This window comes from Pteropus medius, unplaced genomic scaffold, assembly GCF_902729225.1.
Source record: "Pteropus medius unplaced genomic scaffold, Ma_sr-lr_union100, whole genome shotgun sequence".
NCBI lineage: Eukaryota > Metazoa > Chordata > Mammalia > Chiroptera > Pteropodidae > Pteropus > Pteropus medius.
The window spans coordinates 579039-723217 of NW_024350399.1; the positions used below are offsets into that span (position 1 = coordinate 579039).

The 144179-nt window shown below is 33.2% G+C and overlaps 1 protein-coding gene and 3 pseudogenes across 1 annotated transcript; 2 read left to right on the top strand and 2 right to left on the bottom strand.

Moving 5' to 3' along the window:
* Positions 1-24932: 24932 nt before the first annotated feature.
* FSIP2 (fibrous sheath interacting protein 2) lies at positions 24933-111177 on the top strand. Its single transcript, XM_039839931.1, has 23 exons — positions 24933-25031; positions 25363-25488; positions 28815-28976; positions 29657-29746; positions 30831-30970; positions 32063-32204; positions 32931-33041; positions 36889-37009; positions 39675-39764; positions 47302-47411; positions 48369-48414; positions 49587-49693; positions 52041-52104; positions 63599-63656; positions 67207-67243; positions 69438-75824; positions 75870-78348; positions 80166-86984; positions 87054-89635; positions 92064-92543; positions 96106-96245; positions 106278-106324; positions 111041-111177. Exons 1-23 carry the CDS (start codon positions 24933-24935, stop codon positions 111175-111177), a joined length of 20574 nt encoding a protein of 6857 aa, XP_039695865.1.
* LOC120584321 (uncharacterized) lies at positions 35788-35906 on the bottom strand (annotated as a pseudogene).
* On the top strand, positions 38336-38454 carry LOC120584313 (uncharacterized; annotated as a pseudogene).
* A 21471-nt stretch (positions 111178-132648) lies between the features above and the next one.
* Positions 132649-132767, bottom strand: LOC120584329 (uncharacterized; annotated as a pseudogene).
* Positions 132768-144179: the final 11412 nt, after the last annotated feature.

Below are 144179 nucleotides of genomic sequence, written 5' to 3' on the forward strand. Positions count from 1 at the left end.
AAACAAAATGGGCAAAAGATCTGAACAAATACCTTATCCAAGAAGATATGTGGATGGTAAATAAGCATGTGAATAGATATATGTCAACAAAGCATATCATTAGGGAATGGCAAATTAAAATAATGAGATACCATTACACAGGTATTAGAGTGGCTAAAATCCAAAACACTGACAACATCAGATCTTGGTGAGGATGTGGAGCAACAGGCACTTGTGGAGCAACAGGACCTTTCATTTATTGCAGTGGAAGACACTTTGACGGTTTCTTACAAAACCAAACAAACTATTATATAACCCAGCAATTGTGTTGCTTGGTATTTATTTGACCTAAATAAGCTAAAAATTTATATCTTCATAAAAGCCTGCACACAAACGTTTACAGAAGCTTTATTCATGATTGCCAAAACTTGGGAACTTCAACAGATGAATGGATAACCAAACTGCAGTATATTCAGAAAATGTAATATTATTCTGAATAAAAAGAAATGAACTATCAAGGCATGAAAAGGCATGGAGGAATCTTAAATGCATATTGCTAAGTGAAACAAGCCAATCTGAAAAGGTTACATGTTGCCAACTATATGACATTAGGGAAAAGGCAAAACTATTGATTCCGTAAAAAATATCAGTGGTTCCAGGGGTTTAGGGAGAGAGAGTGGAGAAGAGAAACAAGTGGAACACAGGCTATTTTTAGGTTATTGAATCTATTCTGTGTGAGATTGTAATGGTGGATACATTTGTCAAAACCCATAGAAAGCCTAACAGAGTGAGGCCTATTGTGAATTATGAACTTTAGTTAATAATAATGTATCAATATTGGCTTATCTATTTGAACAAATGTATCACAGTAATGCAAGATGTTAATAATAAGGGCAATGGAGCAAGTTAGAATGTTTCTGAGAACTCTCTGTACTTTCCACTCAATTTTTTTCTGTTCTGTATACCTAAATTTGCTATAAAAAAATAAAATCTATTAATTTTTTAAAAATGGGCAAGAATGTCCTACCAAATTCCATACTGAGAATTTTTATGTTGGTTTCAGATCCCCATACTTATATATTATTTTTTCAATGTATAGAATTCTTTTTTTAATAGTTCTGCTTGTTACAAAGTTCTCATTTATTTCTTAAAAAAAACTTGTACTTTTTATCTTGTCAATTTAATTGTATTTATTTTATTAATATGCATCGCTATCTTGATTCACAAAATAATTGAGCTCTTACAAAAGTTATTGTTAAAATTTAATAAAGAAACTTGACATTTAAAGAAAAACTCTAAGAAATGTTTTACAAAATAAAAAAAAATATATGGGCAAGGGAATTAAATAGACATTTCTTCAAAGATAAACCAAGGGCCAACAAGCACATGAATAATGCTCATCATTAGTCATTTAGGGACACTGTAAAATCACAATGAGATAGCATTCCATGCTCACTAGTATAGCTATTATGAAAAAATAAAAACAAAAAATAAGTACTGAAGAGGATGTGGGGAAATTCAGGTCCTAATACAGTGCATGTAAGAATATAAAATGGTGCAGTCTCTGTGAAAAATTCCACACAAAGTAAACAAAGAATCACCATATGACATAGCAATTCCACTCCTACATACATACCAAAGAGAAGAAAAAACATGTTTTCACACAATAACTTGTGCATCAATGTTCATAGAAGCATTATTCTTAATAGACAATAATTGGAAGCAACTCAACTGTCCATTGACTGATGAATGATAAACAAATAAAGTATATCCATACAATGGAATATTATACAACTATAAAAAGAGTGAAATACTGATACGTGCTGCCGTGTGGAGGAACCTTGAAAATGTTATGCTAAGTGAAAGAAGACAAACACAAACGTCTAATATTATATGATGCCATTATAAATATCCTGAAAAGACAAATTGTTAGAGACAGCAAGAGGATAGTGGTTAATTAGATTTGGGGAGAGTGGTGAATAGAGAGATGATAAGTAGAGCATATGATATGGGCTTATTTTGAGATGATGAAACAGAGTAATAATCGACTATGTTGATGATTGCTCATATCTGTGACTATAGTATAAATTGAATCGTTGAACTGTTCACTTTGAATGGATAAATTGTATGCTAAGTAAATTATCTCAAGAAAGCTGTTTAAAAAATGTTGGAAAAATTATTAGACATGCAAAGAAGCAGCATAATTAAAATCATAAACAGGAGAGAAATCAGTCCATAGAAATAGAATTAAAATGAGAAAGAAAATAGAATTAGATCAGAATACAAAGACATCACAATAGCTATTATAAATATGCACAATTAAATAAATGAAAGCATGAATATAAGGAATTAAAAGAAAATATGAAAATAGAAGTAAAAGATATAAGAAAAGAACCAAATGGTTATTCTACAGCTGAAAAATATTATACATGAAATACAGTATATGAAACTTTCACTTGGTAGATTTAGCAAATCAGGGCTCCAAAGAAATCTGTGGATTTAAAGAAATAGCAAAATGAAGCAGAGAGAGGAAAAAAAAGGTTTTTGTTTTTGTTTTTGTTTTAAAAAGAACAGTTCTTTGGTGAACTGTGAGACAATATCAAGCAGTCTATCATATGAATAAAGGTTAAAATGTCTAAAGACTTCTCGTGAGGAAAAAAATCCAATGAAAAAGAGAATGTTTTATAATATAAAAATTAAAAGATTCTTAAAAATCAAACTTTCTATCTAGAATTTTATATTGAGGAAAAATTTTCTTCAAAAGTGAAGGCAAAATAATTTTTCATACAAAAAATGCTGAAAGAAGTTATGGCCATCAGATAGGAACTACAATAACTACTAAACCATGTGCTTCAGAGAGAAAGAAGGTGACAATGCACTGAAACTTGGATCTACTCAAAGGAATTTCCAAAGTGTTCAGATAAATGTAAAAGATGTTTTTCATCTTATAATTTCATTAAAAAATAAAGAAAAACTAACAATCATTGTGGGTTTTATAACATATGTAAAAAAGAAACATGACAATAGCAAAAAGAGCAGGAAAGAGGAAATGGAAATATACTGTCTTAAAATTCTTACACTGTAAGCAAAGTGGCTCAATAGTATTTGTAAACAGATTATGACAGGATAAAGATGCAAACTGTATTCTCCAGAGCAATGACTAAAAATAAATCATAGAGATACAGACAAGAATACATAGAGGAGATAGCATGGAAAACTGAAATTATTTAAAAAGAGAAAAAAAATCAATGCAAATAGAAAATCAATGCAAGATAGTGAGTCCAGATAATCTATGTCTCAAGCCAGTTTCTTCCTTTAGCCTGTTTCACTTATTTTAAGATATATGTTCAGTTGTCTCAGTTCCCAAAACTGTCGACCATTTTTTAGGTCTATATTAGCTAGCATCTCCACCTGACCCCACTTCTCTAGAATTCAGGATTCAGCTCCTTTAACTGTAAAGGGAATTTCCTTCTCAGTAAAATAACCCTTTATGTTAACACTGAATTATCTGACTGTATACAGCTCACCTAAATCCTACATATGTTCAACCAATCCTCAGACATTCTTTTTTATTTTTTTAAGTTTACATTTCCCTGCATTAAGTATTTGCACCATAATTCCCTAGATGCAAGAGGTAAAGTTGAAAGTTATTTCTGAAGTATTATTTTAAAACTATTTTCCGTTGAAATAGTGTGTGTGTGTGTGTCTTGTGTACGTGTGTGTGTGTGTGTGTGTGTGTGTTGATTTTTAGAATCTTACCACTGCTTTTCTGAGTCTCTGGAATCCAAAATTTATATTCTCCTTTGTTTGAAGATTTATTTCTGAATATTTGGTCATCTTTCCTGTATGAATTTAGGAGCTGGATTTAGCTACACAAAAGTGAGGCCTACATATAGAAACTTTAACAAACAGGAGTTTTGTTTTTTTTTTTCATGCTACCAGAAGTCTGAAATAGGGAGTCCAGAGCTCATTAAGCTGTCAAAAACAAATGGGAACAACAGCTTCCTTCTATCTTTCAGTTTTTGAGCTTCTGTGACTTTTTAACTCATAGTCCAAGAAGGCAATGTTGCCTTCAGTCTGCTAAATATATCTCAAGGAGAAAGAAAAGGGCAGGATGAAGCAAAAAGCTTTCCTAGAAAACCACTTAAACTGACTTTACATTTTTAGTTCAGAACTGCAATACTACTTGGCCACACTAGCTGCAGGAGAATCTGATGTGTTGGGCATGTTTAAATGGACACATTGTCTCTCCCAACAAAATCATGGGTAGTAAAGAAGGGAGACCCTGGAAATTAGGGATGAAACTGCATAGTTGGCCTCAGCTCAAAAGTTCTTTCTGGGTTTCTCAGTACAATCATAATAGTAGAAACCTTTTTATATGCATCAACCGCTATGTTTTTCAAAAGGTAAACAAAGTAATCAATTCCACAAAGACATTGTTCCCTTGTCAAATTTCTGAAAATCTACCAAGTGTAACTCTCTTCCCTTCGAAGACACATATATATTCATTCTATAGTCCTATAGCACTCTTTCTTCAAGAAACCTCAAATTCATATGAAATCAGAATCCAGATAATTCCATTTTCCTCTAAACAACCAGATTTTGTCCATTCCAGAGCCCTCCCTCATACATCTGAACTGTAAAATCCTTGATCTATATCAAGAATTTATTAAATCTGATAATATGCTATATCATGAGAAGTTATAAAATTATATCTTGCCTTCTAGATATTTTTAATATATAAAATTCTACTAAGAAAAATTCATGATATATTTTAACAAATTATTCAAAATGCATTGTATTTGGTTACTATTTACTTTGTTATTAATCACTCTCCATCTGAACACCAACATTTTTTTCTTTTTGGAGCTGACATAGCAAACTGCATCAAACTAAAATAAATTTTTGAATTAAATGTTTATAGGTTTTTGTCTATAATTTTCTTATCAGTTGACTATTTGACGGTGGCTCTTTAATAAGCTTTTCCATAATTCGTTTTCATTTCCTTGATGCATTTCAAAGTAAATGCAAGTATTATTACATTTACCCCTGAACACTGCAGTATGGACAGAGTTCAATATTTGTTCAAGTTTTTTTAGTTTTTTTGTTTGATATAATATTCACGTACAATAAAATGCACAAATCTTAAGTGTGCACTGGCTGAGTTTTGATGAATAAATATTCCAACCCAAGTCCTTATTGAGATAGAGAGCATTATCATCACCTCAGAAATTTACTTTATTTTCTTTCTCATTCAATTCTTACCTATACTCTTTCAAATGTAAGCATTGCTATGATTTTCCTCCATAAGCACTTTTACTTGTTTTACCAATTTATATAAATGGAATCATTCAATATGCATTCTTTAGAGAAAGCTCATTTCACTCAATAAAATATTCTTCAGATTTACTCATACTGTTGTATATATCACTAGTATGTTCCTTTTCATTGCTGAGTAGTATTTCATTTTGTAAATGTAGCACATTTGTTTAGCAATTCTCCTATAGAAATGTTTTATTTCTTTTGTATAAATTCCCAGGAGAGGACTATTGGGTTAAAAGGGAGTTTATTTTTAATCGAAAAGAAAGAAAGAAAAAAAAGTTTCCAGATGGTCTTCCATAGTTTTGCTTTGTTTTGTTTTTGTTTGTTTGTTTGTTTGTTTTTACCATTTTACATTCAACCAACTGTATATTGGTTGCTTATTCCAATCAACGGCAGAGAGGTCTGGTTATTTCACATTCTTGCCGACATTTGATGCTGACAGTCATTTTAAGTCTAGACATTCTGTTGAATGTGTAGTACTATTTCATTGTAGTTTTAATTTGCATTTCATTTGACCAGTCATGTTGATGTGTGCTGCTTTGAGTTTGTCTTGGGTATGCATATCTTGGAGTCAGCCAGAAATTTTATCAGAATTTATACATAGAATTTAGAACTTCTTATCTCTGTATTTTCAAATCTAATATTTCCATTGGATTTTCTTTCAAATTTGCTAGTTCTCTGCTAATATTTCTTATATTTGTATTCCTTATAAGCATATTTTTCTTCACTTCAATGAATATAGCCAAATAGTTCAATGTAATTAATCTGCTACCAGATTATAGCTGGCTGATAATCCCCAAAAATGATGCCACTCTAGAGACCCAGGGTAGATCTCTGCTTTTACTGGATAGAGCACACAGCAGTGGCTGTTTCTATTTGGCCTTGCCAAATGGAAGACCAAGATATTGTGGCGATGCAAAACATCCTTCCTTGCCACCATAACCATTTTGATCTTGAGTCCATTGGGCAATGAAAGAAATGACTAGAGAAAATCTTGACTGGTATCCACAGATCAGATCATCCTTTGGTAAGCATTCAGATGGGACACAAATAGCTTCAGATTTTTTGTCTTTTCATAGAGAATTGTCCACAGAATTCCTTTGGGGAACAGTGAAGGAAAATTAACAGTCTAAATTTTTGGCAGTCCCCGCTTCATTCAAGAGATTTTCGGTATGTAAATTGTTCACGTGTAAAAGTTGACAAAGGGGCCATGGCTCTGTTTTGGTGATTTAAGTAAGACTTCCATTAACGACCTAGAACTCTTCTACTTATACAGATCAAGTAAAAATTTAGTAGATGGCTCATGTCTAATTTTTCTAGAGATGTCACAATTGATCAAATAGCCAATGTCATAGATGTTTGTGAGTCACACTATTTCTATCACTATTCTAAATTATACCAGTTTAATATTACAGTAATTATGCCAGCCTTGTATTTGGTAATTAAGTGCCACTATATGAACCCTGCCACTCAGGATCCTATTATTTCCATTGCATTTAGGGATCACAGTTTGATTGTAGAAGTTGCCACTATAATTTCTGACCTAAAGAGAAGAGTAACCACAGAACTGTTCAAGGATGCTGGGACTCCCCTCACAAATTTTTTTCTTATAGTTGTGGTGAAAGGTGTGTCCTCAGGACACTCCTATCAAGGGTGAGTGGGTCTTACATAATTCAGTAGCCATCCAGTCATCAAAAGTTTGTTATCCTCTAACTATTCAATCCTCCTTTTCCTCCCCCAAAATGCTTTTGACTTATTTCAGGAGTCAGGGTCATTCTAGCAAATCCCATTTCTGACATCAGCTATGGTGGTGGTCCCTATGACCATCTTCAGACTCAGTGATTTTCTAGAAAAACACATAAGACTTAGAAGTCCTTATACTCATGGCCATAGCTTATTACAGCAAAAGGATACAGGATAAAATCAGCAAAAGCTAAAGCATGGATTGAGGTCTAGAGGAAAACGGGCATACATTTTCTTTTGTCTCCTCCCAGTGGAGTCACATAAGATACAATCAATTCATCCAACAACAGTATATAATAATATATGCAAAGTGTTGCTAAACAAAGAAGATAAACCTGAGCTTAGGTGTTGGGCTCATAATTGACCTCAGATGCCCAAGCTCTAAATTGCCAGAGGAAAAGCTGGTATTCACCACAAATCATATTGATAGCATAAACTATCTAAACCAACTAGTACAGCATTTCTCAAGGACCCAGGCAAGCAAAAACTTTCTTAGGCAAAACCTTCCAAAAGCTCAGTTACCAAGAATCAGACAATGGCTAATCTTGAAAATTGTTTTCCCCCTTGAGAATATGCTGGGTTGAGCAGCCCTGGGATGCTGAGTTAACACTTTCCTGCACAATATATGAATTTTGTATAAGTCACTATTGACAATACAATCAAAAACATTTCAACATCTAGAAATAATTCTAAGAAAATATGTACAAGACTTCTACAAAAGAAACTACTAAATATTATTGACTCTATTCATCAATTTCTTCCCCCGCCACCAGCTTTGACATATTGACATGTGTAAGTTTAAGGAGCACAATAAGATGATTTGATATACATACATATACAGCAAAATACTTACCATAATAAGGTCAGTTAACACAAACATCACCTCATCTAGTTACCATTTGCCATGTGTGGTGAGAACATTTAAGATATACTCTCAGCATATTTTAAATATACAATACAGTATTGTTAACCATAGTCACTACACTGTATATTAAATCCCCAGAACTTATTTATCTTATAACTGAAAGTTTATACTCTTTGACCAACATCTCCCATTCCTCTACCCCTCAGCCACTGACAACCATCAATCTAACTCTGTTTCTATCAGTTGAGCTGTATTAGATTCCACATATAAGTGAAATCATACTGTATTTGTCTTTCCCTGTGTGGTTTATTTCACTTAGCTAATACCTTTAAGGTTCATCCATGTAGACATCATTTATAGACTTCTGACATACTGATAATGTTTCAGATCTTGATTTAGATAATTGTTGAACAGGTGAATTCATTTTGTAAAATTCACAGAGATGGATGCTTAATATTTGTGCATTTTATTAGATGTAGATTATGCTTCAATAGAAAAGAGTAAGTGTACTATGAGAAATCAGGTCCCAACTCACGTACAGTTTGGTCAGTTTCATTACAATTTGTGACTCAGAGAACATTGATGGCACTAAGCCTGTAGAAATCTTCTACTTATTTTAATAAATTAAAGAAACTGCTATAATACTTTTAAAAACAAATGTTAAAATGTGAAATGCATATTGATGACAATATGTGATGTCCAACACTTAAACTAAGAAAATATTTTAAATATTTTTACGTCTCGTAATTTTAAAATCAGCTTATTCATACTCAAAGAGACATTGTGAGTTGGACTTTTTATAACCAAGATAAAATCCAGGGGAAAAAGTTGGAAAGGAACTTCTAACATAGTACCATATTAAAGTTCTGATCATTTATTGTTTATCTACATTTCATTACATTATACTATGGATACATATAACATAATTTGTTCTTAAAATAAGACTATAAAACACTTATTTTTTCAAATATAAAGAAAACATAACAGTGTTAGATTATCTCTTGTGTATTTGTCATTACCATAAATCTTGGTAAGGATAAGAATTATTATTTCTGCCATTTTCTTCCTGATATGACTCTAAGTTAAAATTTGCCAATGAAAGTAATTTGTGTATGATATAGAAGGCAGAAGTGAAGCAAAAGTTGTTATTTTCACAGATCAGTCATGGTACCTTAATCAGAGTGACTGCAGATGACTTTACAAGCTTACACCTTCCCACTGTGGCAGACTTTGCAGAACTCTATTAGCTCCCTCTTCATGTTCCCACCTTATGGCTAAACACATCCCATTATCAGACTTTCTTTTGAAAACCAGCTTTTCTCCTCTCTCCAGTGCTTTAGGTTGAAGTTGTTATTGTTTTACTGATCATCCAGCTGTGGCATTCCAGATGTTCATACTAGTTCTTCTTGCTTTTGTGGAAGCTCTAATTCCTTTTATTAAACCCCTCACTCCTCTAAAATTTTAGCGGCTCATTTTTGTCAACTGAGAAGCAGTTATTTCACAAACTGAAGTTTTCTAACTTTGTTGCCACACTCACAGATTTCTTTATTACTCAGCCTTAAAAAAATCGAAATCCTATCATTTGCAACAATATGGATGGACCAAGAGGTGATTATGCTGAGTGAAGTAAGTCAGATAGAGAAAGATAAATACCATATGACTTCACTGACATGTAGAATCTAAGGAACAGAAATAACAAAAGAATCTAAAACAGACCCACAAATATAGAGGACAATCAGGTGATGGCCAGAGGGGAGGGAGTTGGGGGGCTAGAAGAAAGGGGTGAAGGGTTAATAAAGTACAAATTAGTAGTTGATAGAGGGCACCAGGATAGGGAACACAGATAGCAGTAAGATAATGGCTAGAAGGAAAGCCAGAGGGAAGACAGAGTAATCAGGGGGATTGTTTCGTAAACTATATAAATGTCTAACCAATGTACTGTATACTTGAAATTAACAACAACAACAACAAAACCAGGATAATTTGACAGATGATTTAAATACTTGAAAGTAATTTAAAGAGATCTAACTTATAATAAGCACAACGCTGAGATGACACAATGGATTCCATTTTTAAATCAGAATTACATGTTTCGGAGATCTAATCTAGTGTAAAACTTTCCTAATAATTTCAAGGATTAGTTAAGAAGCACAGACAAAGCAGGGAGAGGTATAGTGTTTGCATCCACACTGGCCTTTATTCTCAAATATATACATTATATAATATATAATACAATATGTATATAATATACACATATTATATAATATGTAATGCACATGATACATATATAAAATATATCATATATATTAGAAGTCATATTCTATATATATCATTTATCAATAAATAATATATATCTATATCGATATAACACATATTAGCTGATTTTATAAGAATCTAATGGGCTAATCCATGTAAAGCATTTAGTACAATGTTGTACTAAATATTAACAATGCCAATAGCAATTAATATCATTTACAATGGGAGTTTACAAATGGTTGACAATAATGTAGTAAAATCTAAGACGTACTTAGTTTTGTAAAATGCAAAACTATTTTTCTCCTCTTACATTCATTTTTGGTCTAATTACTTAGTGGAAAATATCTTCCTAGGAAGCATATTTTAGCAAAAAAAGTTACAAAGCACAAATTACTATCCAGGTATTCAACAACTATGAAGCAATGAAAGGAAGAAATTAAGAAAGAGAATAAGTGCGAGAGGGAGGAGAAACAAAAGAAGAGAGAATGAAAGAATGAAAAAATAATATAAAAGATTTAGATAATTCAATCCATGGTAACATTGCTAGGCTGGAATAATACACAAAATTTTGAGACTCTGAGGAAGATGACAGACTAGGTAAAAGCAAGGTTCGCCTCCTCCCAGGTCCTCACTGAAATTATAACCAAATTATAAAATAATCAATGTGTAGAATCACCTAAAGTCCAGCTGATCATAACATGTATGTCTGATAATATACAAAAGGTGCCACATTGAAGGCTGTAGGAGGGGCAAAGTCGCCAATCGGGCAGCACCCACACCTGCGGGTAGTGGAAGATCACCGGGAGGGAGAGCCAGGCTGCAGAGGCTCCCCTGAAGGAGAGGGGAGTCCTGGCCTTATTCAGGGGCTCCCCAGCCCAAAGTGCCATCTCAGGGAAGAAGAGATTCCAATAACTCTGACTGTAAAAACTAGAGAAGATTCTGGCCATCTGGAGGAGATGGAAGGAGACTGAAACCCTAGACGCCCCTTTGAAAGTTCTGCGCACAGGCTTTCTGACCTGTGGACACTCACCCTGGACACTGGCGGTGGGTCAGAGGCTCATGCAAGATTCATACTGGGAAAGTCTGCATTACTTGGAACCAGAATGAGAGCTGGAAGGGCAACTGCCTTCACGCCTTAGTCCGGCCCCCCTACAGGGCAGTCTATAGAAATCACAAGCTAAACTGTGCAGACCCCTCCCACAGGGCTATTAGGAAGCTGCTGGCCAGAAGAGGTTCAGCCCCGCCACACCTCCCACCACCACCCAGTCTGCAGATTGCCCAGGGCATTTGTTGCTGGATGGCTGCAACACCCTGAACTATTCAGGGCCACATTCCCAGCTGGCAGCCAGCACTTGAGCTTGCATTTTGGAGACAGTTTCAGGCCAACATTAACTTGCTAGGATCTCAGGGATCTGTGGGCCAGTCCCAGACAGCAGCTGGTCTTGCTGTGATCTGGAATTTTCACAGGAATGCACAAAAGGTTACAGAAGTTTCAGCAAGGCTGAGGCTTTATTGATCTGAGAGCCATTGTCTCCTTGGGACCATGCCCCACCCATCCCATTCAACCTACAAATTGCCCCAAGGGGCCTATTGACAGGCATCCACTGGCCCTGCCCCTCCCCTCAGGTCTCCCAATCCTTACAGGCAACAAACTGGCTAGCACGGGGTGGGCAGTGCACAGAAATCAGTGGCAAGCAGATCTCTGCTGCCTGCAAGAGTTGCAATATTGTGTGCATGGAGTTCAGGGATCTGTGGGACTGCCCCAGAGGGCAGCTGGTCTCGCTGTGATCTGTAACTATAGCGGGAATGCCCACGCACAGAAGTTGCAGCAAATCTGAGGCTGTATTGACCTGACAGCCTTTGTCTCCCTCAGATCTCACTACCCCAAGCCACTAAGTGCCTGCAGCCCACTGACAGGCAGCCTCCCCTGTCCTGCTTTTCTCTGGGGTTGCACATTCTGCACAGGCAACAGACCTTGGCTAGCACAATGAGTGCATTTTGGGAAAAATAGTTGTGGGCAGACCACTGCTGCTTGTATGAACTACAATATCTCTTGGAGGAGGATCACAGGGCTCTGTGGGACTGTGCCAGCATGAGGTACAGTATTGCTTGGGCAAATCACAGGGGTTTTGTGGGCCCATCAAAGATGATAGTAGGTGATATAGTGATATCTGACTTTGGTGAGAGCCCACAGTCCCAGAGCTGGCAGCAAATCTGGTGCTGTGTAGGCCTGACAGCCCTGTACCTCACTGAGATGATGCCCTACCTAACCCACAATTACCAGTGGCAAGCCTGATCCCAGGCAACCTCGACCCATCCTGTGCTTTCCTCGGGTCATAAATTCAACAGCAAACAATAGCACTCAGTTCGTGTGGCCCATCCAGGAGAAGCATCTGGTGGAGGACCACAAACTCACGCCCACGAGCTTCAGTGTTTCTTAAACAGAGCTTGGGTGTTTGCAAGCCTGAGGTGGGCAGCAGCTGGCCTTGCTACGATTGGAAACTTGTACAGAGAGCCGCAGAGACAGCACTGGCATGTAAACTGACACTGCAGTGGCAGGTGGGGCATTTACTCCTTAGATCCAGGAGATTCCCGGGATCCCTGAACCACCCAACACGCATATCACTCAGAGACTCTTCCAGTCTCAGAGACTCATGGGCAACTGACAAGTAGTGTCAGGCCCTGAAGAGCACTGGTCCCTCTGCTAAACTGCCCTAGGTCAGTGATGGGGGATAACTGGACCTCTACCTACAGTGTTGACTCTTCCACTTACCTATGGATACAGCATAGGTAACAACCATCTGCAGATCACTTTGTAGCTCCCACTAGGTAGCTCTGAGCGATCAAAGGCAGCGGCTGAATTCATAAGCAGTACACACAAAGGGTAGTTGCAACAAGTACACAAGTTGCAACAAGTACGCAAATCCCACTAAGTGGGGTCAGCCCTCACACAGTAGCAACTCTCACCCTGTGGGCACAGCCAGTTCCCACAATTAGCCTGAGCATTAATCCACTAATCTACTAACACCAATAAAGTCTTAGCAACAACAGAAGATCACATACAAATCACACAAAGTTCACATCCAGAGCCCCCGGCACAGGGAATCAGGGAGAGTGCGCCATTGGGCCACACAAGGCACCTTCCACATAAGGCCATCTAGCCAAGGCTGATAGATGAAACAAATATTTCTAACACATAGAAAGGAACACAGAGAGGCTGATAAAATAAGAAAACAAAGAAACATGCCACAAATGAAACAACAGGAGAACACTACAGAACATAAGCTAAATGAAATGGAGACAAGCAACCTACTAGGGATAGAGTTCAAAATAATAGTTATAAGGATGCTCAACAAACTTAGGGGGAGAATGAATGAGCACAATGAGAACCTCAAAAGAGAGAGAGTAAGCATAAAAAAAAACCAGAAACCATAAAAAAGAACTAGACAGAAATGAAGAATACAATAATTGAAATGAAGAATACTAGAAGGATTCAACAGTAGATTGGGCAAAGCTGATTTGAAGAAGATCAAATTGGTGAACTAGAAGACAAGGTAGTAGAATATACCCAATCAGAAAAACAAAAAAAAAAGAGAATTTTAAAATATGAGGATAGTTTAAGAGACCTCTGGGACAACATGAAGCGTAACAATATCTGGATCACAAGAGTACCCAAAGGAGGAGAGAGCAAGAGATTGAGAATCTATTTGAAGAAATAATGACAGAAAACTTTCCTAACTTGGCAAAGGAATTAGACATAGAAGCACAAAAAGTCCCAAACAAGAAGAATTCAAACAGACCTACACCAAGACACATCATAATTAAAATGCCAAAGCTCAAAGACAAAGAGAGAATCTTAAAAGCATCAGGAAAAAGGCAGCTAGTTAGTTAAAAGGGTACCCCTATAAGAATGTCTGGTAATTTTTCAATGGAAACTTTGCAGGCCAGAAAAGAATGGCAAGAAATATTAAAAGTTATGAAAAACAAGAATCTACAACCATGAATACTCTACCCAGCAAGGCTTATGATTAAAATGGAAAGTGAGATAAAGAGCTTCCCAGACAGGAAAAAGCTTAAGGAATCCATCACCAACAAGCCAGTATTACAAGAAATGTTAAAGGGACTTCTGTAAAAAGAAAAGTGGTAAAAAAGAAATAACAAATACAAATAATAAAATGGCAGTAATTATGTACCTATCAGTAATCACTTTAAATGTAAATAGATTATATGGGTTAATCTATTAAATTTTAAAAAGATTTCAAATTGTCCCATAAAATGAAACCCAATTGTTTTCTGTATGTCGGAGACAGATCTAACACTAAATGATTCAAAAGGATTGAAAATAAAGAGATAGGCAACAGTATGACAAACATATGCAAACATTGGTACAACAGGACTGAGATCCTGGTATCGGACAAGGTGGAATTCAGACAGAAAAGCCTCCAATAAAGGAGAAAATAATGGAGATTTTTCTTCTTCTGTAGAATGTCTTCTAAGTCTTTTTTATATTCGCCTTCATTACTTTTGAAACTTTTCTCAGACTGCTTAATAATTAGGTGAAAAATTAAACAACCAACCAAATTAAAAAACCCTAACTGATAAGCTGCTTCCTGAAGTAACCCTGTGATCCCCTGCAACGTTGATATAAATGACCAGCTGGCAAAAGATGATAACGATGTAGTAATATTTTCAATTGGTGCTTATTCTGAACACGTATATTAGAATAGTAATAATAGCAACCACATGAAAAGGTGATAATTATTCCATGCTAGCAAAAACAAATTTCTCTTACTTCAATATTAAGAAAAAAAAAGTGATTATATAGCATAAATATAATTAGAGGCACTTTATTTAATGTTTATTGATAAATTTAATAAACATTTACTTAATGTTTATCAATCATTTAAATGAATAGTCATTCTTTAAAAAAAAATTAAAAGAACACATTTCTATAGTGATTGCACTTACTATAACAAATGTGTTTATTGAAAAATAATCCTAACTCGATGTCAGTCTCTGTGTAATGAGTAGAATAGATCCGAAGTTACACGCTTGGACAATATAAAGTACTAGGTTCTCTTAAGCTCTATGATTTGATGGAAAATTGACAGATGATTTAAATTATAACCTTAAATCCCCCACTGATCTAATGTGAAATTCCGGAAGATAATTTTATTTTACTGATTCTTTATATCCTTATTTGTAATATAGATGTGTTCTTTAAAATGAAGTTCAATAACATTTTCTGTTCTACAATGTTGAAGGGTCTTTATTATTAAGAAATTTTTATTAAAATATAAGCACTCATAACCCATTATCCTGTGTCACTTTCAATCTTTCCTTCCTTAAACTTATAATACACACATTATATATCTTATATATTTAAATAAGCAAAATATGTAAATTATACAGCTATAACTAAAACAAATTTGTATAAAGCAATATTCTTTCTAAATGTGACATTATTTTCTCTCCTTTCTCTTTTGCTTTAAAACACTGCTGTTGATCCACTGAATTAATTTCACAAGTTACTAACATTTACTTGATCCTCCATTTAACAAAATAAGTACATCTTTATGCAGATCAGTAGGTCCTGTACCAGGTTTAATCTGCGGATACTTATAGATTTTGTAATATTTGGTGTGTATAAAAGTTGAACAGTCACAATTTAAATATTCTGTTGCAGTCAAAAAAAATGAACACTACAGATTTAATGATGTATATGTTCATTAAGCAAATAAATGGATGAGAGAAAGGAATGAGAAGCCACAACACAATTTTTTACTATTCCATAGCTCATGTTCTTAACATTGTGTAGGAAAACAATAACTTAGGGGTTAAAAATGTGAGACACTATCTAAAAAAAGCCGGTGTCAATTAGTAGGATCGATGTTCAAAGATAAATATTAAAAAAAAAAAAAAAAAGATAATTGATTCATTCATTTACTGAAGCGGTATTTACTGAATGCTTACTATTGAGTCCTTTATATTTAATAATAATTACTGGGCACTGTTCTAGTTATTGAAGTGTAGTACATCGAACAAGACAGACAAAAATCTTCCCTAAAGAACTTTCATTTTACTGTGATGAGACAAGTCGAGACTGACAAGTATAACTCTATGCAGAGTCCCAAATTTGGTTTCAGTTAAAAGTAAGGCTGAACAACCAAGATTTAGACATGCAGAATTTCTGCCAAAAAAAAAGAAGAGTGATTATTAGCCAAAAAAATGTAAAAACACTACTCAGATTTCAAAACTGATTCATTAGAACGTGCTGGGTGGGTGAGTGTCTCTGGGACCTGTAAGATCACCGGACCTTATAGCTGTGCTCATTTCTAAGGTTTATTACAGCGAAAGGACACACAACAGGATCTGCAAGAAATAAAGACTCAGGTGGAGGCTGGAGAAATTCATGCACAGGCTTCAGTTGTATGCTTTCTGCCTCGCAGAAGAATACACACCAAACACGCTCTTTTCCTCAGCACTAAAATGTATGCAACATTTCTGCCAAAGTGCCCATTAAAGACTCAGAGCATTAGTTTAGTTAGATTTAGTTTTTTAGGACTGCCATAACAAAGTACCACAGACTGGGTGGCTTTACAGCAGAAATTTATATCTTCATAACTCTGTAGGCCAGAAGTTAGAGATCAGGTGTCGGCAGGGTTAGTTTATTCTGAGGCCTTTCCCCTTCACTTGTAGATGGCCTTCTCTTCATGTCTTCACATGGTCTTTCCATTGCCTGTCTGTTTTAATCTCTTTATAAGTATACTAGTCATATTAGATTAGGGGCCACCTTAATGACCTAATTTTAAAGTAAGTACTTCTTTAAGGACCCTCTCTCCAAATATGGTCACATTCTGAGATACTGTGGGTTAGGATTTTAATATGTGATTTTTAGGTGGACGCAATCCAGCCCATAACAATTCTAAACTCTCAAATAGAAAACATATGTTCAGCATAAACCACATTGCTTTTCCAGTCTAGGTACGAGTCAGTATTATTCATTTGTGAATGGCTCAACTGCCAAGTTCCTAGATGCCAGCCTAGAAGAGAATCTTGCAAACAGACTTTTTTGAAAGATAGTCTCAAGCCTACTGTTTTAACTCTTTAGGACATTTAGGTAGACAAGTTGAAGATTTTTTATTTGTGATACCTTTTAGGCCAAATATATATATATGTATATATGTGTGTATATTTATGTGCATGCATATACACACATACATACTTATTTTGATTATTAAATATTGCTTCAATTTTTAAAGGATACAAAAATTATAATATTTTGCAGGTTATTTCATAATAAGCAACTTGGCCACTGCTTTCCTTTTACTCACTCCCTAAACTTACACAATTTTTAAAATAACAGAAAATTATCCAGTGATTTTGCTTAAAGTTAGCAGAGCAAAGTTTTCAAAATAAAAAAATACAAAGAGTGAAAATTTAAGGAAAAGAATCTCTATTGTCTCCAAAATAAACAAACAAAAAAAGTTAGAAAAACTAGTTTAGCCATTACTTGAAACTTCGACCTATGAGAAATATCTATCCAATGTAGAAAGAAGATGCTAACAGCAGGCATGTACCTTATCAAGTCTCTCTCCATTTGTCCAAAGATAACTGGTAAGAAAAAAATGATTAAAATAAATTACCCTTTAATCCAGTAATCAATGTAAAAGACTATTTATTATACAATTTTTGTAACAGAAAGAAATCTAAAGACTCATAAATAGAATACTAGTTAAAAATTGTGGTAATTACAGCATTAAATATCATAATGTGTAGTTTAAAACTAAATTAAATTACAGTAAGCTCATATGGAATGATCTTCAAAATATACTGCTCATTGAAAAATGTTAACATATGGAACTCAACACTAAATACGTCATAAGGTATGTTTATGCATATATAATGATACATGGACTACTATTCTTTGCTTCTGACTGAGCATCTTAGGATCTGGAAATAAGGATGAATTATTTTACATTTTATTGTTTAGATTTTTACCTACACATGTTATTAGCTAACGTATAGAAAATCCTGTGCCTCTGAGGGACACCAAACTGATTAATAGAATAAAATTTGAGAAGGACTATCATAGAAATCAACAGATCTTGGAATTTAATATAATATTAAGAGTCAAATTGATGATTCAGACTCACATGACTCAGAGCCCTTACCGAGTATCAAGTTTTACTAATAAATTCAAGGGTACATGGAATCATGAGACACAGGTAAAATAGAGAGGTCTAGGATCTCTAGTGTAGTTCTGCAAGTCCTATCATGCCATATCAAGGCCAAAGTTAACACAGAAGTTTTCTCTAAGGTATGCAATTACCTCACTTTCACAGAAGGAGCCGGTTAGAACATTTATATTTCATACTGAGAGGGTTACATAGATTATGTGACATTTTCCAACCAGCCATTATCCATAAATCCATATATTCCAGTTTATTTACCATAAGCAATTATAGAGACTTAGGCACATCCTGCTAAAAGCATTCCATAGAAAAATGCCCTTTTACTAGCGAAAACCTTTGTTGTTGTTATTATTGCTAGTATGTTTATAAGGGGATTAGTTAGGGTCGGTTGTCTTATTTCTTTTACTGGAGCATCTCCAGTTAAGAAAGAGATTGTATTGAAGACCTGCAACTTAACTTATTCCTTTCTAGATGACGAGGATGTTCTACTATGGCCATGTTGATCAAATATACTTACATTAGAAAAAGGAGAGAGGTAGTTAACTATAAAGGGCCAGAAAAATTAATATTTAATTCACAATGTAGTGAATTTGTGTTCTGTTGTTTTAAGCATGAAAAATTAATAAATCGAATGAAAATAAAAAATAGATTTTGGTAAACAGATGAATGGGATCATATTGAATTATCGAAGTATGTCAAGTAATGGAGAGATTGCATCTTTAACATCTGAGACAGAATCAAGGAGAGTAATCAGTACGTCAATCCTTTTATGACTTGCCTCTCGTGCCTCTTTCAGGCTCTGTCAGGGTCATAACGGTGCACAGCATAGATGATGAAACTATACCCATGTGGTGGTTTTATTGCTGATTTTCTATTGTTTTCCCTAACTTAATACTAGTGAATCCAACATACGAAGAACAGCTGTACACAGTTTGTTAACACTTAGGAGAGGAGGCATTGGAGCAAGATTGTCAAAAGGTATAAACTACCAGTTATAAGATAAATTTGTACTAGGGATGTGATGTGCAGCATGGCGACGAGAGTTAATACTGCCGTATGATGTATATAAAAGTCATTAAGAGAGCAAATCCTAACAATTCTCATTGCAAAGAATTTTTTTTCTTTTTAATTCTGTTTCTTCTTATTGTATCTATATGAGATAATGGATGAAATCAAATTTAATACAGTAATCATTTCATAATATATGTAAGTAAAACCATTATGCTGCAGACCTTAAATTTATACAGTACTGTATATCAATTATATATAAATAAAATTGGAAAAAAGAATAAAGATTTACATTTATTTGAAAAATGATAAGGAGAAAGGATAATTGCTGATTAAGGATCCCTTAGAACTAAGCCAATTTTGAGCTTTATAGGGAGAAGCAAGTTAATTCCTCTAAGCCCATATTTCCTGTTTGTAAAATGGAACTGTAATAGCTGTCTCATAGTGTTAATGAAAAGATTTAATGATACACACCCTGCTAGCTGCCTAATACAATGAATGGTACATAGTAAGCATTAGTTATCTACCACTATGTAATGAAGTGTCCCAAAATTTAACAGCTTAAAGTGACAAATATTTTTTATCACATAGTTCCTGTACCTCAGGAATCTGGGCACAACTTAGCAGCGTACATCAAGGCTCAAGGTCTCTCAAGGTTACAATCAAGCTATTGGCCAGGGCTGATATTTTAAAGACAAATTGTAGCTACTGATTAATACCTACAGCAAAAATACTAATTTTGCTGGATATTTTCAAACTTTTTTTTCAAACATACCAAATAAATACAACATCCTCCCATTAATAACAGTGATTGGGATTGTGGGGGTGATGCATTCCAACAATTAAAAGAAAAAAAATAAATCTGTAATAACCAAAAAGTCCAGTCCTTTAATGTCTCCATAATTAAAAGCTAGAAGATATGGTACAGTGGCCAGAGCCGAGGCACACTACTCACTATTTAAACTAATCATGTCCCTATTATTGCCAGTCAAATAATGCAAATAATAAAAATATCATTGATTGAGCATCTCTATGGGCCAGACAAAATATATGAAGCAACAGTTTTTCAATCCACCATCATTAGGCAATGCAGGACAATGATCTCAGATACAATAAACAAAGGAGGTGAGGCATCCTATGGCCCCTGCTTATTGACTTGAGAGAGTTTCCACACCACAGTATCTCCCAAACCCAGGGAGACCAAATAGCTAAGGTATGTGGAACATAGAATTAAGGAGACAAGAGATGCAGAGAACAAAAACTCCCAAGATGTGCAAAAGGTCTTCTTTGAGTATTTCTTGCCTATTGGTCAGCATGCATGTGTGAGGGAACTACTAAAGGAACCACTCAAAAGGATTTTAGTGCTGGGCACTCACAAAAGAGCTTGAAATAGTAGTGCCTGTTCCCACCAGGCACTGCATAGAATACACGGGAAGGTCTTACCTCAGGATTGAGGAGAAAATTAACCTTGGACTATTCTTGTCCTTTCTGACAGTCTTAACAATAAGATTCCAAAAGAATAGTTTCCTAGTAACTTTAGAAGGAGCTAATTCAGCTCTAAGTCTTTATTCTTCCACTGAAGTTCCAAACATCACAGAGTAGAGACAAGCTGATTCCTCTGTGCCTTGTCTGAACCCCTAAACAACAGAAACCACTAGAGACAATAAGTGTTTATTGTTGTTTTAAGCATAAAGTTTTTGGAAAATTTGTTACCCAGCTATAATTAATACGACTTAGTTTTTAGTACACAGATCTCTGAATTAACAAAGGCAGTGTTTAAGGAGCTGCTCCGATATATGACTATAGATCAGAAGACACTGAGCTAGCTGATAACATAAATTAATAAAACTTTTGGTAGTCTTAAGAGAGGTAGACTTTGTTTTGTTTTGTTTTGTTTTTAATATGGGAGAAAATGAATCAGAGAGGTCAGAGAATGAACTGTAATGATTTTTGTAGCAATGGCTCCCCCCAAGGAAGCAAGCCATACAGTATCCAAACCCTTGGGTAGTTTCCCCCATTTCTGACTCTGAGCTTGACTGTGTAACTTGCTTTGGCCAATCAGATAACAGAAAACATGATGCTAGAAAAGATTTGAAAAGCACAAAAGCACATTAATGTTTACTGTCTCTTGATTCTGGGAACCCTGAGACTTCCATGTAATAAAGCATGCTCTAACCACCTGGAAAATAAAAGAACATCAGTAGAGAGTGGTCTAGCCAGTCCAACCAGTCCAGCCATCCCAGCTGAAGCCATCCTAGATAATCCAGCCCTTGCTGAGCCAGCCCAGCCAAAAGAAATGCCAGCCATCACAGAAAGTTGTGAGAAATAATAATTGCTTAAAGCCATTAAACTTTATGAATGGTTTGTTATGAAGCAAATACCAATAAATGTAGTCTCTAAAAAAAATCTGAAACTTCATAAAACTTCAGATGCATACTCTTTTAACATTTCCAAGAATGTAGCAAACCCTTCTTTACACATAAACATCACAGATTCCTGCCTTCCTAGCCCCATTTTCCAACTGCTTCCCTTATAAAAAGAACTCACCTATTTGGGGGGTGGGGTGAGTGTGTGTGTGTACCTAAAAAGACACGCCTGCCATGCATGCATCAGTGTGTGTATTGATGTGTGTGTGTGTGTGTGTTAGGAAAATCATTTATTTTTCTGGCTTATCTGTTCTGTCCAGAATCCAAGCTTGTCACCTAACCTTGTCAGCTTCACAATAGCAATCATTTCCTCCAACTCCATTGTTTTTAAAGTAGGTGAAATGAGGAAGAACCCAAAGTTATGGCAATGTTGTCTCAAATACATTTTTTCTCCTTCATTCCAATTGCCTTTGACTCATTATTTCGGTACTTGATTGTTTCTTGCATATGTAACTATATATTATGAAGTCTTCCAGGCCTCCAGTCTCTCCCCTAAAAATCCACCCTCTATATTGTCACCAGAGTAATCTTCCAAAATCAAAATCTTTCAGTCTACTTAGCTAAGGACAACAAAAATATACTCATTCAAGTCTACTTAGCTAAGGACAACAAAAATATACTCAGGATTCATTAAATGCTTCCTAAGCACTATGTTAACTGCTGTGCATATAAAGTTGAATGAACCAATACCTGCTCTCAAAGAATTTCCATTCTGTTAAAGAAAGACTGACAGGTAAAGAGATATTTTTGACGTAATGTGAAAAGTCCTGTATGGAGGAAATCACAGAGGAAGAGAATTTGGCAAAAGCTTAGAATATCAGAAAGTCTTACCAGAGTTGATTAAAATTAGCCAAGGAATGATGTGCAAAGGGCTGCCAGGCAGAAGGAACAGCACAGCAGAGACACAGAGACTCAAATCAGCAGGCTCCGTGTAGGGAACTAACTGCAATCAGTTCTGCATCATTCCAGGTTTAATTTTGAGAGGTGGTATAGGAAAGTTGTGTCTTAGAAAGGGAGAAAAGGGCTGTGGTCAGTATTACGCTATCCTCCAAAGGTGTCTATATCTTAATTTCCAGGAGCTGTGAATGTTATGCTTCATAGCTAAGGGGAATTAAGATAGCTGATGGAATTAAGGTGGCTAATCAACAGACCTTGAAATAAAAAACTATCCTAGGTCATCTAGATGGGCCCAGGGTATTCAAAGGTTTTTAATTATGAAAGAGGGAGGGAGAGGTCTGAGTCAGAGAGAGATTTGAAGATGCTACAGACTGGATTTGCAGTGGGAGAAAAGGGAAGCTTCTAGTAGCCAGAAAGGGAAAGGACATAGATTGTGCCCTATAGCCTCCAGAAAAATGCAGTCTTGGCAACACCTTGATTTCAGCACAATAAGATTCAGTTCAGACTGCTGACCTCAATTATTGTGATGATAATACATTTGTGTCGTTTTAAGCCTCTAAGATTATGGTAATGACAGGGCAGCAATAAGAAAGGAATACAGGGACCAGGTCACAGAGGCTGTTATATGCTTTGTGCCAAGTCTTCCTGGGGGCAACGAGGGGTTTAATGTAGGGTAGGGAAGTGGCATCAAAGATAAATTAGATAAAAGATGAATTGTTGGGATGAATGGTAGCAGGGAGATGTTATAAGGTATGGTAATCACATAGACCGCCCCCGCACCCAAAAAAGTGGTTTAACTGGAGGGATTGGGTGTACTGCAGAGATAGATAAATAAGAGAGGACCAACAAATTTCACTAATAAAATCAGTAGGACTAAGGGAGCAAATGAATGTGGAGAATAAGTGGAAAGGGAAATATCTAGGAGCATTTCTCAATTTTCAGCTTGGGTAAATAGTGGTATTGTCACTGAGATGGGAAATACAGAAAGAAGAATAGGACTTTGTTTTGTCCTGTTTTGGTGAAGAGGATGGGTTGAAATTTGAGTACATTGAATTTGAGATGATTGTGGGACATCCACACGGAGAGCTGGCAGTGGACTATATCCCATGGTTAGGTTTCAGATTTAGGAGTCCTAAGCATATGAGCAGCATCACAACAAATAAAGCAGATGTAAAAGTAGAGTGTATTGATTAAGAAACTGCCCCTGGGGACACGATTTAATAATGATTATCATTCCTTAACATTTTATTTTTTTAAAAAAGAGTAATTATTGGCAAGGTTGTTATAAAAATTAAATGTAGTGAGTATTTAGTATAGTAACTGGAGTTAGTAAATTCTCAATAAATGTTATGTATTATTACTAAATGCCCAGAAATAACAGAGAACGACAGTGGGCCAAGGAATCTGAAGGCTAAGACCAAATTCCTGAAATCAGGTACAGTCTCTGCCCTTAATATACTCACAGTCTACTTAGCTCCTTGAAGAAAGGAGTCATAGTTTACTCCCTGCTGAATTCCCAGTGCCCAACTCAATGACTGGCCCAAAAGAGTCAGGCACTTTATAAATTTGGGCTGGATAGTAGAGAGAAGGAGAAAGAAGGATATAGGAGAAACCATGGGAGGAAGAGAAGAAAGTGGAAGAGAGAAGAAGAGAGCTAGAAAGAAAGAGGAAGACTATAGGGAGATGGACAGGAGGAAGGAAGAGAGCCCATAAGGAAGCCTACATATATACTGTGCGATGTGGAACGGTAAGCGGTTTTGGGAGCCTGGGACAGGGTGTGGACATAGTGTCCATGTAGAAAGCCAGATCTCTGGCCCTAGAATGAGCTGTACAATCACTCCTGGAATTTATTTTTAACCATAGCTCCTTGGAGGCCAGGAGAAATTAGCCAGCTATGTGCCAGCAAAGCTTTATATATTGTGATTTTGGTTTGGTTTGACTGAGGGGTGTTGGTTTCAGAGAGAAATTGTATTTCAACTGTGGCCCTCTTAGGCCAGGCCCCTACGACTGATTTCTCCATCTCTTGGAGCCCAAGCCTCAAGCACAAGGGGTCAACCCTATGAGGGCCCCGCCCTTCTGGGGCCCCTATGATCGGACTTGGAACGTCGCGAGGGTGGAGCCTTGAGAACGCAGCATACTGGCCATTCCGGTCCGGTTGGGATCGAGGGACCACGAAGGGGAAGCGGGGAAAGCAAAGTCAAGAGGGGAGGGCGGCAGGGGATACAGGGACCCAGGTAGACTATGGAGTTGTACCTCAGCGCCTGCTCCAAGGCTGCCAATGTTGCTGCCACCAAGACAGCCACCAGCAGCCTGGCAACTGACACCCAGCAGTGTGGAGATGTGAGTGGCTAGAGGGCTAGTGTCACTGTCCTCCGCCGGGTCACCAGCCTGGTGGGGCGAGGCAGAGAGAGCCACAGACAGGTCTCGCGCTCCCTAACCATCGCGCCACGTAACCGTTGCTCTTCTGCTGCCTCGTGCGGCACAGCGGGTGGCGGTGGCTGCAACTGGCTGGTGATTTGGAACCGAGAGGTCTTCAGGGCTGTCTAGCAGGGCGGGCCCCTTCGATTCTGACTGTAATACTCTTCCGTTCCTTAGGTTAAAGTAAGAGTAGATTAGCCTAAATGGGTAATGCCTAAAAGGAAAGGCAAAACTCACCAATTGTGTCTGACAGGGTGCGCACAAAACCCACTTTCCAGGGATCGGAGCGGCTCAACTACTGGATCTGCCTCTTGGGGTTAAGCTGCCTATGATCCCAGGAAGCAGTGCTTTATACTACACTACAAAGTTAAGTGAAAAGGTAAAGCAATTTTTTTGGATTAACGTTGGTTGTCTTTGCACTTTTCTTCTTGCTGTTAAAGTCAGGTGCTACATTATACAAAGTCCATTAATTTTCACTAACATTCACAGGAAAAAAAAATTAAACCTACATCTGAACTAAGGTATTGTTTAGAATGCATACCAAGCAACTTCATCTAGTATGGTTAGGACAGAATCAAGGGCTAGATAATTTAGATTCTTAGTTCTATCTTAATTTATAATTTATGGAAGCGCATTAATTTTTTTTAAATAACACTTGATATATACCTATTTAGTAATATTTTATTTACTTAGAAATATGTTTGAAAGGTATAAGGTTATTGGTGTCAGCTGGCATTTAATTATATGTTATGATTTTAACCAATAATAACTTGGACAAAATTCTCATTACAGAACACTTCTAAATGATTTTGTTTTGAGCCTAATTTTATTTCACACACAAAAGTGAGAAAAAGGTAGAGCTGAAATAAGTTAACATGTTTAGTACTTTAACCTCATTTTAATGGAAGAAGGCTCTCCTTCCCTGAAGAGACTTCATAATTTGCCCCATCCTTCCTTCCCAGTCTTTTTTCCAACCCAGAGCCTCAATTTCTTCCAGTTAGGATCTTTTATACTTGCTCACACATACTATCTTAATGCTTCTGTGCCTTTGTTCATCTTGCCTCTCAAAGCTGGCATACTCTTTCTTCTCTTCAGTCTATGAATTTCAAGATTTTTTTTCTTTCAAGATTTTTTCTTAACTATCATAGCCCCTATTAGCTTGTATTTCCTTAGAATTTTCATTGCCCTTGGTTTGTATAATTTTACTCAACACTGTAATTCTATAATTATAATTTTATAACTTAAATCATACTGAGTAACAGTTTGCAGTCCTCTCAATCCCCTTCATGTTTTTAGTCCCCAGTGCTACCCCCACCCTCGAACCTCTCCAGTCCTTAACACAGTGACACTGAAGGAGGTTCGCTACATTCTTTTTGAGAGGTTGCTTTAATTAACATTACAAAAAATTCTACAAGGAAGAATTCTGAGTGACTCCCTTACCCTTCTACTGTCTATGATATCATCAGAAATGAGTAGGGCCCCTTGGTATTTGATACTCGCCTAATAAATATGATTTCTTAGTAAAGTTTGTTTCTGGAAAATTATTTTTAAAAACAAATCCATTTTACTAGAATAGAGGGAACTAACTAAAACTATGTCAACCTCACTCAATATAACTGGGCCTTTCCTAAGCATGCTTGAAACCTGTATCATTCTTTTGTGTATAAACTTAGCCTTGTCTTTCTTTTGTCTGTGTCCTCAAATATAGTGTTTGCTGTATTACTGTTTCCTCTGTCAAATATTAATTCACTTGTCAACTACTTTTTAAAAAGATGTTCTCTCTATTCTTTATTACATTAATTCTTCCCAAACTGTCTTCATTTAATTATAATTAGGTACCACACTATTTCCTTGAAGACTGAATTCATCAAGAGCTTACTTTTTCTTTCAGTACAAGCTCCTCAGTTGTACACTTTTAGTTTTTTTAAATTTTTTCTTAAAGAAAAATAATCATTTTTATTGATGATAGAAGGGTTACCCTGGCTCAGAAATGGATTTGTTTAAAAGATGTTCTTTGTTTATAAGTCAGTAGCCCAGGTTTGGTCTTGAGAAACATCTCATCACAGCTAAAAGTCAACATATAAAAGAAGTTGACAGCTATATGTCAACATCCAAAGGAGACTATCGGTCCAATCCTTGACTCATGAATGTTCGTTGTTTTCTTTACAGGAAAGATATGGGCTTCATATTTGGTCTGACTGAATTCTCATAGAATTTCATTCATTGCCCTTTCAGGGAAACATTGATAAATAAGGAATTACACTTTATGATTTAGTCTCCTTGAGATTAAAGTCTGATGTTAAGCAAGAACAGAAATTTACCAAGGATGCTTTAAATTGAAAGAAAAGCTAGCACCCTATCAGGTTCCACCAATCTGCTCCTTTGCCCACATATGAAACACCCTCCCACCCACCTTGAGGGAGTTCTTTTAGGATTCCACCCAGCCAAGCTCCTTAGGGTTTAAAATCTGACTGAAGTGGCTACTGCCAGACAGAACAACGTAGAGGTCACAAGTTGGTACCTGCAGACAAATCAGGATTGTGGGGTCTCATAAACTGAATCAGGTGCCTGCAAACAGGGCACGTGCTCTCAGGTTTGCCGCATCTCCCACATATTTCAGTTGCCTTTCACTTAAGCCAGTTCCTGTTTGGCATTCTGTTGTTCTGGCTAATAACAACAACAACAACAACAACAACAACAACAAACAATAATAAGAAGAAAGAAAGACTATAAAGACATTAGGGCAACTTCTACACTGACTTCTGTCCTCCACTTTTTCCCTTTCCGAGGTTCTCCCATAATGCATTAACACCATCCTGCTATGGAAAAATGGACTAAAAACTCCCATTAAAAAAAAAAAAGCCCTCACTTTGGTACTATTTTAATTTACAAATAAAATTAAATAATTGAGCTGTTTCCTGTAAAGTAATAGATATAGAAACATGGCTATTAGCTGATACTTTCTCTCTTGTATACGTTAATGGCTATTGTTTCTCTCTTGTATACGTTTGGTCTTTACACATATGGAGAAATCTCAATTCCTATCAATATCCTTTATAACTGGTTCTTCAATATATTGAACTTTATAATATACTTCTTAAATTTTATCCTGACTAGCACTCCAGAAATTGTTGGGTTTCTCATATTAGATAAGACCCCAAGATACAATAACTCTTTAAACCATCATCTTTAACATCTGAATTGTACTTTTATTTTTTTATAAAGTTGTTTCCATGAATCTTGGTGAAAGATTTTCTATTTTCATTTTCAGATTATTGGTGTATAATAGTCATAATTTATATTATCCCTTTATCCTTTGAATGTAGTACTTTGACCAGGGAGAGGAGGAAAATGGAGAATCTTAGTATTAGTTTTCTATATTTAAATAAATTTTATCCTATTCTCTTTCTTTTCCTCTTTTCCTTTCTACTCTGGCTCAAGGCCAGTGACTGATGGAAATCAGGGGAGGAATTAATTGAGTGAGGGTGGGTTATAAGAGTAATTCAGGTCAGCGGAGAAAAAAGCTAGGAATAAGCAACTAATGCTTCTCAATCCAAATCTTTTTGTTGCTTGTTTTTTTTTAATTTCAAATTATTCTTACATGATTTATTTTTAATGAACATTCTAGTGATTTTAATAGGTTAATACTTAAAAGTGTAATTCATTAATGTTACATTTGTCATATTTTTAAATCTGTGTTTGCAGCTTTTTCGACCTTCTTATGGTTTTAACCTGACTGATCCTTATTGTCGACTTTTGGAAAACCAATATAAAAGTCTCCATGATCCACATTTAAGAGCATACTATAAGCGCAAAGATATCCTGAGGAGATTAAAGAAAGGTGGCTACATCACCAGCAATAATAAAGTGGGTTAAAGATTACTTGTTTTTAATCACTGTGATGGGAGTAGGGTATCACCTTTAACTGGGTCATGAGAAATAATGGAAAATTCCATAAATTACTTAGTATTTGGATCAATGGAAATTGGACAACAGTTGTTTATAAATGATACCACCTCATATCTTTTTCCTTGTAATATCAAAAGATGATTATCAAATAATTTGAAAATGTAAAGATAATTTCCCAACTGCATTATAGTCCTCTTTCTGTTTCTAATGGCACCGTATGCTTGTCAAGGATTATATACTATATACTTTTTAAAAACTTGGGGCAAAATTGGAACCTAGAAAAATCAGCCTGATAGAATCCTCATAGAACATAAGAATAGTCTTATATTCTAATTTGTATTAACATAATTATTGGTATTCTAATAACTGTAATTGTGTCATTAAATTTATTGTGTACTAAATTCCTTATCATAGCATGTCATATTAATAAGGTAATGAGATCTGAATAGAAATTCTTGTATTTTAACAATTGTAGAGATATTCTGCTTACAAAATTGTTAGCAAATTATTACTCTGAATACAAAAATGTTATCAAATTGCATATTATTAACTATTTTTCTTCCTGAAAGTGATTGCTATGATTTTTAAATTTTGTATTTATATATATATTTTTGCTATTGTTGTTTTGTTTTTTTTAGATTGTATGTAACTTGAGGGAATTGAATAAGTACAGAGAATATCTTACCAGTTTAAAATTAGACTTTGAAAGAAACTATATAAGAGAACAAGTAAGTTAAATACTTAAATTTGGTTTCTTACATAAAGTTTGGAAGAAAGTTTTATTTATATGCAAAGTATTTTCTTATAAATTTTTAACTTTAATTTTGACAAAATAATTAAATATTTTTTCCAAATGAAATTTAAAGCAAGAATAAATAATATTTTGAGGCTGCAATATTGGGCCAAGAGAGGGAAAGAGACCAGGTCATCTGTTAATAGGCTAGTGGTAGCTGGCATAATTTAGTAATTAAATTGCTACTCCGATATGTACCTTCTATCTGAACTGGGGCCAATAGGAAGGGTCTATTGTGGCAGCAAGATTCTTAAGATGGAACTCAAAACAGGGTTCCTGCTTGAGTAACAGGAGGAACAGTATGAATAGTTATAATGTCCCATGGTCACTCAAAGAAAATGTACACTATGTGTTTGTATCCACACACATGCAGCTGTGTTCATCCAGTAAAAAATGATATTCTAAAGGTGAAATGGAACGATTGAGTGTAGCATGAGTGGGTATAAATAGTAAATTCTTTTCAATTTTTGGCTCAAAGGTTGTGTGAAAGAATATATGTGTGTCACACACATACACAGGTGCCTGAGTAAATTCAGGTTTTAGAGTCCAGAAAGTTGAATAAAAATGAGAAAGATATGTGTATGTGTACTTTCACAAATTTATGTTCTAAGGTTGAGAGAGTTATATAGAAATGAGATTGACTTCCCAATACTTTTAAGTGTTCTATATTTTCCATTTTTTATCTGTTCCTAGTTTTCCCTCCCCTTCTTCCATATTTTCATTTAATTTTTTTCAGAATGGGTAGGAGTGTATAATAAAATATTTATCTTTTATTTTCAGAGAGAGAAATCTTTATTTTGGTTCAGTCATCCATGTCCGTAATGGATTCAAAATTGATTTAAATTCAGTTAAACAGAATTAGCTATTTACAAAGTGCGAGACTTTTACTAAACACTAAATATAAAAGTCACATCAAAGGACAGTTTTATTTCTGGTAAATGTAAAAACAGTATATGTATATACACACATATACATATATTTATATGCATATATATGATGCACACTTTTTTTTTAAATAGAAAATGCTCGCAAAACAAGTAAATAAACTACATGAAAACAAACAAATACCTGGACATTCTGATGTTGCACAGTTCCAAAACTGGTTGTTACAGGAGGGCACTCAATCTATTAAGGACCAGGAACGATTAATAAGGCACAGGTAAGATTAAAGTTAATGCATATTTTATGTATATATGTGGACCCAAATAAATTGAAAAAAGGTTGAAAAATTGAAGTTAGGATTTTTTTTTAAGTCCTAGACACTATTTAACTCCATTATTGCCCTCAGTATAGAGAGAAAGAGAGACCAAGAAGTATAGGAATAGAGAACTTTTGTGTCAAGGCTAAAAAGAGCAATTTCTACCAGAAAATACAGGGTTGCTGGTAGACCAGGAGGTATTCCAAACTGATAACTGAAGAGTGAATCAGATCCAAAATCTTTCCTATAGTTGGAGATGAAGGGAACATATCTTTTAGCACATGCCTCTAGCAATAGCTTTTCATGATTCTTCTTTAAGGGCTGACAGCATTGTTTGAGGAACTTAGTGCAAAGTAAAAAATGAAGGTTTGATATAACTTTATCTAATGCCAATATAAATATGCATTGTCCTTAAAAGAAAATGTGTAAGCTCTTCAGATATTAACTACTTATGTTCAATCATTACCATTCTGTGGTCAAGGCCATTTCTTAGGCAGTAAAGGGATATATTATAGTTCTTTTTCATTCATTAAGGTGAGGGATCAGGCTGCACAAGCCTGACTTTTTTATATTCCATGGTTTCATTTTATGGTAGCTCCATAATGTGCATTGACACACCAGAAACCCAGACTACAGGTAGATTTGTTCAAGACTTTGTAAATTATGCAAGACTCAGTACACATCTTTTCTTAGGAAATTCAAATCTTTGTTTTTCTAGATTTGAAGTCAATGTTTTCGTTATTTCAATTTTCTTTGCAAACTCATATTTCTAAACCTTCTGAGTTATTAATACTTACAGTGCAAAATCTTTTTAATGAGTCTGCTCTACATTGTTACCATTGTACTTATATGGTAGGGAGATCTATATAACAAGTAAAACATGGTGAGAGCTAGCTTTCAGGTCCATAAACAGAGCTGATGGAAATGATAAACTTCCCATAATTCAAGAAATAAAAAGCAAGCAAGGAAGTGGTTGGAGCATATCAAAGCAGGTAATGTCAGTATAAGGGAAACACCCAATTCACCTTCACTTGCATTTGCACTTTTAATTAGATATTTGGATATGATAAGTAGGGAATTAGAACAACGTGAGCGCAACGCGGAAGAGCAACACCTACTCCAGATGGACAGAGAAGAAAGACGACAGCGGGAAGACACAAGAAGAAAACTAAGTCTTCGCAGAAAAATTGAAGAGGTGAGAGATAAACTTAAAATATTGAGAGAAAAATTGTGTACAGTTGTTTCATTTGTAAATAATTTTTGCTGTCCGCTATGCTTTTTTATTAAAATTATTGAGGTGACATTACTTAATAAAATAAGGTTCAAATGCACAGTTGAACAGTATGTCATATATATATTGCATTTTGTGTTCACCTCCCAAAGTTATATTTCCTTCTGTCATCAAATTTGGATTCTTTTTACCCCTATCTACCTCCTCCTTCCCCCACTTCTCTCTGGTAACCACTAATCCACAGTCCATGTCTATGAGTCTCTGTTTGTTTGTCATGTTTGTGTCCATCATATTTCTTGAAGTCATTTCAGGTCTACATAATTTACCCACATTAATCTTACTTCACAGCTATACTACATAAGTTATATAAAATAATGAAGCTGACACCACAGATCATATATATAAGCTAACATTTACTCTTAAAGAGATGATTGTGAAAGTTATTAGACAATAACTCCTCTATAGCCCTCAGAGTGGAAAGGTCAATTATTTTAAACTTAGCCTTAGTAAAAAATAACCATGCCTACATAGGAATGTAGCATGGAAAGCCCATTTAAAAGCCAATGTATAACTGTCATTATGCTTGACCTGATTTCTGTTAGGCCCTTCACTTCTAATTTGTTTGATGGTGGTGGACAAAATACAAAAGTTTATTGTAAACACTAAGTATAGTAATATCTTGCTCTCTAGGAGTGGAAGACAAAAGAGATGTTACTTCTGACAAAGATTGGAGAAGATGTTAAAAGAGAAGCTAGGATAGAGGAACAACGACGTAGAAGCAGAGAAGAGAGTGACAAGAAGGTAGGTTTAACATTAACCTCTAATTTAAGATGTTAGTGTTAAAGCTTCTGATAGTTTGGATTTTTGAAAGTATTCTATATAAGATGACGATGGACCAGTTATCCCAAATGATATACTTTATACAAAACTAAAAGTTATTAAAATTTTTACTATATTTTGACCATATTACACTCTGGCTATAAAAAGTACTGCCCTATTTTTTGATATAACTACTTTTGATTTTACCTTACATCATAAACTATACTTATAATTCCTATAGAAAAAAATGACATAACTTATTTTTTCCTTAGAATCAGAATTTCTTTGAAAAAGTTCTCAATTTTTCCCCACCAGTTAATTTTTTAAAGTTACTGCTTTTAATTTTACATAATATATAATATTTTATGATACAGAGTCTAAATCAGTATAAAGAGAAAATCATTTGTAACCCTAGCATCACCTTATTAATTTATTGGTACACATACGCACACATACATACACTTGCATAATATTCCTATGAATGTTTATTATTCCAAGACATAAGTAAAACCATGTTATTATATTTCATATATTATTTTGTGGATTGCTTTTTCATTTAATAAAATAACATTGACAACTTTCTATATCAATATATATTGGTCTAAAATTCTAAATAATCATCTTAGGTAGTTTATTTTTGACAAACCTAGATGTAAGTGTAAAGATTTACATAATTTGATTATATTTATATATACTGCCATATAGTAAGTTTTTTAAATATTAGAAAGTGAAATATGTATGATAATTTTTTATTCTACTTTTGTTACATGTGCCTTTTAGTATTGTTAGGTACTCACTGCTTATATGGTAAGCTCAGCTTATTCTAATTTTCTGTAATTATTATTTTCTAATATTTAATTTTTCACCACTGTTCTTCAGTTGGGGTTCTCTTCAAGTTGGCCTTTTTTGCTTGCAGATATCTCTGAAAATACCTTTGTTTCTGGAGAGCGAAAAAGTAGCCTAGGTTTCCTCTTAATTTTTGCCTGATGCCAATAACTATTCAATGAATACTGGCCAATTTTAGTGGCAACTAGTACAATGGATTAAATCTGGGCACTGGAAGTGCCGGTTAGACGTGACAATGGATGGGAGGCATGGTAACACCATAAGCTGCCTAAACCATGTTAATGGTAGAGCTATTTGAAGTATTGACATTTCCAATGGAGTCATTCTAAATTATCCTTTTTAAAATCATGTTTTAATACAAGAGGTTTTCAATTCCTTTGTGTGTGTTTCTTAATTTTTTTATCTTGTTTTTTCAGATTTGACATTATATGTATTTTTACTTAAATTGTTAGCTTAAATTACTGTTATAAAAATCTTTAAAAGATTTTACCTTTGCATTTTTGTCAAAACTCAGTTCTATCATTCTATTTTGGACTCTTTTTGTGTTCTTTGAACTATTTGTCTATCTTACTGTATTGATTAAAGTATCTTTAATAATTCTTTAAATCAATAATACTAGTCTTCTAAGTTTGTTCTTCATTTTCAAAGTTGTTTTGGCTAATCTAAGCCCTTTAACATTTCCATATAAATTTTAGAATCAGCTTATCAATTTCTACCAAGAAATTGTGCTGAAATTTTTATTAGAATTGTGTTTATAGATAAGTTTAAGCATGATTATTCTCTTGATAATACTGTTTTCCAACTCATGAACCAAATATGTCTCTCCATTTATTTAGGTTTCCTTAACTTTCCTTATCAATGTTACATAGTTTGCAGTTACAGGTTCTTATATATCTTTTTGATAGATTCATCCCTAAATTTTTCATAATTTTTATTCTATTATAATTTATATATTTTTTATTTTGAATTCTGATTATTTGATGTTAGTATATAGAAAAGCAATTTTTATACTTATTTTGTATTCTGCATTGTTAAAACCACTTAATAGTTCTAGTTTTTTTCCAGATACCAATTGATATTCTACACAAATGATCATATTGTCTGTAAATAAAGGTAGTTTTATTTCTTCTCTTCAAAATCTCTTCTCTTCTCTTTTTATTTCCTTCTTTGCCTGATTGCACTGACTAGAACCTCTATTATAATATAGAGTAGAAGCAGTGATAGTGAACATTATTATCAAATATTTCGTTTGTCCCCTCTCTCCTCTCTGCAAACATATTAGGCTGCTTAATGTTTTCCTACATCTCACAGATATTCTTTTCATTTTGTAATTTTTTTTTCTCTCAGTGTTTTCTTTTTGGATGGTTTCTGTTCCTGAATAGACATTAATTTTTTTTGCAATGTCTACTCTACCATTAATGTATCCATTGTATTACTCATTTAACACATTTAAGAAATTGATTTTAGTCTTCTTTATATCTTTCATGTCTCTGCCTTGTGAATATGTAGAATGCAGTTATATTATCTGTTTTAATGTTCTTTAATTCTAACATTTGTGTCATTTTGGGGTCAATTTACATTGATTAATTTTTTTCATTTTATGAATCATATTCCCCTGCTTCTTTATATGCTTTGTGTTCTTTCATTGGATGCCAGATATCATGAATTTTACTTTTTGAGTGCTGAATATTTTTATATTCTTATAAATATTTTTGCTTTTTTCTTGGATGTAGATAATTTATTTGGAAACAGTTCGATTGTTATAGGTCTTGCTTTTTAAAATAAATTAATTAATTTTATTTTTTAGGTGAGGCAACCCTTGGTTGACCTCACAGATTGCAAGGACCTTGTCAACTTACAATCCCTTATTTTTTATTTTTTACACCTATAGCATCTGATCTTTCTAGGTGATCTCCCATCCAAGTACTAACCAGGCCTGACCCTGCTTAGCTTCTGAGATCAGCCGGGATCGGGCTTGTTCAGGGTAGCATGGCTATAGATGGTCTTATTTTTTTTTTTTAATTGATATATAATTTGTGTTTGTTTTTTCTTTTTTGTGAATTTTATTTTTAATTATAGCCGATATACAATATTATGTCAATTTCTGGTGTTAATGTAATGATTAGATATTAAATATCTTATGACGTGATCACCATGATAAGTCTAGCAACCATCTATCACCATACATAGTTGCAATATATGTATGCCTTACTGTTGAATTGTACACCTAAAACTTACTGGATTTAGTTAATCAAGGTCTTGCTTTTTAAGATTTGATAGATAGGGCCAGAACTATGTTTAATCTTGGACTAATTATTCTTCACTACTGAAACAAGACTCGCTTTAGTACTCTATCCAATGCCCTGTGACTTACAAAATCTTTCCAGAGTGGCTGGTGAGAATAGACAAGATAGGTCAGTGCTGAGCATTGTTCTCTGTAATCCTTTAAGATGGTCTGTTCTGTGGCTTTGGGTAGCATGCATGTACTGATCGATTCTCTTGCTGAATACCATAGGGAAACATCTGCGGATTTCTGTTTTTTTTTTCTCTATGCAAACAAATGCATTCTGGTACATCTAAGAATGACGTGAGTCCAGGGATTCACAAAAGGAAGTCACATTTCATGTATTATACTATGTTTGCGTATAGTAGCCCTGAGTGACTTGTGGTTCAGTCACTCAAGAATCTTCCACCTGAAGATGATTTAGAAATTCCCTAAACTCACCAGGATAGCTATGGATGTAGAGACCCTTTTTGACCTGAAACTAGACTAGTTCTCCAAATGTGTGCAGTGAAGTAAATCTATGTGTTAAATATAGTCTTCATGTTTGACCACAAATGGAAATTTCTGCCCAGTATAACCTTACAAGTCACAAGGCAAGAATGACTGTTCCTTTCCAATATACTATCGTATTATAAATATTTATTTGCATTTCTAAATAGCAAGTTGATGTTAACCAATATATTTTCTTTAATATTTCAGAAACAAGCCTTTCTAGAGAAAAGAATGGCTTATCATTTACAAAAAATGCAAGAAAATGGCTTTAAAAGAGAAGAGATGGGAAAAAATACATTTGATTACAGAGAACAAGACAGAACACCTAGTGAATGTAAGAACATTAGAAGCTGATATAGCTATGTTGAAAGTGCTTATCTATGTATTTATAAAAAAAAAAAAAACTCTCTTATAAAACTTTGTTTGTTTACACTTACTACCAGCTTTGTATGAGGCACAGTTCTAGGTATTTGCTTATTACAGTTCAAGTTGAAAAGTAAACATATATGTAAAAATTAAAACAAGCTAAAATAATTCTATCAAGTTCTTTAGTGGACAAGCTTGCCTATACTGCAATTTTAATCAACTTCCTTATATTTAAAATAATGGATTTTTAGCTACCAAACCTTAAAAAAGTTATGTGGAATATAATTGCTATTATATACCAACATAGCATTCTGCTATGTAGTCAGCCAGAAAGAATAGTTGGTACCAGAGAAAAATAAAGTAAAGAAGAAAAAGAAGAGTTAAAAGAAAAAAGAAAGATATAAAGGAAATGAAGACAGTTTAAAAGAGGAATATCAAATCATGAATTTGCGATGCTCAATGTCTACCAGTTTCTTTTTATTTATAACATTATAAGATTATAGTGGGCTTTATTAAATTAAATTGATGATAGTAATTAAAAGTTCATGGCTGGAATGCAAAAATATAGACTTGTGTTAATTGTCTATGACTATGTACTATTAAGAAAAAACATGATCATTTTCCATGCAGTTATCATCACAGGATCCCATCAGTCCTATCCCTGTCCCATTAATCCTGCTTCTAGGAAAGAACCTACACATTTCACTTGAAGAGATTATCAGCTAGTCTCCACTGGCTCTTATTTTTACTTACCACAAATCCATTTTTTAAATTGCTACCTAATTACACTTAAAACTCTGTTCTGATGATTTCTTCTCCTGGACCAAAATCTTAAATATCTGAAGCTCAGACTTCTTAGGCAACCATTCATTCCCTCTAGAGTCCAACCCAGACCTAACTATTTGACTTTATTTCACACTACCTCCTTGAATAAAAGCAGCTATAATCTAGGGGTGATGTGCACACTCTCTTGCGCCAAATTGCTAAAGTCCAAGTCCCACTTTACCATTTTCTAGCTGTGTAAATAGCTTAGACAAATTACGTAACCTCCCTGAGCCACAGTTTCATCATCAGAAAACAAAGATAATATTCCTTAATAATTCCCCTAAAGAGCCAAAAATTCTAGCCCATAGTAAGTACTCAATTTATTCATTGTCCAGTCAAATGAGACTACTGACCATTCCTAAAACACAAATTACCTTTCGTACTTCTATGCCTTCCGTTATTTAATTTTCTTAAACTGGAATGACATGTTCACTGTCTTTCTATCCAAATCTGACAATTCTTGGTCTACGGCCATGCCACCCTGAACAAGCCTGATCCCATCTAATCTCAGAAGCTAAGCAGGATCGAGCCTGGTTAGTACTTGGATGGGAGACCACCCAGGAAGACCAGGTGCTGTAAGCATAAAAAATTTAAAAATTAGGAATTGTAAGCTGACAAGGTCCTTGCAATCTATGGGGTCAACCAAGGGTCGCCTCACCTAAAAAAATATAAAATAAAATCTGACAATTCTTTAAGCTCCTCTGTAAATGAAACTCCACAAAGACTTTCTTAGTAACCCTAATTCTCTCCTTTGAATCCCTATAGTACTTTGTGTCATTCTTAATACACTTATTAAATACTTCCACCCATAATATTTTTAACTACTACTTTCGTGTTTCACAGAGCACCTAGTACTATATGTATGTATGTATGTCTGTATGCATGCATGCATGCATGTATGTATGTACAGACTAAATATATGCTTGCTGAGAGAACTAATTCGATCTATTCAGCTCACTGAGATAATGACAGCAATCTCATGCTTCAGAAATTACTTCAGTAACTATATACATCTTCAACTGTTAACTTTCTCATTTAATAGGAAAAGAATTTCAAGTAGATATTTTGAATATTTGTTACCTAAAATCCCCCTCTTTTGAAGAAATAGAATGTAAGTGAATTTAATTTGCATTGTCAATTAACAAGAATATGAACATCTATTTCATAAATGAAATTGAATTATACCTCCATGGTAATGTTGTCATCTTCCACGAAGCAGATGGCTTCCAGAGGAACACAGAGAATGAGAGGAAGGGACTATCAAGTGAATCTGCTCCAGTGGGGAGATAGACCACTTTTTCACATTTTACATCTCTAATGAAAAAATCGTTCAGCACACATGCGTGAGGATCCTTACCTCCTGAATGGTTGGACACATGAACTATATAATCACCTCTATCATGAAGGAGAGATATGAATTTGATTGATTATGCTAGGCTGTAGGACACATCCAAGAATTGTAATAGTCACTGTTGACTGATACACCCAGCCAGTAGCTATGTTGGTACGCATCCCCACAGACAGAAAATGACATTTACAGTAGACCTGGGTGTAGCTTTTTCTCTCTGCCAGAAAAAATTTCTGTCCCTCCAAGAATATTGTTTAACTTAAAGGGATAATATTTCAAGAGGAAGTATCTTTCTTTCCATTTCACATCTCTCTATCTTCTCTAATACTTCCCACAATCCCACATACAAATTAACATATGGCATAATTCCTCTCGGGCATGAAAAGATAGTCTATATTGGGTAATTCTGTCATCACCATTATTAAAAATAAATGTTTTATTACATTTCTTTAAGATCCTTCTCTAAAGAAGAAAAAGAAGATTTATGATGATATAAAATTAATTTATCCTGTTGGTGACCAGAAAGCAAATAAAGGAGTACATGGTAATTAAATATTGTGATAAGGAATATTAAATAGAATTTAGGAAAAGACTGAGTTTAGACAGCCTCTTTTGCTTCTGTTATTAAATGACTGATTAAGAGTGATGCTTAACAACAATGATGCAACCTCTATTGCTTTCAGAATTTGATCTCTAGTTATTGATTTAGCATTTTAAACTTAACATTGTATCATCATTTTAGAAAAATTAAATGAGGGGTCTATTTCTGTTAAATGAGTAGAATATGAAAACTTACAAATTGCCAAATAATTTTATAATGTTCATAATGTTTTTAGAAAACTCTAAATAGGTCAGAAAGTATGTTAACTCTAAAATTACCATGAGCCCTATTGAAATTATCACTTTACTCTTTATCTCATATTATCTCATACTGTGTTACTTTATGTTATCTATTAGAGCTCACTGGATTAAATGAGAAACTCAAATGATAGCATAAAAATCCTCCGAATATAATACTATCAAAAGTATAAGCCTATTTAAAGTTGAACAATATGAAACTCCTCCCACTATTAAATTTTTGGGGAAAAATTAAAGTATGAATATTAAATTCCTTTGTCCTTATCAGTTAAAATCTAAAGAAAAGAAGTCCAAAATCTTTCCTCTCTGAGTGTGTAATTTAATTAGTCAGTCTCATCAAGGAACAGAAACCTGGGGAGGGACAGGGTTGACTTAGCTGAAGCTGTCTTTCACTCTGAGGACCAGTGAGGTTGAGTTCATTCAACTATAAACTTTATGGATCCTATTTTTAAAGTCCAAAGAATTTTGTATAACACACTAAAGGGTTCTTACAACACACACAATTATGACAACACCAGCCCCACATCTACTAAAATGTAGACAATAAAACTAAATTCTTAGTTTCGAAATCAGTTATCACAGAAGATCACAGAATAATCTTCTAAAACTAATGTTTAATGCAGCACAGACTGGTCTTACTGATCTCAAAAAACCTCAGTGGTATGGGAAGAAAGGATGGTAGATGGAAAATATTGTTTTCAGCCTCACCAGGTTAGCAGTCTATCTGTAACAACTATCCAGAGATCAGACCTATACAATAAAGCATAGTTGGGAAACATATTCTGTTAAAAGATGAATTCTGAAACTATACTGGTATGTAGAGGGAAGAAGGATTATATCTATATCTATCCTCCACTCTAAGAGAGTTGCATGCAAGTCATTTCTTTTTTATGAATTTTAGAAATGTTCAGTAGTGGCATCACGTTAGGTATTATAAGTTCTCCTCTTTCTCATTCATCATCAAAACTTCCTAGTTTCCATTTTATCATTGAACCTTGAGTATGAGCTCTGTACAGTGTCATAGCTTTTACTCTTTTTTGGGCAGTTTGCTCTACATTTTGTAGTTAGCAACTCTCAAGCCGTGTTCAGGGCCCTAAATTTCCTATAATCTTTGCTTCTAATTTTTTCTCTGTACTTTTTCATTCTCAAAAAAATATCCTGAAGTATTTATTTTGTTTTTTAAATTACACTAAAAGTAAATAAATGTTTTGTACAAGTGCATGAATTTTAACATATGTATGGATTTGTGTTACCTTTACCATAATCATATAAGAACTGTTCCAACATACTACAAATTTCCTTTTGCAGCCAAACCTCCCTCTCTCCCACTAGTAACCCCAGGTACCACTGACATGTTCTCCATCATTATAGTTCCCCCCACCCCCTTTAGACAATGTCTTATAAATGAAATCATATGGTATTTGACCTTTGGATAATAACGTATTTCACTAAGCATAATACTTTTGAAATTTATTCAAGTTATTGTACGTGTCAGTAGTTTACTTCTTTTTATTGCTGAGTAGTATTCCATTGTATGTATGCACTGGATTTGTTTATTCAGTCACCAGCTAGAGGAAGTTTGGGTCATTTCCAGGTTTTGGTGATTATGAATAGAAAGATAAGCAGTATTTGTATTAGGCATTTTGTGTGAACAAGGGATTGTTGTGTCATATGAATAGTGTATGTTAAAGTTTATAAAGAACTGCTCAACTGTTTTCCACAGTGGCTATAACATTTTGCATTCCCATCGGTAATCCATTTGCTATGCATTCTTGCAACCATTGGTATTATCAGTAACTTTTGTTTTAGCCATTCTAGTAGATGTAGTGGTATCTCATTGTGGCTTTCATTTGCATTTCTTTGATGACTAATGATGATGAATATCTATTAATATAAATATGCTGTTTGCCTTTCCTAAATACTGCTTGATGGAGAATCTGTTGAAGATTTTTGCTTATTTTTAATTAGATAGCTTTCTGACTGTTGAGTTTGGGGAGTTATTTATGCATTTTGTATACAAATCTTTTTCAGATATGTGATTTGCAAACATTGTCTGTCAGTCTGTGACTTGCTTTTTCATTTTCTGTTTCATTGATCAATCTATGTGTTTATCCTCCACTAATACTGCAGTGTCTTGATTATTGTAGATTTTTATTGTCTTAAAATCAAGTATAATTCTACCAACTTTATTTTTTCTTTAAAAATGTATGTCTATTTTAATTCATTTGCCTTTTTCATATGAATTTTATAATCAGCTTGTCTATAAAAATTATACTGGGATTTTTGAATGGAGTACATTAAATCGATCTCTAGATCAATTTTAGGAGAAAAAGAAATCTTTACTATACAGGATCTTCTAATCCACAAACATGTTATCTCTTTATTTAGGTTGTCCTTGATTTCTTTCATACATGTTTTGTAGATTTCAGCATAAAGATCTTATATATGTTGTGCTATATTTATATATAACTACTTCGTTTTTAGTAATGTCATACATGGTATTTTTAAAACTTGGTTTCTAATTGTCAGTGTCTATTGCTTTTATGTCTCTTTGTACAGATTTTTAGTGATTGTTCTACATAATAATGTACTTAGTTAGCTTTTCACAATCATGAATTAATATTTTACTCTTTCAGTGGAATGTGGAAACCTTACCACTATATATGTCTCCTTATCCCTCTCACCTTTATTATAGTTGTGTTAAGTATCATATCTATATATATCAAACAACTGCTTAGAGAATATAATAAATTTTATTTTAAATAACTAAACGGGGGAAGAATAGTCTATCATATCTATTCGAATAGTTATCACTTTAGTTGCTCTTTAATTCTTGATGTGTCCCAGGTTTTTTTCTGTTCCTTTCTTTCTTCAGTCTATGGAACTTCCCGTAACATCTCTTTTAGAACAGATTTTCTGGCACTGAATTATCTTAGTTTTCTTTCATCTAAGACTATCTTTATTTTACCTTCATTCCTGAAAGTAAAATATAGAATTGTAAGTTGACAGGGATTTTTTTTTCCCCAGATCTTTAAAAATTTTGCTCCACGTCATTGTCTTTTGATGAGATAACTGCAGTATTTGAATTGTTGATCCTCTATTAATAATGTGACATTTTTCTCTAGTGGTTAAGATGTTTTGTGTGTGTGAGGAGACAATTTTCAGCACTTCAACTATGATATGTATCTTGAGATATATTTCTTTGTTTTTGTTTTTCCTCCCTTTAACATCCGCTGGGTTTCTATAACTGTTTTATCTTTTGCCAAATTTCCCTTAAGCAGATCTCCTTCTTCCACAAAGAGAACTACTATTTAAATCTGATGATTGTCATAACCATTATGTTTAAAATATATTTACTACATGAGTGTATATTTTTAAACTACATATGTACATATAGACATATATGTATAGATGCCATTATTAAGATATTTTACTGTAACTGATATGCTATTGTATCCAGTCTTATGTGACTTGTTTTTCATACTCAGCTTTGTTTCAGAAGCTTTATCTATGTGCTGCCTGACACTTTACTTCATTCCATTACTGATCCTATCCCATTATGTGAATATACCACAATTTATACATCTGGTTTTCTGTTGATGGAAGTGTTTATTAGTTGAATAATCTTTCACTGAACATTCTTGTACATATATAACTCCTGGCACTTGTGGACAAGAGATTCTCTCGGTGTTATATTCATAGATATAGGATTTCTAAGTCACGTTTCCTCTTCTGAGAAATTGTATTTTCATTTTATATGTTCATTTTCCTACTGGGATGTTTTTATTATGGATTTGAAAGATTTTTCTTAATCATACTAAACATTCATTATTACATAAGTATATATCATACAGCAAATTTCTTCCAACTTGTGATTTGTTTTTATTCTTTATTTTTATCATTTGATGTACAGTTCTTTATTCAATGAAATAAAATTATATATTTTTTCTTCATGGTTTGCATATTTTGTTACTTTTTATTTGAGGTCAGTTCGTATGAGTTCTCTTTGATAAGGCAAAGGCATTAATATTTTGTCTTATTTATGAGGCAAATATTTCCATGGTTTTGTCAATGACTTTTTTTAGCTTATTAAACATTTCAAACATAAACAAAACCAACAAAACCCGTATGTGTCTATCATTCTATTTCAACAATAACTCATGGAAAATTGTTTTGTCTATGCCCTGCTGCCACATTGTTTTAAAGCACATCCCACACATAATAGCATTTCATCCATCAATATATCAGTATGTATCTAAAAGATAAGGGTTATTTTTTAATATATAACCACAATACCATTATTACATTGCACCAATTAGTAATTCTTTAATGTAATAAAATATTTAATCATTATTTCACTTTCCAGTATCCTGAATGTCACAAAAACATTTTGATGTTCATTTAAATTCACAATGATGCCTATTGCAATAGTTTGTCTTTTCAGACTCTTTTAATCTATAGATACTCTTTCCATATATCCATCTACCTCCCACCTTCTCTCCTTCCCTCTTTTTTAAATTACAGCTTATTTGTTGAAGAAACTGAGTTGCTTGTACATTGAGTTCTTCACAGAGTAAACTTGCTGATTGCATCTATATGGTATAGTCATATATGTTATTTCTTCTGTATTTCTTATAAAATATTGGTTAGACTGATACACTTTTAAGTTTAAATATTTTAGCAAAATGGATTCTTAGATGATGGTGTGTCTTTACATCAGGAGGCATATAATATCTCATTTTTCTCTTTGTGATGGTAGCTGCCATTTATGTGCAAGGCGTAGATCTATGAATTAATTAGGGGCTGCAAAATTGGGATATTTTAATTCTATCATTCATCATAGATTAGCTGGAATATTTCTATAAAGAGAAACTTCCCCTCAACTACTATTTTGTTACAATGTGGTATAGTATACTTAGGAAAAGCAGACTGACGCTTAACATTTTAGCATCATTTATCAGTTTTTAATATAATGAATAGGTTCAGTAGCATCTTTCAATGATGAGCAATTAGTTTTGTGTTATTATAGATTCATGGATTTAAACAAATATGATGTGTTTTGATACATTTCTGCTATTGGGTTTATTAATGCTGAAATTGTGACAGCTCTGGCCAGTGGGAACCCCTTCTAGATAACTCTGAGTTGTTGTGACATAACCCTAGTGATTTTTAATGGTTTCCTTGCTATCCAGGAAGGCAGGATTATCCAAGCTTATCTTGTGCACTTTCAGTTTGTTTAACACTATTGAGTTTTACTGGCATCTTTGAAAAGATAAAAATGACTATATATCGATGGACCTAATTCTGGAAACTCTGTTTTATTGATCCGTTTGTCCTTATGTAAACACAGTATTATCTTAATTACTGTAGGTTTATAATAAGTCTTGAAATTTGGCAGTTCAAGTTCTCCAACATATGTTATTCTTCTAGGTTGACTTAGTTATATGAAGGCCTTTGCATTTCCATAGAAATTTTCAAACCAGCTTTCCAATTTCTACAACACAGTCTGCTGGGATTTTATTTGGGTTTACCTTTCATTTCTTTTCTTTGCTGGCTAGGACCTCCAGGATGGTGTTGAGCAAAATGGTGATTGTGTACATCCTAATCTTGTTCTAAAACTTAAGGGAAAGGGATTGATATAAATTATAATATTGGCTCTAGACATTTGAGGATAGCTTTCATCAAAGAAAGGACACACCCTCATATCCTTAGTTTACTAAGAGGTCTTATCATGAATGGGTATTGAATTTTATCGTATTTTTTCCTGTATCTTTGAGATAATCTAAATCTTCTCCTATTTTCCCCTCTTTTTGTGGCGAACTACTTTAACTTATTTTTAAATGTTAAACCAACCCTGCATTCTTAGGATAAATCTCACTTATTCATGATGAATTATCTTTATTAGAAATTATTAGTTTCAGTTTATTTTTTAATAATTTTTATACCTTTATTCACAGGGAATATTGATTGAGATTTTCTTTTCTTATAACTTGTAATGATTTTGGTATTAGACTGATCCTGGTCTTAAAATATAATTTGAGAGAGGTTTTCACTCCTCTTCAATTTTTTGGAAGAATTTGTGTAGAATTAGTGTAATTTCATCTTAGATATTTGGTATACTTTAGAAGTGAAGTCATTTGAGACTGGAGTTTGCTTTGTGGAACTGTTTTTAACTACATATTTAATTTCTTTAATAATTATGAGGATCTTCATATTATTTATCTATCCCTGAATGATATTTGGTAGTTTGTGTTGTTCTAGGAATTTGTCCCTTGCATGTAATTTTTAAAAATTATTATCATACATTTTTTCATAGTATTCCTTTTTTATTATTTTTAGTAAATTTAGTATTAGTATAGTTTAGTATCTAAAAACTCAGTTGTACTGTTATCTAGAAATTTGTTTCTTCTCTTTTTCCTGATCTGGCTTATCACTTTTTGAACCCTTCAAAGATCCAGCTGTTAGTTTCATTCTCTCTGATTTTTCTATTTCTTTGATTTTTTACTGTTTTACCCTTCCCTTTGTTTTGCTTACTAAGTATTGACAAGATGTGGAAGAAATGAAATGTTGATACAATGTTGAATGATATATAAAATGGTAAAACCACTTTGGGAAACAGTGTGGCATTTCCCAAAAGTTAAATACATACCTACCGTATGATCCAGTCATTTTACTACTAGGTATTTACCCAATAGAAATGAAAAAATATGTCCATGCAAACAGTTACGCATGTTCATAAAGGCTAGTTGCAAGAGGCCAAAAACAGAAGCAACCCAAACAGGTGAGTGGATAACAAATTGTGACATATCCATACAATGAATATTTCTCAGGAATTAAAAGAAACAAATTATTAATACATGCGACATTATGTTGAATGGAAGAAGCTAGGCCAAAAAAAATAAAAATAGAGAGAGAGAGAGAGTGTGTGTACATACTATATGATTCCATTCATACAAAATTAATTCAAGTTAATGTTGTGTGAGAGGTGGAGAGCAGTGTTGTCAAGGGATGGGTGGTGAGGGATAGATGAATTACAAAGGTGGGTGAGAAAACTTTGAGTGTATTGAAAATGTTATTTGGATTGTAGTGATGGTTTCACAGTTGTAGATATTTAAAATTGATAAAAACTTTCAATTTAAATAAGTACAGTTCATTGTACTTCAATTAGACTTCAATAAGTTTGTTTATAAAAACTACAATGTTTCTCTTTCTTTTACTTTTAGACCCTGCAGCAAATGCTATTCATCTGTCTCTAGGTGGTTCAAAGAATGTCAAAAAATCAGCAGCTCCAGTTTTTCAGTCAGATGTATATGATAATGGTACTGAACAAAAGGTATAAAATTGTCTCAAACTTTTGTATGGTGATTATTAATTTACCTAGTTAATTTTCACTTCTGTGAACTATCTCTTTCACTGCTAGCATGGTATTGATTTGGTAGAGATATTAGGGTCTATTCATGAGAACTGAGTTAAGTTACCTTTGTGCTAAACTCACTATGTAATTTAGCAGAAACTAATCCAAACAAGCCCTGTGCTAAGCCAGAAGGAAGGAAAATGGAGGAAATTGGGTCGCATAGAGTACAAAGATGAATAAGACATAATCACTTGAGGACTTGTTGTCTAACGTGCCCAACAGGCATAGTAAAATGTTACAATAAAATGAGAGTATGGAATGATAAATTTTATTTTGATTCTAAGCAATGCATCCATTAAGCATTGGATTGGATTGGATTGGGTTGGGGCAGATTGCGATTTAGGGGTGGAATTGGAATTTAGGTTGATTTGGATTTGGTGATTTGGATTTGATTTGGAATTTAGGTTGAATTGAATTTAGATTGAATTGGATGGTGGGTAGGTGGGTGGTAGATTGGGTGGAATTTAGATTTGGGTAGATTTAGATTGGGTGGGTGGAATTGGGATTTAGATTGGTTGATTGGGTTGGGTTGGTTAGGTTGGGGGTTGGGTTGGGTTGCGTTGGGTTGAATTATATTTCCCTAAGACAAATTGAATGACTCTAAACTTTTAGGACTAACCATTGAATGGATTCCATGCTTTAAACAAAAATGGAATAGTGGAAGAGGAACAAGTTTGGACATTGCTATATACTGAACTCAATTCCGGACTAGTTAAATTTCAGATCCTTGTGAAAGGTGTCTTAGGAGACAATCTTCAGGAGAGAGTTAGGGGGTAAAGGGAAAAATAAATCCGTATTTGGTTGATAGAAGGCAAAATCTTTTTCAGAAGTACAGCTACCAATGAGTGTTTTTTTCTTTAATGTTTTACCATGTAGAAGGATGGAGTGATAACTAAAAAATCAAGTACTTACAATGATAGAGGTAAGAAAATGAAAGATATTCATAATTATTTTGTTATTAAGTATATAATTATGGTTTCATCATAGTTTTTCAAGCTATTTTTTTTATCTAATTACAAAAAATCATAGTTATTTTAGAAAATAAAGTGTGGTATAAAACTGTTTATGAATACAGATATTATAATTAGCCCAAATATTTGAGTGATTACTTGATGAGTATGGCTTTTGAAATTTGCAAACTGTGGAAAAGTTAGGGTACATGCTATGGCTATGTATAGTGATAAGTAGAGGAAGTTACTGACATTGTAGTTCAGTAGGTTACAGTAAAGAGATCTGTCCCCAAGAATGTCCCTATGAGAAACAATGCCATCAGTTCCCCATAGACAATACTTCCTGTTTCCCATATACCTTTGAATAGAATTAAGAACAATGACTTAAGTTTTATGTGCCTTGTTGGAGTTCTGGAAGTCACTAAAAAACTCTCATGTGTATCCTACATAAGCACATGAAAAATACCAGACTGTTGTGGTCAATGACCACCACGAATTTAATATAAAATCAAATTCATCATCTTCCTGATCCTTCTATTTTATCCAGGAACTAAAAATGGGTTATTTTTGACTTCCTCTCTTGCGTCAGCATTCAAAAGCTGCTACTTTCTGTCTAATCTACCTTCTTAATTTATCTTGCCCTCTCCTCTTCTCCATGCTCACAGCTTCATCCTTTACTATTTCAGTACCCCTCCTCCAATCCCATTTTCCTTTTTTTAATCCACCACACATTTGCTGTAAAAGCAATCTCCCTAAAACACAGCTTTGGTTATTCCCCAATTCAAGCCGTTAGAGGTTTTCCGCTGTAGACTGAACAAAATGCAGTCAGTTAATTTTGGCCATGGTCTATGGTCAGTTACAGGGATTAAGCTGGCATAATATTAAATAAATTAAGATCAGAGGTTAAGAATTTCAGACTTGTCCTTGAGAGGTGAACCACTGGAAATTTGTAGGTGTGGACATCAAAAAAGATCATGCTGTTCTTTTAGATACTTCCTTAGCTCAAATAAATCCTTTATTATGATAATCCAGTGATTGTGGCAGCTCAGCAGGTAGAATATGAGATCAATTCTATTCATTAATATTCACCCTTGTTCCAACAATATTATCATCTCACATTTAAAAGAATTTCTTTTTTCTCTAGGAGCTATGAACATCTCAGCTCAAGATCCAGTTCTTTCACCTTCAACTTCACCCACAAGAAATTTTCCCAGATGCTCACATTCTTCTATAGGTCATACAAAAGATGAGGTATATAATATTTCTTTTGCCCCAAATGCAAACAGAATAAATGAGGTACCATCTTATGATCATCACTGATATATAAAAAAATTTCATTTATAAAGTGACCATACACAATAGCTTTATTCCTTGAAATTAATCATGCCTAATAATATTTTAATAGCCCTAGGATAGTCTTCCTAAATATAGGCTATGACATGGTAGTTCACAGTATGTACCTGCAGCCCTAAGAGGAAGTATCAAATTGGGTTTCTTTGATTGGGCTTTGACTAGTACTCATGGATTGTTCAGAGACAGCCAGACTATCACTCCCCATTCCCTTTTGACCTGTGATCAGTTACCTGCTGTCGGAAAGTTGCCAGCAATGATTCAGGGTACAGTTTCTGGATATAACATAATTTTTTCTCTATTGCTTGCCAACTTGTTTTATAAAAGTCAAAATCACATTTTCCATTCTATTAGTAGCACAGTATTAATTGATTCAACTGTGTCTAAAAAGTTAACATGGCTTTAAATAGATTCTGATAAACTGGAAATTTACTAATTTCTTTCCAAATGAATTCTACTTGATTAGAGTAGAAAGTGTCCTCTACTGCAGTGGTCCCCAACCTTTTTAGCACCAGGGACCAGTGCTCCTATGAGAATCTAATGCCTGAAGATCTGAGGTGGAGCTGCTAGTGCTGGGAGTGGCTGTGAATAGAGATGAAACAGGCTGTCTAGCCTGCTGCTCACCTCTTGCTGTGTGGTGCAGTTCCTAACAAGCCATGGATGGGTACCAGTCTGTGGTCCAGGAGTTGGGGACCCCTGCTTTAATGCATATTATATGCAGACTGAATTATGCATAACTCCTGAAATGTAGTATGTTTACCATAATATGCCTCTCTGTAGTAGAGTTTTATTATAAACATTTTACATTTCAGTGTTCTTATCAATATCCACATTTAAGTATGCTGAGCCAGAAAAAGAATTTAACAACTTTGACATTTAATGTTCTCATATTTCCCAACAGATCTCATAGGCTATGTCCTTTATTAAAAACAAACAAATAAAAACAAAAAGAAAACTTTAAAAACAGTGTCTAAATTTTATTATTGACCTTTTTTGGGTAATGTGTGTATTATAAAATTTGCCATCCACATTGATCTCAAATGAGTTATCAAATGTCCGCAAATATCTAATTCGTTATGAGAAATAGCATTTTATTATGATAAGTATTCATCCTGTTTCTAACATGTTGTATACAGGCTACCATTGTTAGAAAATGTATTTCTGGTGGCCTATGATCACCTCTGGGAAGAAAAGAGAAGTCTATTGCACTGGATTTACCTCCCCGAACAGGTTGAGTTCTTGGACAACTCTAGAGAGCTATATCCCTATGTATTCAGAAAACCTGTTCTCTATCTTCCAGCTCTACTTAAACTTTTCTATGTTGTTTGCTTTGATTGAAAAAAAAAAAAACTATCCTTTTGTCCCATTGAGTTGATTAACTTCCTTACTAGTGAGTGCACTCCACAAATAGTTAATTTTAGAATACTGGTACATACAATTGTGCAGAAAAGAGTTAACATAAGCAGGCTTGAGACTGCTGTCTTTAGAAGGTCCTGCTTGCAAAGTTGGCCTTTGGCTAGTGTTCGAGAACTTGGCTTTTCTAACATTCCCTAATGGATATGTAACTTTTTCTAACTGCATGGTTGGGGCAATATACCTAGACTCTGCAAACGACGTAATATTTGCTAAACATCTGATTTCCTTTTGGGAGGCTGAAGTTTTGGTATACACTAAGGTAGGGAATATCTTCATGACCGGCCTTCAATAAAAACCTTGAGTGCTAAGTTTCTAATAGATTTCCCCTGGCAGACACATTGCACACATGTTTCTGCATTTCAAATTGCTGGAGATAAGAGCATGCTCAAGCACATCTTCTCACAGGAGGGAGAGAGCATAAGGAAGACTGTGCATGATTTTTCCAGACTCAGCCTGTATCTTTCCCCTTACTTATCCTACAGTGTGTCCTTTTATTGTAATGAATCTTAGATGTGAGTACAAATGTATTCTGAGTCCCATAAGACAACGAATCACCAAATGTGTGAATAGTCTTGTGGACCTCCTAGGATACAGCTATGAAATTTTGAATTCTATAAATAATAGATGTAAATATAAATATCACAAAAAGTATGTATTTCTTAAAAATTTCATTTAAGGGAAGTTCTCAAAAATCTTAAATTTCTATATTTTATATATACATACACATACATATACACATATATACATATTATATATAATATATATAATGGTTGATATTCAAATTCTGAGAAAAAAATCCTTTGAATATGTTTGTTTTGTTTGAATTATACAGAAGGAGATACATAATGACTGTGGTGAAAGACAAAACAAGAAATCAAACTACCTCCATCAATCAGGTAAACATCAGCAACAGCTACTGAATAAATTATACAATCTTTTAACTCATTCTTTCAACTAACATTTATTGAGCTCCTGCTTCATGCCAGGTATGGTGATAAATATTGAACAAAGAAAACCCATGGTTCTTACCCAGGGATGTTACAGTGAAGTGAAGAGAGATAGTCATGCCAATAACGACAATCCAATATAAGTGCAACAAAGACAAAAGGTGTGCTTACAGATCAGAGCAAGTATAGAGAAGACGGCGCTTAGGTCTACCTAAGGTAGTCAGGGAAGCCTTTGTAGAATAGACATGCTTAATACTTAAAGAATGGGAAAGAATTTTCTGTTTTAATGTAATTTGCTCTCTTTCTTTGAACACTGAACACCTTTGCATTTGTTTAGAAGGTGTTTTGAATATTGTTTCATAACATATATAATGGACACTACATATAAATATATGTGATATAGCAAATATATCAATTCTGTGCTTTAGTTTATTCCTAAGTAATTTATCATTTTTGCCATTTTTATAAAGTATTTTTCCATATTCATATGTAGGTTTCTAATGCTAGAGAAACACTAAAAAGTTTTTTTATCTTGTATCTTACCTCACCAAGATTTTATTAAATTTAATGTTTTTGCTAATATCTTCTATTTTCTTGATAAACAATTACATGAGAATTAAAAAAAAAAAATTCCCCAATGTTGTACTCATTTTAATGTCTTGTCTCAATACAATTCCTAGAACTTCCAATATTAAGTGGCATAGTAGTTAACAATATGCCTGTTAAATTCTGGGTTTTACTTGAAATAGTTTGGTGTTTTGCCATTTAAAATAATATTCATTGTCATTATGGTAAATACATTCTAATATCTTCATAGTGTCTTTTTTTATCTTATTTGGAATTTTATGGCTGAAGATGAACTTTTGAATTTCATTTTATAAATGAAACTATATGAATTTTATGAAGTCTTTTCTAGTACCTATTAATAGACTATGATTTTTTTTTCTCCTTTAATTTATACGGATAATATTGATAGCTTCCATCATATACTATCTTCCCATTTCAGAAATAAATTGTGCTTGTCGATATAATTTTTCATATTTTTCAAATTGAACTAAAACATATAATCAGAAAGACCACAAAATTATATACAGTTGAATGAATTATCATAAAGCAAAATACCCATGAGACCAGCACAATGATAGAAAAACAGAACCTTGGGAATCTCGCGGAATCCTTCACTGAACCCACTCCCATCAATATTCTCTCTCTCCTCCCCAAATACTATAATTAACTTGATTTCTAATATTATATTTAGTTTGCTTATTCATTTGTGTAAATGGGTAGTTCCTCACCATATTATTAAACAAATGCTACATTGTTTTAATTACAAAAACCTTTTAATAAATCTTAATATCCAGTAGAGTAAATCGCGTGTCTTGGTTATTCTCAGCCATTTGCCTTTCCATGTAAATTTTAAAAAGAACTCGAGTTCCAAAAATATTCTTACTGGGATTTTTTATTAGAATGACTTTAATCAAGAGATCAATTTCAAGAGAATTGACAGCTTTAGAGGATGATGTCTTCCAAAGCAAGGACCTGGTATCTAAATTTCCTTTAATTTCTCTCAATAATGTTCATACTTTTCTGTCAAATATATTTCATTAGATTTATTTCAAATACATTTCATTGATATTTTATATTTCAAATAGTATCTTTTAAAACTTCATTTATACTCATTAATGCTCTAATGAAATGCAACTAATTTTTCTGTATTAATCTGCAATGAGCTGACTTTAATTATTATTCCGAATATTTTATCTGCAGATTATTTTAGATTTTCTACATAAATAATAGTGTTTTCTATGAATGTCAGCTTTATTTCTTTCTTTTCAATCCTACACCTATTTTTTGACTTCTTAAACTGTCTAAGACCACCAGTGTGTGTTGAATAAGGCATTCTTTTCTTGTTCCCAATCTGAGAGAGAAAACAACATTTAGTAATTAGGAAGGATGCCTGCCAATTTTACTTTTAGGTCTCTCTTAACTTATTAAGGAAGTCTTCTTAAGTTCTACACTTGCTAAGAGCTTTAATTATGAATGGATGTTTCATTTTGTTCAATTGGATTTTGTTTTTGTTTTATATCTATTGAGATGATTTAATGATTGTTCTCTTTTATTCTGTTAATTTTGTTGATTTTTAAAATACTGCTCTAAACTTTCATTACTTTAAATAATAATCATTTGATCATTATGTATGCTTTTTTAAATGTATCTGGATTCAATATGCCCATATTTTGTTTTGTATTTTTGTTTCTGCAGTGATGACAGCAACTGGCCTATAATTTTCATTTTTCATAATTTTTTTTTCCACATAAAGGTTGTGCTATCCTCTAAGAGTCTAACCTTAGGGAGAATATTGGGTTAATTTTTTGCTTAAAGGTTTTGTAGAATTTATTGGTCAAGTTATCTGGGTTAGGAGTTTTCTTTGTTAGGTAGCTTTTAATCACAATTTAAAAATTTTAAATATATGATTATTTAGTTGTTAGTTTTGATAAATTCTCTTTTTCTAGGAATTGACCAGTTTGTTTTCAAATGTATTATCATAAAATTATTCATAGTATCTCATTTTACATATATATTTCCTATACTAATATTTTAACATTTTAGTTAAAAACATTCAGAAAAATACAAAGTTTTATATTCAATAAATAATCACAAAGCATATAAATCTATGTAACCTCAAATATGAACACCAATTATAAAATAATCCACACTGCAAAAGCCCCAATTCTTTCCCTTGGAAATCAAAATCTCCTACCTCCTTCTCGAGGTAATCATTCTCTTGATTTCTACTATAATAGATTAGTATTGCCTGTTTAAATGGAATTATTATATTTCTGCTGCTTCTCTCAATACTATATTTCTGAGATTCATCACTGTCTTTGTGTGTAGTTGTAATTCATTTTCACTATTGTTTTGTTGTATAGTTTATGAACTATACAATAATTTATTCCACTGTTCATGAATATTTGGATTTTTCCAGATATGAGAAATTCTTTATGAACTTTCTAGTACATTTATGTGTGAGAGAGCTGGAGAGGGAAAGGGAGCGGGGGTGGGAAATCGCTCTATGGATATGAGCCATTAGGTATGTACGTATGTGTTTAATTTTAATGGATAATGCTCAAGAATTTTCCAAAGGGGTCTCATCATAAACTTTTATCAGCTAAAGTTAGTGAGAGCTCTTATGATTTTGTATCCTTTTCAACACTTTGGTAGTTTAGTCTTTAATTTCTGCCATTCTGGTGAGTTGGTATCTCATTAGGTTTAAATTAACATTTTCTCTTATTAGTAGTGAAGTTGCACATATTTATTGGCTCTTTGGATGTTTATTTGAAGGTTTTAAGTCTCTTATCCACTTTTCTATCATATTGTGTCTCTGTTTTTTATCGATTTGTTATCAAGTTTTGTTGTATTCTAAATAATGAATCCTTTGTTGGTATAGGGATGTGATTATATTCTCACTATATGCCTTTCTTTTTGTCTCTTTAATTGCGGATTTAGAAGAACCAGTTATCATTCACATTATCTTTGATTTCTGATTAATTATCTATGTGTCCTGTGGAAGAATGTTTTTCTAGCAAATGCTAATAAAGATATTTCTTTTTTCTTCCATTTCTTTTGTGGGAAAACTTAAGTTATATCCTATTAGCAAATTCTAGTTATGCAATATAATATTATCAACTATAGTTACTATGTTATACATTAGATCCCCAGACTTTATTCATCTTATAACCAAAAGGTTGACCCTCTACCAGTTTCTCCGTATTTCTACATGCCCCCAGTCCCTGGCAACCACCTTTCTACTCTCTGTCTCTATGAATTGAACTTTTTTTCTTTTTTAATTTGTCTTTGTCTGACTTATTTCAGTTAGCATAATGTCCTCCAGGTTCATCCGTGTTGTCACTAATGAATTTCCTTCTATTTAAGGCTGAATAATATTCCAGTGTGTGTGTGTGTATACATGTATATATGTACATATATTACATTTTATTTATGCATTTATTTGTCAACAGGTACTTAAATTGTTTCTATACCTTTGTTACTGTGAATAATGCTGCAGTGAACATGGGAGTACATATATAACTTCAAGATAATGATTTTATTTCTTTTGGATATGTACTCATAAGTGGAGTTGCTAGGTCATACAGTAGTTCTAGCTTTAATTTCCTGAGAGGGCTCCATACTGTTTTCCATTATACCAGTTTACAGTCCCACCAACAGTGTATGAGGGTAACATTTTCTCCACATCCCCACCAGCATTTGTTATTTCTTGTCTTTTTTGATAATGGATATTCTAACAGGTGTGAAGTGATATCACATTGTTTTTTGATTTAGATTTCTCTAATTAGTGATGTTGAACATTTCATCATGTACCTGTTGGCTATTTGTAGATTTAATTGAAAAATGGCTTTCCAGTTCTTCGCTTAATTTTTTAATTGTATATTTTGGGTTTTGTTTTGTTTTCTTTCTTTCTTTTATTTTATTTTATTTTATTTTATTTTATTTTATTTTATTTTATTTTTTGCTATTGAGTTGTAACCTTGTGTATTTTAGATGTTAATAACTTGTCAGATATGTGGTTTGCAAATATTTTATCCTGTTCTATATGTTGTCTTTATATTTTGTTGATACTTTTCATTGCTGTGCAAAAGCTTTTTAGTTTGAAGTAATCTCACTTGTTTATTTTTGCTTTTTGTGTGTGTCTTTGTTTTGGTGTCAAATCCTGAAAATAATTGAGAAGATCCATGTCAGGGAGATAACACCCAAAGTTTTCTTTTAGGAGTTCTACAATCTACAATTTCAGATCTTATGTTTGAGTTTTTGATTCATTCTGAGTAGATTTTTGTGTATGGTGTAAGTTAGGGGTCTAGTTTCATTCTTTGGCATATGGCTTGTTCTCCAGTTTTCCCAAGACCATTTATTGAAGTAACTCTTTTCCCTATTGAATGTTCTTGGCTCCTTTGTTGCAAATTATTTGAAACACACACACACACACACACACACACACACACACACACACACACACACACACACATCGTATTAGCATTAAAATAGACACGTGTGTGTGTGTGTGTGTGTGTGTATAATGTATGCTTGTTCTTGTGCTCTCTATTATGTTCCATTAACCTATGTGTCTATTTTAATGCTAATACCATACTGTTTTTATTATTATACCTTTGGCATATTGTTTGAAATCAAGAAGTGTTGTGCCTCCAGCTTTGTTCTTCTTTCCCAAGATTACTTTGGATATTCGGAGTCTTTTGTGGTTCCATACAAATTGTAGCACTGCTTGTTTTATTTTGTGAAAAATGCGATTGGAATTTTCATAGGTAGTGCATTGAAATTATAGATCACTTTAGAGAGTAAGGGCATTTTAACAATATTAATTCTTCCCTACTACAACAAGGGGTATCTTTCTCCTATTCACTACCTGTCAACCCACTGGTCAGGTGTACAAGCGGGGAGTACAGAAGCAGAAAGCTTGTTGTTAAAATGTTATGTTCCTATGGGTGATTGCCTATGTTCCCATGGACAATAGCCAGTGTTCCCATGGGCGATGGCCAAACAGTAATTTTCAGCTTATATACAATTGATTATTTTTCATGCCACGCAAGCAAGCAGGGTTACACAGGCTAAAATTGGCAGTTAGCGTATGAGCTCATTCATGATTAACAGAATGTGGTTAGGGGTTCCAGAAACTAGGCCTAAGGTATAGACTTCCTTTGTCCAGTTTCAGGTTTTAATTATTCTTTAACCCTTTCACATTTCAGCAGGCTATTACAGAAAACATAGGTAGTAAACTCTCTGTAACTTCTAATTGCAAATCTCACTGCCTTCATCTTAGTCAAAAATGAAAATCAGACATCTATTCTGGCACAGATATAAGGATAGAGTGTTCTCCACCCTGCTGTTAACTGTCTTTCAAAGTTGGGGGATTTGTGGTTTTTTTTATTCATTCTAGTAATGATAACAGCCTTAATGCTATACATATCCCTATGAGTACAGCTCAGAACTGTAAATTTTAATGCAACTTGTTCGCTTTTCATCAATTTATACACAGATTTTACTTTCCCTCTTAAATTCCCCTTCAATGTAACAGTTATGTGAATGTATATTTCTTAATTTTCACTAAAAATAATTTTGGTAGCATTCTTATTCTTTTTAATTTCCTTGAATTCACATCAGAAAATATAGCCTATAAATCTCTCTTCATCGAAGTTAAACTTTCTTCATAGTCAAATATGTATTGATATTTTTAAATGTTCCAAGAATATACCAAAACATCTCTCTTCCTTGTTTGAGAGGTATAAGGTTCTTATTCATGTGTAGGTCATCCATAAAGTATTGCAACTATTCAGTTCTGCCATGGTAGCTAGAAACCAGCCATAGACAATAAGCAATAAACGGGCATAGCTGCAAATCTTCCATCAGATTTGCTTCTAAGAATGTCAAGTGTAGTCCCTAGCACTATGATTGCTAGGCTCTTTTTAAGTGAGTTTTTCATTTTCTCTACTTGGTCATGCTTTTTACATAACTTCAGCTGTTAGGTCTATGTATTAGAAAACCAGTAAGTAAAAGAAACCACAACTATTTCTTCATAAAGGGGACAGAATTAATAGACTAGTAATTATCAAGCCTTCTGCCAAGAGAAAGTGAATCTCTCTGCTCCTAACCTCCCCCAGGTATAATTTGCAGCCCTTTTTTATCTTCTGGGCCGAGCAATACAGTCTACCAGTGGAGCTCCTCTTCAGGTTCTCTCAAAGTAAAATTGTATCTCAGTCCCTCACCTTCCTTGCCTTCTCCACATGAATCACTGTTGCCCCAGAACTATTCCTTAAACAGTCTGTCCTCACTTGCTAATCTGGAATGTTAGATCATTGATGTTCAGATACCATAAATGTGTAGATCTGTTTCGATTTCTCTATCCTGTTCCAAAAGACCAGTTTGTCTCTCATTGCACTAGTATCATACTTTTGATAATTCCTAAGATTTTGAGATCAACAAGGGAAAAACACCTCACACCCCTGCCCCAGCTGCTGCCACTTCTACCACTTTCTTATTCTTTTCTAGGATACCTTGGCTAATTCTCACCCTACCTCCCTCCATATATAATATATAATATATATATTATATATATGTATATATATATATTTTTTTTTGAAATCAACCTTCCCATCTCTCTCTTTTACACACACACACACACACACACACACACACACCACTGCTGAAGTGGTAATTGATATTGCATTGAAACTATAGATCAATATGGGGAGAATAGGTATCTTTACAATGCTGGTTCTCCCTATCAATGTAAATGGTCTATCACTCTATTTTATGGAAATTACAGTTCTTTAAGTTTAGTAATTTTCTGCAGATAACTCTTACATATCTTTTGTTAAATTTATTCCTAGGTACTTAATACTTCTGTTGCTGTTTAAAATGGTATGTTATCAGTTGCCTCCTTAGTGCCATAGGCAGCGTGTCAGTCTCATAAAATGGTATGCTATCTAACTGCTTGTTACTAATATATAGAAATGTGATTGATTTCTGCATGACGATTATGTGTGCAGCAACCTTTCCAAATTCTCTAATTAATTCTTCTTATCTGTTGTGTGATTCTTTTGTTTTATAATATAATCATGAAAGCTTAAGTTAATTTCTTTCTAATCTTATATTTTTAAATTGTTTCTGGTACTCATTCCATTTCTTGGGTCTTCTTAAAATGGTAAATAAAGTAATGAAAGTGGGCTTCCTGTCTTCTTTCCAATTACAAAAATATGTATATTTTAAAATTATTCATCATTATATATCATGTTCACTGTAATATCTTGGTATATAACAATAGCAATGCCAGGTTAAGGAAATACCCTTCTATGTCTGATTTGCTAAATTTTCTTTATCAGTGAATGCTGATTTTTTGAAAATATATTTTATATATCTGTTCAGACTGTGTTTTGTTGTTAGAGCAACCAGAATGATTAAATCATTTTGTTTATCATATATTCCTTATATATATTTAGGTTAGGTTTTCCAGTAATTTTTTTTTTTATATAGAATTTTAGCATCTAGGTTCTTGAAAGAAGTTGGGCTGCAATATTCATTTCTCATAGTTTTCTTGGTTTGATTTTTATGTCAAGATTGCACTAACTTCATGAGTTATTTTGCCTCTTGCTTTCTAGAAGTTTCTAGAGTTGGAATTATGTATTCCTTGAATGTTTGGTAAAAATTGCTGCCAAAATAATTAACCTGCCCTTGGCTCTCTTAGTGAGAAAAATTTTAAACTATGGATTCAATTACTTTAGATATTCAAAACTATTCACATTTTCTATTTCTTTTCAAGTTTTTGGCAAGTTACTCTTTCCCTGTAAATTTATTCATCTAAGTTTTCAAATTTATTGATAAAGTCTTCCTATATCCTATCCACACAGATCAGATGATTGCAAGTATGCCCAATGGTAAAAACATATACTCTGACCCCAGACTACCTACCTAAGTTAAATCCACATTCCAACACTTAAAACTTATGGTTGGCCAATTTATTTAACTTTATTCTTTAGTTTTTCCAACTATAAAATGAGAATAATAATAGTACATAGTTCATGTGATTGCTATGGCAATTCAATAAGTTAATATTTATAAAGTGTTTAGAACAATGTGTGACATTTAATTGGTAAGATTAAAAATAGTTGGTAATCTTAATATGTAAATTTTTGAATGTTCTGCAACACCTAGTATACAATACTTTTGTTCTTTTCTAAATTATATCTAAATTTCAATTTTGTTATTTTGTATTCATAACTTGTTTTTAAATTTTAAGCATACTAGATTTCTAGTTTTCTTTTTGTTATTGATTTCTAATTTAAATATGTGAAAAATTGTTCTATTGGTTTGGCACATATGATTAATTTTTCAAATGTTCTGTGTGGTTGAAAACAATGAATGTTGTCAATAGGGAATTCAATGTTCTAAAAATTTCCATTCAATCAAGGTGTTTAATTGTTCAATTCTAACATTCTATACACTTATTTTTTTTAAACTCTTTGTTCTAAAAATTATTGGAAATGATAAGATAGTTCTCAATATTCCTCCATGTAGTTAATTGTTGCTTTTTATTTGTTGATCTGGGTTATTAGGCATATGCAAGTTTATCTTGGTGAATTGAGTCTTTTATTATTATACAGTGACCTTTATTGTAAGTGATGTTTTTGTCATAAATTTAAAGAGCCTGATATTAATATAGCTGTATTGGCTTTCAATCTTAGTGTGTTTAGATATTTAAATGTCTCTTGTAAATACTCTACCCATGGATTTTGTTTTATTTTCATTCTGTCTTACAGTTTACTACTTTTAACTAAATTTACATTCACATTTGTTGATTACAAATTTTTGGAAGATTTTTACTGCCTTACATGTTTTCAGTTCATTCTTTTTAATATCTGTTTGTTTCCCTTTCTTGCTTTTAGAGTATTCAGTTTTTTAAAATCCAGTTTCCTCTCTAGCGTTTTGGAAATTGTATGCTATATGTATATTTCTTTTGATAATTACCTTTAAATTTTAATATACTTAAAGTAAAATTCAGACTTAGAATAACTTACTTTAAGTCATTATATCATATTCAACCAATAATATAGTTTTAAATTTTATACATAATAGAAACTTTCATTCTTCCTAAAGTACATCCATTCTTATAAATGCCTTTTTTAGAAATTAAATTTAGAAATTTAATGAACAGATTTTGAGAGTAAACTCTCAGATTTTATATGATAAACTGTATTTTACCCATGTTCTAGGATGTAATTATGGCTGTGTTTACAAGTTTCTGGGTATAGTATTTTTTCTAGCACTTTAAAGATACTGTTCTACTTAAATGTCCAACTTTTTGTTCTATTTCATATTTTCTGTGTAAGGGATCTCTCTTCTCCTTCCCAGCTGCCCAGCACATACCTAAGGCTGCTTTTAAGAGTTTTCCTTTGTTGTTTTTTTTAGTATTACCATAATAAGCAATTCTTTACAAGTTTCAGCTATTTTCTACATTGACTTTCATCATTTTCTTTGTTCTTGTTTTCTGAATCTCCAAATATAGGTGTGTGTGTATTAGACCTCTTCTCTCTGTATAAATACATATATAATATATATATTATGACATATAATATATACATATTAGACCTATTTTTATTCTACATCATTTAACAACTTTATTTTCCAATTTTCTATGCTACATTCCGGTTAAATTCTTCAAATTCGTCCTCCAATTAACCAATTCTCTCTTTGATTATATCTAATTTACTATTTTATCAATTCGATGTTTTTAATTTTTTTATTATATTAAACATTATATATAATTTCTGAATAGTTATTTTTCACATTTAACTGGACATTTTTGTATGTTCTTGTTCCATTTCTGTGTTTCCAATCCCTTTTTTATATATTTAACCATATAAAATTCACTGGTTTGAAAAAGATGTACTGGTTTTATAGTCTGTATCTGGTAATTTAAATATCTGCTGTTTTTGAGGTCTAAGTCTAATGTATGTTGTTGTTTATTTTCTGCTAACAGGCGTGGTGTTTTGTTTCTTCATATTCATCTGTGTGTGTGGAGGTGGTGTTATTATTGTTCTATATGAGCCCATTTTTGACAGAAATGTATTGTTGAGAATTCTGTATTTGGGTAGGATGTATTACATTATAGAAACTCATCAAATTGAACACATTAAGTATGTGTTCTTTGAATATTAATTATACCTCAGTAAAGCTGCTAAAATTTTATCATATGTGTCTGCTTGGCATCTGGAAGAGCTATAAACACAGGTTCACTCTAAATTAATTTTCCACTTGGAATTTTATGGACCATAGAGTAGATTTGAACCTCGGAGTCATATAAAAGAAAACCTGTGATTATGAATTCTAAAAAGAGATTTTTATTTTCTCTTTTATCCACAGCTGAAGTCAAAACATAACTTGTCTGTATTGCCTCTCTGGGATGCTTTTTTTTTTGAGGACCTGCTATTAAGTTTGTAGTTATGGCCAATGCCCATAGGTTAGGCATCAGCTTCAATACTTGCCTACCACTCCAGAATAAAACCTAAAGGAGAAGTTAAAAGTAGGAATGGGGTGTTCTAGACAAAGGAAACAGCAAGGGCCCAGAGGCATGGAAAACATGGTACATTTGAGAAATTATAAGTTATTCTGTATGTCTGGACCATAGAATACATATGAAAGACTAGCCAGAGAAGTCACTGGACAGGTAGGAGAGAAATCAACTATATGTGTATCTTATGTCTTGCTTAGGAATTTGGACTTTGTGTAAGAGTCTCTAGGTACTTTTAAACACGGCAGTGATAACAGAGAATAAACCTGCTACAGGATCTTAATTACAATTTTACAACTGCTGGGGAAGGATACAGACTAATTATAATTTTCTTTTTCTGATAAATAGCACATCAGGCTCCTGCCACAGCCCAGGGTATTTTCCCTGCTCGTGTTTTCTCAAATCCGTAAGTATATGAGAAAATTAATTTGTAATTATAAATTAATATTTTAATAATTACATGAGTTCTATTCAACAGTGAATGGTTATCTGGGATACTCCATTCTTGTAGTATCTAGTTCTACTTGGATTCAGTGAAAATTATATCTTTTGAAAACTCTCAGCACTAAGCCTAATTTGTAAGGTAGACAACAAAGTGAATGTTCTTCTTCCTTCTCTATTTCCTTATCCTCATTCTGATTCCACACTTCCCCTATATTTAGTCTTCATGCCACGTTCAAGTATGTTCTACCAAGACCTCTTCTTTTCAGATGATTTTTCAGGATCTAGACTTGTCTCTTTGCCTTTCTCCCCTTTAACATATACCAGTCTTTAGGCTTTTTGAAATTATTGGTTTCCTAAGGATGGTAAGTGAGGTTACTGTAAGTATTGATGACTTAATCAGTTATTCCTCTCTCCTAAATGGTATTTGTAGTATAATCTAAAATAATGCTCTCTAATGATGGAAATTACTAGTCTTTGGAAAAGAAATTTTGGGGGCCTGAGGGTTTATCATTCCTCAAACCTTGGTGGTTACCTATTCTAATAGTGTATGGTCTTTTAGACCTAATACCGTCACCTTAAAAACAAAATCAATATACCAAAAAAAGGTCCAAGACAGACTTTACAAGCCCCAAATTCTTATGAAAATGGTTGGGTAAAGTTAAGTGGTGTAGGATGGTAAAAAGTGTTGACATATTCAGACTAAGCTTTCTTGGAGGAAAGATTTTGACTTTAGGACTGATGGATATCAATTTGACTGACTGATTGAGAATTTGTAGGACACATAGCGTTATAATAGATGCAAAAGGGAGGAAACTGACTAGTCCAGTTTAAAGTAATAGAACAAAGTGGGAGAATAGTGAGCATGTGTGCAAAATGACCTTTTGAAAAATTTACTGAACATAAATTTTTATTTAGTGAAAATATAAATACCTTCCTCTTTTTAAAAAAAATTAGAGGAAGCTCATAATAATGTCTTAATTCCTTCCTTTTTATTTTCCCCCACCCAAGATCACAGAACTACAGAGTCACATGAATATTTCATAGCAAATACTGTGGATACTCTTTCATTAAAATCTTAGCTAAGATAAATTACTATGCATGACCTAGAGCTTCTTCATCATTCCTTCCCAAATTGACATTACTTTTAGCTGAACTCAGGCATACTAACATCAGGTCAGACTACAAACAAAATACAACTAACAATACTTTCTGGTATAACTTTATCCATCATACGTATATAAAATTATTCTTCTAATTTAACTCCAGATGTCATAAGACTTTACTGTAGAATCATCACATCTGTTCTACCATCCACATCCTACTCCTCTGTTGCTTAGTTCTAATTTTTCTAATGTTAATACAAAATACGTATACAGAAAGATTTATAAAATAAACATGGAAATTCAAGACCAAAAGAATGAAGATAAAGCAAATATGACAGCAATGGGAATAAACAAGAGTTTCAAAAATTAGTCATTGCACTTCCATAACAAGTAAGTTTGTATTATTGGGATGGAATGTGTAAAGAGCAACAGAGTTGTGCTGTAGACTATGGTCAGAAAGTAAATCAAAGTTTATTTATTGGGTGACATTAATAAATTGTCATTTATTGACATGATTTGGAGGGGAGTAATTATGGTCGAATTAGCATACATGATGGATAACTCTGGCAGCGATATATAAAAAAAACTCAAAGGCAAGAAACTAGGTACCAGTTCTAGAGGTCCAGTGGCCTGTACAAAGACTTCATTTTGGAATAGAGAGTAGGCCCAGATCCAAAAAACTTTAAATGAAAACTTATTTATCAAACATTAAATGAGAACCTACTGCATTTAAAGAATAATGCTAGAGGTTAGGCAGATACCATGAGGTTTTGTTTTGTTTTTTTTTTTTCCAAGGACATCATGCAGCTGGAGAAATGGGTTGGAAATAGAGCTATTTAAATAACATGAATCTCATCGTTCTTAGCTAGATCAGCCATTTGTCTTGAATAAACATTTTCTGGAATGCCGAAAGCCTTTAGTTAACTTTCAGGGATTTGAAAACTATGAAAAAATTTTCTAAGAAAAACATTTCTTATAAAATTATGAGGAAAATAACTATTTTTTTCCAGTTTACCCATTACTTTTATGGAGGAGTTTCTTACTCTACTGGTTTTACTGATTTTTTAATTCTGGTTATTATGATTATTTTTCAGTGGTCTTCACTGAAGCTTTCTCAGTTATTTGGTTAATTTTATTCTTAAGTCTTTGCTCTTTGTTTGGATCTATATGCATGTCTTGGGGGAAAAGAGCTTATTGGAGAAAAGTATCCATCAAAACATTGGACTTCTTGAGTTCCATTTGATGCCTATACTATAATGTAAAGAGAACAGAAAAATGAATATGGGAGAGTTAGGTTACAGGCTATCTAAAAGTAGGTTAACCTAAGAAACCAGATTCTAAAAAAATAAGCAAAGCCAAAGATAGTGAACACATAACTGACATAAGCTTCCATGCTGGAAAAACACTCGCCTAAGTATGGACTGTTGGACTATCAAGCCCAACTTCTGAGCTGAAATCAGTGAGGTTTTCTTTTTCTACCAAAATTTAGGATATAATTTTTAGCCTTAATGTTTCTCATAATTGAATTTTAGGCTTTGGGAAAATCAAATTTTATAATGTAAAGTACAGTCCTAGAAAACATGAAAAAGGAGTGTGAATTTTCTCTTAAGTGGGAAGAAGATAAGTAAAGGGCCCATGTTGAAATGCATGAAAATAAATACTTTACATTTGAAATATATAAAAATAAATCAGAAATACAGTCTTGGATCTTATTAACTGTTTTGTTATTCTATAATTTTTAATTAATGAGTTGTTCTTTTATTTGTTACAATTCAGAAAACTATGTTTTTTATATCATTAGTTTGTGATGACAAATACTTCTAATTAGAACACATGAGAGATTTTTGTCATACATAGAAAAGGACTACACGTCAATTAGTATTGAAAATGGCTAGAAAGCTGATTTTAACCATAGTTGAATAACCATCCATATTCCTTTCCTACTATATGATGAGACTGTGGGTGGGACTGTGGGATTTGAGTTAAGTAAAGGATTATCAGAAAGCTCTGGTCAGATGCCTTGCTACCTCATGTCTTTCAGAAGACAGAAAGGACTAGCCCACCCTCTCCCTCCAATTCTACGCCTTCCTCAGGGCCCCACAAAGCAAGCATGGATAAGGTTGGTCAGAAATAGAATTATCAAATAGATATGTTTTTTTGCAATAGCTACAATTCTACTCCTCTGAGTAATAAAGCATGTGAGTCAGTAAAGAATGGGTGGGTGGAGGAGTTGAACCAAAATGAAGTTTATTCGTCCTTTTGAATTTCCGTAGAAAAATTCTCAGATATAAAAAGAAGAAACTGATTTAATGATTATAAATTTTGGAAAATTAAATTCTTGACCCTAAGTAATAATGAATATCTTGACTCTATATAATAACTATATATCAACTTTTCCTGACTTTACAGACAACAAAATCTTCTACAAAATTGCTTGCAAGAAAAAGTATGTATCTAAAATCCATTGATAAAGCAACATATTAATGATATTTTCTAATGTGTCATAATAGAAAAAATCTGTGCGTCAAATAATGAGTAGTCATCTATTGATATTAGTCACTCTTTGATCTTTTCTTCTTTAACTTTTACTTTTAGTTATTTCTTAGATTTTGCAGGGGTATAAAGTTCTTATCAAAAGATATTGTTGGCCATTCAGGAAGGAGTCTTCATGGGAATAGAAGGTAGAGTGGGGAATTAAGGGACCTAGCCATTATAAGAAAAGCATAAAATACCACAAACCCATCCTATCCTAGGAAGTCATTAAGTGACATGGCGTTGCAGACTTGGCTGGTGAGCTAGGATGCCTGGGTCTAGCCATTTTCATAGTAAGGGACCTGGTCACCCAAGAAAGTCACATAAAAAGGTAGCTGGTCACCTATGAGCTGAGACTTGGAACAGACAGATAAGAGGTTATATTTGTAAGTCCCAACTCTGGATCTAGTCAGACTAGCACATATTCTGACATACATTTTTACAAGGACACCTGCTCAACTCATAGAATGTCACAAATATAAAAGCTTTGATGCAAGGGAATATTTCTCAGTTTAATATTATAATGGAAAGCAACTGAAAAGTAGGTTCTATATACCATATTTCACTACACAGAAAACTTTAGAACTATCTCTTTTTCACATATCAAGGTTGGAAACACTTTCTTGCACCTAGCCTAAGAATAATTGTGTGTTGTTTATTATCTCTGATTATAAGAAAAATAATATATATTGAATGTTGTAATTTATATGTGTAGTATCAGATTAGAACAAAAACTATGTTAGAATTGAGGTTTTATTCTTAAATTTTTTGATTTAAGATGTGATTATATAAGTATTATACAATATATGTTGTCATCCAAAATATGTTGTATAATTGTCTATACAGTAAGTAAAAAAATATCTTTAAGAGATTTGGTGATTAAAGCAGAATAAATTGGCTTTCCCTGGGCTTCCCCCAAATACTCTCAAATGTGTCAGAAGAGAGTATACTACATAGGTATTAATATTTTTTGAACATTGGCCTGAAACATGAATAATGCCATGCTAACTTAAAACAATATTCAAGATATGAACAGCCCCATTACAAGAATCCTATTGTTTACCCTGGTACCTACAAACCAATCTTATAGGCTTTGCTGTCAATTACTGTTTACAGCCTTTATGTCTGAAGAGTAATAACAATTTTAAAACAGACTACTTAGTTTATTGTAGGCAACAGAATTTTTGTAAGCCCAAAATAGATTTTCAGTAAGTAAGCAGAGGTATGTAGAATTCTACAGATGCATTCGGTGTTTACTCTTGGTCCAGTTTAATCTGTGACAATACTATTGACCACTAAGGAAATTTGGTCCCTCGGTTTTCATTTTCAGCTCCAATTAAGGAATTTTCTAGCTTCAATACTCTTGCTCTGCCCTCCTGACTCTTTAAGATACAGTTCTAGCTTGGTCCTTATTTTCCATCTAGCCAATTGGTTCCTACACTGCACTATCTTTTCTCAGCCTTCCTATCTAAGACAGCTTACCCCAATGCTCTAAGGATACATAGCCATTCAATCTCCACAAAGCATTAACTTTTTTGTTGCCTCTCAAATAATTTTTAACTGTTGTCAATTAGCTATAGTCATTTCCATACATATAGATCACAGGCTCATCACTGCATCTGGGAATAGGGAGGAGAAATGGCTTATTTTCCATGCTTACATTTTAGCTAGACAGATGCCTCTCAAAGTACCCAAATGTTTTAACCGTATCTATTTTGAGAAGTGCTTTGTTAGAAATAATCTACTGTATTTTTAAAATAATTTTACTGGGTCATAGACACTGTTTCTTCTTGCCAAAATACATTATGATTCTAGACATCAATTTGATGATGTTTTTTCTTTTTTATCAAAAAGTCTTATATCTTAGCAATAAATGTTGGGGGGGGTGGGAAAAAAAAACTTCTAAAGGAATGTGAATCAATGGCAACTTGTATAAAAATACTTTACTGTATTACAGAATAAACCGACTTGAAATTAATCTGAAATTCTAAACAGATGGTATCCAGCTACGCATTGTTTGATTTGAAAAAATAAATGTTACCTTCTGTCCCAGAATAGAATAAGTTGTTACATGATTTTCTTTTTGTTCCTGCTTGCTTCCTTTCCAGGTAACTTCTGAAGAACTGAATAATATAATTCAGAATATAATGACCTGGGTTGTGGCTACAGTAACCAGTATATTATACCCAGCCATCACAAAGTATGAAGAAAGGTTACAAAATAATGCACACCCGGTGTCTGATGACTCTGTCCTCTCTTCGGATAGTTCAAGTTTCTGTAGCACATGCAGTGAAGAGTTTACATATGGAAGTTACACATCTGCAACAACTAAAACATTTCAGGGAGAGCCATGTGCATTTGCAGTTGACATATCAGTAAGGCAACCACCCACACATTTAAAACCACCTTCCGCCCATGTGGAAAAAGCAGTTGAAAAACCGCATCACAAGAAAGAACAAATTATAACATCTAAACTCAAATATGATAAAACCGACATGATATATGCATACCCTAAGCTCAGAAGTTGTAAATCTGATAGTCACCTTTTAGCATCGCTTGAAACAAGCACAAAAAAATCTAAGGATGCTACCACCGAAACAGAAAGCTTAGAGAGTCCACAGTTTTCTAATCAAAAAGAAAAAGCCAGGAGTGAAATGAAGAATTTAAAGAAGATTTTTGTTAACTTTAAATGTCACTTAAAAGGGGAAACTGAATTGATTTTAGAAAGAATTTTTCAAGAAATAATGTCTGATTTAACACAGGCCATTCCCTCTATCTCTTCTGTCACTGCTGAAGTTTTTCTTGACCAAAATGAGCCTGAAAAAAGAGACTTGCTCTCCAATGTCGATATCTCCTCAGTAGCTTCAGAGATAGTGGAAAATATGCTTGAGAAGCTACACTCTGCAGTTGAAAAAAAATGTGTTGAAATGTTTTCACAAGAAGATTTGTTAGTCGATACAAAACCAAGTTTAACACCCAAGGGAGAATATCTCACTCCATCAACTGGAAAAACTTTAAAAGCTTCAATTCCTTATACTATGGGACCCATGTGTGATATTGCAGAGGATATGGTGCATGCCATTTTACAAAAGCTGATGACTCTTGCATCTTGTAAGCAAGATGAACTTCCTCATCTCGAAGAGGCAACTAAACATTCCTATCAGCACCATATGACAGACCCAACATATACATTCCTTAAAGAAGCTGACAAAAAGAAATGTAATCTTGAACCCGATGAAACTAATTTAGCTGTTAAAGAAGAAATACAAAAACTAATATCAAATATTTTTTCCCAGTCTACTTTGGTTGGTTATATAGAGGAAGCAATCAGCACTATACTAGGATATGTACAAACTGAACTTAATAATGAGAGACTTATTGCATCTGAAGAAACAGTAGCATTCCTTCAGCTACTTGATGATATCTTCACTCAGCTACATCAAGAGCCAGTAAAAGCAGATGTTAAAAAATGTAGACACTCTAAACTGAGAAATCTTTCTGATACTGAAGAAAAGTACAGACTAACTGGTACTAAATTATCTAGTGGTCCAAGGTCTAGAAAACCATTTTCACCTATTAATGTTCCTGGTATGGTCCTTTATTCTGAAGATGATAATGAAGAAATAGATAAAATTGTGAAAAATGTACTTGATTCATCTTTTAAAGATGAAAAGGTAAAATCACAAGAACAGAATCCTGAGCATTGGTTTACAAAAGGAAACACTTGTTTTGAATCCGGAAGAAGTAGCAAACCACCTATAAAGCCTCCTTCTCAAAGAAGCAAAGTTGCATTTTGTGATAAGGAATTAAAGACTGAGTTACCATCTTTAAATAATAAAGAAATTTTAAAGAAAAACCCCTGTTTGGATAAAGACATTTTAATTTTCAGCCAAGACCAAAAGCATAAAATACAAAAGGCTTCAGAAAACATAGTTAAAAGTATTTTAACAGAAATGCTCAAGGACCTAACTTCTGTTCCTCCTGGTCATTTAGGTCATAAAACTGGCAAAGAAGCTTCAGTTCTTGTTTCAGAAAAACCTCAAGGACTGTCACCTCAAGAATGGATGGACCAGATGTTCTCTGTGTCAGAAATTAATACAGTGGCTCAAGAAATAATGGATGCCGTGTTAAATATACTTCATAAGTCATCAAGCTGCATTCCCAATACCAGCAAAAGTTCCACTTCATCAGTTTATCAAACTTCTCTTGATAGTTCTGATACTCCCCACATGGTCAAAGAAGCATCAATTAAAGAGCCATTAAAAATATGGTTTGACAGTGAAAGGAAAGTGAAATATTTATCTTCACTCAACTTAGATCCTGCAAAACCTTCCCTGCTAAAATCTGAAGAAAGTAAACCTAAACCTATAGATGACATTACTGATAAGATCATTAATACGGTTTTTAAAAGGCTGAAATTACTCATTTATCCAAAATTGCAAATTGGCTTCAAACCTTCACCTGCAGAGCAATCTTCACTACAATCTCAACTTAGTGCTTATACAACAAAAGTAGTAAACATTGTTTTGAGTGCTATCCAGAATGAATTGGAACTCAATAAGAAAGACCTAAACTTTTGGGGAGAAGACCACACTAAATCTCTCAAAGGTAAAGGATTTTTTGCTGACACTGATAAATTGGAATCACTTGTCTCAAGTCTCAATGATGACATCATGACATCTCCATTATTAACTTATATTTGTGAAATGTTGTCAAGTGGACATTCAGATCAAAGCAGTATTTTACTCCCTTCAGATAAATCAAGGCCTACAACTTATCGATCTGACAATATTGAAAAACAAAACACTTTGCCAAGTAGGCAGGATAAAAAATCTTTTCATGAAGATTTGTCTACTCCATGTGCTCTCCATAGTGTCTTTAAAGGAAAAGATCTCAAAGAGAATATCAGATTGCAAGCACTAGATAGTATTGGAGAAACACTGTATGAAATGTTATGTAAGCTCATAGGAGCTCATTCTGACTGTAATCCATCTTGTAGTAAGCTAAACAGAGAGAAGATGAATGAGACTAAGCAAAGAGCTACTGAATTACATTCTAATATTCAGCTCGTTTCCAAAACAATTTTGGAATATATACTTGCAAAATTATGTAGTATTGACATGGATACCAGTTTTGCAAGTTCTGGAAATAAAGATGTCTCGGAGTCTCTTGATATTGACAACCTATCATTTGCTTCGATTATTGAGGAAATGGCCAAATGCACTGACATAATCTCCAGCATAGTTTCCAGGATGATGGTTCAGGATGGTAATAAAGCGGCAAGTAAAAGCAAGGCAAAAATTTCTGCTCCTGTGTCTGCAAACACAGGGAACACAAAAGAAATACATTTAGATAAACTGAAATCTGTAGCTTCAGATATTCTTAATGTAGTTTTTGCTAAATTGGAAGGATTTGCCAATGGAAATTTAGAAACTCTGGATTCTATTACTGATGGAAATAAAAAAAGCAATAAGATGGATGTAAAATGTGAAAGTTCCAGTGTTTTTACAGACACACATGAAGAACTATTACAGTCTACTTTATACATGCATGCAAAGAAGGTAGCAAATACTATTTTGAAAGCTATTCAAACAGAATTAAATATGAACTCATTAGATTTGTGTACAAATATAAAAACCCCATCATCTGAGAAACGAATGCTTAAGAATATAGTCAATTTAATTTTAGATGCAGTATCCTTAGATATGTTTAATGAAACTGAATCTGAAGAGAGAGGTATTGAAACTTATCGATACAGGCCAACCTATGGAAATTTTCTTCCTGGAGGAGCTGAATCAGATTCATTTCTAGAAGATGCTGCACATACAGAGAAAGAATTCACTGGAGAGAGAACATCGCTAAGAGAAGAAACTAAATCAGATTCTCTTAAACAATGGGTTCTAGAAAGAACCTTAAACAAAATTGAAGTGAAACTCAAAGAACCACAGAAATCTCCAATTGTTCCTATTATAAGAAATATTTTGAATGAAATTTTTCAAGGTGCTTTGGTCAATCAATTAAATGTACTTTCTCTCTCTCACTCTCATTTAAGTGGCATCCCTCACAACGCTGATGATCCAATTGCTCAAACATCTATTCAATTTATAGATAAAATGATGGGTCCTTTGGTGTCTGAAGCAGATGTAACCACAGTGGCAAATGATGTTATTAGAACTGTATTTCATAAACTTTATTCAGCTGCCATGACAGAGGGCAATGCAAGTAAAAACAGGTATAAAACTATCACCTTTTCAGCAAATGTTTCTTTTCATGAACACACTTATGGAGAAAAGTCCTCCGTTACTGTGCTGGACAAGAATCCATGTACTACTGTTCAGTCCAGATTCAATGTTAATCAACAGGTCAAAGTAAATGTAATTGAAGATATTGTACAGGCAATATTAACAAATCTAGAAACTTTTGCTACCTACAAAGTAAAATCCCTTTTTTGTCACCAAATCAATTTCACAGTCCCAGGGACTTTAGCCAATGATTTGTATTCTGATGATCAATTTTCTAGCTGCTCAGTGGATCATATTGCATCAGAAAAGTCCAGCTCATCTCAACTCTCTTTAAATAAATTAAATACGTATGCAACAGAAGTGGCCAGAAAAATTTTACAAAGAATCAAACACGAGTTAGACAAAGAAAGGGAAAGTCCTTTCCTAACTCATAACATTGTGGTTCCTGAAGGTATTGCAAGCCAAATTGTTAACACAGTGTTAGATATTGTATCATCTAAAGGCAAATATGACAAAAACAATTCTGACAAAGCGATTAATTCAGATCAGCAAGAAGGTATTATTGAAAAGATGTTTAATAAGAATGAATACCGAAAAGTACTTCAGTTTCAAATACAAGATACCATTGAAGATATTTTATGTGATATTTATGAAAAAATACTGTATCAAAATAATCTTTCATTTGCCACACCCACTCTAAAATGCAACATAGCTAGTAAACATTCTAGAGCAAATTCTGAAATGTACACTGAGGGTGCACATAAGATTATTCCAAAACCTTCGGTTCCTAAATCAGATGTCATTTTGATATCTAGTGATTTAGTGGATATTGTTCTTCATAATCTCAGTTCTGCTGTTATGCTTGGCATAAATGCAGAAGATCCTACTTCAGCACAATTGCCCATTACCTTTTGTGATATGTTGCCACAAACAGAGTGTCAACAGCCTCCTTTTATGGGGTCAAAAAGTGAAAGAAGAACAGAGTGTTTTTCATCTTCAAATCTGAAATCAGTTTATGCTGATGATAGTCCAATAACTGTAGAAGAGAAAGAAGACACCAAGAAACCTGTTCCTGATCCATTTGAGGAAAATGCTAACTTCATTACTAACAGTATTTTTAACCGATTAGAATCTTTTACCACAGAAAGAATAGATTCATTAATCGCTCTAGATTTCCAGCCTAAAGAAAAGTCATTTGTTAGCCCAGAACTGGAAAATCATAAACAAGATGACAGCATCTTTCATGAATCAAGCCAAATGGAATCAAATGTGGATGTCCTGAAAGTATCAACTGAAAATATTCCCAGCCAAGAGTTCGCAGATTCCACTTTTTCCAGTTACAGAGAAGAATTTGGACCCACAATTCATCTACCACAAACTAGTCTTAAGGAATATGCTGACATCATTGCCAGTGTCATTTTGAAGCTTATTAAAAATGACTTGGACCTAGAAATCCAAAAGGTGTGTCCATATCCAAACAATATTTTATTCCAAGAAAACATCGTTGTGAGTGAAATTGTTAACAGTATCTTAAAGATTTTATATAATAAAATACCTGTAAAGAAAATCAGTTTTTACTCAAAAGACAATCCTAACTTATTTGCACAACTAACTGTATCAAATGAAATATTGCCGGGACAAACAGAGCAGGAAGAAAATATCAAACTATCTCTGTTTTCAAAGTATCCATTAGAACAAAATCAAATGGCAGCAAAAAAGGAAAGCCAGAGGATTGTTTTGGAAGAAATATTTATGAGAAATGGAGAATCAAAACAAAAAGAAAAAACTGCATTGCTTGGTGCAGTAGAAGAAGTTTTAAATAAATTATATCAAAGAATAATGGAAATCAGAGGCCATTTGCCTTCATTTAATGAAATCCCTTCCTTTATATCTAATTCTAAAATCAAAACATCAGATGTGACACAGTCACATATTAACAGTGTAGCAAATGACATAGTTGAAAGGGTTTTGGAGAAAATGTACTCTGTAGTTGTGACATCATTATGGAAAAGTAATAAAAAAGAAGCATCTGACAACAACGATACTTTACCCAAGAAACCATTGTGTGCCAGAGAAACTAATCAAGAAGGAAAAGGAGGTGAATCCCCTAGATTTGTGATGCCACACGTTTATCCTTATGCAGGCAAGCAAAATGCCTCTCTATTGGAAAATAGTTTCATGCAATATTCACCACTGCAAGTAGGGGAGGATTTAGTCCAAATAGCTCTCAATAAGATCGCAAATTTTGCCTCAGTTTATCTAGAAGAGACCTCATCCCCTGAAGGTGGTTCTGATGAGTTACAACCTCTAAGGCTACACAGTTTTAAAGTGAGCCCTAAGGGCAGCCCTCAGCCAGGTTTAAAAACAAGTTTAAAAGCAAGATCAAAAGTTACTCCTTTGCCTAAATTTAGAACAAAACTACACCTCGGACCTAGTGGTGCTAAAGCCAAAAGCAAGACCAAGTTAGGTACTGGAGAGAAGACTCTTAAAGACAGGCAGTCTAAGACTGCCATTGGGCTGCCACAAATCCTGTCAACAGGAGATGCCAAAAGCTTACTGGAAATGAAATTTCCCATTTCGGAAATGAATTTGTGTGCCAAGGATATAATCATCAATATCCTGGAAACAATTGTGAAAGAATTTGAAAAGGTGAAGCAAACTAGAGAAATGGTAAATGCGAAAGATTTACCATCCAATCAAGTCAAGATAGCAAATAATATAGTTGCTACAGTTTTGCAAGGATTATATGCTACAAACAAGCACAATTTGGTTAATCCAATCAAATTCTCATATTTGGATGATCTCAAACTTTCACAGGGGAATACAGGTACAGGTTCTCTTGCCAAAACACAAGCATGTTTTTATTTGGAAAATGTTTCTTCACAGCTAGAACAGATTTTTCCTAAAGACAGTATATTTAAAAAAATGTTTGACAAATGGCAAACAGAATCAAATGACATGGAAAGTGAAAAATGTAAGCTACTGATGATAGCTGAAAATGTTTTGACTGAAATTTCAATAAAAGCAAAACAATTAGAATATTCTCTTTCACTTTTAAATTTGCCACATCTTAAGGATCGTGAAAGCAGGTTCCATAGTCGTGTTAAAGGAACTTCTAGAGCTGAAGATACCAAAGCACAAATTAATATGTTTGGAACAGAAATTGTTGAAATGCTATTTGAAAAATTACAGCTGTGCTTTCTGTCTCAGATGTCCACTCCAGACAGTAAAGAAACTCTAGCAAGTAGGAAAGAACATATTACTACTAAAAGTAAATATGGTTTTCCAATCAAGGACATCCTCAGCAGTGTGCCAATCTATAACATGAAGACAAAAGACCAAATTTCTTTGAGCTCCAGCAAGCAAATTGTTCGAGAAATTATAGAAAGGGTTTTAAACATGTTAGAGTCATTTGTAGACTTGCAGTTTAAACATATCTCTAAATATGAGTTTTCTGAAATAGTGAAAATGCCTATAGAAAATCTTTTTCCTGTTCAACAGAGACTATTAAGCAAAAAGATGTTGCCAAAATTACAACCACTGAAAAAGTTTTCTGATGAATCCAAGTCACGTACTATTATTTCCAAGGAAAATGCACAAAATACTCTTCTACAGGTCCATTCATTCCATTCAGAATTATTTACATATGCTGTTAATATCATCAGTGACATGCTTGGTATAATTAAGAACAAGCTAGATAAAGAAATAAGCCAAGTAGAAACATCTTCAGTTAGCATATCGAATGAGAACATTGTAGCAAGTGAGATCATTGGCACACTGATAGACCAGTGTACTTATTTCAATGAGTCTCTGATCAAAAACCTTCCAATGGAAAGTTTGTTCCAAGGAGTCGAAAATACATACATCGTTAATCAGGTTGAAATAGCTACTAATATGAAAATGCACATGTCAAAGTTAAAGGAAGTTAGTCTTGGGAATAATCGTCCACAAATAAGTGTACCTGGTTTGGTGTTTTATTCTGAGGAAGATATGAAAAATAAGTACAGAGCTTCATCAAATTTATCCCCATATGCCACAGCCTCTGTAGAAAACACAATTAAAAGCACAGAGCCAATGGAAAGGCCTGATTCAGAAAATATATCATCATATTCTATAAACAAAGTACAAGACTACAGCCTAAGGGAATCTGATTCTGGTCATTTTGATCAAACCATGAAAGGAAATAGCTCCCTTCCTGAAGGCAGTGTCTTACAAAAACTGTTTAAGAAAGCAAATGAATCTACAGAAGCAGCCTTAAAGCAAGTCATGTCATTCATAGAAATGGGAAAAGGTGAAAATCCAAGAGTGCTTCATTATGAGATCCCGAAACCAGTTGTTGAGCCAAACCAAACTCATACAACTGTTTCTCCACTCAAAATATGTTTAGCTGCAGAAAATATTGTCAATACTGTGTTGTCAAGTTATGGTTTTCCAAGTCAAACACACATTAATGAAAGCATAGAAACAATGAAACCATTTTTCATATCAAAGCAAAACCCTGAAGAACAAAAGAATGAGGAGATAAGTTTGCTTAGAATGTGGAATAAAAGAATCAGCTGTATACCTGAAGATGAAGAAAAAAATCTTGAAGCCAGCAAGGGAGATTTTTCTTTATTGCAAAAATGGGAAAATAGGAGGTACCCAAAGATAAAGACTCTGAAGGAATTTGAAGTCATTGTTTTTGCTGATCATGAACTGGGTCCAAATGAAATTAACTTGGTAGCAAGACATGTAACCACATCTGTGGTCACATACTTCAAGAACTTCAAAACTAGGGGTAAGCAAAAGATAACTTAATTTAAAAGTTGGCATAATTTAGAAAAAAATTCAGATATGTTTAAATCTCCTGTCTAAGAAGCTACATTTACTGTTTTTCTAAAAAATAGCCTTAGAGGGTGGGGTATTTAGTACTACTTAATATATCAGGATACTAGAAAAAAAAGTTAAACATTCACATTATTTGAGTCTGAAAGGAGTCTGTTGCTTAATTTCCCATATCTGTAGATAAGAGAAAATGAGACATTAAAGCAAGGGATTGATTGAGCATGAGGTATGAGTTCCAAGGAGTTTTTAAAATTCTTGTGTATGACTTCTTTATAATCATGCCAAATACACAGTTAATCGACTGAAGGTTAGTGATTTATCTTTTCAAGGCGTATGGTTGAAGTCTTTGCCATTAGTAGTCACCGTTTTTAAGAACAGTGGTATTAAACTTTTTGTTTTGTTTGCATTGCAGTATTAAATTCCTTTTAGATGTAATACTCTAAACTTATTCCTAAAAAGACATTTTCGCTCTCTTTCTAAGAAGGCTTATCTGTATATGTTAGATTGAACCATATGTAATAGCCATTTTTGTATGTCCAAGTCTTTTAATTATTGGCTACTGCATAACATTGAATCTAATAATACTATAATAGCCCTGAACTGGATCAATAATTCTAGTTACCAGTGAATGGTTGCTACATTACCAGTCCAGATATATCACTAGCCCAACATTCAAATAGCAGACCACATACTGCTAGTTCTAACATGTGCAGGAGGAGGTCATTTCCCATTTTTAAAACTGGTATTTTTTCAAGGTGGACAAGTATATACCTGCAATTGCAAGCTCATAAATAGAATTTCTCTGAGGATAGCCTAATTGAACTTAAAGAATCAATAAAGAAAAACAAGCAAGAGAAGATCCATGATTCCATCCCATTGGTACTTGGCTCTCCTATCAAATCAATTCTCTATTCTCAGATATGTCCAAAGCCTTTCAGTGATTTCACTCATTTCCTTCTTCTACGTGGAATATTCTTTCCTCACTCCCTTCATCTCAATATCGCCAAATCCCATTAAGCAGTCAAAGCTCAGATAAATGCCTCCCATCTCCACAAAGACTTGTCTGATTCCACATGTACAGAAATAACAAATGATTAGGTTCTGAAGAAGTTTTGAAAAAAGAGTGTATTTCTATGGCTACCGTGCCAAGAAGCTGGCCATCCCAAGCAGGTATATGATGTATGCAGTAAATATTCTGTTGAAAAGAATAGAGTCCTAAGTCTGGCTAGTTTGGGGACAAATTTTGTGACAAACTGTCATCTAGGAATTAAAGTACTATGGACATTGTCATTTATCCCTGACCTTTGTGGAGTTAGCACACTTTTATTTCAGTCAAATTCACAACTCTTTAGCTTCCTAAAAGTAATACATAGCACAACATTAAATGTTTTGACTATTTTTTAAATAATTATATGAAGTCTCTATAGACTACTCCAGACATGCTAGGATGTAATAATCATTTTTTTTTTGCTCCAGGATTTCCAGGTTCTTAGAGCCCTTAACCATCTAAACAGGACAGATTATCAGCACTTGACTTAGAGATTTGAATTCTTCAGGGTTATTTTCTCAACACTCTGGCTAAAATTAAGATTCCACAAGATGGGAAATAATACAAGAAAACTGCATTTCTTTCTTGACTAGGTTTTTCTTTTACTTTAGTGAAGTGTTCCAAATATAAAATTCATATGTAAATAGTTAGCAATATATTGAATTTTCCATACTTCCCTAATGCATGCTAAAAATAGTAATGGTAATGTTTTCTTTTTTAAGTTTCCAGTGAGAAGGTGTCTATTGTTTCAACACTGTCAAAGAAAAAATATGAATTAAAACAGCCTCTAAGAAGCATTTACAATGATTCTTCACTTTATCAATTTTGTGAACATCTCACTGAGTCTGTCATTTGCCATTTAACTAGAAGCATTTCTGATAGCACCAAAGATGGTAGAGAAAAGGAGAAAGCATGGGGAAGCCAAAATGCAGCATTTAACAAAATTATTTCAATTGATTCTCAAGTGTTTGAGAACAGGTCAATTTCTATTGGAGGACTTGCTTTAAGTATTTCTGAAATCATTACTGAGATCCTTTTTAATAGTAACATTATAGAGACTGACATCACACAGCAAATGTTTTCTTTAAAAACAAAGTACATTTACTGCCCAGAAGTAGCTGCTGCTGACTTTGATAATCTCTTTCAGGATCTCTTAATAGGAGTAATTCAAGTACTATCAAATGAAATAGGAATGACTCATCATCTTGAAAGTAATGGAAGAAATAAATCATTTTCCATGCTTAAAAGCAATAATGTGTCCATCTGCAACAAAACAAATACAATGGAAAGACAGATAGATGGCAGAGATTTGGAGTCATCTACTCATCAAATTGATCATCTCATTCAAAAAAATAAATTAAATTATCTGGCACAGAAGTTAGACCATCTGGTTGGTAGCCTAAAAACTCGTGAATCCAAAGAAGTAGTTAATAAAGTTTTTAATATTGTTTTAGATTTATTTTTACCAGATGAGTACCCAGGTGAGGCTATGCATTCTGATAAAAAAGCAAGAACATTTTTCTCATCCTCGAACGATCAGCAAAATAATAGCATAATTGGAAATAATTTAGGGCTCACCCCAAAGTCGGTTTTTCTTCTCAATGTTGTGTGTGAGAAACTTATTAGAACACTTTTGGAAAAATGCACAAACACTGTCTTCCTTGATAATGGCCCTCCTTCTGATGAAATATCAGCGGAAGAATGTCAACTTCTAAATATACTTCAAAGTGTAGAAGATGAAGAATTTGATTATTGTAAGGGAGCAATGGACTGTGAACAATTTCAAGGAGATTATATGTCAAATCTTTTGGAAAATCTGGCAGAAATGGATCAAGACTTATTGTCATCTGACACCATGCTTAATGTTATCTCCCACAGCTTGGTTAAATCATTGATGGACAAACTATGTCACAGTATACAAGTCCCGCAAAGTCCACCTTTTGTAAACAAATATTTAAAGTATAGAACAAGAGACATACCATCTAGTTTCATAAAAGCAAAAAAGCCAGAATTAGCAGAATTAGGACAAGGTAAACATTCTTTAGGATTCATGAGTTATGACAGTACTGTTTTGACAAGATCCCTGAATAATCCCAGTGTGGTTAACTCTAAAATACAAGCACCATTTGGCAAGAAGTGTTCAGCAAATTCCTCTTCTGTGTCACTCCTTAAAAGACAAGGAACAAAAGATATGGACATAATCACTATCCATAATAAGCCTTATACAGGGGATATAAATACAGGTGTTTATTCGGCCACATTTCTGGAGGAAATAATTTCAGAACTGTTTTTTAATCTCTCTACTTCACTGTTGAGAAAAAATGAAAACATTACCGAGGGCCAACTTAATGAGAAGAATATATTATTTGTCAACAATGTAGTGAATGAGTTTAATAACGCGCAAATCACTGTTTTACGGAATGCTGAAGAAAAGCTGTGTTTTCCACCAGTCCATAGAGAGACTGTTAGTAGGATTGCTGACTCTGTTTATTATGATGTTTTTCAGAAATATAAATTAAAAGTGACTGGCGGAGCTAATCTGGCATGCGATAATACCTCAATAACAGAACAAATAACTAACGGCATATTGTTAGAAATTTTAGACTATCAGCTCCCACCTGGCTTCAGGGAAAAGCTCATACCTAATTCATATTACCCTCTCAAAGCTGAAAATATACTGCAAAAACTTCAAAATAACCTGAGAGAATTTACTTCCAAATCCAGGTCTCTAACAGGCTATAGCACCATGTTTTCACACTCATTTTTAGAAGATGTCATCAAAAGACTTTTATCTCAACTCATTTCTCCATCTAGTAAGGCTTCCTCTTTGGGAAAAAAATATTTCAAGAGTTCAGATTTTAATGAAGTGTCTACCTGTATAATAAATAAGGTTATATCAGCCATTTCAAAACATAAAATATGGTTCACTATATATGATAATCAACAGCTATGTACAGGAAAAAACCTACAGAAGATGGTGGATTCTGTTTATAGTAATATTGTGCAAAAGTCTGGCTCTCTTGTTTCAATACAGAAAAGTATAGCCAGCCGAAACCCAATTATGGTTGACCGAATAGCCAGTTTTATTATCGAAGAGATTATTGAAAATCATCTTCAACCATTTTTGTGTAAAGAAGGTTTGCCTCGTCCAAATACTCCATTGGATGAAATATCAAACATGGTAAAACAGGTTCTCAGTGAAGTCATAGAGTCAAACAGACCCGGAACACCATCACCCTTAGGGATTTACCCTGATAAATTTGTAGGAGAAGTTGTGACCAGACTTTTATCGAAGATTTTCAGTCCAAAGCATAACACTGAAACTGAGCTGGAAAACATGACACAAAAAATAGTAAACTCAATAAATAACCATTTTGACAAAGCTAAAACTCACATTCCATGTGATGACAAAGAGCAGTCTTACCCCTTTTTAGATACAGACATTGTGGATGAACTCGTCACCTCAGTTTATAGAAATGTTTTAAAACAGCATGGGCTAGACCCTGAGGTTGATAAAGAGTCTGAAGATAGTGAAATTTTTGTGGAAAATATTACCAATTTAATTGTAGCGGCTATTTCAGATTATCTTCTTCATCCCCTGTTTTCTGGAGACTTGTCATCTTCTTCCTATTCTATTTCCACAGCCGAGAATATTGTTCAGGACATTATTAGTAACATCAGTAAATCTGGCAAGACGAGTCAGAGCTTATCGCCTTATAACACCTTGTTGCCATATGCATTTTTAGAAGACATGATCAGAGTACTATTGTCTAGAATCTTTCCTTCTGCATCTAACAATGTTGCAGACAGAGAAACTCCAAAAGATAGATCAAGAGTGAATTTCAATGAAATTGCTTCAAATATAATCACTGACATTAGGAGGAAAATTTCTCAACATGAAATTCTATTTTCAAAATATGAAGAAGAAACCAAGTTTGTTTATTCAGAAGATGATGTTCAGCATCTCGTTGACTCAGTATTCAAAAATATTTCACAAAACTCTGAGTCTCAAGAATCAGTTGAGCAAAATATCACAAGTGGTAATGATGTTCTTATTGATAGAATAGCAGGATTTATCATTAAACATATCTGTAAACAACATCTTCAGCCATTCGTGGATGGAAAGCCACTGCCTTCTTCATCAAACACATATCTCGACAGTGAGAGAAGGCAGTGGTTTTATGCCAGTGTTTATTCCTCAACTTTTTTGGAAGATGTGGTCTCTGGGGTTTTAAGCAAAATATTCCACAGAGTGTTAGGCATTGTACAAACGAAATCAGTAACAGATTCAGAAGATGAAATGTCTGATAAAGCTGAAAAACTCATACATCTCATCGCAGAAGAATTCTCAAAAGCCCAAGTTACCATTCTAGAAAATGCTGAGGAACAACTGTGTTTGCCTCCAGTGGAGAGAGATGTAGTGAAAAACATTATTGACATAGTGTACAGCAATTTTTTGCAAGAATATGAAATGGTAATAATGCCCAATACTGATTTTCTAAATGATACAAAGACATTGGCTGCAAGGATAACTAAAATTATCCTGGTCCAAATTTTCGATTTCCAAATTCGTCCAAATCTTATAGAAAAGCTTCCTTTTAAGTCACACTCCAAACTAAATACTAATGTTTTGGTAAAGAGAGTTCAATGTGACATTACTAAATCAAGACTCCGAAGACAGGCATCAACAATATATACTACTATGTTATCACATGCCCATTTGGAAAAGATTGTCACTCAGCTTATATCTCAGATGAATCCTCTGGCATCCAGTGCAGAACACCCAGATATTTCTCAATCAGACTTAAGTAATACAGTTATAAAACTGATAAATGAAATCATGTCGATAATTTCAAAACATGCAATATGTATTATTAAACACGGCAATGAAAAACAAAGTATGATTTCAGAGAAAGATATCCAGTCTATGGTTGATTCCATTTATGCTGATCTTTCATATTCAAATCTATACCAGTCTCTTACGAAAGATAAAAAGGGTATAAGTAACATACCTGTATCAAAAATAGCAAGTTTTATAATAAAAGAAATATTTAACCATCACCTTCAGTCATTTTTATCTGGAGAGAAAACTTTCCCTTCAGCTGCAGTCAATCAAAATTTTAAACAGAAACCAATAGATACTAAACAAAGAGAGCTGTCTTTCATTGTAAACTCAGCTGTCTTTTTGGAGGAAGTAATTTCTAAGCTTTTATGCAAACTCCTTTATGCATTCTCAAATAATGCCTTGGCTGCCGAAAACCCAGATACAGTAAAAGCCAAAATTACTGACATACTTACAACATTAGTAAAATCAATTGTTCTGGAGTTCACCACATCAGAGATTTTAGTTGCAGATTACATTGATGATGATATGTGTTTTTCAGAAGGATATAAAGAAATGGTTCAAAAAACAGTCAACTTAATTTATGAAAAAATATTAGATGAATATCAATCTCTGATTCAAGTTTATAGAGCTATACAAAGTGACCCAATTTGCTTTGGAAGGAAAATATATCATTTGCTTTTGGAAGAAATTTACGATTATCAGGTACAATCATTAGTTGCAGGAGAATTAGTGTCTTCTTCTTATTCTTCCCTTCAAGCTGATAATATCATCAGAAATGTGCTCAGTGTCATCATGAAGGATAGTCACACCTTGCCATCATGTATTACAGTGCTGCATCGGTCTCTTTTAGAAGATATGATTTACAAGCTTATAGTGCATATCTTCCCTTCAACTGACACTAAAAGTGAACTAAAAGAAGAAGAGGTTACACCAGATTATGAGTTTGTGGATGCAACTTCAAAACTGACTGATGAAATTATCAAAGAAATTTATGAACATGAAATCCGTCTTGCCACAGCAGAGGAGAATGCAGAAAGTGTGCAGTTAGAAGCAATTGAGAATTTGGTTGACACTATATGTAATAATATTATGAAAAGATCTGAATTTCAAGCTGAAGTGCAAAAACAGGCAGACAAAAAAGGAGGCTCATTCCTCAGTAAAATAGCTGGTTTCATTATGAAGGAAATCATGGATCATCATCTGCAGCCATTTTTACATGGTGAAGGATCACCTTCCCATGATTACGATCACACATCTGTACTTACCACACCTGATAAAGAAAAGACACAGACGTCTCTATACTCAGCTGCATTTTTGGAAGATGTAATCGTTGACCTTGTTCGCAAATTTTATTCTCTTCCAAGTAGTACTAAAGATTCTAAGAAAAAAGAAATGCCAGAGACAGATATTATGGGTTTGGCTATAAAGTTTGCAGACTCTCTGATTGGAGAATTTAGGAAAAGTGAAATTAAAGTTCTACCAAATGCTGAAGAGATGTTTTCATTTCCACCAGTTGATAAAGAAACAGTTGATAAGATATCTAATTTTGTATATGATCAGTTCATACGAAAGTGTGAGTCTACTGAAATTCAGAAGGGTGATAAAAGTAACATTGTGATAGAAACGATTGCTGCTTTAGCCCAGAAGGCAATTTCTGCTTTCAAGATTCAACCACTTTTTTCAGGAGACTGGTCTTCCACCTTCTTTTCATTTTTAAATCCAGACAACATCACCCAAAGAGTTCAACACCTACCACAGAAAACCTCTACAGAGATAAACAGATGTTTAAAAGAAAATCATCTCACTTTACCAGAACAATCACATAAACACGCATCTCTAATCTCAGACCAGAAAAATTTGTCAAACACTTTAGAAATAGATGGAGGTAAAATTAGTAGAAAGGAAAGTTTCCAAACTGGGGAGACATCAATTAAAAATGGTGATGTCCACGATCTGGAAGTTACCTCTGTAACTAGCATTAAACTGTTATCAGGGTCAGCTATAGGTACAGCAAATGGAAAGAAAGAGAATGAAAATAAAATGGGAATTTCAATTCAAATGTATAAAGGGAATGTATCAAAAGTTACTTATCCAACTACTAGTGTGCAAAGTAAAGATACTCAGAAGCCAGATTTGAGGATAACACTTAAAAACAATGAAGTTGAGAAGAAAAGTAAATCAGCTTCAAAAGTAGCTCCTGATGATACAGAGTATGAAGAGGAGGAAATACCTAGACCAGATTTTGAAATAAACAATGAAAAGAAGATTGACAAGACAAGAGAAAATTCATTTAAAAAAGAAGACAAGCTTGCTCCGTTATCTTCATTAACATCCAAAGCAAGAAATACTGGGACCGCAACAAAGAAAACTGAGGAAATAATAACCCAAAAGCCAAACGTTAAGGACAGAAAAGATACTCCACCTCTAATAAACAAGAATCGGCAACAATTCTCAGATTATGAAAGTGTTCAAAATGTCACTGAAAATATTTATGATAATATCTTAGAAATGAGCATTCCTCAAGAATCATCACATTATTCAAATTTCCCAAATCCTTCAAGTGATACATTTCATGTAGTTCAAGAGGTTGGTAAGGATGTTGCACAGTCTTTTTCAACACAGGATTTATCTCTCTCGATTAATAAAAATCTCTCTGTCAAAGAGAAGAAAGAAGAAAAAGAGAAAGAGAAAGGGAGTGAGAGAGAGAGAGAGAAACAGAAATATGGAGAAAGAGAGAAAAAAATAGAGAAAGAAAAAGTGAAAGTTAAGGAGATTAAAAATGAACCTAGTAAACAAGACAGTCCTCATTATCCATCAAAAAGTAAACCTGGAATTTTTCCTGCTAAATTTTTAGAAGATGTTATAACTGAAATGGTTAACAAGTTGATCTTTTCTACCAGGCCAGAAACACAAACGTGTGATAGATGTCAAAATGTAAGTGATAATGAAAATCACACTGAACTCTATGACACAGCTATGAAACTTATTGATTCACTGTTAAAAGAGTTTTCAGAGGCTCAAATTAAGGTTTTTAGGCCAGATAAGGAAAATCAGTTTTTTCCACCTGTAGATAAGGTGTCATCAGTTTCTAAAGTATCTCTCGGCCATAAAGAATTGACTGCAGATGAAGCACCATCTAGCATTAAGAAAATAACTGTGGATAAAATGACACATATACACAAAGTGACTAAAAAACTCTCTCTAAATAAGACACCTTTCTTAGATAAAATACCAGCGATTGATAAAACATTAGTTAACAAAGTTGTGCACTCCTCTGTATGCAGTATTTTGAAAGAATACAGATCTCAAGACTCCATTTGTAAGAATATAAAGAGTAATGGGGAAAATTTAGCAAGAAGACTAACTAGTGCAGTGATAAATGAAATTTTTCAACATCAACTTAATTTGATATATTGTGAAGAGGTTCCAGCTTCCGCATGTTTGCCTCTGGAATCTAAGGATGTTGTTAAAAAGATTCAAAAGGTGGCTCATACATCCAGTAAAGAATGTCAAACGTCATCGCCATATAACATCATGCTGCCTCATGAATTTTTAGAGAGTGTGATTTCTGCTCTGTTATCTAAAATTTTCTCAACAGTAACCAAAACCAAAACAGAAACATCTGAGAGCAATTGGCTTACAGAACTGGATTTCCTTCAAATGAAGTTACTAAGTACGGTCACCACAGAGATCTCTAAAAATGAAGATATGATTATTCAGTATGTGGAATCCTTGCATCCCAATGATGATGAAATTATTCAATTAGTGGTTCATTCTATTTATAATAATCTCTTGTTACAGTTTGGATCACAAGAGATTATACAAAATTGTGTAGCCAGTGGATGCAGAATCCTTTCAGAAACCATAGTTGATTTAGTTCTACGAGAAGTCAGTGGCAATCAGTTGCAGAACTACTTTTCTGGAGAGCTAACTCCACATCAGTGTGCAGAAGTTGACAGTGTTGTTGAAAATATTCTTAAAGATGTTATCCAAACTACCGATGCTCCTCAGCCTCAACCATCACATGCTCATATGCTACCTTATAACATAATAGAAGAAATTGCTGTAAAATTTTTATCAAAGCTTTTATTTACATTTCCAAAAGTGGATAAAGAAAAAACAAAATCTCAGGAAACCGAAATGCAAAATATAATATCAAAAATATTAAATTCAATACAAGAATTTATCTCCAAAAGTAAGATTAAACTTACACCACCAGCCAAAGAGTTGCCTACTGTACCATTAGCTGACAATGAAACTATTGAAAAAGTAGTCAATTCTGTTTACAGCAGTGTTTTAAAGCAGTCTGGCTCACATACATCTATATTCAAAGATTTAATGGGTAAGAGCAATGTACTCTCTGATATAATAGGTTTTTTAATGGTGAAGGAAATTTCCAATTCTGAATTTCAACCTCAAGTGGAGGAAGATGTATCAAGTTCAGAATTAGTTCTGGAAGCTGTCAAAATTATGGAAAAAGTGGTCAAAATTGTTGAAGAATTTAAATCCCAGGAAAAGTCTTCATCCAAAAGAGTTTCTTTGTTAGATGCCACATTTTTAGAGGAAGCATTGGCTTTGTTCTTGGCTAAACTAGTAAGGTTGCCACATTCATCAAGCAAAGATGCAAAAAATTTATCAAAGCCTGAGTTAAAGAAAATTGCATCTCAATTGACAAAATCTGTGACAGCTGAAATATCTAAAAGTAATATTAATCTTGTTGCTGCTGATCCTGAAGAACAGTTTTTAAATCCAGAAAGCATAGAAATGGTTTCTCAGGTCATTGACTCTGTTTACAGTAATGTACTGCAACAATCTGGAACCCATAAAGACCTTTATTATGATATAAAAGGTACAAACAGAGTCTTCCCTAAAAAAGTGGCCAGTTTAATTATTAATGGAGTTTCAAATTTTCCATTAGATACAGATGGCTCGAAGATTTCAAATGCTTATCTCTTTGGAGATCTAGACATTAATAGAATTGTTCAAAAGGCACAAGAGCATGCTGTTAGAATGATCCCTGAAATAGAGAAAGAAGAGTCAGACAAAGATTCAATTGGAGAGGAAATGACAATTAAAATAGTTCCACATGTTGGGAGTAAACCAATCAAAATAGACCCAGGCATTGTTTCAGAACACTTAGCAGTAATTTCCATAAAAACTCAACCTCTTGAGAAACTTAAGATGGAGTGTTTAAAAAAAACTGGACATAGCATAGCAGAAGTGAGAAGAGCATCAATAGATGGGAGAAGTTATTCTACATTAGACACATCTACTGTAAAAGAGACAAAGAAAGAAAGACGTACTTCATTGAATAGGACAGGACGACTGGATATAAAACCCTTAGAGGTAAGTGCAAAAACAACAGCAGAAAAACAGATGAATAATGAGATATGGTGGTTCTGTGATACCCTTCCCCAAATAGGAATGAATTTTTCTATTGCTATTGCCCAGCCCAATAGGAGAATTAGTTATCTCAGTTTATCCGTATAGTCATATGATTTACTGAGACTTGTCATATCAGATCTGTGGCTCACTCTAAAGATCTCAGTCTAGTGTTCCCAAGACAATCAGTTTAAACTGGCTTTACTGTGAAATCTACAGGTGTTTAAAAGAGCCAGTTAGAATATCAGGATATATGAAGTTTCGAAACCATCTATAATAGTTTTAAATTCTGAAAATTAAGGCTCCACGGCAGTGGTACTCTTTTTACTTTTCGCAACATTTATCAATAGACATTAGACTAAAAACTCTTAGATTATACTTGTTTCTTACTATTTCACTTTATATTAGCCTTTCTCAATTTATTCTATACTCTCAAGATGCTTTCCTCGTCTATCCTTGTTCTAGATCCGGCAGCCCTATTACTGCCATTTTTATGAACCCATTTCCTCTTACTATAGACCTAACTCCATTCTGCAACTCCATACTGAGGGCCCAAATATATTAAACAAATTGGGATTTTAAAATATCAAAATGTCCTTGTTACAAGGAAACTATACCACTGAAAACAAAGGGATTATCTGGACACCGATCCAGTATACATTTTGATTTTCATCAAAGCCCCTTATACTGATGGTGTTGACTCATAAAAAGACTAAGTGTGTTTAGGGATATAATCTGTAGCCTAGACAATGAGAAAAATTTTATAGAACCATTCATAAACTTGAATTTTCTCTAGCAGTGTCCTGTAACTCACTGAACTAAGTCTCAGGGCTGGTAAATATGTTAATAAGAGCTTTATGTTTCAATACCCAAAAACTGAGATTATCATGAGCTGAGACATTCATTTCATCTCTTTTGTCCTAAATTTTTTGAATCAGATGAAGGTCCTTTTAGCTAAAATCTTTCCTCTTCCATACGAGTTCTCATGATTGCATTAGCATATTACCTGGTAGTCTCCATTTCTATAGAAGTAATTCCTTGGGAATAAAATTTGTGTGAACAGACTATAGAAATACATTGCTCAATCAGTTTTTAATATCTGTGGAAATGTCTGTCACAGATCTTACTCTTTGTTACCAGCTTTCTTTGCTTAAGTCATTTGTAGGCCACAGAAAGCAGGAAGAGAATATTTAAACCAAATAATTACCCTTGTCATCTTAAGGGGAAGAAAAGCCCTCCTACAAAAAAATAAATAAATAAATAAATAAAGCAGACAGAGAACTCTTTTAAGACATTTGATTAGTACCAACCTGGGTACCAATGCTTTCTATCTCCAGCCTAGACATAGAGAAGAGACAAAAGAACGGTAGATTAGATCAGAGAACTCAGACACTTGTTGGCTCCGCCTTAGGGCTTTATTTTCTATTCTGAGGTAGCATAAATTCCCAATACACTAGGCATATACATTATTAAAACCATATATAGTAATAAATTCCAAAGCCCTATAGAATAATTTTGGATTTTCTAAACCACTAGTTGCTTCCACTAACACAAAATTAAAATTGATTGTTTTTTAATTTCTTAAGGAGGCAGTTTATATATTTTGTTTACACAGAAGACATTCTTTTAGGGCACCATTCTCTGAAAACTGGCTTACAATGGTACAGTCATGTTGAGGTCTACAATTATTAAGTCAATTTGTAGGTTCCATGGCATTGTCAAAGGCTACGAAAGTAGAGAAATTCTGTTATTTAATTATAGTTGTCTTTGATCTGTCTTTAGATACTGAAAATGGAAACTGAGATTTGATTAAGGATGGGAGAAACAAGATTTGTGCTATGAAGATTCTTTTGAAAAATATGTCCAAAGGATCAGGAATGGAAGGATGGGGATCATAGTGTCAAAGACCTTCACAATTTTGGTTATTCATCTTTCAAAAATCAAGATTAGATAATAACTTGATTTATTTTTTATTAAAAATACTGGGTTTCTCTATGATTCCTTACTATGATTTTAGAAAAATAGATTATCCTGTCTATTTTTGTCACAAAACTTTAGAAATAAATGAGAAAAAAAGTAAATTATGATGCAACAAAATATAAAGTTTAAGGAAAAAGGACTTATGTTAGATCTTTTATACTTTGCAGTAAGTTGTGGTAGATTTATATGATCTCTGAATGTAAAAGAAATGACAGACACCAAATATATCATACAATTTTCATTTGTTTCTTCTTCTTAAAATATTGCTAAAATACAAGTAAGTAGTGTATGAAGGTAATACTACATAAATCGAAATTAGAAATCATATTAACATAGCTATATTACAAAAGAATCATAGGAAAAGTGATTGAGGCATTTGTTTTTAATATATTCATTGTACCTTCAATTCCAGGCTGTTTGCAGAAATTCATTTCAGAATATAAGAAAGCCTGATATCACCAAGGTGGAGCTTTTAAAAGATGTTGAGAACAAAAATGATCTTATCCTCCGATTAGTAGCTCATGATATTGATTCACAAGAAGGACAAATGTCTGATGAAAATGAATTTGTTATAAGAGAAGTTATACAAGAAGAATGTTTAGGAGAACAATCTGAAGATCAAGTGAATGTAGCCACAAAGCCAAGAGAAAGCAAAGTTGGTTCTCCCAAGCCAACAGTAAGCACAAACAGCCTGAAAAAGTTTTTATCAATAAGTAAATGTTGTCAGCCCACATCCAGTACAAATATTGAAAGTATTGAAGCAACCTCAAATCACATAATAGAATGTAAAGAGAGACAAGTTAAAAGAGCTGTTGCTGAGCTTCACATGGCTGCTTGCTCAACAACCAAGGCTGTAACAGACTCATCTTGGGAGAAAAAGCCACAGTATAAGGTGAGTGAGAAACATGACTGTCAGTGACCATACATCTATGGAAAGAGTAGAGATCTTCAGAAATTCTGTCCAAAATGTATCTTAATTAGGAAGAAAGGCATATTAAAATGGTTCTGCTCTTCTCCTAACCTTGGTAATATTTATAAAATAAGAGAAATAACAGATAAAGCCATAAAACTCAGTTGAGGGAAAGCAGATAATAGAAAGAGATCTAGATTATTTAGAACCCCAAGGAGAATAGGAAAAGGAAACCATATAAGAGAAATGAAAGCTAATTATATCTGTTAGTTAAAATATTCCATCCTTTTTGTATTTTGGCTAGTAAATATCCATTGAACATTCTGTGCAGAGAAGCCTTATGCAGATAGACTATGATCAGAAGTTGGGCCAAAGTATAAGGAAGTAAAAAAGTCCACACAAATTCAGATTGTCTAGGTTTGAAATGAAAATTATTTGAAGAAATATTGGCTGAAAATTTCCCTAATCTGGGAAAGTAAATACAAATCCAGACTAGGAAGCCCAGAGAGTTCCAAATAAGAAGAATCCAGAGAGAACCACATCAATACACATTATAATTAAAATAGTTTAAAAAATAAAAAATAAAAATAATAAGGATAAAGAGAGAATCCTAAAAGCAACAAGAAAAACACAATTTGTTACATACAAGGGAAACTCCATAAGGATATCAGAAGTTTTTACAGAAACTTTACAGACAAGGAGAGAGCGTCATGTCAGATTCCAAATGCTGAAGAAAAAAAAAATTCCAGCCAAGAGTTTTCTACCTGATAAGTTATTCAGAATTGAAGGAGTAATCAAGTTTTCCAAGTAAGCAAAAGCTAAAATTCATCATTACTAACCTGGTCTTACCAAAAAAACATTAAAGGGACTTTTCTAAGCTTAAAAGAAAATGTGCTCATTAATAAGAAAACATATGAAAGTAAAAATCTCACTGGAAAACATAAATATATAGCAGAGATAGTGGATCATTTATAAAGCAAATACGAAGGTTAAAAACAAAAGAAGTAAAATGGACTAAAATCACAATAATTAGTTAAGGAAAGCATAAAATACATGTAAAATGTGTCATCAAAAATATAAAACATAAGGGGAGTAAAAATGTAAATGATTGGAATGTGTTCAAATTTAAGTTGCTAACAACTTAAAATAAACTGCTATATATTTAGGATGTTATATGTGAACTTCACAGTAACCACAAAGGAAAAATCTATAGAAAACACACAAAAAAAAGTGAGAAAGGAACCTAAACATAACACTAAACAAAGTTATCAAACCACAAGGGAAGAAAGAGAGAAGAAAGGAGCAGAGAGAAGGAACAGAATGTTAATATCCAGATAACAAGTAATGTCAATAACCACTTTAAATGTAAGTGGACTAAATCCACCAATCAAAAGACAGAATAGCTGAATGAATAAAAAAAAACAAGACCCATCTATGTGCTGCCTTCTACACACACACACAGGTTAAGTGTAAAGGATGGAAAAAAATATTCCATGCAAATGGAAACTAAAAGCTGTATAGCTATACTCATATCAGACAAAATAGACATTAAAACAAGGGCCATAATAAAAGACAAGGGCACTATATAATGATAAAAAGGGTCAACCAAGCAAGAGATCATAACATATAAAAATATATGCACTCAATATAGAAGCACCAAAATATATAAAACCAAAATTAATGGACCTAAAGGGAGAAACTAACAGCAGTCCAATAATAACAGGGGACTTTAACACCCACTTACATCAATGGATAGATCATAGAGACAAAATGAATAAGGAAACATCAGCTTTAAATGACACATTAAATCAGATGAACTAGATAGACAGACAGATAGACGGACACATTCCATCCAAAAGCAACAAAATATACACGGACAGTGCACAAAGAGCACTGTCCAGGATAAATCACATATGAGACCAGAAAACAAAGCTCAATAAATTCATGACTGAAATCATATCAAGCATCTTTTCTGACTACAATGGTATAAAACTAGAAATCAATTACAAGAAAAAAACTGGAAAAACCACAAAAATATGGTGATTAAACATATTATTGAACAATCAATGAGTTATCAAAAAAAAATCAAAGAAAATGCCTTGAAATGAACAGAAATAAAACGTACCACAATTTATGGGATGCATTGAAAGAACTCATACAACTCAACAGCAGAAATGACCTGATTAAAAATTGAGCAGAAGATTGGAGTAGACATTTTTCCAAAGAAGATATACAGATGACCAATAGGCACATAAAAAGATGTTCAAATCATTACAAGGGAATTTCAAATCAAAACCACACATCTGTTAGAAGGCTATTATCAAAAAAACGAGAAATAACAAGTGTTGGCGAGGATGTGGACAAAAAGGGAACCTTCGTATACTGTTGTTGAGACTCTAAATTGATGCAGTTCTTGGTTCTATATTATGGAAAACATAGTGGAGGTTCCTCACAAAATTAGGAAGAGAACTACCACATGATCTAGCTATTCCACTTTTTGGTATTTATGTGAAGAACATGAAAACACTAATTCAAAAAGATATATGCACTCCAATATTCATGAAGCATTATTTAAAATAGCCAAGATATAGAAGCAATCTAAGTGTACACCAATGAAAGAATGGATAAAGAAATTGTGGTTATATATATAATGGAATCTCCTCAGCCATATAAAAGAATGAACTGTTATAATTTGTAACTAAATAGATGGACCTTAAAGGTGTAATGCTAAATGAAATAAGTCAAAAAGAAAAAAAAAATACCATATGATTTCACTCATGTATGGAAATAAAAAGTAAACAGAAAAACAAAACATAATGAAAACAAACTCATAGATACAGAGAATAGATCAGTGGTTAGCAGAGGATAAGGGGTGGGCGATGTGAAAGAGAGAAAAGAGGTTAATTATATGGTGATGGATAGTAACTAGACTTTAGAAAGTGATCACTTTTTAGTGTATACAAATATGAATTATGTTGTACCTTAAATTTCTGTAATAATGAAGAAAAAAGGAATGTTATAGTATAACATTAATGAAAGTCTAATGGATTATGTGAATCACGGTAATAGAAGCCTTTTTTGAGATTCTAACTGACATCAAAATAATGGTATTCTCATAAAAGATATGGCGATGAAATTATATATGACTTCCTGACAAAGGGATCAGAGTTCAGGTTGTGATAACTGACTTGAAAAGCTTCTGAACTGGCCTGAGTTATATCTGTTCTTTTTATTTTTGAACTCAGTAAAATATGATTAAAAATATCAGTAAAGTGCAGAAATGGAAAACTGTATTCTTCAAACATTGTGCTAGGTTTATCTTTACAATCTATTCATACTTTAATATAATATAGATCATCTTCACAAAGTCATTTCCAAAGAATTATATTGGAAGGAGACATTTTAATTAGAATTATTAAGTTCATCCATCTTTCAAGTAATTTGTAAAACGTTTTTCTCATGATATTTTAGAATGTAGACTATGCCAAAAAAGTGAGAAAGTACATATCAAACTCTATATAATACTTGGTTTTCACTTTTCCAGAAAGAAGAAAGAAATCTTATTACTGAACCAACACATTACTTCATACACAGAGTTATGAGTTCATCTTCATACAACCAAGAAGATCTGATTTCATCTGCCGGGTACATGAAATTAAAGCAATATACAAGTAGAAATCTGAGGTAGAAGTAATGCTTATGGGAAAAATGGGGTCCCTGGTAAAACTACAAGTAGGCAAATATTCAGTTCTAGACCTTCCCTCATTCCTTCTTTTCCTTTCCATTCTTAACTCCCCACTGTGGACACTTCCTAAGGCCTTCCCTTTCTACTTGGTCCCCCATTTTTATTTTTCTGCCCTTTACATCCTTTCTAGTATAGCAGTGTCTTGGATCAAGAATTTACTAGTGTGTTTTAATTTCTTTTTAGCCTAGGAGATAAACACTGGGTGACAATAGATAGTATCTGTACCACCCGCCCTAAGGGTTCCTGTTCAAATCTCTTAAGTAGCTAATTGTTCCAGTAGTATAACTGCCTGTAAAAAGAATCCAAAGGAGAGAGGGAGCAGTGCAAGTTGGTGCATTCAGAGATTAATTCTAGAAAACAATGTAGTTTGATGTGGGACTGTAAGTATGGACAGCACTAACATGAAGAGAAGACAGTACAAGTTAGAATGAGTATAGAAGCAGAGTCTAGACTATGTGGCATTTATAGAGGACAGAGAGACAAAAGTACATTGTAGACTTGGAATCTAATCAATAACTATACGTAGAATAGTTAAAACTTATCAAAATTGTTCTTGGGTTTATAAGAATTTGTATAACCTGGGAGAAGTAGTCTTTTCTATTGTGGGAAAAGCAATGGATATGAGGAGAAAAATCTACCTGGTTATATATTGTTTTTCCACACAGCATGATGGAATTATTTTGTTTTGTTTTTTTGACACTGACACTGATGCTGTTTTGGAACATCTATTCCTAGACCATACTCTCTCTTTTTCCTGCATAGTGGTTTTTAAAACACATACAAACACTTCCCTACTGTTTATGTCAATGATGAAGACAATGGCACAGATAATACCAAATAAAAGTCAATTTAGAATAAGATGGCAGACCAGGAAACTTCAAGCCCTTGTTTTCTCAAGGAAACAAAAAATAAACAACTACAGACCGATAAAACAGTTTTATAGGAGCTCTAGAAAATAGTCAGATGTCAGCAGCAACCAAGTAAGTGGCCAGTAAAGGAAAAGCCACATTCAAAATGGTAAAAAAAAAAAAAAAATTCACAGATTTTCACTTGCCATTTTCCAACCCCCTCTGCAATATTACATGGCACAGTTGGATGGAAATAGCCCAATTCCCAGTTCCTTCCCTTGGGATAGAAAGAGTAGACTGTAACTTGTCTGCAGTACTCTGGCCTATCTGTGGACTGTTTAAGGTAATGTTTTCTGTCTCACCTAAAAAGAAGCTCAGATTGAGAACAGTGGCATAGTTTGGATCTAACCTCGGAAATCACCAGCAACCAGCTGATGGATGCCACAGTGCATGAAAACCACAGGGGACTGAAGATTCACAAACACCTGGGGGTAAGAGATTATAGGCAGAAGATTACAATTGAACATTTAAGGCCCTAAGAAGAAACACATTGAGACTCTTGGTTAATAAAACATTTAAAAGTAGACCAGTAAAATTAAAAAAGAAGGAAAAAAATCACAAAAATAGGCCCAGAAGGACATATGCCCAGAAAAGACCTAAGAATTTAAAGCTCTACCTCAGGCTTTTCCCAAGTTTCAGAGTCCTACTAATTAGTAAAACGCTTCCACACCATCTCCAAAAACTGGGAGAAGTAGCTTTTTCTTAAAATACCCAATTTCAACAAAAGATCACAATGCACACAAGAAACATGGAAAATAGGGCCCAGTTAAAGAAACCAAATAAATCTCTAGAAAATATCTATAAAGCGGCACACCAATTGGACATACATGACAAAGACTTTAAAACAGCTGTCTTTAATATGTTCAAAAGTGATAGGAAAACACAAAGAACTAAAGGAAACCAAGGGAAAAGTATATGAACAAAATGAGAATAAAAACAAAAAGATATAAATTATTAGAAAGAAGTAGACAGAAATTCTGGAGGTGAAAAATATAACTGAATTGAAAAATTCACTAGATGATTCAATCATGAGAAAAGGCTCAAGATAAGGTCCAAGAAAAGACTCAATCAGGCAGAAGAAAGAATCCGTGAACTTGAACACAAATCATTGGAAATTATTGCATCTGAGAAGCCAAAAAAAAAAAAAAAACCTGAAAAAAAAAATGAGCAGAACCTGGGGGATGTATGGGACACCATCACCAGACCATACATCTTTAGAGTTCCAGAAGAGAGAAAGGGGCAGGAAGATGATTTGAGGAGAAAATGGCTAAAACCTTCCCCAATTTGATGAGAAAACACTATACAAATACAATATGTTCGATGGACTCCAAGTAGTGTAAACACAGAGACCACACAGAGACATATTATAATCGAATTGTCAAAAGCCAAAGACAAAAAAGAGAATCTTGAAAGCAGCAAGAGAAATGATATGTCATATATAAGAGATTCCCTTAAAACTATTAGTGAAATTTTCAGAAGAAAGTTTCCGGGCAGAAAAGGCAAAAAATGATACATTTAAAGGACTATCAAATGAGAACTCTATAATCAGCAAAAATACCTTTCAAAAATGAGAAGTCAAGATATTGTAAACACACACACACACACACACACACACACAAGTTGAAGACATTCATTACCACTAAACATAGCCTACAAGAAATACCAGAAAAAAATCCTTCAAGTTGAAATGAAAGGATGCTAAACAGTAACTCAAATCATATGAACATGTAAAGTTCTCTAGAAGGTAAAAACATGGACAAATATAAAAACCAGTATTATTAAGAAGGGGAAAAAATGGCATAGATGATAGAAGCTTTGCAGTCAAATCAAAGTTGTGACAGAAACATGGAGCAAACGGTAGGCTAAGTCACCTGGGATCTAGATGAACCAGAAGCACTACAACTGGGGAGATAAATAAGAAATCACCCTGCAACAATAAAAGGTGGAAGCAGGGCAAATACACAAGGCTGCCCGGTCCCAAGCAGCTGAGTGGGACAGTGGCTGCAGCAGCAGCCAGCAGCTGCAGAAGCCCCTTAGAGGGGCCATGTCCCTGTGTGGACTTCTTCGGCAACAGGCCTTCTTGCTCTGAGCACCAAAGCTGAGTCAGCTGCTGGGGGTGGGGGAACACCAGGGACTTACGGGGGGACACTGAGTTGTCAGAGTGAGGGCCAGAGGTGAGGCTTCTTCTGGACAGATGTGCCAGCGGTATCCATTGTTCCTCTGTTGAGCTCTCCTCACTCTCAGTGTGGATTCAGCCACTGCCATAGCTGCAACCTCATTGAGTTGGGTAACAGAGGTCCCTCCACCCAGAAGATTCCCTGAAACTCCACCTCTCCCAATTCACAGCCCCACCTAAGCCATATCCAGTTGTGTTCTTGGCAAGTCCAGTGCTCCTTGCTGACCCAACTCCAAAACTCACACTGGTGGCAGCTGACTGCAGTTTCTGGCATGGCCTCTTGAAGCAACTATAAGCAAGCATCTGTAGATTGCTTGCTAAATCTTAAAAAGTGGCCCCAGAGGGGAATTGGCTGGGGCTAAACTTGGCCTGCAGCTGAACCCCTCTCAAGACTGTGCTACTAGACATCTACTACACAAAGTCACGCTAATAAGACCAAGAGACTTAGGAACTTCTCTTAGTACATAGAAACAGACATGGAAAGGCAGCCAAAATGGAAAGACAAAGAAGCAGAAATCATATGACAGAACAGAACAGAGATCCAGGGATAATGGAGTCAAGCAATCTAACAGATGCAGAGTTCATAACACTGGTTATAAAGATGCTCAATGAACTTAGGGGAAGAGTAGATGAATTCAGTGAGAACTCTAAAAAAGAAGTAAAAAACATAAAAATGAAAATGGAAATTATAAAAGGGAACCAGTCAGAAATGAAGAACATATTATCTGAGATAAAGAGTGTATTAGGTGGAATAAACAGAGTGGATAAAGAAGAGGATTGAACCACCAATACAGAGGATGGAGAAGCCGAAAACACGCAATCAGAATGGCAAGAAAAATGGCAAGACTATAATAATAAAATAAGGAGCCTATGGGACACAATTAAATGTAAAAATATCTGTGTCATGTGGATACCTGAAGGAAAACAAGAAATTGAAGAGGTGTTCGAAGAAATAATGATTGAAAACTTCCCTCACCTCATGAAAGAAATAGACATAAAACCCCAGCAAGCTCAGAGACTCCCAAAAGCCAGGAACCGAAAGAGGCCTACACCAAAATATATCATAATTAAAATGCCAAAGGTTAAATAAATACAAAGAGAGAATCTAAAAGCAGCAAGAGAAAAGCAGTTAGTTACTTACAAGGGAGCATCTGTAAGACTGGCAGCTGATTTCTCAAAAAAAAACCATGCAGAAGGGCTTGGCACAAAATATTGAACGTGATGAAAACCCAAGATCTACAATCAAGAACACTTTATCCAGCAAAGCTATTTAGAGTCGAAGGAAGATAAAGAGCTTCCCAGACAAAAATAAGCTAAAGGAATTTATCAGCATCAAGCCAGTACTACAGGAAATGTTGGAATGATTTCTTTAAGAAGAAAAAAACATGTATTAAAAACATGAATAAAGAATGGTAATAACTACATTCCCATCAAGTACCTCGAATGGAAAAGAATTAAGTGCTCCAACCAAAAGGTAGGGTGGCTGAATGGATAAGAAAATAAGACCCCTACATATGCTGCCTATGAGAGACTCATTTCAGATTAAAAGACACACACAGACAAAAAGGAAGGGAATGGAAGAAGATATCACCTTGATGGACCTAGTGGGTATTGTGCTGAATGAAATAAGTCAGATAGAGAAAGACAAATATCACATGATTTCACATACATGTTGAATCTAAAGAACAAAACAAACAAAAATGGAGATAAACTTATAAATGTAGAGAATATTTTGAGGGCTACTAGATGGGAGGGTTGTTGGGGGTCGATGAAAAAGGACAAAGGGATTAAGAAATACAAATAGAGAGTTACAAAATAAAGTGCAGCATAAGGAAAATAGTTAAAAATGTTGTAATAAAATGTAAGGGGGAAGAGAGGTACTAGATTTAGTGATCACTTTGTGAGTTATAAAGATCTCTAATCACTATGTTGTACAACTGAAACCAATATATTATTGTATGCCAACCATAAGTAAAAAAAAAAACTCATTGAATTGTAAAATGTAAATACGAGCAACTAATTATCTATTATATTTTAATAAAGCTGGAAAAATTAGTTATAATTTTAGTTCATAACTCTAGTTCTTTCTATAGGATATAAAAATACAATGCATAAAAATAATTATAAATCACTGTTGATGGGTACAGAATACATAAAGTCATAATTTGGGACATCAATAACATAAAGGAGATGGGGGTTAATCTATAAATGAGTAGAGTTTCTGTATTAAAGTTAAGTTGCTATCAATTTAAGATAGATTGTCAAAACTTTAGGATGTTATATGTAATCCATGCAGTAACAAAGAAAATATCTGTAGAATATGCATAAAAAGTGAAAAAGTAATAAAAATGTCTCTGCAAAAGAAGGCAGTAGTGGAGGAAATGAGGGATTAAAAAAAGTAAAAGACTTACAGAAAAATAACAAAATGGCAAAAGTAATTGCTTTCCTATTAATAATTATTTTAAGTGTAAATTGATTAAACACTCCAATTAAAAGAAAGAGGTTGACTTGGCTTTAAAAACAGGATCCAACTATGTATTGTGTATAAGAGACTCGCTTTAGATATAAGGACACACACAAGTCAAAAGTGAAAGGATTGGAAAAGATATCTCATGAAAATATAAACCAAAAGAGAGCAGGTGCAGCTAGACAAATATCAAACAAAATGCACTTTAAATAAAAAGTTATTACAAGAGATGGAGAACATTATATAATGATAAAAGGGTCAATTCACCAGAGATATAACAATTACAAACAAACAACTTTCAGTAGTGGATAGAATAACCAGACAGAAGATGTGGAGAACTTAAACAACACTATAGACCAAAGGAACTAACAGATATATACATAACACTCCACTCAAAAAAGCAGAATACACGTTTTTCTCAAATGTACATGACACATTCTCCAGGATAGACCATATGTAGACCACTAAAAAAGCCTTGATAAACTTTAAAAGATTGAAATCATGTAAGTTATCTCTTCTACTCACAATGGAATTAAATTAAAATTAAATAGCTGAAGGAAAACTGGAAAATTCACAAATATGTGGAAATTAAATAACACATTCTTAAACAACCAATGAATCAAACAAGAAATCATAAGAGAGATTAGAAAATATTTAAGACAATTAAAAACAAAAACACAATACACTAAAACTTACGAGATACAGTGAAAGTAGTGCTAAGAGGGAAATTTATAGTTGTGAGACACTACAAGAAAACTATAGACAAATATCCCTAATGAATATAGATGAAAAAGTCTTTTAACAAAATACTAGAAAACAGAATTTAACAGCACATTAAGTGGATTATACATCATGACTAAGTACAATTTATACCAATATTACAAGAGAAATTCAATGTATGAAAATGGATCGGTGTAGTACAACACATTAACAAGAGGAAGGAAAAACATATGCACACACTCCCTCATCTAAATTAATGCAGAGAAAACATTTGACAAAATTTTCAAGATAACACTTAACAAACTAGGAAGAAGATTACCTCAGTATAATAAAACTCATATATAGAAAATCTCTACAACTACCATTGTACTCAGGAACATGTCAAGGGTGCCACTCTCACCACTTTTACTGAACATAGTACTGGAAGTACTAGCCAGAGCAATGAAGCAGAAAACAAAAGGCATCTAAATTGGAAGAGAAGAAGTAAAATGATTTCTGTTCACAGATGACATCTTTTATGTAGAGAACTCTAAAGATTCCACACAAAAAGAAAGAGACAAACAAAAAAACCTTTTAGAACTAAAAAATGAATTCACCAAAGTTGCTGGATACAAAATCAACACAGAAAAATCAGTTGCATTTCTATACACTAACAATGAACAATTTTAAAAGGAAACTAATTTTTTAAAATATGATTTACACTACTATTAAACAAAATAAAATACTTAGGAATAACCTTAACCAGGAGGCTAAAGACTTGTATATTAAAATCTACAAAATATTCCTGAAGGAAATTAAAGGAGACACAAACGAATGGAAAAACATCTCATGTTCATAGAGTAGAAGACTTAAATTGTTCAGAAATCAATATTATGCAAAGTATTTTACATAGCGAATGCAATCCTTATAAAAATACTAATGACATATTTTGCAGAAATAGAAAAAAAAATCATTCTAAAATTTATAGGTATCTCAAGCGACTCCTACTAGCCAAAACAATCTTGAAAAGGAAGAGCAAGTCAGATTTCCTGATTTCAAAATTTACTGCAAAGCCAGGGTAATTAAAACAAGGTGGTACTATTTGTATGGAATAACAAAAGACCCTGAATAGCTAATGCAATCCCGAGAAAAAAGAGCAAGTCTGGAGGCATCACACTGCCTGACTTCAAATTATACTATAAAGTGACAGTAATCAAAACAGCATGGCATTAGCAGAAAAACAGACACATAGACCAATGAGACAGAACTGAGAGCCCAGAAATAAACTCCCCTGTGTATAGGCAAATAATTTTTGACAAAGGAGCCAAAAAATACAATGGAGAAAGGAAAGACCCTTCAATAAATGGTGCTTGGAAAATTGGAAAGCTACATGCGAAAGAATGAAACTAGACTGCTGTCATACACCAAAATTAACTCAAAATGGATCAAAGATCTAAATATTAGACCTGCAACAATAAATTTCATAGAAAAAACATAGGTCCTAAACTCATGGAACTTGGTTTTAGAGAGGATTTTATGAATTTGACCTCAAAGCAAATAAGGGAGATAAAGGCAAAATTAAATGAATGAGACTATATCAAACTAAAAAGTTTCTGCACAGCAAAAGAAAGCATCAGCAAAACAAAGAGGCAACCAACTGAATGGGAGAAGATATTTGCGAACAACATGATAAGGGGCTAATATCTAAAATATATAAAGAACTCATACAACTCAATAACAAAAAACAATCCAATTAAAAACTGAGCAGGAGACCTGAACACTTCTCCCAAGAAGACTACAAACAGCCAAGAGACATATGAAAAGATACTCAACTTCATTAACTATTAGTGAAATGTAAATTAAAACCACAATGAGATGCCCCACACCTGCTAGAATAGCTATTATCAACAAGACAAGTAATAACAAGTGTTGGAGAGGTTGGGGGAGGGAAGGAACCCTCATACACTGCTGGTGGGAATGTAAATTGCTACAGCCTCTCTGGAAAACAGTATGGAGGTTCCTCAAAAAATTAAAAATAGAGTTACCACATGACCCAGCCATCCCCTTCTGGATATCTACCCCCAAAATCTGAAAACACTTATCCATAAAGATATATGCACTCCGATGTTCACTGCAACACTATTCATGGTGGCCAAGACATAGAAACAATCAAAATGCACTTTTATAGATGACTGGATAAAGAGGATATGGTACATGTATACAATGAACTAGTGCTCAGCCATAAGAAAAGGTGAAATACTGCCATTTGTGACAACAAGGATGGATCTTGAGATAATCATTCTAAGCGAAATAAGTTGGACAAAAAAGTTGAGAACCATATGATTTCAGTCATATGTGGGATATAAAACTGAAAGTAACAAATGATCAAGACAAACAAAAACTCACAGATACACTATAGACACAGACAACAGTTTAGTGGTTACCAGAGGGAAATGAGGGTGAGGGAAGGGAGATGAGGGTAAAGAGGATCAAATATATGGTGACAGGAGATTCGACATTGGATGGTGAACACACAATGCGATATACAGATAATGTATTATTGAATTGTACATTTAAAACCTCTATGATTTTTTAAACCAATGTCACCCCAATAAATTAAAAAAAAAAAAAACAGGGTGGTACTGACTTAAAGAGAGACATGTAGACCATATATGGTTAAAATATTTTTTATAAGCATGCCAAGACCATTTAATGGGAAAAGAATGGTCTTTTTAACAAATGGTGTTGGGAAAACTGTATAATGACACACAATCAAATTTGGCAGTAAGTTCTTGGATATGACACTAAAAGCACAAGCAACAAAAGAAAATATAAATAAATTGGACTTAACCAAAATTAAAATATTTTGTGCTTCAAAGGATAGGGTGAAAAGTCAACCCAGTAAATGAAAAGATTTGCAAATCATATATCTGAAATATCCAGAACGTACAAAGTACTCCTATAACTCACCACCACCATCAAAAAAAAAAAAAAATAAGAATTGAGGAAAGGACTTTGAATAGATATTTCTCCAGAAAAGATACACAAATGAGAATAAGTACATAAAAAGATTTCAGTATCACTAATCATTAGGGAAATGCAAATCAAAACCACAATGAGATGCTATTCACACTGATTAGAATAGCTATCATTTTTAAAATACCAGAAAGTAACAAGTGTTATCGCTTATTATTGAAACTCGTGTATGTTGCTGTTGGGAATTTAAAATGGTTCATTTTCTGTGGAAAACAGTATAACAGTTTCTCAAAACATTAAATGCAAATATTATAGATTTCATTTATATCAGATACCTAGATATAAATGCCAAATCCGAAGCAGACAGCAGAATACTGGTTCCAGGGGATGAAGAGAAAGGGAAATGGGGTGTTAGTATCTAATGGGTATCGAGTTTTAGTTGGGGGAGACGAAAAGGTTCTGGAGATGGATGGTGGTAATGGTTGCATGACAATGTGAATGTGCTCAAAGCACAAAACTGTACATTTAAACTAGTTTAAAATGGTAAATTTTATCTTATATATTTAACGAAAATTTTTAAAGTGGAAAAAAAGTCAATTTTTATTGAATTTGGAAATTCAAAGATTCACTATTCCAAGTTTACTTCTATATGAAGAATGACTGACAGGTTGTTTTCTTGCCTAACTGATAATTCCTTTATTCATTGAATACACAGAAAATTAAATACTCTTTTCTTTTATTTTAGTGAGACTGCAGATTGTACCCCCAGCACACATGCTAATATATCACAAGGTTGGATTTATTACTTTTAATTTAAATTAGAAAATATTCAAAAGAAGACTGTTTACTATTTTGATAATTTTTTAAGTTATCAAATCTAAAATTGATACTGTTTATTTTCCCCCCGTTAGCTTATCTACTTTAGGAAAATGATCCAGTCCTACATCACTGAAGTGTTAAAATGAGCCAACTAGTTTGCCTTATTTGAATTGCCATTAAAATGTTATTAATGATTTTGGTCAAAAATGTGGTATGATATAAATTTACATTTACCATGCTCCTGTAAGAAATATCAACAAAATAAAGATATATCATATGACAGTTTCTAAGCCAGAACAAGTGACATTAGGATTTAATAATTTTTTGAGAGGTTAGTCTCCTTTGCTCTTAGCCCTACCAAAATACACCCACACATACACACGCGCACACACGCACACACACACACGGCTTTTAAAGCTAAATTTATTTGTTCACATTAAAATCTGGCTAGTTTAGACCTCACTTTTTAATCTTTTAGTACTGACTCCTTCAAACACTTGTGAGGACTTTTTGATTCTCTGTTGAATCCAAAGCAGATCAATGTGGTTATAACAATAATAATAAGTACAAGAGATAGAGTGCTGTGTTTACTGTTAAGTGGCCTTGCAATTCAAACCACAGATTTACACTGGCTATTTCAAACATATAACCTACTCCAGGAGTGCGTTGAGAAACATATTCTCTTATGGAAAGTGGAAGTGGAAATAATTTTCATTAAGATAATTCATAGTATAGCAATAAATATGCCAGAATTCTATGAACACACCATAACCAGAAGGTGTCACAATAATCATATGATACCTATATTATGAAATCACAGGCTATTATGTTTTGTTTTTTCCAACTTTGTTGCAATGATCATGCTTAATTCTTATATCCTTCAATAATATTGCAATTGTCTAATTAAATCATTTACTTATTCATTCAAAGATTTACTGATCATCTCCTTTGTGTCACATCACATGTGAGAACAAGCCTGACAAAGTCCTTGATTTCATAGCATTTACATTGTAACTTAGGGCAGGGAGTCAACGGGTAAGGACATAAACAAGATAATTTCAGATAATAAATGTTTTCCTTGTTATTTGTGACAAAAACCAAAGAAATTGCAATGGCTTGCAAAACCCTACATCACCTGGACATTACCCCAACCCCCTAATATCTCTAACCACCTCTTTTATTTCTCCTCCTGGCTCACTCTGCTCCAGTGTCACCGACCTCCTTGCTGCTCCTTAGACATTCTAGGCTATCATTCAGGGCTTTAGCACTTACTAATCCTCCTGCAGTGCTTTTCCTCCTATATCTGCACTGCTCATTCCTCACCTTCGGATCTTTACTCTAATGTCACCTTCTCAATGAGGTCTTCATTCCCACCATGCCACTAATTCACTTCTCTGTTTGTTTTTCACCCTGGCACTTATGATTATCTGACTGTTAATTGTTTTTTCACTATCTCGCTCTAGAATGTAAGATCCATGAAGATCACAGCTGTATTTCCAAGAGCCTAAATTGGCATATAATAGAAGAAGGCATTTAATAAAATAGGAGAGACCATGGGAATAACTAGCAGGGAAAGGGGACACAAAAATTCTGTTTGGGTTATGTTGAAATTGAGGTATCCATTAGATATTCAAGTTGATGTGTTGCATAATCAATAGGATGTCTAAATCAGTTCAATTACATGCATATAGAGTCAGACACTTTAGAAAGATTATCAACAATGAAATTTTACCAATTTTGTCAGGTCAAATAATCAGTCACTCTCATATTTGAGTTAATTGAGGTTTTACCGCTGCTTTCTTTTTTTTTTTTTTCCTTAGAATTTACATTGGCCCAAAGGCTAATTTAGATAGAGAGTGCTTGTGTTGGTTCTTGATGACTTGACTACAAAATACGTAGTATTTACATATAAGATACCTCATTGAGTCCTCTTGTGAGACAAGCAGGGAAAATAGTTTCATTCACATTCTACATATGAGGAAACTGAAAGAGAAGTTAGAATTAATTTGCTAATATTCACACAGCTCTATGTAGTGAACCTAAGACTCAAACTCAGGTTTTTGACTCCCTAACATATTAACTGCCTCTCTAGTTTGGGTCTTTGTGAAACTTTTCTCACAGTATCATTTCTACCTCCTTGGCCTGATTTTCTTTTTTTACTGGCATATTAACTTCCTTTGGAACTTAGACAACTTCTAGTTCTGTAGAACTCCACCAGACTTTCTCTTGGTATTGCCTCAAAATTCTCCAGGTTTTCAAAGTATTTTATATAACTAGTACCTTCCTCTGTTCCAATTACCCACTTTTAATTAGCTATGTACAATCAGAGTGTTAGAGCTGGACAGGGCCTGGGGTAACTTCTCATTTACACGTAAACAAATAGGCCCATAGCAATCGCATGCTTGTGCACAGATGCGTAACTACTAAGTTACAGGGTCTGCCTCTCCCACATCGCACTTCATCTTTCATAATTCCTAAATGAAGGGCTAAGACATGCCCCAAAATTCTAGGGATCTCACCTATTTCAGTTTTGTTCCCTTTGTTTATACATTAAAAATAATTTCTTCCACCTGCCTAAATTTTCTGACTTTTTGGTGAAAATAAAATCAGGTTTGTGTCAATGCTATTATGCCTTAGGAAAAAAGGTGTTAACATTTTTCCTCCTCCCCCCCCCTGCCCTATCATCACAGGAAGTTCTCAGGAACAAAAGCCAGAGTATTCAAACAGTGTTAAGCTAAATATTTTTTCAATAGACTCTAACTGGTATATATGGAGTCTAGGTGAACATAAACCAGTTTTCAAGGCCAAATCAGAGACTGGGTAGAGCAATTTCAGGGGCATCAAGAAGCATTCCTCTATTCACAATTTCCTTATGCTTAGATCTGCAAGGTCTTCCAATTCAGGTTTTAGCATTTTTCAAAAAAAGCCAGAGATAGAAGTTTTATGTGAAAATTCCTAACTTATTAAATATTTCAAAGCTTTCGTGAAATGTTTCGTGAATCAAACAGAAAAAAAAAAACTTGTCCATATCTTCTACACCCGATTATTCTCCCTTTGCAAATCTTAAAATCTTAATTTATAAAAGAGAAACTAAAGGTTTACAACTGCCTGAAGTTACACAGTCCAAACATGTACAGCTTTTAGGCTTCAAAAACAGGTCTTCTGACTTTGATCCTACATTATTTCTTCCTTTCACATGGTGGTTCCATATAGTTGCCACTGCATCCCAGGATAAAGTACACATTGGGTAATGACAATGATAGCCTACAATTTTGCTATGAAAAGAGCTATTAATTGATAAACTTAAAGGTTCACTGTTCTCTCTGCGGATGGGCTTCATGTATGGTATGCTATTAACCTAGAACATCAGCCACCCACCAGTTTTGAATAAGATGCAGGAATCTAATAATGAATGCAGATTTGGGGCAGTGTCCTCAGTGTGTTTCCAGAAATTTTTTTGCATGAGAGCTACCCAGGATACATTTTAACAATGCAGATTCCAGGACCTTCTCTATACTACCTAAGTTAGCAACTCTGAGCAATAATGCCCAGAAATCTGCATTTTAAACAGACTGCCATATTTCAAGAATAGACACTCTTTACTTCTCCAATGAGAATTTCAGAAGTCTTGCAAAAATGCCTTGCAACAATCAATGCTAGTAAAATTTATATCTTACTTTTTAACACTGTACATCTTTCTCTTTCAGCCATGCTTTTGTCTTATTTGTTGTAGATTGTGACCTATTCCTTTTTAATTCTTATGTCATTTGAAAAAATAATAGCACAGGTTAAAAAAAAACCTACACAGACTTTTTTGTTCTTTATTTATGGTTAAATTTGCTGGCAGCTATTTTAGCTTTAACTTTAGATTATCTTGCTAGAAAAGATAAATCTAGGCAACTGCAAGAGGTACAGTCATGATTTTTGGAATGTACTGCATTTAAGAAAATATGAGCTTTTACTGTGTATTTTCATGTCCTTTTACATCCTATCAAAGTTTCAGAAAAGCACATAAATGTTCACTTCTGTCTTTACATGTAAAATAATTTTGTTAAATTAAAATATATTCACTAAGAGCCCATGTGCTGAATAAGTGGTACAGAAAAATGAATTCAGGGACTCTTATCTCACATGACCAAAAAAAATCACTTGAAATTAGTCAACTAAAAATTTACCGCAAGTGAGTGAGAAATTATAGCAGTTTTAATGCACTTCTTTTTCACCTGAGCACTCTGAAGTAAACATCCTCACTTTATAGAGTCGAAAGTTACTTTACCATGTGAGTTTATAGCTCATCAGGCTTTTTCACAGAGGTTTCTGCTATAAAAAGAAAGGCATTCTCTGCACACCTGACTAGAGGAGCATCAGTGTGCAGTTGGTATAATGATGCCAGGAGAGTCAGAAAGCTAGACTGTATTCCCTACTTGGCCTCTTGCCTCTCATGTGTTATTAGGCAAGGTATTTGACCTCACCAAGATTCAGTGTCTAAAAATGGAGAGGCATCATTTTTTTTTGTTCTCTTTAGAGGAGTGTTGAATCAAATCAAAAGAATCTTTGTGAATGTTTTTTAAACCCATAAAATAGTTTATAAATATCAATTTCTAAATTCTAAGTCATCAATGCTGTAGTATGACTATAATATTAACATGTCTAATAAACATCTATATTACTTTTTTGCTGTATCCACAGAAACTCCCAACCCCACCATTTCCAAACAAGGATCTAAAATGCTGGCAAAGGTATCTTCAGCTCTGTCAAAGGTGTTTTCTCGAAGTAACACAAGCATTTCCAAATCTTCATCATCACCTTACCAGGACAAGTACTGAAGCTTCTCTATCTGATATAACTATGTTACTTCCCATGGAAAATAAAATGATTTTTAAAGCATAACAACATGGTGTCCTATAAAATGATTCATGTAATACTGAGCAAGAAATTAAGAACAAAAGAAAGTAAAATAGAGGCCTGGGTAAGAGAAGGGTTTGATTGCTTTTGATAGGCATTTGGTACGAAGATGCTGCATGCTAGTATCACCAGTGTGCCATGAGGATAAAGAGACAAAAAGTATACCTAGGAAACCGGTCAGCCCTCATACCACCAGAAAATGAACTTGTATTTTTTTCTGTTAAATTTTTAGAGGATATTTTTACCAAAATAGTTAGCAAATTCAGATTAAACTCAAGCTAGAGTCTATGATACAGCTATGAAATGAATTGGTTCACTGTTAAAGGTATATTTGGATGTTCAAATAAAAATATTTATAAAAGATATAATAAATCAGTTTTTCCCACCTGCAGATAAAATTTTATAATATTCCATCCAAGCATAGCTCTAACTATGCATAAAGCACTATATAGAAGTAAATAATTATTGTCCATAAAATACTAGATATGCATGAAATGATCCTCGTGACTGAAAAAAACCCTTTCCAGACAATGTACCTTTCTGTGTAAAATACCATCAATAAGTAATCATTGGTTAAAGTTATTAAAACCGTTATATAAATATTTTAATGAGACAATAGATATCAAGACTTTTTGTAAAAACAAAAGTAAAGAGGAGAATTTAATGAGATGGAGAGTAAGTTCAGTGATAAACTTTTCAAAATCTGTTTACTTACTACTTTCTGATATGAATCCAATTTTGGCATGTTTGCCTCTGGAATTTAATAAGGATCTTCCTTCAAAGGTCCAAAAGGGTGGACCAAACACCAAAGAATGTCAGTTATTATCACTATCTACCCTAATACTGACTCATGAATCTTGAGAAATGTAATATATTCTCTTTTATCCAAAATTTTCTTGACAGAAGCCAGTGCTAAAGCAGGAGCACCTGAGAAAATTTTGTTTTACATAATTGAATTTCCTTTCATAAATTTAGTGAGGTTATGACAGGGAGCTCCAGAGAAAAAGATGTGATTATATAGAAAGTTTACATTCTATAATTTACATTCATTTGATAATGTAATTATTCAATTAGTAATTTAGTCTTTTCATAATAATCTCATAAATTATTTGATCTCAAAGACCATACAAAATCCTACAACTTATAGATGCAAGCCTTTTCAACAATGACAATTGATGAGAATTGACTGGCGGTCCAGTACAAAACTATTTTCAGGAATACTTACAGTAAAGATAGAACAATAGGTAAACGCAGTGCTCACATTCCATGACCAAATCAAAATTACAACTAAATTATAGAAGAACCACCTTTGAGAACCATCTGAGGACTAGCTGAATAGAACTCCTATAACTAAAGATATAAAGAAGAAGCCATGACAAGACTGGTAGGAGGGGCAGAGATGCAAAATAGGTGGGTCCCACATCCACTTGTTGCAGTTAAAAATTGGGAAGGATAGCTCAGCTGTGGAAGTCCCTACTGAGGTACGAGGGGTCCCAGCCCCATATCCAGCTCCGCAGCCTAGAGTATTGGAAAGTACTCTAGGAAAGTACTTTCAGGAAAGTACTTTTCAGTGCAGGAAAGAGGAATACCATAACATCTGGCTATGACAATCAGTAGGAATTGTGTCTACTGATATGGAAGATTGCTAGAGACCAACAAAAAGTGCCAAGGACATACAGGGAGAAACTGAATTGTCTGGCTTCAGGTTAAGGACTAAAGGGTCAGCTCTCTCTTGAGAATAAAGTGCTGGCAGGCACCATTGTTCTCTTGTTGAGCCATCCCCCCAACACCACCTGCAGGCACACCAGATTTTAGATTTAATTCTGTTGTTGTTGAATACCATGAAGGGGACTGCATTAAATATTTACTAAGCTTGTACTATGTCTCAGACACTGAGGAATATAAGAATAAGAAAAACAGTTGGAGATCGTGGCTCAATATATTATACAAGAAATAAATATTAACTGATAGTAACCACAATACTATGTAATAAGTGCTATGGTTAATGTAAGCAGAACATAAAAGAAAGATGAGAAAAAATCTAAATATACCAAAACACATAATTTTTAAGTTACTGAACTTTCCATTCTATAGGAATTATAAATCAATTTGCTAAAAATGAAGATACAAATATCTTTTGTAATAAAAAAATGAACATGCAACTAATGGAAGTAACAATAAAGAATGCTGTTATATCAACATCATAGAAAAGAATCTGGAAGTCAGATATGAAAACACATTAAGAGACATGAATATGTATGTATATCAGTGGACGCCTATAAGGTGATATGGAAAACTGAAACAGTAGTATTAGCTCTGAGTAGCATTCTATTTTTCTTTAAAAATTATTCTTGAGGTTAAAATTAATACGTAAAATTAAATACGTTGTAGAATTCAAATAGTCATTATTTGTTTAATATCAATTTTAACATTAAAAATCACTTCTTTTATATTTTGATGTCACATTTTTTCAAGCACTTTTAACCAAATGCATTTCAGTAGGAAAGTTCTGAATATAAATTTCACTTTAATTTTCTGGCTTCCACAGAAGTGCTTAGTTTCTCAGTTACGTAGCTCCTCACTATAGTAGATTATATAATCACGTGATGTGAAATAATTATCAGATTCTTTTACACATTTCCAGCTTTACAGTCAGGATTTTATTGATTCATTTTCCCAATAGAATAAACGAGAAAAGAAAACAAAATAATTTTTAATTCACTCACAAGTATCCACTGAGTATTTTAGGTATGCTTCCTCAAGTAGTCACTCTTCAAACATATTTGAGAATTGCTGAACATTATGCTTCTATGTTATGTTTTGAATAATCTGGGAGTCCATGTTTAATTATTAATAAAAATATTAAGTAATAAGTACATTGTTCTCATGATTACTATAGCACAATAGTCAATATGTTTAGCTCATTTACACAAAACAAATTATTGCATTTTATTGAAAGTGAGATCAATATTTAAACAAAATGAATTTTTTAAATAAGAACAAAAAGACATTGTCTATCCTCAATTTCGATCATTTTATAAGTGAAGATCATGTTTCAAAACACTTTTCTAATGAATTCTTAATAAATAAGCAAAGGCAACACATTCTCAAAACCTTGTAACAATAATCAAATGTGAGAAGTGTAGGCAACATAGTCTGATTCAATTTGGTCAAATATTATATGAATTAAGCACCATGTGATTAAGGAATAAGACCTGGTATGCAATAATTGTTTATCTGTTGACTGAGAATCTATTAATTCCTTCAAACGACATTGCTAAATACCTATTCTGGACCCTTTTGTAATGTTAGCATATGATAACTTAAAAATTTAAGAGACGTTATCAAGTCAAAAAACTAATTAACCTAAATGACAATATTATCCCATTATGGCTTGGACTAGGGGAAAAAAACGTGAAATATATAGAAAAATAGATGTCAAAAACATCAGTGGAAGTAAAACTTTTTATGAAGACTATTTACAAAGACTTTTTATAATGCTAAATATTAAACACTAGGAAAGATGTTAAGAAAGATTTGAAAGTTTTTCTGAATAATTTTATTAGCAAGAAAAAATACCCCAAATCTAGAAAGATGGTAGCATGTGACCAAGTGCTAACTACCTTTCCTCCTCCTTTATCTGCTGACACTTGACAAAATAGCCAAAGAAATTTTACTTAGAAAAAACCTAAACATATGCTGAAACTACACAGTGGCAACAACCTCCCAAGATGACCTTAAATGAGTACAAGCAGTGAATTAAATGATGGCCAACTAGCAATTCCCTCTAAAACAGCATTATAATGCTGCTTGAAGTAGTGCTGCGAAAACTCATCTGACTTGAGTAGAGATGAAAAGGACTGTGAGTGAGAAAGAACCATCTTCTACCATCTACCACATAGTTTTATAAACACAGAGCAAAAATTATGGAAAAAGAATCAAACACAAGGCCAAATGAGTTTTGGGAAAGTATTTTCTTGTATGTGGGGACCAGCCACTGTATTATTACTCAGGAGTTAAAGGTATAAAAGAACATAAAAAAATGGGAACTTCTTTATTTGGAGCTACATTTGCCACCACCATGGTTTAATAGTAGTTAGAAATTGGATGAAGCCAGCAGACACATTGTGACAATAGAAAAATAAAAAGAATTGATATCACAAAATCTATACTTAAATTTATTCTCTATGGATGTCCATGTGCCAAAAAAAAAAAAAAAAGAATGAACATAAACTCTTACTTGACACAGTATACAAAAATTTACTCTAAATAGATCATGGATCTCAATGTAAAAACTAAAACTCTAACATTTCTGAAAGAAAATATTTGAAAAATTATTTGCCATCTAGTTTAACAAAGATTTCGTAAGTTAACTCAGCAGATAAGCAGGTTAAAAATGATGGTATATACAATGGTATACCACTCTACAATGCTGATACATGCAACGACATGGATGAATCTAAAAATAAATAAAATAAACAAAACAAGTATATACTACATGATTCCACTTTGGTAAATTTCCAGAAAACAGGAACATATATAGTCATAAGGAACAGATCAAGGATTGTCTACAGTCAGGGGCAGATAAAGGGATGGGCTGCAAAGTAGCATAAAGGATCTTTTCTTGGCATGTTGGATGTGGTCTTTTTCTTAATTGTGGTAATGATTCCACAAGTATATTATTGCTCAAACTCCATAGAATTTTATACTTTCAATAGATTATTTTGTATAAATTATAACAAAAATTTGATAAAATATATAAAAAGATTTTTGTACAGGATGTGCATTATGCTACAATTTTAAATAGAAAAGATTAAAACATGGTTAATTCCTAATATATGAGTTTAAATAAATTATCACCCAGTTGCTTAAATCAGTTCCACTAAAACCTGAACTTGTTCTTAATGGGCAAAGTAGCATCATCGTAACTAAAATTTACTGGACTGTCAAAATATCTTGGCCCAAAGATCAGACTGTCTTTTTGTTTTTAGAATTTGACTTTGTAAATATTTAGTATAACTACATTGCTCTTCCTTTATTATTTACATTAGTCACCTACTATCGTGTATTCCTTCTATTACGAAGTGCATATCCAAACACATGTTTTGCGGTTAATTTGTATCTAAGCATTATAATGTGAGTGATAACACAGACTTGGGAAACAAACATACCTGGGTACATATTCACTTTGTCATCTACTAGCTATTTTACCTTGAACAGGTTACTTACTCTCACTGTAAAATGGAAAGTAAGAATTTTTATTTCAAATAGATGTGAAGAATTATTGAGACACATAGAAGATGCTCACTGACTGTTCTTATTACTTTCAATTATTATCAACTACAGATGTTTAGCAATTTCATTTTACAGATGAGAAAACTGAGATCCAGAAAAGTTAATAGACTTATCCAAGGTCATTGATTGTTAAATTTAAAGCCTGGTTTACAACTGTTTATTCTAAATAGCAGTTATTTTGCCAATGGACTTTAGCCGAATTTAAATAATATCATTGTTTTCTAAAATAAATAAATTATGACTTGTATAATTCATGAATATTTTTCATTCAGATCAAATATATTCAGTCCCATAATTTAGAACAATCCCTTAATGTTTCTTCACAGGCCAGAAATATTCACTCTACTGAGTCTTGTGTAGGTATACTATAAAAACATAAGAAGATGAAAACCTCACCTATTCTCACTCCACACCCAGCAACCTTTCTTGCCCTGCAGTGAGAAAAGTGTATCCAGGTAATAATTTGGGAAAATTTACGAAACAAATCTTGTTTGTCTGTTTTTTTTTTTTTCCTTAAAGTTATTACAGACTTATACTGCATTTTTTTCCAACTGAAAACAATTATTTCATATATTTTCGTTTGCCTTTAGATTTTGTTTTTACTTAGGGAGAGAGGATAAATCTAGTTCATTATTCTGTCATTAATAGAAATGGAAGTTACTATTTTATTTTTGCTCTTCTTATTTCTTAATTATTTTACTAGCATACCATTAGGTAATATTAGCTGGAAACTTTCTATCAGGTTCTAATCAGCTGGTATACTAAATTATTTTATGTATTAGAAATTTTCTAGTTCAAGTATTTTATACAGTTGGATTTTATAAGTTCAGTCATGATCAAGAGGGTTTTGTATACACTACCAGTGGTACACACGAATTTCCTCTGAGCCTGAACCACTAAGTCTAAATAAATACACCTAATCTTAGAAAACAAGAGTATATGAGTTTAATTTTTTTTTATCAACTTCAAAAGTACAGTTTAAATAAATTATCTTTTGATGTTCTAAACTGGCTCATCATATAATTCAGAAACAATTATATTTTATGTTTTCAAGTAGCTAATATGTGTCAGCTTGCTCTGATGTGTAATTAAATATATTTATAAAAATTTTACATCTGACCATCTTTTGTAGATGATTACACCAAGGATTCCAAATTTCACAAGCTTCAATTTTCTCTAAAAGTTTGAAATATGAGTATTTTGTTTGTCTTAACTAAGAAATAAAAGTTTCAAAATAATACTATAACACAATTAGAAAAATTGATCATTATCAATATGTTTTGTTTTAAATTATATATTCATTTTCTGAAAATTATATATGTCTAACTTGCTGACAGCCTATTTTAAACACTGAATAAACTGGTTTACTTTCTAATGTATTTCTCTTATGTTTTTTTTTTTTTATTGTAAGAAAAAAGAAAGCAGCTGCATTCTCCAGCTGTGACAAAGTGTTTCAATAAATGAGACAACATCAGTAATAAATAAAGCAATTTACTTCTTTACAAAAAAGACTATCTATTTAATATCAAAGCTGTAGCTATTGGTAGAGCCTACCAGCTGGTATGGCTAAAGCAAATACTTACTGAGAAATTAGGTTGTCACTATATCAGCTATATTATACTGACAAGAGCATACTACAATTCTTGTGGAAAACATTTAAGAGCTTTCCTTTTGAATTCTGTACTAAGAAACTCTCATTTCACTTGGTCACTGATATCATTCAAATGACATAATGCAGTGCATTGCTGCTATTGCAGAGCAATTAACTTCCATTCCCCATTGTATGCAGAGTACAGAGTACTCTTTAATGATAAATAAGAAGAAATGTGCTAAATCTATAAGATAAATGCAAAAAATAAAAATAAAAATTATGTTACATCTCCAAAGATGATTATGTTTCTAGAATGGCTAGAGGTTGTGGAAATAGAGCATGTTCCAATATTAAGTTCTTAGATAATTCATCATTTTACACTCACACACTTCCCCTGGTTATCGACTATCACAAGTTAGACTACTATAACAAAATTTAAATTTCCCACAGTACTTCAGAATTAATTGTTTTTTCTAGCAACCACTAAATCTATAAGGATCTATGGTTAAACTGAGTTTTCTAGTGTCATTAGTAACTAGAGAAACCAACTACCCAACTCTCAATACAGAATCATTCTCACACTATTTGGATATTAGCAATCAAGGCATCATCTATTCATGGCTCCAAGTACGTGTCTTGAGTTTACACACTACAACCAAGCAATAGTATTGTGTTCACATTTTATTGAAATATTTATTGATTATATTTGTGTATCACCTTACAGTTCACATTATATTTTTATATATATTAATATATTTAATAACTATGTAAGAAAGATATGGGAGGAATTATTGCCTCATTCGAGATAAGACCAATAATTACAGAAAGGTAAATAATAACCTAACCATTTGTAATTTCTGTGTTTGCTAGACTGTGAAAAGGGTAAGGTCCACAAAATAACTGTCAAAATAAAGTCATTATTATAACATTAATATACCAAATCTACTAATTAAGAGTTTTAGGATATTTTCTACTGAATATCTTAGAAAAATTGATAAACTATCAATTTATTGAGAAATAAAAATTAATATTAATGATGTAGGTCAAAAATTTGTTATTTAATTTGATAGTTTATCATTATAAGTAACGAACTTTCTTTTTAGGGTCATGATAATTATTAGCGAGTGTCTGAAAGTTATCTATATCAAAAGGTGTATATTTTGAAGTAGAAGTAAAAACATTTAAACACTCTTCTGATAATGTTCAAAATTGAAAAATTCATAAACATGTGGAAATTAAACAATATATTCATAAACATGTGGAAATTAAACAACATACTCATAAACAAACTGAATCAAAGAACAATTAAAAAGAGAAATCCGAAACTATATTGAGACAAATATTAAACCACAATATACCAAAATTTATGGGATGCATCAAAACCAGTTCTAAGAGAAAAGTTTATAATGATAAACACCTACATTAAAAAACAAGAAATATTTCAATAGACAACCTAACTTTACATCTCAATTAACTAAAAAAAAAGAACAAACTAAGCCCAAAGTTAGTGGAAGAAAGAAAATAAAGATCAGTGCAGAAATAAACGTAATACAGATTAAAAAGACAGTAGAAAAGATGAAAGTGAGAACTGTTTTTTTTTTAAAGATACACAAAATAGACGAACCTTTAATTAAACTTACCACAAAAAAAGGAGAGAATTCAAATAAATAAAAATTAGAAATGCAAGAAGACATTACCACTGATACCACACAAATGCAAAGGATCGTTAAGAGACTGCTAACCATTAGGCGCTAACAAATCAGAAAACCTAGAATCAACTCCTAGAAACAACCAACCTACTAGGACTGAATACTGAAGAAAGAAAATCTGGACAGACCAATTATTAGTCAGGAGATTGAATCAGTACTCAAAAACCTTTCAACAAAAAAAAAGTCCAAGACCAGTTGGTTTTGCTGGTGAAATTTACCAAAAACTTACAGAAGAATTAATACTTATCCTTCTCAAACTCTTCCAAAAAATACTTATCCTTCTCAAACACTTCTACACTCATTTTAATAGGCCAGCATTATCCTGATACTCTAACCAGACAAGGACATTACATGAAAAGAAAATTACAGGACAATAACCCCGATAAACATACACAAAACTCAAAATGGATAAAAGTCTTAAACATAAGACTTTTTTTTTTTTTGCATATGTCCAAAAGACCTGAAACTATAAAACTCTTCAAAGAAAAAAAAAAACTTCTCAACAAATGGTCTTTAAAACAATTTCTTGATATGACACCAAAAGCACAGGCAACAAATGCCATAAACAGACAAGTGGGATTTCATCAACTCATGTATCCATGTACAAATAAATAGATAAAGAAAAATATGGAATATACATACAATGGAATTAAAAAAGAAAGAAATCCTGCCATTTGCAATAACAAAAGTGGACCTGGAGGATATTATGATAAGTAAAATAAACTAGTGACAGAAGGACAAATATTACATGACCCAACTTATATGAGGTCTCTAAAATAGTTAAATTCATAAAAGCAGAAAATTCAATAGTGTTTGCCAGGGCTGTGAGGTGGGGAAAATGGAAAATTGCTATTCAGTGTGTATAAGGTTTTAATTATACTTGACGCATAAGTTCTAGAATATCTGCTGTACAACATGGTACCTATAGTTAACAGTATGGTACTGTGCCCACAAATTTGGTTAAAAGAGTAGATCTTATGTTAAATGTTTTTACCACAAAATAAAAAAGTAAAAAAAGAAACACAAAAACTCTGGGAAGTGTTAAATATGATTAGTATCTTGGTTGTGGTGATGGTATCACGGGTGTTTGCATGTCCAAAATCATCAAATTGTACACATTAAATATGCTCAGTTCTTTGTAGATAAACTGTACCTCAATAAAGCTGTTAAAAAATAATAGAGACATTCCTCTATCTGATAAAGTGAATTTAAGAAAAAATCTACAGCCTAGATCTTTAATGAAGAAAACCTGAATAATTTCCCAGTGTAATCAGGAAAATGGTAATGATTCCCACTTTTAACACTCCTATTGAACCTTGTTCTGAAGGTCCTGGCCTTTGCAATAAGGCAAAAAATAAATAAAAGACATAAGGACAAGAAAGTAAGAAGTACACCTTTTACAGAGAGTATAATTGTTTAAATAAAAAATCCATGGAATCTGCAAAAAAATTACTAAAATTTATAAGTGAATATGGCAAATTTCAAAGATAAAAGGTTAAAATAGCAAAATCAGTTCTATTTTTATTAACTAGTTGCCACAATTATAAAATAAAACATTTAAATTTCCATTTACCCTGTACAAAAAGTAAAATATCTAGAGAAATATCTCTATAATATCTCTACAATGTAAACTGCAAATCATTAATGAGAGAAAATTTTAAAAAGACATAACTAAATGAAGAGAAAAACAATATTCATGGACTATTACAACCCCCCAGCATTTGAACTATGCATTCAATGTAATTCCAATTATTTAAATTGACAAGCTGATTCTAAAAATGACTGAATAAAAAGTTTGAAGATTTATTTTACCTAATTTCAAGAACAGAGCTACAAAAAACAAAACTGTTTGGTATCAGTGAAAAAGTAGACATATATAGATCAATGTAACAAAATGGAATATCCAAAAGTAGGCCCACATATACAGTCAATTTGTCAATTTGTCAATTTGTGTTTGACAAAGATGCCGAGGCAATTAAATTTAACCTGTATGCATAAAGACTGAGCATTCCCCCTTACACTATGCATAAAAATTAACTCGAAATGAAACACATACCTAAATATTCAACTAGAAACCATAAAATTTCTTGGCAAAAGAAGTCTGTGAGCTTGCAAAGATATTTTAGACAAGCTAAACAAAACATGAACTATAAAAGAAAAAAAATATAAATCGAGACCATAAAAAATTGTTCTTCAAACGATATCATTTATTCGATAAAAAAAGAAAAGAAAAAAAAAAGCTGTTAAGCTACAAGATGTCAAGGTGATAAATTAGGACAATGAGCCTAAGCAAAAATAACAATCAAGCTTGTCTTCACTTACCTTATGTACTAGTTTGTGAGGACTGCCATAACAAAGTACCACATACTGGCTGGTTTAAACCAACAGTTCCTGGGTTAGATGTCTGAGATCAGGTGTCAGTGGGATTGTTTCTTCTTCTGAGGCTCCTCTCCTGGGATTTAGATGGGCATCTTCTCCCTATGTCCTCAAATGGCCTTCTTCCCTCTGTGTGTCTCTATCCTAAATTCCTCTTCTTATAAGGACACCAATCATATTGTATTAGGGCCCATTCCATGACTTCATTTAACTTTAATTACCTCTTTAAAGTCTGTATTTCCAAATACAGTCACATTCTGAAGTACTGGGGGTTAGGACTTCAACGTATGAATTGTGCAGGGTCATAATTCAGCACATCAAACTGATAGTACAGGCAAGAGTCAAAGAAAAAGAAATTGCAGGCTTGCCAATGTTCCTTTATCCCCATGGAATGGTCCTGGGACGGGGTCAGTCAGATTGATAAACTACACAGTGGAGAGAATCATCTCATGGCTGAGGATCCTGGGGGGAAAAAGTCCTGCCTTTTATTGACGCAGGTGGCCATGATGAGGGGGAGGAGAATTGCTAGGAGTAAGAAAATGCTGAGTCAGAGTGGGGAAAAGTTTCTTAGCAAGGCGGTTTCAGCTGTTGTGGTCTCTGAATGGAGGTACCTGGGCTAGGAATGCTGATACGAGCATGGCTAACTCTAGGGTGGAAGGCTGTCCTTGACTACTCCTTCTTCCATACTTAAATGCTTAAAAATTGAGGCTCAAGAATTAATAAGTGAAAGTCTACATTTTTAATATATTATGAATATGTAATCTAGAAGTAATTAGAATAAATTTAAATTATCAGTGTACCAATAAGAGAACTGTGGAAATACACAAAGACTACCCAAATGAGAATGAGCAAAGGCTGTTTATTCAGAGCTAGCACTGGCAAGAGTCACCATTGACTCTTTTGTTTGGCACAGACTCAAAGGCAGGCAGACGAATGGAAAAGCTTTATATGAGAAAAAAAGGAATGGCTTCAAGTATCCTGTGATTGGAGGCTGTTGCCATGGAGAAGCTGAAAGTGGGCTAACTGGAAGCAGGGCATCCTCTGTGATTGGTTAAGGGTGCATATTTGGCTTTCTCTGGTTAGTTCTACATTGAAAGCATGGGCAAAAATTAGGAAAGCTGTCAGTTATTGATCAAGTCCTGGCTGTTTTGGCCAATAGCTACTGAGACTGCTGTTCAGCTTCCTTAGACTGCTTGCTGCAGGTTGAGGGTCATAATTTGACTTTATATATGGTCTGGCTACCAACCGTTTGTATATTCAGTCTCTCAGTGAAAAAGCAATAAAACATGAGCACAGAATTTTATGACCAAATTATACTGTCAGTTTCTGAATACAGCCCAAGTGATATATATTCTTTTTCATCGTTTTCTGAAAACTAGAGTTTAAACGTAGAATTGAAAGTAACACTAACATGTCATATATAATTAGAACCAAAAATTATGTTGTAAAATAGGAAAAGTGTTCGCAAAGCACAAAATTAAGTGCAATAAGCATGAACATACTATAAAACACTGAAGAGGAAAAATCAAAGCCTGGAGTTCCCCAGAGGACAGTGAATGCAATGCAAATCACAAATAAGCAGATTTGAAATCTTAAAAGCAAATTATAAGTTAAATTTGCCATATTTTTTCTGGAAAAAAAAACCCCCACAAACTTGGAATAGCACATTAGAGAAGGCGTATATTCCAAGGAATTAATAAAGTTACTGATTGGAGAACAAACAAAACTTTGTATTTCAACCAGGGTAAAAATAAATGTCAATTGCATTTGCATTATTTATTTAAAAGAATGAAGAACATCAAAACCTCAAAGAAGAGAAAGTAATGTTTTACTTTACATACTAAAGGAATATGATAATTTGATATGACGATTAACAGTATAGTCTCTGATATCAAACTGCCTAAGGTTAAGTCCTATCTCTACCACTATTGAACTGGTCACTTCTCTCTATGACATGGGATTCTTGTCATGATTATGTGTCATATATTTAAACCACTTAACATAACACCTACTACCTAGGTTAATATCTCTTTAAAGTTAGCTGTAAATATATTATTCACGTAAAATAAGTATTGAGTGGCTAATACTTTCTAGTCACTGTTTTAAACACTGGGGATACAGTAATAAACAAAATAGACACAGTCTCTGGCTTATTGTTGCATTCTGGGGCTATATAAATGCTCTCAATAAGATTAGGGCAAAGTAACAGCTAAACATAATAGTGCAGAGAGAAGTTCTATGTAGAATAGTCCAGGAAGAACTCTTTGACTAACCATTCAGCAGAGACCAGAAAGAAGAGAGGGGAAAAGCCACATGGAGAAATAGAAGGATGTATCTGACAGAAGGAACTTGGAGTGTCAAGTACATTTCAATGTATTCTTAATATGTTCCAAGAAACAAAGACATATTAATGGAATGAAAATCATGAAGTATTTTCAGGTGAGCAATGACTTTGGCTACAAATGTCCTGCCTCCATACCTTAATAAGAGATCCCATAAGCTATATTTCCAAATACCTCTCTCCATTTGTAGATGAAGTCTGAGAAGCCTAAGAGACTAAGCATTTTTACCTAGAGACTGACTATTTCCTTAAAGATTCTTGATGTCATTTATTTTCTATATTAAATCTAACTTTTCTATTGATTTTATTTTCCTTTCAGGAAAAGAGGTGAGGAGAGCCTAAGAGGAAAAAGAAACCATTTATAGACAAAAAAAAAAAAAAAATCACCTTCCATCTGCATATATATGTGGTTGAGAATTTTCTCAGGACCTCTACATGTTTGTTACTGGAGATCTGGGTATGGGGGAAAGTGCGGCTTCTGAGTTGATAAAGAAACTTTATGATTGCTTGCATTTTCTTTAGTGTTCAATTTATTCAGTTTACAAATTTAGTACTCTCTTTTAAACTCCCCAAAACAGTTTATAATCTGGTATATACAACTATAAATATACTAATTTGGGTTATCATTAAATACCTTTATTTGGAATATTTATTAAAAACTTTATTGAGATATGATTGATATATAAAGAACTATATACATTTAATGTATATTATTTGAAGAACCTGAACATTGTGACACTATCATCTCAACCAAGGTAACAGACATATCCAATACTTTCTCAAGTCTCCTTGTGTTCCTTTGTTGTTTCTTAATATTTAGTAAGAACATTTATAGGAGATCGACCTTCTTAACAAATTTTGAAGTGTACCATACCTTATTGTTAATCATAGATGCCATGTTATACAGCAGCTCTCTAAAATTTATTCATCTAGCATAACTAGAATGTTGTATCCATTGAACAACTCCCTATTTTCCCCACACCCAGCTGCTGGTAACCAATAGTCTATGTTTTGTTTCTATGAGTTTAATTATTTTAGATCCCTTATATAAGTGGAATCATGTTTAATGCTCAATTAATTTTCATTTTGATGACTAAATTTTCCTAAACATCTAGCAGTGTTTGCAAATATGATTTTATCAGCTCCTAAGACATTTCAGACTACATCTAAAAATTTAACCTGTTTTCTCAACCATTTGAAATAGCTATGTAGCCAGCTTCCTAATGTTTAAAAAACCCTTTTACATCTAACAAATCACACTAATTTTAAAAATCCCTTTAAGTGTTTCAAGCAAACAGATAGACAAGCACAGTTATTTTAAAAGTTGTCATTAAATCTGTTAAATAGAATCTAAAGCAAAATATTAATGTTACATATTTTGGTTTAAAAAAATGCACCCATTTAAGCACTTGCCTGTACACACATGCATAAATATGGATAATTATAGGTATGAAAGATAGCATTAAAAATAAATATATCAACTACTGATCCATTCATAGACACCTCCCACTTTCTCCCATTCCCACATCCAGTCACTCTTATATCACATTCAAACCATCCATACATACCCATACAAAGACTCATATATCCAAACGTGTGCATAGACTCACATTTACATATACATATATAAATATAACTGGAATGCATTTATAAATATTACTTGAATGATACCAATTCTAAAATAATCTTGCCATATTAATATATTCTGATGCTTTAAATACATATGTGACATATATAAATAATATCGAAATACTTATAACAATTGAATTGCTACATTCAGTGTTGCAGTATGAAATAGTCACATGAATTCTTGAGGGATTGGCAAGTATATAGCTTATCTGTTCTGTTTTGTTTAAAATACATCATTTCTTGGGTGAAGTTTTCTCCAGATCTTTGAGGAGTCACTTTTAGTCCTTAAGTGAATGTCATAGAGAATGGAACATTTTTGTATAATACATTTCCTTAGCTGTTGTTGCCTATTTCAGCCATTTTTATGATTATTTTAGACTTTGCATGTTTTAATCTGATCAGAGATTTTGCTGTAACTTCTAAACAAACTTATTACTAAGTCATAGAGTTGGAAACAAATAGCTCTGAATGACCATTATGAAATAGCAACTGAGAGCAACAATGGGATTTGCAAACTGAAACAAAAATCTAACTCATTCTGTTAAGATTAGATTTTAAAATAGAAGACACATTTTATGTAGTACATAGTTGAGTCATTTCTCAGAATAAAAACCTCCTGCTAGTTACCTTCTAAATAAAAAATACATTTTTGTGGTTCTGGATATATATAATCATAAAGTTTTAATGCTTTAAAATATATGTAGATTTCAGAAATTAATCTGAAGGTAGTGTATTTAAATGTTCTTTAATATTAATGTTGAAATATGTTATAACTCATCAACGAGTTTATTTTTGGTTTCAGTATGAATTCATAATTAGACCAAGCATGATTTGAACATAGTTTATGTTTGCAACCAAGAAAGTGAGTATTTTGCGTAATTAAATCATAAATTTTACCCATTATACCTGGACTTTATGTCTTTTGGAAGAGCTCTAACATCCTTAATTGCATCCTGCATTATTTTTGTAAAATAGCTTTGTTTTGTAGATGTATTGCACAATTATTTCAGAACAATATGAAGACACAGATATCATATTCATTTTATAAGCATATTTTTCTTTTCATTGTGTTTCATGGTTGTGTAGGGAACTGTAGTTCTGTATTTTGTATTTTATTTGAATACTGGATACTACATTAAATTATTTGAATTTTTAAAGAAAGAACTTACAGTAGTCCATAAGTGAAGAAGCTTTATTTCAAAATTTTTGGAAGATGTAGAGATATATCACTCGATCTCCAATCAGGAAAGCTTACTGCCTAGCACCTAGCTCGTAACTTCTTCAGAGCCTGCTTCAGCGGCAGAGAGCTGACATCCCCCAGCTTCATGCCCATCCCAGGGCAACCTGTATCTAGTGACTGAGAGAGATGAGGGGACAAGGGCCTGATTCTTTTGACCCAACAGGGTATCATCTGATGAGCAGCACTCTCCTGACAGTTCCCTGCCAAGCTAACCAATGCTTTTCTTGAGCCTGCATTACAGTTTGAGTATTCTTCTACTGAAAGCCCATACCATGAACAGCAGCAGCAACTGGGATATTTTTATAAATGCAAATTCTCAGCCTTTCTCAGAACTACTGAATCAGATATTCTGAGAGTGGGTATCAGCAACTTCTGGGTGATTCTGATGGATGCTGACGTTTGAGACCACTCTCCTCAATTTTTCTTCCTCTCCCTTCTCATCTGAAACCACTTTAATTCTAATAAGTATCTCGCAGCCCAATTCTTTCTCAGTACCTGCTGACTGGAAACCTGACCTGTGACAACTTTGTTAAACCAGTACCTACGTGTATCGAAGCTTTTAATATCAACCTGAAAATAAATATGTATGACATTTTTAAGAACTCACAGAACTTAATATATCATCAGCTCTTTAGTAACCTAAAAGCATTACAACATTCTCTTAGGGAGCACTTACCTCGAGTCTCTTAGATTCAAGTTTACCCCTCTATATTCCTCTCAGTGATGCTGGTGTTGGAAATCTGCAAACTACATTTAGCCAACTCCCTTACCAGCTGAGAGTTAATCACTCCTGGTGGTAATCACTGGTGGAAGATTAGAAGGCCGGAAATGAGGAAAAGAGCTTCTAGCTTCCTGGTCTGGTTGATCTCTCTCTGGTTAGGACAGCTAAGTTTAGAATCTAGCTCCTTTTGACACACGCAGCAGCCCTCTGGGATATGAATAACAGCCTAGAAATACACACACAAGAGTTAGAGTTTCAGAATCACCAAGTTGCATCCACCTCTCCTCTGCACTCTGAGCACCATCAAACTACAGCCCCTCCTCAGAGGTCTGAGCACCAGCTGCATTTGTCTCCTCCACTAGGTTCAGGTAACGTCACCTCTTTCCTTTAGTTTTCTTGCTCAAAGCGTGGTGAGTGCTTTATGCAGCTTTGTTTCTCTGGCTTCTCTTAGCATCACTTTTATCTTCTTTTAGACTTCACTTATAAAAACAGCTGCCTGTATTAAATCTTTGTTTGTTTATTTTTGCTGGACCCTAACTGATACAGGATGTTGTCTCTGACCTGGGGGTGGAGTGGTCTAGGTATTTATGCATCAAGAACCTTTAGTTTATAAATATGAACATTGTGAAGACACTATGTGAAAGATGTAGCAGCGTGAGAGCATAAGTCAAGCTTTATGGAAATTTTTATACTGAAAAGGCAATAAAAATCATGTTTAACAAAGTCATGATATTTTAAGTAGTGGTCCTCTTTTTCACAGTGCATATATGCAAAAAACAAGAATTAGGAATTTCCCTACATCTAATGAGAGTCCGCTAAATTATAACTTAAAAGATACATTGAGGACATTTTCCATCCATTCAAGGTTTGTGATTCCCCTTTCAAGACATGAAGTACATGATTTTTTGTTAAAACCTCGAGATTAGGGAAATATTTAACTCAATATTATGGACAATTCCAAATCACTACTGGTATGTATTTATACAAACTTATTGCAGTGTGAAGACTTGAAGATGCTCCCCACACCAATTCTCTATAGTCCATAACCCCAGTGATCCCTGCCTGCTGGTATTCCAGCCCTTGAATAATAGCCTATCCTTGAATTTTCTGGTGAATAGAATATAGCAGACATGAAGAGATGTTGCTTCTGATGTTAAGTCATTCAAGATTATAGCCTCTGTCTTGAGCACTTTCTCTTCCTCTGTCTCGGACTGGACACTCAGAAGGATACCAGCTCACATGTCATGAGGCATCCCTCTAGAGAGTCCATCACTATGCTTAGAAGCAGAGCTTCTGAAGCATGCCAAGAATCACAAGAGTAAGCTTGGAAGTGAATCCTATACTACCTGAAATATGAGACAACTATAATCCAAACTGACACCTTAATTGCTGTCTCTTGAGAGACCATTAGGCAGAAATACCCTGAAAATCTGTGCCTGGCTTCCTAACCAATAGAAATTGAAATAATAAATGTTTGCTGTTTTCAACCACTAAGTCTTGGATCAATTTATTAAGCAGTAACAGATTACTGACACAGATTTTGGTGCCTGAAGGTGAAGATTGCCATTACAAAAACATAAAATTGTGGGAATAATTTTGAAATTGGCAGTAGACTTTGAAGAAAGTGTTGGTGAAAACTTAAAGTGCCTTGAATATGCTGTTTGTAAAATTTTGGACTTGGAGTTGCTGTGGGTGAAGACTTTCGGAAAAGTGAGGAACATCTCTTTGAAAATTGGAACAAAAGGAATCCTTGTTATTTAGTGGCAAAAAGATTAGCAACACTAAACTGGATTATGTAGAAAGTAGAAAATGTGCCTGATGAACTTGGTTATCTCCCTAAAGAAATGTCTAAGAAAAGTTTTGAAAGTGCGGCCTAGTTTATTCCTCATGTTAACAGTGAAAACAGATAAATTAAAAGACTTAAAGAGAGCGAGAACTTGATGGTTTAAAAAAATCTTCAGCCTATCCATGCAGCAACTGATGCTAAAATTAAGAAACTACCAAATGAGAAACGCCTTTGGACCTCCTGAATTCTATTTGCAGGAAGCAGACTACTATATCTGGTTAGCTGCAAAAAGTGCTGCCTTTCATGCAAAAGGAAAAATGACACAGAGGGTGAAAATGACAAATAAGGTGAAACAAGTGCCCAGAGAGCAGATGTGAGTGCCAAGGAAAATTATTCCTGGGCCTTGAGATATAATCAAGGAGCTTCCGACATTTGGATAGATTTTAGAATTCTCAAGGATAAGTGACTTCCTGTCTCATTCCCAGTTTTTTAAACTAGAATGTCTATGGTAGTTACTCTATTCAGATAGCAAGTCTTTTTGGTGACCAGGTTCTATAGTTTGAGAGGAACTATAATTAAAAAGCCGTTCTTAAAAAACACACTTAAAGGGCTTCATCTATGTAGGGATCTGATTTAGATGATGAGATTCTAGACTTTGAGCTGATTCAGTAATGATATAAAGAGCTAAGGAAAGAGATATGATGTAAATCAGAGAATAAAATTGTTTTGAGATGGAGAGAAATGTAAATTTCTTATAACCCTTTAAAATGTAAAAAAGTTAATTTTTAATTCAAGTCAAAAAAATAAAATGATACATAAATGAATGTCCACTGGTATTCTTAAACATAATTTCTTCCAAAGTTTAAAAAATAAATAGTTTTTATGTTATACCTCAAAATGATATCAATTCCAAATTTCTCCAGTGTTAGAGGTGGCAATCTGATTCAGAGTAGATTTAATGAAAAATATAAATAAAGATTATGTAGAGCAATTTTAAAGAAGGATTACTTAGAAATTATGACTGTACATTAAAAAATCTTAGTGTTTTATTTAGAAATAAAAGGGAAATAAAAGATAGATAGCAAAGTAAAAGGGCATTCCTCCTTAAAAGTATATATTTGTATAATGTGTTATTACAGAGATATTTTTAAGAATAAAGAGACAATAAGAACTTCCTATTCGAGCCAATTTTAACTGAGCTATGAAGCTTTCTTTAAAGTAAATTTATAAATGGGGGTCTAGTAGATATAAAGCACCATCATAATGCACTCTATTTAAATTAAAAAAAGAAAAAAAAAAACTGTTGGGACTATATTCCTGACAAAATAGACGCAAAAATTCTCAACAAAATATTAGCAAATCAAATTCAACAATACATAAAGGGATCATACTCCATGATCAAGTGAGATTTATTCTAGGGATGTAAGGATGGTTCTATATCTGAAAAACAATCAGTGTGATACACTGATTAACAAAATAAAGAAAAAATCATATAATCATCATATGACACCAAAAGCAAGTACAACAAAAGCAAAATAAACAAGTGTGAGTACATTAAGCTAAAAAACTTCTGCATAGCCAAGGAAAACACCGACAGAATGGAAAGGTAACCTACTGAATGGGAGGAAATATTTGCAAATGATATATCTAATAATGGATTAACATCCAACTCAATAGCAAAAAAAAAAACAAAAAACGAAAACAAAAAACAATCTGGTTAAAAAATGGGCAGAGGATCTGAATAGACATTTTTCCAAAGAAGACATACAGATGGCTAACAGATACATGAAAAGATGGTCAATATCACCAGTAAGGTAAATGTAAATCAGAACCACGATTAGGTATCACCTCATACCTGTTATAATGGCTATTATCAAAAAGAGAAGAAATAAGTATTGGCGAAGATATGGAGAAAAGAGAATCCTTGTGAAATGTTGGTTGGACTGTAAATTTCCATAGTGCAGTCACTATAGAAAACAGTCTGAAGGATTTTCAAAAATTAAAAATAGAACTACTGTATGATCCAACAATTCCACTTCTGGATATTTATCTGAAGAAAACAAAAACACTTAAACAAATATATATACTCCGTGTTTATTGCAACATTATTTACAATAGCAAAGATATGTGTCCACTGATGAATAGATAAATAGATGAAGAAGATGCGATACACACACACACACACACACACACACGCACACACACACACAACACACACACACATGCTCACACTGGAATATTATTCAGCCATAATAAAGAATGATATCTTGTCATCAGTGATAATGCAGATTGAATTTAGGAGCATTATGCTAGGTAAAATAAGTCACACAGAGAAAGACAAATATAGTATGATCTTACTTATATGTGAAATCAAAAACAAACAAAAAAATTCATAGATACAGAGAATTATTGATGTTTGCCAGAAGTAGAGGGTTGATGTGGGCAAAATGAATGAAGGGGGTCAAAAGATACAAACTTCCAGTTATAAAATGAGTAACTCATAGGGGTATAATGCACAGCATTGCTACTATAGTTAATAAGACTGTATTGTATCTGAAAGTTGCTAAGAGAGTAGTAGATCTTAATAGTTCCTAATACAAAGAAAGAGTTGTTGCTTTTGTTTTTTTGTTCTTTAGACGAGGCAACTCTTGGTTGACCTCACAGATTGCAAGGACCTTGTCAGCTTACAATTTTTTATTTTTTACACCTACAGAACCGGATCTTCCTAGGTGGTCTCCCATCCAAGTACTAACCAGGCCCGACCCTGCTTAGGTTCTGAGATCAGACCAGATTGGGCTTGTTCAGGGTAGCATGGCCATAGACTGGAAAGCGTTTCTGTAACTATGCATGATGACGAATGTTTATTAGCCTTATTGCAATGATCATTTGCAATATATACATATACTGAATCATTATGTTGTACATCTGAAACTAAAGTTATATGTCAATTAAACCTCAATTAAAAAAAAACAAACCTGTCTGCCAAAAAAACAAACAAACAAAACCCAACTTTGGGAGACCCTGGATATTTTGTATGCAAGAAGGACGTGAATCAAAGGGTACCGGAGGGTGTGCTAACATCGGTGACTCTATGAAGGCTCCCAACATTTTTTGCCTCCTGGTAATCACACTCTTGTGTAATAGCCTCACCTTGTATATGTGCTGAACTTACTGACTCACTTTTAATGAATAGAATAAGACAGAAGCAATGAAATGTCATTCTAATATCAGGTTGACTGCAATCTTATGAGAGACTCTGAAGTAGAAAAATTTAGCTAACTCCTCCCAGATTCTTGGCCTACAGGCACTGTGAAGTAATAAATGCTTCTTGTTTTTAGTTGCTAAGCCTTGGGTAACTCAGTGCTCAGCAGTAGATAAATCATAAGGCAAGCCATAGATTGGAAGAACATATTTTCAAAATTCAATATTAACAAGAAATAATCATTTTCTCATTTTTTATTAGGTTGTTATTATTGAATTTTAAGTGTTCATTTTATAACTGTGTACAAGTTCATTATCAGATATGTGTTTTGAAAATCTTTCTATTCTATGATATTCTTTTTTTATCTTCTTACAGTGACTATTGAAGATAATGCATAATTTTAATTTTGATGAAGTCCCATTTAACATTTCTGGATTTTATGTTTCATGATTTTTGTCAAGATTTTTTCCTTTGTTTTCTTCTAGAAGTTTTACAGTTTTACTTTTTACATTTAAGTCAATGATCGAGTCTGAATTAAGTATTATAAACAGTATAAATTAAGTTTTTAGGATCAATATTTTCCACTGCGGATATTCAATTTTCCCATCACCATTTCTTTAAAAGACTATCATTTCCCCCTGCTAAATTTCTTTGGTACCTTTATCAAAACTGAATCAACATATTTATGTAGGTTTATTTCTGAACTATTTTATGCCACCAATATATATGTCTATACCTATGCAATACTACATTATCTTAATTAGTATAGTTTTATGGTAAATCTTGAAATCAGGCAGTTTAAATCCTTCAACTTTAAAGGATTAAAAAAAATCCTTCAACTTTGCTCTTTATTTTTAAAAGTCTTTTGGCTTCTCTAGGCCCTTCATATTTTCATATCAATTTTAGAATCAGCTTGCCAATTTCTGAGAAAAACTCTCCATAGGGCTTTGATGGAATCTAGAGTTTGCAATGTTTTACATATGGTTGTTTGTTAAAGATTAGTAGTATGCAGAAGAAAATAACTAAGCTTTCAAAACTACTTTCTCTAGGAAAATATAAATTATTAATTAGACAGTAATGTGGAGAAATATCTTGGTCAATTGGTTTTTTATCAGATAGTATTTTTTTCATTAAAATACACAAATTCAGCAATAATTCTTAAATATAAGAAATATAATGTTATCTAACTCCCTTTCTGTATCTATTTTACATTATTAAAATGTATTCCTCACTAGATTACAGGTGAAAATGAAAATTTTGATGCAAATTAATAAGACTTGCTATAATAAGCATAGCACAGATCATTCTTAATGTTCTTAATATTCATTACTATGATAGCAACACATTTTATTTATATATTATTTTTCATTATAAACATAATTAGAACTCTTATTCTTCTCAGATACACCACTTAATGTGTTTGATGATACAATTCTCAAGAGAGTGCAATGTATAGTTCTACATGGCTAAAAGCAAAGTTTCCTTTAATAGTTTATCTCTATAACAGATTCAAACGAGCATATAGTTCTTATAAATATTTACACTCTTTAAATTCTAGAACCCCAATTTTATAATACATATTAAAATTTTTTTAGGTTTAAGTAAATGCATTTATAAACAGTCACAATGTACCTGTCATCTCTTTTCGTCCACATTTATAATACGAAAACTTAATACAGGGGCATCATTGGACACTTGCAACTTCATTAGCTGGAATGATAAGAAATCATGTAGAGTAGAACCTAGAGAAATATATTTAAGTAAAATTTTGATGAATTTTACTAAAAGATACAATGAACACAAGTTCATTTAGCTACTATAACTTTGATCTAAACAATCTCCACATCCAATATAAATTCATCAAAAAATTATTAAGTAATTAATAAGTTAAAATATAAAAAATACTACTGGAATACAAAGAGTAAGACAGAAAATTCTTATTTTTAAGAAATTGCCATGTGCTTTAATAATAGATTATATGTATTAATAATTAAAGATATTTAAAGATAAATTACTGGTCATTGAATACCTACTATGTATTTAAGGTACCACTTTAGCATCTTTGTTCATCTAGAGTATATAACATGACATCTTCTGGTGATTCCACTTATTAAAAGTCTGTGTCTTTAATGTCCCAGAACAGACTCCATCTGTACCATTACAACTTTCTTAACTACTTAAATTTAGTTATCGCTACTTGCACAAAGAATCTATATCCCGTACAGTTGGAAATATTGACATAACATGATTCTTTATGTAGTGTTACATATTTTTTCATATTATTATTTCATTATTTTAAAGCACAATTTGCTGTAAAAATGTTATCTTCTTCCTATTCCAGAGAATTCAGCATAAAAGATACATTCAATAATTTTTACATGAATTTTCATTTGATACTACCAGTCAAACTTACTAATATGTTTGCAAAGCTGCTTCAAAGTATCTATTAATTTCTACTTAACTTTAAACTAACCTAAATATAAAAATGCATACATGTTTACAATAATTTTTTGGCCAACAAACCAACGTGCTTTGATTATTGTTGCTAAAAATGTATAGGCTTTCCCTCCCACCAATTGTATTGTGCAAATTTTTACATAAGCCTTACACCATACAGACCATACTGGAGAAAATTCATTTAGTATACTATGAAAGGCTGTACTTCTCTCTTTAATTAGGACTTTAACTCCAACAAATTAAATCATGTTAACCACTGCATTCTGAGTTAACCACAAAATTATTAACTGCATTGCTTAAGCTTAATTAAACATTTGTAATCCCTTTTAACCTGGCAAAAACGTACACTCTTTTTACATATCTAGTTATAAAAATAAAATGGTAAATAGCTGATAAAGTTAGGTTTATAATTTTTATATCCAGAAATATTAGATGGTTTTTTAGGTTAACTTTTATTTTTTATTTTTATTTAATTTTTTAAAATTTTATTTTATTATTAGTTTCAAGTGTACAGTATGTTGTTTAGACATTTATATAGTTTATGAAACAATATCCCTAATTGTTTTTTCTCTCCTCTGGCTCTACACCCAGTCATTACATTAATGCTAACTGCATTCCCTATGCCGTGCTCCCCATTCCCGTGACCATCTATGAACTACTAATTTGTACTTTTTTAACCCTTCATCTCTTTCTCCCAGCCTCCTAATCCCTGTCCCTTCTGGCCATCACCAGATTGTCTTCTATATTCGTGAGTCTGTTTTTGATTAGGTTGTTCTTTTTATTCCTTAGATTCCGTGTATAAGTGACATCATATGGTATTTATCTTTCTCTGACTTATTTCACTCAGCGTAATAACCTAGGTGCTTTTAATCCACATTTCAGTTTATCTGTGACACGAAGATCTAACCAGGTAACTTTGTGTCTCTGCTCATTATATTCAAATATACGCTGCCAAGTATTGTGTTAAATTACCACAATTTTCAAAAAAACACATAACATAATGTATCACATACTGTAAATGTTCCATAAATATCCATTTCTTGTCCTTTCTCAAAACAAAATTAACATGTACTATTTATGGAATATTGTAATTATCCTTTAACTATACTCTCCACCACCGGCTTCTCTCCTTTGAATTATTCCAGCACAATGCTGCTTGCTTATTCTTTTAAAAGCAGCTTCAAATGATTTATCTAAAGAGTCATCAATTCTCCACTGCCTATAGGAAAAAATGCCTGCATTCATTATCTTACTTAATATCTTTTATAACTTTGCCCATATAGTTTTCAACTATATTTCTCATTAGTATCTTATAAAAAAAGTTGCATTTAAAAATAGTCTACTTACTGTCACATAACTCGCTTTTATTTACTCAAGTTATTGAGTATCTACTATGTATATAAGGTGCCACTTTAGAATCTTTGTTCATCTAGTGTATATCATATGACATCCTCTGGTGATTCTACTTATTAAAAATCTGTCTTTTATGTCCCAGAACAGACCCTATCTGTATCATGATAACTTTCTTGACTACTTAAATTTAGTCATCATTACTTTTACAAAGAATCTATATTCTGTACAGTCAGAAATACTGACATAACTCACTTCTTTGTGTAGTGTTATACATTTTTAATATAATTATTTTATGTTTTGATATTTATTGATTCGTTTAACTATAATTCATATGTATATGTCTTACAGAAAAAGATCATTAGTCCCTTCAGTGGGAAGACAAATATGAAATGTGAATAAAATATTGTTCCTGCTTTCAGGTTCTTACGGGCCCCAAATGGACAGCAGATGACCACTCAAATATTTTCCTCTGCCATACGCTTCAATCAGCATCCAGTATATCAACATACAGACACTGAGCAATCACACTAACTTCAAGAAAGTGCTTCTCCATAATTTATTTATATTTCCTTCTTTCACTCACCAAATATCTTCAACTACTTTCCTATCTTTGGTTCTCTCTTGTAACTTCTAATATCTCTTTCATCTTACTCACCCTCATCTAATGATCTTGGTCTCTATTAAACTGATTAAAACAAACACAACTCCCACTATCTTATCTGTTAACCTACTTGAATCTGTTCCTGTATAACACTGCCTATCCTCCTGTTATTACAGTCAACCTGTTTTAGGTCCTATCGAAGGCCAAACACTCCACTTGTGCCCTGTATCTAAGGCTATTATAATTATTATAGTAATCCCTCCATATCTGTGGATTCGACTAACCATAGATTGAAAATATTTAGGAAAAAAATGTTACCTTGTTGCTAATGTAGTTAAGGCTACCATAATTTCATCAATGCTGAATGTGTACAGGCTGTTTTTTCTTATCTTTATTTCCTAAACAATACAGTATAGTAACTATTTACATAACATTTACATTGTATTAGGTATTTTAAGTAATCTAGAGATGATTTAAAGTATACAGGAGGATGTGTGTAGGTTATATGCAAATATTGTACCACTGCATATAAGGAACTTGGACATCTGAGAATTTTGGTATCTGTGGGGGTCCTTGAATCAATCCCCCCATGGATACTGAGGGATGAGGGTAAATTCTTAATTTGCCCTGGATACTCTTATTTTACAGATGTGTTTCTCATGTAACTGCGGCTGGTGTGATTATATATATAAAGTTCATGAAAGAAATTTCACTGTCTGTATTTCTTTTCAGATTATTATTAGTTAGGGTATTTTTCATGGTTATAATCAAAAATGATTTCATTATATAGAGGAAGAAAGTGTTAAGAAATGAACAGCTCTGGGTTTCAAATACAATAAGTGTGCTACTGTCTCCATGTACCAAATTCAATGATCATTTTCCTCCCTTTGACCTCTCAGCAGAGTTCAATATAGCTTATCACTTATTCCTCCTTGAACATTCTCTCCTTCAGGACATTATTCTCTTGGTATTCCTCCCCCTCATCAACTACCACTGTTTCATCTATTCCTAGTACCTCTTCATCTATCTAACGTCTAACTGTTGGAGTACTTACCTCACATCTTATCTCATCCATGCCAACACTTACTCCCAAAGTTATCTCTTCCAGAATCAAAGCTCTTGTTAAAGTATAATTTTAAAAATGGTAAAATTAAGATATTTGAATACATTAAAATAGATAAATCTCTAATTAGAATGATGAGGAAAGAGAATAGAAACAAGTTATAAAGTATCAATACAAGGAATAGAAATTTAAAGATAATAAAAAATTAAGAAAAATTATGCACACAAATTTTATAATATAAAAGAAATAAATTATTTGAAAAATACAAATTAACAAGGGTCAAGGGACACATGCAATATTTTGTACCTGCGTTCTTTGACCACTAAAGAGAGCTGTACTTCACAATCCCTTCACCTTTCACACCCAGCCTCCCAAGCCCTCTCCCATCTGGCAGCCCTCAGTCTGTTCTCTGTATCTATGAGTCTGTTTCTGTTTTGTTAGTTTATTTTGTTCTTTAGATTCTACATATAAGTGAGATCAAATGGTATTTGTCTTTGTCTGACATATTTCACTTAGCATACCTTTTAAGTCTATGTTGTCACAAATGGTAAAATTGCATTTTTTTTATTACCCCATTTTTGAAGAAGAGTGGATATTACTTCTAATATATAAATATGGATGAACAAAATTATGACAGAAAAAATCTTCAGACATAATATATAATAATCTCGAAACATAATTTACTATGATTAGACAAAGTAGATAGTTAGAATATTCCAAGAATACATAAAGAATACCAATTAACAAGATTCAGTACATTTGGTGTAAGGTATAATCTTATATATATTAACAAAGCTCAATCAGTAAATGATATGAATCTAAAAATGTAAACCACCAGCCTGGAAGATACAAAATTCATATTAAAGAAATAAAGTAGCAATCAAATTAACATTTTTAAAATAGCTGAAATTATGTCTGATAATATGTTGTTGATGTCTGATATAAGGCAATGCAGCCACCAGGATTCTTACAAATAGAAACATTATGGATAGCTAGGCATTAACAAATCTTTAGGAACTTCCCATATAGCATATAACTTCTAAAAGATTTACATTAATAATGTTTTACCCTTATTTACAAATTTAATCTAGAGAAACTCTAATCATCTTTTCTGATTTGACATTCTTACCATGCAATTCATCAACAGTAACATGGCAGGTAAACATAATTATTTCTAGCACCTCTCTTTTTGTAAAGTGTAAGAACAAGTTTTTGTGAATTTCCAGAGTCTCTCTGAAATATCTCAGAGATAATTTTCAGTGCAAAACATATTCTGAAATTTTTATATTATTTTATATTTAGAATTTTATTTTAGAAAGACAAATATCAAAAGTTGTCAGATTTGAAAACCTAAGATAAGAATCAAGTTATTGTTATGGATATTATAAATATATAATTTTTAATAAAGAACACATGTTGACCAAACCCATTCGATGTTAATCTAATTGCTGTTTCATTTATTAATGTAAATTAAGTTAACCTACTAGTTCATATATTTCTAAATGGTATGTGTGTTATTAGTGTGAATTATCAGTCCCTAGTTCAAACTGGCGTATAAAAAATGTTAAATTTCTTGAACTCTGTGTATTAATCTCAAGCCCACAAGCCTAAATCCTAGACCCTGAGCATATGAGAGTCACATTTCTGGACTATGCAACAGATCAGCTATGAAAAATAAGAGAAATTTTACTATATTAAAATGAGTTAAAGAAACATATTCTACAAGTTTTCATTCATAAAATTTCTATGAGTTATTATAGAAAAGATCCTTCATGTTTCCTTTCCATTGAATCAGAAAATAAAAAGCACACATTTAGCATTTTCCTACTTCAAAGTAAGAAACACTTTTCCTACACAAGAAAAACATGTTCCCATACTAGTCCAAGAACAGAAGGAAGACATTTATTTCAAACTTGATGAAGAGAAAAGAAATTGGAATGACAAAAAGTGAGCTTAATAACACCACAATTTTATTTGCACTTTAAAAGAAATGGGCTTTCCACAAAAGTATTAAATGCTTTCTTTTTTTTCTTTTTAAAGAAAATAGAACATAATGTTGAAATAATAGCCAAACTAAGAGTAAATGGAGACACTTATCAGATTTTATGGACAGCTGTTTACTGCCTGACATTGAAAATATCAAGTTTTGAATTTCTGTCTTAAAATGTAGCGACTATCCAGCAAAGATAAAGAGTTTATATTGCTCAGATTGAAGCATCTGTGGCTTTATTGTTATCTGACAACATCAAAGCAATCGATAGATTGCCTTAGCAGTTTTGTGAAGATAATTCACCATAGAGAAGCAATCACTTTCCCTCCTTCATGTTTCACTTGTATTTTCAGAAAAGCCTTCCATGAATTTCCCTATTTAAAATTGCAGCACACATGCCCCACCTCTGGCACTCCCTCCTTATTTTTCTTCATAAGACATGTGAAAATTGAAACCATTTATGATAAACCAACACAGCTTACTGTCTACATTAATATGACTTTTAGTTTGCCACTATCTTCATCTTCACAACTAAGTAGACCTAAAGTGGTTATGGCTTTTGAGTTTTTTGTTGTGTTTTTCAGGAAATTCTTGCCCAAGTAGAGAAAAGTTACAAATAACTTTATTCTTCATTTTGAGAACTTCGTAAAAAAAAAAAAAAAAACCTCAGGAAGCTCTATTAAGCTCTTCAATCAATGATTTCAAATGGTTATTTTCTCTCTTAGACTCTTCTAAAATCTTTCCTCAAAACTCTCACTTTGTTGTCTGTATCCACCAGACTGTCATGATCTTTACCCATTCTTTAGCCATTCTTTCACTGGGGGTAAGATATAAAGTTCACAGGTATCCCAAGAGCCATGGCTGCTTCTCCCTACTCAATGTCTCAAAATAGAGAAATATGTGGATTTTAAAGATAAAATAATAATTGTTGGTTGTTAGACCAAAAGATCAACTCATGTATTTCAGAAAAAAGACTTCTGACTTATATCAAATTTCCCTACACCAACATTCAAAATACACTAAGACAGGGGTGTATATCCTTGGATATATATACTTTGGGATGGACGTTTGTATGTGAGATGGAAGCCAGAGGATTGACTGCATAGAAAAATTCTAGAATTAAGAAATATTAAGAAAACAATTCATGATTTAACAGTAAAATAGGCATAGCTAAAAAGAGAATTATTGAACAAGCATAGAGGTCACAAATGAGTATCCTAATGGAAGCACAGAGAAGAAAGGGAAATACAGAAAAAAAATGTAAGTACACATGATATTGTGGGAAAGTGCAGCATAAAGTATAAATGAAGTGTTAAAAAGAGAGGACAGAATGAAGCAAAAGAAATATTTGTAGGATTTATGGTTAAGAATTTATAATACTAAGGAAATAACACCATCTATGTATTCTATAAGAACTGTAAACACCAAACTGAAAAAAAAATGATAAAAACTACTTATGTTATCATAGTAAAATTGCTGGGGAAAAAGAAACTTTTTAAATCAGCAAGGAAAAAGATACAGTAAGGTCTGCTATAATGAGACATGGATGTAACTATAAATAATCGTGCTGTGCAACATGACATAATTCACAGGAATTATTGGTAAATAGGTTTACAGGCACATATTCAAAAATTGTCAGTGACACATTTAAAAAAAAACAGGATGGGAATCTAGTAAAAGTAATAATACAGTTTTACATGTTAATGATTAAGAAATACATAAGTACTTCAATAAATGCCCTGAAAAATGCCCAAAGTTTACTTTTGTGGTAAGAGTAGAAGATGATACACAGCTTATGGAGATTATTAAAAATGAAGTAACTCTCTGTGATTAGCAGTTATTTTGAGTATAAAATACAAGCAAATCACTAAGAAAAATGCCTGGCACTTTATAAATGTTCACCAATTGTGATTAGTCATCAAGGAAATACAAATAAAAACCACACTAAGATAGCACTTCATACCCACTAAAATGTCTGAAATACAAAGACTGACTATACTCAGTGCGGGCAAGGACTTGGAACAACTATAATTCTTTTACTTCAGGTGAGAGTGTAAAATGATACAACTCCTTTGCAAAACTATTATATGATTAAATATACATTTATACTACGACCCAGCAATAGAAACTAATAGGTGTATACCCAAGTGTACAGAATATATATAAGCACAAAAAGATTTATAAAATGATATTCATAGCATTTTTATTCATAATAGCTAAAAACTGGAAATAACACAAATGCCCACTGACAGGAGAATGAATATGAAAATTTTGGTATATCTTTATATCGTGAACCTAGTAATAAACGACATAAATTATACAACACCATAGAAGATTAAAAATGATCATGGATGAATGTTTCAAAAAACCAAAACATTGTTTTCTAAAAGAAGCCAGATGAAACAAATTTTATGATTCAATTTATATGCAGTTCCAGAATAGGAAAATTAAAGCTATGGTGATAAAAATCAGATCAGCGGTTACCGAGATGGAAGAGTGTTGAAGGCAAAGGATCAGGAGTAGTTTTCAATGATTATAGAAGTAATGTTTATCTTGATTGAGATTGTGGTTCCACAGTGTATAAATGTGTCAAAACTCATTATATTGTATTCTTAAAATCTGATTTTTTAAAATTTATGTAAACTATATCTCAGTAAAATTGATTTTTAACATCTGAACAACCCCAAACGTCCATCAACAGGTTAATGGGTAAAACATTTAAGGTATATTCATATAATGGAATATTTCTTGGATATAAAAATGAGTAAACTACCTATGCATGAAACAGCATAGATAAATCTGGAAAATATTGTGTTTTGCATAAGAATCTAGGTAAAATAGAGCACATGATATATAATTGCATTTACATGCATTTCTAAAATCAGCAAAATGCTAAAGTTCAAACAGTGACTGCTTTGGGGTAGTTTTCAGGGATTAAATAGGGAAAAAACATAAATTTCTGAGATGATTGGAAAGTTTTATATCTTGATTTGATAAAATTTGTCAAAAACATAATTACATTTGTTGGTTTTCTTACATGTTAATTATACTTCAATAATAAATAAGAACATATACATCTATGAGCATATATCTGAAAAATTAGGCTTTTGGATATTATTTCACTTTCTAAATGTATTTGATATTTTAGACAGTATTAAATGCCTAATATACATAAATAAATACAAAAAGAATATTAAAAGTTCAAACTACATTTCTGGTAACTAACTGAAATTTCAATACGAAATATAAGTCCTCTGAAAATAAATTTAAAATTGAGGAGATTAGATGGGAAAAAACTCAGTCAAAGAAAATATGTATGATTTGAGATCTTAGATAGAAATATAGAAATAATAAAAAGATAAAAATGTTTCTCTTTCCTAACTGAATATGCTGGTTTGCCATCTCACAGAAACTAAAATAAAACAAAATATTAATGCACAGTATTTTCTTGATGTTTTTAAAGTCAGTTTCAAAAAGGCCACTTACTGTCTTATATATCAAGGTCTAATCATGCAGCTCAGTGGTCTGCATCTATGACTTTACTGCTTGAGAATGAATTTTGCCTATAA

Coding starts and splice junctions, on each gene's coding strand:
- FSIP2 (XM_039839931.1), top strand. CDS start 24,933: ATGGAGTTGTACCTCAGCGCCTGCTCCAAGGCTGCCAATGTTGCTGCC. Junction 30,971..32,062: donor GAACGATTAATAAGGCACAG/GTAAGATTAAAG, acceptor ACTTTTAATTAG/ATATTTGGATATGATAAGTA. Junction 92,544..96,105: donor AGAAAAAGCCACAGTATAAG/GTGAGTGAGAAA, acceptor TCACTTTTCCAG/AAAGAAGAAAGAAATCTTAT.